At 44.3% G+C, this 109,971-nt stretch overlaps 6 protein-coding genes and 1 non-coding gene across 27 annotated transcripts in view; 2 read left to right on the top strand and 5 right to left on the bottom strand.

The window, feature by feature from the left end:
- The window catches only part of atp6ap1a (ATPase H+ transporting accessory protein 1a), a 9,720-nt gene extending 6,583 nt beyond the window's left edge, over nt 1-3,137 (bottom strand). For 2 of the 3 annotated variants that reach the window (XM_047033656.1, XM_047033658.1), the window contains exon 1: nt 2,106-3,136. In XM_047033656.1, the coding sequence (XP_046889612.1) occupies nt 2,106-2,227 (122 nt within the window). In that variant the 5' untranslated portion in view covers nt 2,228-3,136. Of the gene's footprint in view, nt 1-2,105 lie in introns of all 3 variants that reach the window. The other variant, XM_047033657.1, reaches the window with a different exon arrangement.
- A 2,607-nt stretch (nt 3,138-5,744) lies between these two features.
- On the bottom strand, nt 5,745-12,996 carry tafazzin (tafazzin, phospholipid-lysophospholipid transacylase). Of its 6 annotated transcripts, none has more exons than XM_047034787.1 (11): nt 12,717-12,996; nt 12,077-12,215; nt 11,533-11,661; nt 11,285-11,330; nt 11,006-11,091; nt 10,083-10,241; nt 9,900-9,941; nt 9,740-9,802; nt 9,590-9,642; nt 6,554-6,631; nt 5,745-6,427 (listed from the first exon to the last, which is right to left on the bottom strand). In XM_047034787.1, exons 2-11 carry the CDS (start codon nt 12,183-12,185, stop codon nt 6,326-6,328), a joined length of 867 nt encoding a protein of 288 aa, XP_046890743.1. In that variant the 5' UTR covers nt 12,186-12,215; nt 12,717-12,996; the 3' UTR covers nt 5,745-6,325. The 6 variants fall into 6 exon arrangements, with proteins under 6 accessions (XP_046890743.1, XP_046890741.1, XP_046890742.1 ...); XM_047034785.1 differs by having other exon boundaries at nt 12,077-12,211; XM_047034786.1 differs by having other exon boundaries at nt 10,083-10,163; nt 12,077-12,211; nt 12,717-12,993.
- Nucleotides 12,997-19,877: 6,881 nt separating this feature from the next.
- Nucleotides 19,878-31,106, bottom strand: si:dkey-150i13.2 (mitochondrial carnitine/acylcarnitine carrier protein). 3 transcript variants are annotated; one of them, XM_047033931.1, is made up of 9 exons: nt 30,748-31,106; nt 29,578-29,670; nt 28,864-28,991; nt 28,179-28,269; nt 27,748-27,829; nt 26,554-26,626; nt 24,780-24,889; nt 24,365-24,486; nt 19,878-20,022 (listed from the first exon to the last, which is right to left on the bottom strand). In XM_047033931.1, exons 1-9 carry the CDS (start codon nt 30,859-30,861, stop codon nt 19,960-19,962), a joined length of 876 nt encoding a protein of 291 aa, XP_046889887.1. In that variant the 5' UTR covers nt 30,862-31,106; the 3' UTR covers nt 19,878-19,959. The 3 variants fall into 3 exon arrangements, with proteins under 3 accessions (XP_046889887.1, XP_046889886.1, XP_046889888.1); XM_047033930.1 differs by having other exon boundaries at nt 27,712-27,829; nt 30,748-31,104; XM_047033932.1 differs by lacking the exon at nt 29,578-29,670 and having other exon boundaries at nt 27,712-27,829; nt 30,748-31,105.
- A 1,825-nt stretch (nt 31,107-32,931) lies between these two features.
- ndnl2 (necdin-like 2) lies at nt 32,932-44,701 on the top strand. Of its 8 annotated transcripts, none has more exons than XM_047033825.1 (11): nt 32,932-33,025; nt 40,979-41,052; nt 41,142-41,252; nt 41,343-41,406; nt 41,515-41,594; nt 41,682-41,776; nt 42,223-42,302; nt 42,577-42,619; nt 43,250-43,312; nt 43,852-43,966; nt 44,205-44,701. In XM_047033825.1, exons 2-11 carry the CDS (start codon nt 40,990-40,992, stop codon nt 44,322-44,324), a joined length of 834 nt encoding a protein of 277 aa, XP_046889781.1. In that variant the 5' UTR covers nt 32,932-33,025; nt 40,979-40,989; the 3' UTR covers nt 44,325-44,701. The 8 variants fall into 8 exon arrangements, with proteins under 8 accessions (XP_046889781.1, XP_046889777.1, XP_046889782.1 ...); XM_047033821.1 differs by having other exon boundaries at nt 43,247-43,312; XM_047033826.1 differs by having other exon boundaries at nt 40,974-41,052.
- Nucleotides 43,501-43,627, top strand: LOC124477351. Its single transcript, XR_006957130.1, has one exon. It is a non-coding gene; the product is annotated as a small nucleolar RNA SNORA11 (small nucleolar RNA).
- LOC124476593 (6-phosphofructo-2-kinase/fructose-2,6-bisphosphatase-like) lies at nt 44,614-62,233 on the bottom strand. 2 transcript variants are annotated; one of them, XM_047033819.1, is made up of 16 exons: nt 62,083-62,233; nt 61,858-61,948; nt 58,053-58,178; nt 57,532-57,628; nt 54,880-54,946; nt 54,664-54,738; nt 53,946-54,002; nt 50,184-50,305; nt 49,813-50,020; nt 49,544-49,690; nt 49,341-49,445; nt 48,927-49,056; nt 48,680-48,742; nt 47,346-47,410; nt 45,760-45,840; nt 44,614-45,648 (listed from the first exon to the last, which is right to left on the bottom strand). In XM_047033819.1, the coding sequence occupies exons 2-16, from the start codon at nt 61,937-61,939 to the stop codon at nt 45,589-45,591; spliced, it is 1,485 nt and encodes a 494-aa protein (XP_046889775.1). In that variant the 5' UTR covers nt 61,940-61,948; nt 62,083-62,233; the 3' UTR covers nt 44,614-45,588. The 2 variants fall into 2 exon arrangements, with proteins under 2 accessions (XP_046889775.1, XP_046889774.1); XM_047033818.1 differs by lacking the exons at nt 61,858-61,948; nt 62,083-62,233 and adding an exon at nt 58,713-59,408.
- Nucleotides 62,234-63,284: 1,051 nt separating this feature from the next.
- On the bottom strand, nt 63,285-96,863 carry LOC124477122 (neural cell adhesion molecule L1.1-like). 4 transcript variants are annotated; one of them, XM_047034687.1, is made up of 29 exons: nt 96,725-96,863; nt 85,797-85,938; nt 85,459-85,473; nt 83,437-83,539; nt 82,980-83,149; nt 82,343-82,465; nt 82,026-82,196; nt 81,484-81,598; nt 81,216-81,400; nt 80,084-80,215; nt 78,270-78,413; nt 77,924-78,035; nt 77,161-77,321; nt 72,843-72,993; nt 72,631-72,758; nt 72,257-72,358; nt 71,702-71,902; nt 71,437-71,507; nt 70,992-71,220; nt 68,847-68,959; nt 68,429-68,684; nt 67,850-67,972; nt 66,687-66,860; nt 66,137-66,250; nt 65,833-65,982; nt 65,531-65,662; nt 65,221-65,293; nt 64,793-64,804; nt 63,285-64,615 (listed from the first exon to the last, which is right to left on the bottom strand). In XM_047034687.1, the coding sequence occupies exons 2-29, from the start codon at nt 85,909-85,911 to the stop codon at nt 64,360-64,362; spliced, it is 3,831 nt and encodes a 1,276-aa protein (XP_046890643.1). In that variant the 5' UTR covers nt 85,912-85,938; nt 96,725-96,863; the 3' UTR covers nt 63,285-64,359. The 4 variants fall into 4 exon arrangements, with proteins under 4 accessions (XP_046890643.1, XP_046890645.1, XP_046890646.1 ...); XM_047034689.1 differs by lacking the exon at nt 64,793-64,804; XM_047034690.1 differs by lacking the exon at nt 85,459-85,473.
- Nucleotides 96,864-109,971: the final 13,108 nt, after the last annotated feature.

Genomic DNA, 109,971 nt, shown 5'->3' with positions numbered 1-109,971 from the left:
TTCGTAGGGCCTTGCGGTCCCTGTCTGTGCAGCTCCCATACCACACTGTAATGCAACCAGTCAGAATGCTCTCTATAGTGCATCTGTAAAAGTTAGTGAGGATGACTGAGTCCATACCAAACTTCTTCAGTCTCCTCAGGAAGAAGAGGCGTTTACGGGCCGCTTTGACCACCTTGTCCGTGTGAACAGACCAGGTGAGTTCGTTGCTGATGTTCACCCCGAGGAACTTGAAGCAGCTGACCTTCTCCACTTCAGATCCGTTGATGAGTAGGGGTGCATGCTCCTCCTCCTGCCGCCTCATATAGTCCACAATCATCTCCTTGGTCTTGCTGATGTTGAGAGGTTATTTTCCTGGCACCATGATGTCAGGGTGTCAACCTCCTCTCTGTAGGCTGACTCGTCACTGTCAGAGATGAGGCCCACGATGGTTGTGTCGTCAGCAAACTTAACAAGGAGGTTGGAGCTGTGCGTTGCCGCACAGTCATGAGTGAACAAGGAGAACAGGAGAGGGCTGAGCACACACCCCTGAGGGGTGCCTGTGTTGGTGATCAGTACAGATGAGGTGCAGTCACCGATTCTCACCACCTGTGGCCTCCCCGTCGGGAAGTGGAAGATCCACTTGCAGAGGGAGGTGCTTAGTCCCAGGTCCACAAGCTTGGAGACCAGTCTGGAGGGGATGATGGTGTTGAATGCTGAGCTGTAGTCAATGAACAGCATCCTCACATACGTATTGCCCTTGTCCAGGTGGGAGAGAGCGGTGTGCATAGTCAGAGCGATGGCATCGTCTGTAGACCTGTTGGACCGGTATGCAAACTGCACAGGGTCCAGGGTGGGGGGCAGCGAGGAGCAGATGAATGATTTAACTAGCGGCTCGAAGCACTTCATGATGACAGAGGTCAGTGCTATCGGGCGATAGTCGTTCAAACATGTGACCTTGGTGTTCTTGGGCACAGGGATAATGGTGGTCCTCTTGAAGCAGGTGGGGAGTACAGACAGGTTAAGGGAGAGGCACTGAACAGACACTGTCACTGAACAGACAGGTTCAGTGACATTGAAGATGTCACTGAAGACCCCTGCCAGCTGGTCAGTGCAGCCTCTGGATGGACTGTAACACCTGGTCCTCTCTCTTCATGCTATACTTGAGATCCTATTGTCTCATAAGAGGGGGGGTCAGATGGCTGAGCGGTTAGAGAGTCGGGCTATTAATCAGAAGGTTGTTGGTTCGATTCCTGGCCAAGCAAAATGGCGTTGTGTCCTTGGGCAAGGCACCTCCCCCTACTTTCCTCAGGGAGAATGTCCTTAATGTACTTACTGTAAGTCGCTCTGGATAAGAGCATCTGCTAAATGACTAAATGTAAATAAGACTTGTACTATGTAATAGTGTAGTTGAGGTTACTGTTGACCTATAGGTTCCTTGAGATATTTTACCGTTGGTGCCTGTTAGCTTTAGCACCGTTAGCTGAGATAATAGTTACTTTGCTCTATGCTTATAGACCGTTCCTTGATCGACCACTGAAATATGCACTTTTGATCCGTGACTTTCTGCTGTACATTCTATACCAGTGCACTATTTGTTTGTGGCCTTTGATAAAAGCTCTGATAAAAAATATATACATATAGTAATATTAGCTACCAAGGCGTTCTACCGCAGCGTAGTATCGAACCGGTCAGGTTTCACGAGCAGAGAACCGACCAGTATGATGCGGCCTTGCATAATAAAGCTAAACGTAACCAAAACACACGTTAAATTCCTTGTTGGTCACCTCTGTTCTCTGAACGGCTGCAGGGACGGACATCAGAGCCGTTTACCGTGAACGTACATAGCACTAGCTGCTACACACCTGCTGTGCTGTGCGCTAAATCATTGATGGATTGCTTTTTCAGAAAATCATCGAGCTAGATCAGCGTTGAATAATAGTATTAACAACGTTTATTGTGATATAACCAATAATCAACCAAACATTCCATATATTCGCGAAGGTAGTTGTTGCTGTGAAATACACGGTGGTATCTTTTGGATTAGGAATGGCAAAACGTCAAGTAACGGTACTCGTTAACGGTACTCGAGTAAACAAGCACCAACAAAACCGAAAGCCCGCACTCACCCTTCACTCCTCCAAAGCATCAGAGGCACCTGTTCTTCGCCGGTAGTTGAGGGTAACACGGCGAATACAACGGCAAATAGTACCGAGGCGCGATGGACCGCTCGCATCCTTGCAGTCGCCATGTTTGGAGAATCTAATTCTAAGAGATGACGTCAATACAGGACCAAGGCTAGCGGCGGAGGGTCTCCAGTACCTCCACCGGCCGCCAGAGGTCATCCTCTAAGATCTTTTTATTGTGACATCCAGTCTCAAATCCGGTGGTCTAACTGAACCAGGACCAGACATGGAGACTGGTGTCAGTCGGTCTGTAATAACGTGAAATCATACAGTATTCTGTACTTACATTTTGTATGTTTCAAAACATTTTTTTCCGATATTCTGTTAATGTTATTATGTCACCAGATTAAGATGTAATGCCACCAGATTAAGATGTTGGGATGTCACCAGTTTAAGGTATAATGCGACCAAATTAAGATGGTATGACGCAACCAGATTAAGATGTTGTGTAGGCCTACATCGGAGATTACATATATGGAGAATTCAACCATCATAAAAATAAAAAACATGTCCGCAATGCTATTTGGTGATAACTGATAATCATGGGTAAATCATCTTCACAGTTCTATAAGAGATTTTACTTTTCCTCCATTTGCATTATCAGTAAAAGTGTTTATTTATTGATGTGTAACTACAGGTCCTCACCCCTCTTTTGAGTATGAAGTTTCCACTTTATATTGACTTTATATAGCCTATTGTCTTTTTATATTGTCTTTATTTTTGTCTATACCAGCCATTCTCGACATGTTGCACTTTGTGGTCCACTTGCATGGGTCTAATATCTTTGCGGCTGCCCAACACATCCGTTCACTTAATTCGCGTTTATCACACGTTTAACAACACCACAAACTGTTCGTTTTCGCAGCAAAATGTATTAGAGCGATCAAAGACAACGTGTCCATCAGCGCCACAGTAAGCACACATAAGATGCGTTCGACATGGACTGCGGCTGCATGAAACGGCCGGTGAGAGTGGCCGCTTGCAGTCGGGGAGGAGTTGAAAACGGCTCTGTGAAGGCGGACATTTCAGCTTCTCGTGGTTTGCTGCATTGACGTCAGTCACGGCCGATTAAGCGCTGTTTGCTTACTTTACTCTACTATAATTAAACGTCGTCTTTCCTTTAGTGAAGAGGCGGAGTTAAACCCTTTCTTCCATAAATGTGTAAGTCAATTCAACTGTTTGGTCCGGATTGGAGAATTTGCGAAACTGAAGGGACCGAATATTACAAAACAGGCGTCAAAGTTGTCCTGTGTGAGTCTGGCCAATCATGAAATAGCTGTGTCGTCACTTGAACCCGTGCAGTTGCTCTTGAGAAAATGCGCTTGGCTACACAGCCGGCAGTTCTCGAATCGATCTCACGGTACTTTGATGGCGCCGTCTCAAGCCGGACAAAAAGTCTAACCAGAATTCACTGGCTATTTATCAATCCGAAGAACGCTGAGAACTCAAGTACATTCTTTTGAAGAACGTTCTGGCAAGCCTCATTGCGAGAATGGTCTTGCAAGGACGCAAGGACGGAGAATGAATTGAGATGGTTAGTTGAATTGATAGGGTTTTCCTGGACTCGCAGCATTATGATAACACTGACTAACTACAACAACTAGATAACAAAGCAAAAAAATTGTCCGTCTACCTGTAATTTTACGTTTTCTGTAGCCCTTGCTAACTTACAGTACCTGTTAACTAGTGTCTGCACTGCACTGAAATGCTACTAGTTAGGTTATAAGTTATACAAGTCGGAGCAAATTTACAAATTAGCCGTTTCATCAATAAAATAAGAACATTTTCAGCGACTGAACTGCCTATTTCTCGTCACATTTTAAATCAGATGCTGATTTAACCGTACCGTTTAGCTGAAATATGAAAAGTAAAAAATTACAGTTGTGAGGTTTGTCCGTCTTGCTTGACATCTTGCAATGACTTGGGAAATCAGAAGACTTCTCGCTGGTCAAGTCACGATCCGATGCATCCTCGATAAAAAGGGCGGATCAGGAACATTTCCAGGTATTTTTGGCGTTCTTGGTGACTTGTGTCCTTTGGATTGGAACCGTACTTGGGCAATAAAAGATGACGTCAAACGAGTTCGCAAGAACACAAGAATGGAAAAAAACGTGGATTGATAAACAGCCACTGTTTCAAGTCAGCCGCCTGCAGCCAGCGGCAGCGCCGCATGAAGTTGGTTCATTTCGAACGCACCTAATTGTAAAGAGAGGTCACCTGTGTAACTATAGTTACGTGGTATAGGCCTACCACGGCCAGGCCAGGTCTCAAACTTCCGGTTAAGTTAGAAACGTGACTTTTAATAACCAGAATAGGTTGTTAAACTTTAGGATCTCTTATGAACCCTAAACTCAGATTTTGCGGCTTCTCACTTTTATTCATTGACCATAACAGGTCGCCCTCACGGAGATCTCCCGTTTCCAGATTTTTGTTAGCCTAGAAACTGAGAAAGATGTTACATTACATTCCATAGGGAAAATGATGACAGACCAATTATTTATGTGAGTTAACATTAACGACTAGCAAGCAAGTTGACAGATAATTGAGTAGCCTACATTATAAATTAGCTAAAAATAGTTAGCTTGCTAGCCTAGCTAACTCACTGCTCAAATCCTAGATAGCTAAAGCTAGCCTAGCTAGTTACTTTTACTGTGTGAGTTAGATAGCTAAACCTTACCTTCGTGGATGTAGCTTGAACGTACAATTTGAACCCCCAAACCCCCTTAAAATTTATGGCAGCAACATAGAATCCTATGTAGCCTACATCGGTATTTGTCATTTTGGGAAGAACACCGAACAAAAACTGCATTTTGTGTACTGCTTGCTACCGGAAGTTGTTGACTTCACTTATGCAATATGCGGAAGTGATGCGTGCATAGTGGATTGAAGTGGGCGTATGTAAGTTAGGGTGGAAATGTCAGTTGGTCTTTAATGTGGTAAGCGCAGACATCCCAACCTGCAGAGACTCATTTCCGGGATGTCTGTAAGCATAACTATTGGCGTTTCGGTCATGATGAATTAAAGGTCCCATGACATGAAAACTTCACTTTAGGAGGTTATTTAACATTAATATGAGTTGCCCTAGCCTGCCTTTGGTCCGCCAGTGGCTAGAAATGTTGATAGGTGTAAACCAAGCCTTGGGTATTCTTCTCCGCTTTTGAGAAAATGAGCTCCTTGTGGGACTGCTCGTATTGGCTGTAATTATGGACCAAGGCTGAACTTCGGGAAAGAGACTTCAGATACAGTATTAGGGGACCACTAAGGCCTATATAAAAGCATCCAAAAACAGCATGTCATGGGATCTTTAAAGGCAAAATGTCATTTTAAATGAGTAAGAATTTTACTCATCATTTACCAATAGTATATATCAAATGTTGATGTTCATTCTTTAATTTTCATTGGTTTGGCGGCACCTGTATAAGCCCAGCGGCCCACAGGTTGGGAATCGCCGGTCAGCCTCTACTGCGAGACAATGATATTGCCAGATTAGGATGTTGAGTATGGTGTGTCAAATACAGAAATGTGTAGGGATATTAAGTGTCATAAGAATAAATGAAATATATCTGCATGGCACCAGTTTCGAACGTAGAAAAGATCCATACTTTATTGGCTGATTTATGGCAAAGTATGTTGACCCCAATAAGGCAATTTGTGTTAAGAAAACAACCACACCTTTTTTTACTGAACCTTGAATCAGTCGTTAATGCATAAAAAGTGATATTTCTTTGAGCTAAAATAGACATTCATGTTTATTTATATACATAGAGAGAGGGGGGAGTGGCATCTGGTGAGACATGATCAGAGACCAACTGTCAAGGATAAATTAAACTAAAGAGTCAATTAGATTTTGCAACTGAACTGTACTGAGATGACGGTCAAATGCAGGATTGGAAGGTCTGGAGGAGAGCAGCCACTTAGCACCTCAGCACCAGCAGCAGGATCAGGAGTGAGAGTGTGTGTGTGTGTGTGTCTCAGTAAGAGTGGTTATCCTGATGGCTGTGACACAGTTAAGTCCCACCAGAAGCCTGGGCCTCAGGTACTGGTGTGGACCGGACAGCCTGGGCCTCAGGTACTGGTGTGGACCTGACAGCCTGGGCCTCAGGTACTGGTGTGGTCCTGAAGCCTGGGCCTCAGGTACTGGTGTGGACCTGACAGCCTGGTCCTCAGGTACTGGTGTGGACCTGACAGTGGAGGGTCTCTGCCTGGGTCTTCAGACTGCGAAACTCCCCCTGGACGAAATCGGTCAGGACCTTCCTCATCTCCACCTGAGAGGAAAACACACTTACCTTGATGTGTTTGTGTGATTGGTGTGTGTACATGTGTGAATGCATATGTGTGTTTGTATATGTATGTGTACGTGTTTGTGTGTATACGTGTATGTGTGTGTGTACCTGGCTCCTGTGATCGTCCCTCAGTTCCTCCACCAGATGATGCACTTTGAAGGGTTTTCCTACCAGGACGGTGATTCTCTACAGGGGGAGACCGAGTCGTTACTCTCTTCACACACACACACACACACACACACACACCCACACTTCGAATACTATCCCAAATGTTTTCGAATATCCGGATAATCTATTTTTATTAATGCGGTTCCATTATGTAATTAGCCGGACATTACGCAAAGCATACAGTAAACACATGAATCACCACACATTCTGGCAATAATTGTGACTGTTAAGCTATTAGATTAAATGAGGGGTTAAATAAAGAAAACAAATGAAAGATAAACCTATTGAACATGACGAAAAGACAATGAACTTGAAAAAACGCTCAGCTTCAGACGTATGCTCTTAAATTCGACGGAATAACGCTTGGCCTATTATTATGTGAAATAAAAAGTAAAAAATACATTGGACGAAATTAAACACATTGGGTAGGCTATCCTTGATAAAAACGAAAGACACACATGGAGAAATATTGCATTTTAACTTGAATATTAACTTGGAACCGGAATCCTAGATACGGTGCCCCACCACACAAATGCAAAAATGAATAGCCAGTTACGCTACATGGCTACTGGTAAAAAAAAATATAAGTCACAACTGCATAAGCCCGACACGCATTTTTATTCAGGAAAATTAGCATATAAACATGCTCAGGGGAGAGGCGAGTACGGAGTCGATTTACGAGCAGGGCAACATAGAAAAGACTCTGCAGGAACTGAGGTTGCTGTGAGGTACTGCTTAACCAGGAAACTAATCTGTGAGGTACTGCTTAGCCAGGACACAAAGCTGTGAGGTACTGCTTAGCCAGGACACTAAGCTGTGAGGTACTGCTTAGTCAGGACACTAAACTGTGAGGTACTGCTTAGCCAGGACACTAAACTGTGAGGTACTGCTTAGCCAGGACACTAAGCTGTGAGGTACTGCTTAGCCAGGACACTAAACTGTGAGGTACTGCTTAACCAGGACACTAAACTGTGAGGTACTGCTTAGCCAGGACACTCAGCTGTGAGGTACTGCTTAGCCAGGACACTAAACTGTGAGGTACTGCTTAACCAGGACACTAAACTGTGAGGTACTGCTTAGCCAGGACACTCAGCTGTGAGGTACTAAGCTGCGAGGTACTGCTTAGCCAGGACACTAAGCTGTAAGGTACTGCTTAGCCAGGACACTAAACTGTGAGGTACTGCTTAGCCAGGACACTAAGCTGTGAGGTACTGCTCAGCCAGGACACTAAGCTGTGAGGTGCTGCTTAACCAGGACACTAAGCTGTGAGGTACTGCTCAGCCAGGACACTAAGCTGTGAGGTACTGCTCAGCCAGGACACTAAGCTGTGAGGTACTGCTTAGCCAGGACACTAAGCTGTGAGGTACTGCTTAGCCAGGACACTAAGCTGTGAGGTACTGCTTAGCCAGGACACTAAGCTGTGAGGTACTGCTCAGCCAGGACACTAAGCTGTGAGGTACTGCTTAGCCAGGACACTAAGCTGTGAGGTACTGCTCAGCCAGGACACTAAGCTGTGAGGTGCTGCTTAACCAGGACACTAAGCTGTGAGGTACTGCTCAGCCAGGACACTAAGCTGTGAGGTACTGCTTAGCCAGGACACTAAGCTGTGAGGTACTGCTTAGCCAGGACACTAAGCTGCGAGGTACTGCTTAGCCAGGACACTCCTCCATTTTGCTCCTAGATTCAGACCTAGCCCCGGTAAATTGTAAAGCTAGCTAACTACTACACTTCTGTTGTGTGGGAATCGCAGCAGCTAACCAGTCTAAGGGCGTACAAAAATACAGGAGCACACCCCACAATTTCCCCAGAAATTGTACCCTCGTGTAAAATGCTCCAACACCTTGGATGACTTACTTAGGTCATACTAATATCAGGGCTGCCAACTGTTCCAAAAATCTTGGAGTGAGATTTGGTATTTTGGGGGGCCAACCACAATCCCTCTCCCTCAAAATGCGTGTCTCACGGCCAATGCGTGAGAGTTGGCAGCCCTGATTTAATATCTCTGCCTCCGCCATGTGTTTCAGAACAACGTTAAAGCCTAATTTTTACTTATGTCGCCGACACTTTTGAAATGGTCGCAGACCAAAAAAAAAAAGTGTCGCTCAGGCTGCTGCATTTAAATTTCGGGAAACAGTCGCCTGTGCTCAAGGTTCGCGGACGTAAACGGAATCATTTTACTGTTACATTCATAGCTATGATTACATTGTTTATGCTTTGTAGCCTAGGTGATCGATTGGAGAAAATGGCTTTAGCAAATTTTGAGAGGCATTATAAGGTGTGGATATGTTCTAACTTGCTCTGCCAATCTCTCTATTCCTTCCATCATAAACAGCTGTTGAGCGTTCACTGAAAATTCAAAACAATGAAGTCAACGACGTGTGCCGTCTATCTAGCCAATCACACTTGCGCAACACTGTGTGACGACATCAGCGCCAGTAGAAATTTCTCCTGGTAGGCGACACTTTCAAGCGAAAGTGTCGACCGTGACGCCATTTCTGTCGGCGACCTTTTCAAAAGTGTCTGCGACCTAAGATAAATTGGGCTTAAGGGTCTCTCCGATGGTCTTTCCTCTACCTCCGCTCTGCTCTTTTTTTTTGCGCTCAATTCAACTTTTTTTTTATACCTAAACATCTCCGCGACTTATTGAGTGGCGTAATAGTCGCACGACACAACAAATCGATAAAGAAATTCATTGGCAACTCTTTGATAAAATCTGATTTTATCGATTCATTGTTGCAGCCCTTCTCACAACTAATATAATTCTCGACATGTAAAGCTTATTTTATATTAAATTAAAGGTTTTTTATTTTAAAACTTTTTTTTAAATGAACTATGCTCATAAGTATTCAAAAAAAGTATTGGAATACTAACTTACTTTAGGATATTCGGATATTCAATTAACCACGCGCATCCCTAGTGTGCGTAAGTGTAGATGTGTGTATTTGTTTGTGTGTTTGTATGTGTGTGTGTGTTCACCTTGCCAGTGCGGGGGATGTATGGCGGCTCGTTGGGGAGAACATCATCCATCCCTGAGACAGAAGGAACACAGTCATACGCTGTGTGTGTACGTGTGCGAGCATGCGGATGAGAGTGTGTGTGTGTGTGTGTGCGAGAAGGAAGCCTTACCTACGTGCCACAGAGGCAGTATGATGGGGTTGAGAGAGCACTCTGCTATTAAGCGGCCCACACCTGAAACATCCAGTTGTTAGAACAGAACTTCTACACAACACAACTTCTACACAACACAACAATCCACACTAATCACAGCCATCGTAATCAGTCTTACCCCATTTTAAACGTAACGCCTCTTCTGATGTGTTGATTTTCCCTGGAAAGGAAAGGAGAAAGATTTGGAATTAGAGATGGAAGAAACGAATGAGAGAGAAAGGAGAGATAAAAAAGGAGAGAGAAAAAGGAGAGAGGGAGGGAGAGAGAGAGAAGGAAAGACAGAGACACAGTGGTGATGTACCTTCTGGAAAGATATGAACCCATTCTCCTCTGTTCAGCTTGTCCAGGATGAAGTCCATGCCTTTCTGGTAAACTCCATCCCCTGTAGCACGCACAAACACGCGCATACGCGCGCACACACACACCATCTCCTGTATCACAGCAGCACACACACCATCTCCTGTATCACAGCAGCACGCACACACACACACACACACACACCATCTCCTGTATCACAGCACACACACACACCATCTCCTGTATCACAGCAGCACGCACACACACACACACACACACACCATCTCCTGTATCACAGCACACACACACACCATCTCCTGTATCACAGCAGCACGCACACACCATCTCCTGTATCCAGCAGCACACACACCATCTCCTGTATCACAGCAGCACGCACACACACACACACACACACACCATCTCCTGTATCACAGCACACACACACACCATCTCCTGTATCCAGCAGCACACACACCATCTCCTGTATCACAGCAGCACACGCACACACACACACACACACACCATCTCCTGTATCACAGCACACACCCACACCATCTCCTGTATCCAGCAGCACACACACCATCTCCTGTATCACAGCAGCACGCACACACACACACACACACCATCTCCTGTATCACAGCAGCACGCACACACCATCTCCTGTATCCAGCAGCACACACACCATCTCCTGTATCACAGCAGCACGCACACACACACACACACACACACCATCTCCTGTATCACAGCACACACACACACCATCTCCTGTATCCAGCAGCACACACACCATCTCCTGTATCACAGCAGCACACGCACACACACACACACACACACACCATCTCCTGTATCACAGCAGCACACACACACACATTGGCATTCATGCACACACACTAACCTCGCCATTCACACATATACACACACACTAACCTCGGCAAACAGGCACACACTTGCCGCGGCTGAAGAAGTGAGAGTGGAACTCTTTAGTGAAACAGATGTCTGAAGCTGCTGGGGTCCTGGTCAATCATACACCAGAGAACACAAATGTTACACAAGAACCAATCAATCAATGTGGTCCTATTTTAGAACTCTGTATAGCACATTGGTAAACGGAAGTTGTGTTTAATTGTGCTTTATAAATAAAGTGATTGATTGATTAGAATCAGAGAACACAGAAGTTACACAAGTCAGATTAGTAGCAGAACTCACCAGCGCATCTTATTGAAGTTCCACAAGTGTCTCAGTCTCAGCACCCCTAACGAGGGGGAGGAAGAGGGAGATAAAGAGCAAGATAGGGAGAATATTACGTTGCATGTTTTAAGTGTGTGTTCTGATGTGTGTTTGTTCAGTAGTGTGTGTGTGTGTTCAGAAGTGTGTGAAATTAGGAGTGTGGATGTTCAAGAGTGTGTTTGTGTGTTTAGGAGTGTGTGTGTGTGTGTGCAGGAGGGTGTGTTTACCCCAGATGTGAGGGTCGTCCATGCAGGACTGGTGATTGGACAGGGTGATAAGGGGTGTGTCTGGGGGCCGGTGGTCAACAAGGTCCAACAGGACATCCTGGTTATGAACTGACAGGTAGTTCATATACTCTGGAGACAGACAGGTAGTTCATATACTCTGGAGAGACAGACAGGTAGTTCATATATTCTGGAGACAGACAGGTAGTTTATATACTCTGGAGAGACAGACAGGTAGTTCATATACTCTGGAGAGACAGACAGGTAGTTCATATACTCTGGAGAGACAGACAGGTAGTTCATATACTCTGGAGACAGACAGGTAGTTCATATACTCTGGAGACAGACAGGTAGTTTATATACTCTAGAGACAGACAGGTAGTTCATATACTCTGGAGACAGACAGGTAGTTTATATACTCTGGAGACAGACAGGTAGTTCATATACTCTGGAGACAGACAAATATTAGCCTAGGGGCATGTGACCACCTTAATTTGCCACTGGATGTATTTGTATATCTTGTATGTCCTGAGAGAAGGAATCTTACTGGTCCAGAAGTATGAGTAGGTTCCCACCATGCCCATCACCAGAGAGCTGCTGATCCTCCAGGGCAGTAAGGGGCGCTGTGGGAACGGCCATCTCACCTCCAGGGGCATGGCAGCTCTCCACAGCTGGCATCCACCTGACTGCCACACACACGTGCGCGCGCGCGCGAAAGATGGGCAGGTCAAACAGGCAGAACATTTAACTTGTAACTGTGTTCTAAACAGAATAAATCTAAATTCCTTATTGGCCATTTACGATGACAGGTCACGAACTGTTAGACTGTTACCTTATCTTCAATTTCTCAGCTAATACTGTCAAGAGGTTTTCAGTCTGTTGAACACCTGCGAATGCTTACGTTAACAAACCCATTTCCTGCTTTTTTTAGCAAGGTTTGTGTAGCTACCCGTTACATCTCAAAATGCATATAATTGGGTTTCAACTGTTAGGTAAGGTAGCTACACTAGCTCTAGCTAACACATCCGCTGGAACATGCATAGATCATATTTAGCTCTACTTATCTACAGTAACGCACATAACCCCAAAAAATGCAGGCTATATATTTGTTTCTCTATTAATTAAACGTTTGTAGACGTTCCTGCGATAAAAGATTCAACGATTAGTGTTGATGGTTGGCACCTTACCTTTCGCCTGAAAGCTTAGCAAGGTTATCAACCCCGGAAATGATTTCTCTCGATATGAATTGTGGGTACCGTAGTTCATGCTGACTTGGAACTATAATCGTGCTATTTCAAATCATTCTGATATTTTGATTAATTACAAATCATTTAAAGACCGCTATTTAGTTCTGGTCTTACTAGTCCTCTACGTTAGCTACCGTCATCGGCAAAGCGGAGGAATTGTCTCTAGATGTCTGTTAACGCTCCTGCTTCTGTTTCCCCGTTTCTCCTTTTCCGGTTAATGATAACGTTGGCAACCAGCGTCAACAACCCAGATCAAAGGTCACAGCGGTAAACATTTTTTTTTTAATTCACAGCAAAGCAAAGGATGTCTCTACTATATTGAATACATACAATTTGCTCATTTTATTTAAACAGGCTTACAAAATCGGTTCATTACAGTTGAACAATTTGCACAACAATTCAGATCTGGAGGGGTTTAAACAAATGTTTTGTTTCACAAATTGATGCACTTTTTTATAGTTGATTCTAATTCCAATGTGCGTTTCAGCTATTCTTAAAAAACTGTTAAATATCGTCAGTCTCATTCCTCTACCATCATCCCTGTGCCCAAAAAGCCAAGGCCAACACAACTAAATGACTACAGACCCGTCGCCCTGACCTCTGTGGTAATTAAGTATTTTTAGCGCCTGGTGCTGGCTCACCTGAAATCCATCACAGACCCCCTCCTGGACCCCCTGCAGTTTGCCTACAGAGCCAACAGGTCTGTGGACAATGTAGTTATCATGGCCCTCCACTTGACGCTACAGCACCTGGACTCCCCAGCATCCTATGCCAGGATCCTGTTTGTGGACTTTAGCTCTGCCTTCAACACCATCATCCCAGCCCTGCTTCAGGACAAGCTCTCCCAGCTGAATGTGCCCGACTCCACCTGCAGGTGGATCACAGACTTCCTGTCTGACAGGAAGCTGTGCGTTAAGCTGGGAACACAACTCTCTGACTCCCGGTCCATCAGCAACGGATCTCCTCAGGGCTGCGTCCTTTCCCTGCCGCTCTTCTCCCTGTACACCAACAGCTGCACCTCCAATCATCCGTCCGTCAAACTCCTGAAGTTTGCGGACGACACCACTCTCATTGGGCTCTTATCTGGTGGGGATGAGTCTGACTATAGGTGGGAAGCTGACAACCTGGGGCCTCGTGTATAAAGGATTACGCAGCTTTCATACCAGAAAATGGCTCACGGCCAAAACTTGAAAAGTACCTGTATAAAACCGGTCGTACGCCAGGTCCTGCGTAGCCTGGCTGCCAGCCCAACTTCTCCCCGCCCACAAAAAAATTTGGTCGGGAAGTTGGGTCTGGAGGGTCTCGTATTGGGGACAACTACAGAAAACCAGAATCGGGACGGACCAATGAAATTGCCAGGGCGGGCTTTATACGATGATGGACAGATGATCAACAGTAACGTAATCAACAACGTCACGAAAGAGCGCTTGGGTTGAATTTGTTTTCAACAAACAACATGTTACGTTGCTCTGATTGGTTGAAGGTCTATCCAATTGAGCGAAGAGGCATTTGTTTTACGAGTTCGGTTGAAACACGCCCCGTAGTCACAGCCCAACAGAGAGTTTTCAGACTCATATTCTGACTAGAATTATGAGTATGACAACGTCAGGCTAGGTCCTGCGCACCTTTCCTTTATAAATCACAATCAACGTGAGATTGACCGCACATGAACGAGCCACTGACCCGATGGACTATAAATGCGCTCCTGAGGTCATTTTTTGTCTGAATTACCGTATTTCTTCGAATAAACGCCGCCCTCGAATAAACGGCGCATCAAAAATGAACATTATTTATAAACGCTGTGGCGTTTATTCGAAGAAATACGGTAAAATTGCTAAACACGCAAATAGAAAAAATTCACAGAATGTGAGATCGAGGTTCTGACAACAGAGGTGGAGGCTAGAAAATGTGTCCAGTTTGGCGGCCTGTCATCAAGTATTAGCGACAAAAGAAAGTCAGCGGAGTAGAAAACTGTTACTATTTGCGCCCTTTCTTGTTTTTAACCTGTAGCACTTTGAGATTTAGCTTAATGTAAAGTGCATTACAAATAAAATCATTATTGTTATTATAGGGCCATAAATGCTGTGGGTTCGAGCAAGGCCGTAGCCATGGAGTCAACATTGGGGGGGACAAATTATTTTTTTTATTATAATTTCTGACAGCATGCGTGGTTGCCTGTCGTAGGGTAGCACATTTATATTTTTATATCAATATATTGGGGGGGACATTTTGACCAGATTTGAATATTGGGGGGGATGTGTCCTAGCCTGGTCCTAACCAGACCCTCGTACATTTCATTTGTACAGAGGGTCTGGGATCGCTCCATTGACAAACGTTAACTTCCTTGAAGGCGGGTCCTCTGTTGAAGTTTAACTGACTATTGGATCCAAACTATTGGATCTGCCCAGAGCCACTCTGATTTGCCATAACCAATCGCAAGCGTTCGCCTTAGCCAACTCCTTCACCACTACTGTAACGGAGCTAGCTGCCGTAGCTGGAAAATCTAACTTTTTCCCGAACCCTGTGGGGAGTAGGGCCACAACATCATGGCCACCAACAAAACTCAGCAAGTAATGTTCTTGCTCCGGCTTTAAACTATGGATATTCGGCAGCGTTGCCACAACTGCAGAATAGCTTCGCTCGCATCGCCGCCATTACGGAACTACTCAAACTAGTGCACGACATTAACGTCATTGTTCTCAGCCACTCCCTCTGTTCGCTGATTGGACCTACAAAAAATGTGTTTCTGAAAACCGACTTCAAAGTCAAACTCCCAGACCTAGTACAGAAGCAAAATCCAAATTGAGCGGAAGTACGTAGGAGGAGAGAGCCAGGTTAGATGTGTCCCCCCCAATATGTATTATGATTACGGCCTTGGTTTGGAGAACCGGACCATGGCTGAAATTAAGAAGAAAGGGTCTGATGTAAAACTTTAAACTAAGCAACGAGTGGTGGCGCATCGTCAGTGATTTTGTCGTTCGTTTGACACCCTCAAGTTTAACAGAAGTTATTAAGTGGTAGCGGATTAAACAGAAGGCTATATAGCATTTCTTGTTTTGAGTTTTGGAATTTAGATGTGATCATCTAGCCTGACGTTGTCATACTCATAATGCTAGTCAGAATATGAGTCTGATAACTCTCCGTTGGGCTGTGACTACGGGGCGTGTTTCAACCGAACTCGTAAAACAAATGCCTCTTCGCTCAATTGGATAGACCTACAACCAATAAGAGCAACGCAATATGTTGTTTGTTGAAAACAAATTCAACCCAAGCGCTATTTGGTGACGTGGTTAGTTAAGTTACTGTTTATCATCTGTCCATCATCATATAAAGCCCGCCCTGACAATTTCATTAGTCCGAACAGCTCCTCTTCGGGTATGGTCTTTCTGCACCCGAGCTACTCCAGACCCAACTTTCCGACCAAATTTTTTTGTGGGCGGAGCTAAGTTGGGCTGGCAGCCAAGCTTGTGATCATCCACATTAATGATCAAACTTTTATTTTATGCTTTTTGAATAGTCAACGTCATAAACATAGTAGTGGTAACTTTATTTTTTAATGTTTGGTGAGTTTCAGCACTTTTCAGTTAGAATTTGCCATGTTACAGCGCCAGACAAGACTTTGTGGACGGTCTGCCAATCTCACGTCTGCTCAAAACTTTCCGTGACGGCCCACACATTCTCACGTCAAGTAAATCTTTATACATCACAAAGTGTGCGTGAAAACCAACGTTTATACATGAGGCCCCTGGTGACCTGGGGTCTCATTTATAAAACTGTGCGTAGGATTCTTACTAAAAGTGTACGTACGACCCAAAAGCCTAAAATGGCGAACGCACACAAAAATTCAGATTTATAAAACCGTGCGTACGCACACCTGAACGCAATGTTCGCTTTATAAATCACAGATTACCCACAAGTGCGCGTACGTGAATCAGCATGTCACCCCTCCCTGAACACGCCCATTTTTAACCATAAATGGTCAATGCAAAGCACCTCATGAATGCTAATCTAGTATCTCAGGAACCTGGCATGCGATTGTTCTTCACGGTGAATCATGGCAACCAAAAAAACTAAAAAGCGAAAGTTCTCATTCTCAGACACTATTATCCTATTGGTGGAGGCCCGAAAACCACATTATAGGGTGGCCGGTGGATCACCAATAAAAAAAACTGTGCGAGTGGCGTCTACTGTGCCAGAGTCGAGATACACTTTGAACGCAAGCTTTATAAATGAGACCCAAGGTGAAGCCAGAACAACTGAGAGGTCAATGCTCTTAAGGCAGTGGAGATGGTTGTGGACTTTAGAAAGAATACAGCCCCACTCACCCCCATCACCCTGTGCGACTCCCCAGTCAACACTGTGGAGTACTTCCGCTTCCTGGGTTCTATCCTCTCCCAGGACCTCAAGTGGGAACTGAACATCAGCTCCCTCACCAAGAAAGCACAACATAGGATGTAATCTGGCAGCAATCTGCCTTCCCTCGAGGACCTGCACACCTCGAGGACCCTAAGGCGTGCGAGGAAGATTGGGGCCGACTACTCCCACCCTGGACACATCCTGTTTCAGCCACTCCCCTCCGGCAGAAGGCTGCGGTCCATCAGGTCCGCAATGCCACACCCTACAAAAACCCATCCGCTGTTGGCCTCTTTAACAAGGCCAAGAGCTCACACTGACTTAATTCACAATCTGCACAATGACCCCTTGCCAAATTTCAATTAGCACTATATTACACTATTGGTATCTTTGTACTATTTGTATCTCTTGTACTATTTGTATTTTTTATAAATTTGTGTAAATTGTTTGGCTACTTTATATTTTATTTTATATATTTTATTAGTATTAGTTAGACTTGTACCTTTAGTATAGTTAGACCACATATTTAAGTTTTAAGATTCCTATATGTTTAAGGTATGCACCTTCCTGCTAAATTAAATTCCTTGTCTGTGCAAACTTTCATGGCGAATAAAACCCTTTCTGATTCTTAAGGCCTTATCAGACATGGTTTGCGTTGAGTGTGATACTGAGTTCAGGATCTAGGTGTTCAGAGGAGTCACAGAGGATGGAGCAGACATATTGTTTTCAAAATTGACTGCTGTGCCTACATGGTTAGAAACTTGTAGCTGACTCGCTTTCCTCGATGCAGCAGCAAGCTTTTGGAAACACTTGGTTTCAGAGCGCAGTGGTGCCGTAGTCACGTTGTGTTTAAAAGAGCCTTTATCCTCACAATAACAACATGAAACATATGTACAAATATACAATGTATATTTACACTGCATATGTAGGAATATACTTCACAATCCTATAGAACTGTTGCAGAAGCAACATGTTGAGGTAGAGGACCACGGAGCTGAAGGGGATGACACACGCAGTCACACACGTACACACACACACGTACACACTCACCCGTACACACACACTCACATGTACACACACCCTCACACACATACAGTGCCCTCCAAAAGTATTGGAACAGTGAGGCCAATTCCTTTATTTTTGCTGTAGACTGAAAACATTTGGGCTTGACATCAAACGATGAATGTGAAACCAGAGATCAACGTTTCAGCTTTTATTTCCAGGTATTTACATCAGGATCTGATGCACAAATTAGAAAATATCACCTTTTTGTTCGAACCCACCCATTTGTCACGTGAGCAAAAGTATTGGAACATGTGACTGACAGGTGTGTTTTGTTGCCCAGGTGTGTCCTATTACATACATTATTCAATCAATAAATACCACTGAATGTCTACACTCAGGTTCAGATTGGGTAAGATAGGTTTTGTCTATGCAGACTGTATTCAGAGGTGAAAACAACATGAAAACCAGAGCGCTGTCTTTGGGTGAAAAACAAGCAATTGTGAGTCTTAGAGAAGATGGAAAATCAATCAGAGCCATTGCAGAAACATTGGCCATAGCCAGTACAACCATTTGGAATGTCCTGAAGAAGAAGAAAACTACTGGTGCATAAAGTAACAGACGTCGAACAGGTAGACCAAGGAAAACATCAGCAGTTGATGACAGAAACATTGTGAGAGCTGTAAAGAAAGACCCTAAAACAACTGTTAGTGAGATCAGCAACAACCTCCAGATGGCAGGAGTGAAGGTATCACTATCTACTGTTCGCAGAAGACTTCATGAACAAAAGTACAAGGGAAGATCAAGGGAAGAACACCAGAAGATGCAAACCACTCATTAGCAAGAAGAATAGGAAGGCCAGGTTGGAATTTGCCAAAAAGTACAGAGATGAACCTCAAAAATTCTGGGACAAAGTTTTATGGACTGATGAGACAAAGATTAACTTTTACCAAAGTGATGGAAAGGCTAAAGTTTGGAGAAAGAAAGGAACTGCTCATGATCCCAAACACACAAGCTCATCTGTGAAACACGGTGGAGGTAATGTCATGGCTTGGGCTTGCATGGCTTCTTCTGGGACGGGCTCATTAATCTTCATTGAGGATGTAACACATGATGGCAGCAGCAAAATGAACTCGGAAGTCTACAGAAACATTTTGTCTGCCAATTTAAGGAAAGATGCAACCAAACTGATTGGCAGAGCCTTCATCATGCAGCAAGATAACGACCCAAAACACACTGCCAAAACAACAAAGGAGTTCATCAGGGGCAAGAAATGGAAGGTATTAGACTGGCCAAGTCAATCTCCAGACTTAAACCCTATAGAGCATGCATTTTACCTGCTTAAGAGGAGACTGAAGGGAGGAACCCCACAAAACAAACAACAACTGAAAGAGGCTGCAGTGAAAGCCTGGGAAAGCATCAAAAAGGAAGAATGCAAAAGTTTGGTGACGTCAATGGGTCACAGACTTGCTGCAGTTATTGAAAGCAAAGGATTTGCAACTAAATTAAGTCTTATTCACTTAAATATGTTTTAAGTATATCTGTTCCAATACTTTTGATCACATGACAAATGGGTGGATTCAAACAAAATGTGATATTTTCTTAGTTGTGCATCAGATCCTGATGTAAATACCTGGAAATAAAAGCTGAAACGTTGATCTCTGGTCTCACGTTCATTATTTGATGTCAAGCCCAAATGTTTTCAGTCTACAGCAAAAATAAAGGAATTCGCCTCACTGTTCCAATACTTTTGGAGGGCACTGTACGTACACACTCACACACACGTACAAACACACACATTTACACACACAGACAGACTTAGAAGTGTTCACCAGCTGGGAGCCAGCCAGTTCAAACCCTTCAGAGCAAACTCAAACCCCAGGAAACAGGCCTGAAACAGAGAGAGAGATTACAGTATTATATCAATATGATATAACGTCATTATTATTTTTGAGGGGGGGTTCTTGTTTTATTATTTTCATGAATTTATTTTCAAAAGAGAGATAAAGACAGAGAGAGGGAGAGAGAGGGAGAGAGAGGGATAGAGGTATTAACTGAGTAGTAATATCTCATCCGTAACTAGAGAGGGTATAATTTCTGGGGAAATTGTGGGGTGACTTTGCGTCACTTGCAGATGGGTCCATTTCTTTTACAAAAATTCATTTTGATTTGGTCTTTGATTGAAAACTGATATTTCAGTATATTTTATATTTAAATTAGGGCTGTCGAAGTTAATGCGATAATAACGCGTTAATGCAATCTCACTTTAACGCGATAAAAAAAATAGTGCTCTTAACGCAGGTTTCTTTTTGACCCTGGGAATCACTTGAGGTCACATGACTTTGACTGCCGACGGTAGCTGAATGATGGAGAGAGGGCTTTTAGATGGGAAGTTCCATTTCAAAAAGTTGCCAGACAGCTTGGTTGACAAAACCAAAGCTGTGTGTACAGATTGTCAGGCTGAGTTTAGTTATCACCGGAGTACTTACAGCCTAAAATATCACATGTAAGCAAAGCACACAGCTATAGCAGCAGCGTTAGCAGCAACAGCGGTAGCAGCAGCAGTGTTCGCTACGGTAATATACGGCAGACCACTCGACAATGTTAAATTTGAGATTGAATTTCCTAAATATATAACAATGTGTATTTTCAATATTGTAGGCTACATGTGTGAGTGGATAAAACTCCCTCACAATTTCCTCTTGTTATCCTCCAGTTATTTGAAGTTAAATACACCATTTTAATGTTAATCTCCCCAAATCTTTTATTGGGTTAAAATTTGAACAGATTAAATAAATTGAAAACATTTGTGATTAATCGTGATTAACTATATGAAATTATGCGATTATATATAACTATAACTATAACTATATGAAACTTGCAATAAAATATTTGAATCGCTTGACAGCCCTAATAAAAATGCATACTTATTATTTAAAGCATAGATTTAAATGCATACATGTCTTCTCATTTCCCTAATATATATATTTGTTTTCCCTTATATTTTGTTTTATTTTATTTTTTTTTATTCCCCTTAGTATTACCTTGACCCCCCTTAGTATTAGCTAGACTTTGCTCCTATTAGTTAGCTCCAGTTAGTCCACATATTTAAGTTACAATATTACTATATGTTTAATGTATGCACCTCCCTGCCAAAGTAAATTCCTTGTTTGTGCAAACATTCATGGCGAATAAAATCCCTTCTGATTCTGATGGCAGATTCGTCCTTCAAAATGGCAAATGGTGAAACATTTACATAATAGATAGTTACACTCGGATTAACCAGAAGACTTGAAACTATAATTTCTGTAAGAATAAAATAAATGTTTATACCTCTGACTGGATTAAAACCCACCACCCTTCCCACATCAGCACTGCGTCTCATCCTACTAAGCCATTCACAAACTTAGACATTTGCTGGTTCAGTTTTTGTATCCGAAAATAAGAAATTTCTCAAATGGCAAGCATTGTCAGATTTGGTCAAAGTTTAAACAGCTATAATTTAGTCCTATTTATATATGGGACATAAAAACTGGACAACGGGATGACTGGGTTGCTGCTGTAAAGAATAGCTTACTCGTAGTGCTTTATGTAGCCCCTGGCTTGTAGTGTGTAGCCCCTTGCTAGTATTTTATTTCATATTGCATTTGTTTATTGTTTTTTGTTCATATGTTGGAAACGATGCTGTTAAGTTTTATATATTTTCTATAATAATGTTTAAACAGATCATATTTACATTCGAAGTCTGTGAGCTTATTGGTTCATAAGTTTATTTGACCTGTGAACTGTCGTCGTCGAGGTATATGCAAAGCCTGTTTAAGGAGAGCCTCCCCACTCCCTATTAAGCCCCATTGTACCAAATTTTGTTGCAGTTCCACCAGAGTTCCACTGGGAGTGATCGCGTTCGAGTACAAAATGAATGGGAGTCTATGGAGCTAAACGGCTAAATTTGTCTCTTTCGCCTGATTGTCGTTGATAAATCTCAGAGTTGATGGTAGTTTTTGCATGTTCAACATGGATTACAGGTCAAAAGTTGAATGAACGAGTACTTATGTCCTTTCGATTTCTTACAGGGTAAGTCGTTGTTGCCCATAACACGCTAGCATTATGTTAACTAATGCTGATTGGTTAGTGAAGGAGTGACTACGACCAGAGATCCCGCTTGATGGCATCCAAAGCAGAACCAGAATGTCAGAGCATTAGCAACATTAGCAACAACATTAACCAGCCCAAACTCTTTCTAGAATGTGTATTGACAGGGAGAACCTGTCAGTTGTGTTGTCAATGCCTCGAGAGAAAAGAGGAAGTTACCAGAGCTTGCCGTAAAGAAAAAAAAATGACGTCATTGACATTTTAAAAGGCTTTTTAAGACAAAAAAAGCCACTTAAAAATTTTTTTACACCCAGCAGTGTGTATTTTTTTTGCCTCCTCTTTCGAATTCAGAATTCAAATTACTAGACAAAAAATTATATCCTGAGAAAAGTGGGTTTTGAGGGGTATAGCTCCATAGACCTCCATTCATTCTGCACTCGACCGTTAGCGTCCTCATATAGAACTTGAGTGGAACTGCAACCAGTTCAGAACCCTGAAGTTTCTCGAGAGTGGCAGTTCGTCCCATAGACTTGAGCTGTGTCTACTACCGCACACTTGTGCTCTTCGAGCACTGACTTTCAGTGCTTAGGGCGCTTCACCTAGCCTGACGTTGTCATACTCATAATTCTAGTCAGAATATGAGTCTGAAAACTCTCCGTTGGGCTGTGACTACGGGGCGTGTTTCAACCGAACTCGTAAAACAAATGCCTCTTCGCTCAATTGGATAGACCTACGACCAATCAGAGCAATGTAATATGTTGTTTGTTGAAAACGAATTCAACCCAAGCGCTCTTTCGTGACGTTGTTGATTACGTTACTGTTGATCATCTGTCCATCATCGTATAAAGCCCGCCCTGGCAATTTCATTGGTCCGTCCCGATTCTGGTTTTCTGTAGTTGTCCCCAATACAAGACCCTCCAGACCCAACTTCCTGACCAAATTTTTTTGTGGGCGGGGAGAAGTTGGGCTGGGAGCCAGGCTACGCTTCACCCACAAAACCAGCGGAATTCAGTGCACTGTAAGTACCCGGATGGCGCACTACAAACGGTCCAAAAAAACAGTGTACAACAATGGACACTACTCGCCCTAAACGGGCGCCATGTTGGCTACGTAGCGGAAAAGGAGGAGCCCTTTCGGCAGCTTTCTCCACTTGGGGTGGAGAAGCGCATTCATTTTGGCAGGTTTCGCCGGTGTCACGAGCAGATTTGCACCCGTCACTTCCGCCAAGTGTTTAACGTAAGTGTTCCATTTCAACTTATCAGCGACGGAGTGCACTGAATATGTAAGTGCACTGTTTTGCAGTGCACTGTATTGCAGTGTACTTCGTAAAGTGCGCGGTAGTAGACACGGCCATAATAAAGTGTAGATGCCGCATTGGCTGCTGGGCGCAAGAAATGCGGCCACCATCTTGGAAAGGTCAAGTTCCTAGTTGCTTAGCATCAGAATAAACAAGATGCCAGCACTGTGCAGTATATTCCTGCTCAAATCGGCGGATAATCGCAAACAGGGCTCAGGGCATTACTTTTCACAAGTAAGATTTATAATTTTTGGGGAAAATAATAACCATGTCCTGTATCATAGTATGACCTTTGCAGCAAAGCAAACTGCGTGAAAATCAGTTCGGTATTCAGTTTGGTATGATTAATTAAATGTGCTGACAGCTCATTGCCCCAGCCAAACAGATTACACCGAGTGGAGCAGTGGACCTTTCCAAGATGGCGGCCACACGGCTCATCAGCGCCAGCAGGCAGTAGCGGTCGATGCGGTGTCTACTCTTTATTATGTCTATGGTTCTCCCTATATTAGACATTCTCTGGTTCTACTACAGTAGTCACACGTGTTTTGTGACGTTAGTGACGTTTCCGACTGTGGCTAGCTAGTTAGCCACCATTAGCTTCACTTTTCTCCACAAAATCTTAAACTAAACCTAAACCGTCAAACGGAACGTTTACGCGAATACAAGAAAACGGGACCAATATGCGACCAAAATGTACATTTTAACACCGACATTGTCTATGTAGTGCAAATATTCTTTTTTTGGGGTGAAAGATTATAATAATAAATATGTGAGATAACAATAGGTTGTGCTCTTGACAAAGGCAAGCACACCTAATAACTGAGCAGTAATAAATAATGTTTACAGCGTTGGCAGGGAAGGCTCTTAGGAACACTGCATTGAAGCCCTTGTAGAGCGCTCTGGGCCCCTCCTCCTTCAACAGCTCCCTCAGCACATCCACCAGGCCCCGATACCTGCCATCTGCAGCTGCACACACACACCATATACACACACACATTAGGACACATACACCATACACACACACACACACACATGGACAAACACACACACACACACACATAAACACGCACACAGACATACACATTGTAAGTGGTCAACTAAGAAAGAACATGCCTGTGTTTGACAATGTTTATGACACATTATTTCAGAGGGCAGTGTTGGGACAGAGGGCTCCCCTGGTACAACAGGGTTGCTTAGGGTCACCATAGCAACACTGCTGTTGCCACTTGCCTCCCCCTTGACCCCTGACACCAGCTGACCTGTCTGGAAGTTGGACTTGAGAACGTCGGGGGGGAGAGCGATGACCCAGTTGAGGATACCGGCTACTCCACCTGCCAGGAGGATCCTGGGAGTGCTTAGCTGAGAAACGCTGACACACACACACACACACACACACACAAACAAACACACAAACACACACACATACACACACACATATATATATTAGGGCTGTCAAAGTTAACGCGTTAACGCAATCTCACTTTAACGCGACAAAAAAAAAAACGCAGGTTAACGGCTGTTATATGGAAACTATCATCCAGTTAGGCCTATCTGAAGTTAAGTACACCCTTTTAATGTTATTTCCACAAAAAAATTATTTATTGGGGTAACATGGGATTGGTAAGATTCACCCAAAGCTCGCAATGCGATCAAAACAGTGTGCACCGGACACAATGTTGGGTGATATCGCGATGCATCGTTTCTAACATCTTTGCATCGGTATAATCCAATGTATTTATATAGAATTATGTGTAGGCAAACACATTTAGTTTTTAGAAATGTGACCAATGATTTGTGACCAATAACTTTATATTCAGAGATTCCTCCTCTCTAGTTTCTCAAGCGCGCTCTCATCTCCACTGCTGTCAGTGGCCGATTCTCGTCAAGTCTCTGAGACAAGTTTCACGCGAGTTGGAGGCGTGTTTGGGCAAGTGTTTTCACGGCGGAGGAAGAGTTACGCGTTCCTACGAATTGCCATAAATCCAAGGTTTTTAAGGTTTCCAAGAAAGATGGGCAATTTGACAAGACCCAAGCAATGGCAAGATATGTCGTGCTGCTATAAAGTACACAGGAAACATGGCTAATTTAGGTAGCCTGCTCACCTGAAGAGGCTACATGCTATTTGTGTGGAGACATAGCTATGGCTAGCCACTCTAGCGCCACCTGTACCCTTGCTTTCCTACAGGTACACTTGCACTTAGAGATTCATGTTGTGTATTGTCATTTGCTTAACTACATGCTCTTATGGTTTCTTCCCTTTAGCACTTATTTTTGGTTGTTCACAATGTGTACTTCTGTTTTTGGCTACCTGCAATGCTTTGGGGCTATCTTGTTGTTATTATCAGTGACCTATGCACTTTGTAAAGCTCTCTCTTGGAAGTCGCTTTGGATAAAAGCGTCTGCTAAATGAATAAATGTAAATGTAAATGTAGCAAGAATAGTTGACCTTTTTTATATTCTAGCCTGATTTTATCTTCAGAGAATTTGTTTAATATGTGAGGTAAAACTTTCACTTTTTAGTTAATTTATGATTTACTGTCTGACAAAGAAATAAATCATTATGTATCTTATTAAATTACATAGCATCATACTATTTCGCATTGCATTTTGTTGAATCGCATTGTGTCGAATCCCGCTGCCTCGCAATAGGGGTGAATTGTATCGTATCACATTAGTAGTTGCTTTTATGTAGCTTTAATGTATTGGATTGTTGGCAGTGCATTGAGATGTGTATCGGATCGCCCTAAGTGATGGAGATGCACATCCCTAACACACACATATATATATATATATACATTCATACATATATATATACACATCTCTACCCCACCTGCCAGGAGGATCCTGGGAGTGCTGAGCTGAGACACGCTGACACACACACACATATATACACACACACACACACATCTCTACCTCAGCCTATACCATACCCTCTACTACAGCCTCTAAAGCAGCCTCTTACTCAGCCTCCAGACTGTATGTATGTACTGTATGTACAACATAGTGGTGTTGGCATGGTGGCAAGGGACTGACCTTTCACCCTCGGCTGTCAGTAAGTTCTTCAGGTACTCATAGGTGAGGAAGTACAGGCCGTTGGAGGGAACATCTGGGAGGGAGACCAGTCACATAGGATGGACATGTTATTACTTCCTGTTACATTCTAATATTCCACTACTTCCAGTTACAGTCTATTACTTGCTATCCATTATGTTGCTTCTGGCTATTTTGTTTTACTTCCTGTTACTTAATGTTACTTCTGGTTACATTATTATCATTCCTGTTGTCCGTGTTGTTACTTCATGTTACTTTATGTAAATTATTTTTCGTTAATGTTATTTCCTGTTTGGTCTTTTTAGAATGTAACACGTAGTATCAGACTGTAACAAGAACTAACAATGTAACATGTATGAATGCAGAATGTAAGTAAGTAAGTAAGACTTTATTTATATAGCACATTTCATACAAGCATTGTAGCTCAAGGTGCTTTACATAAAATCAATAAAAACAATTATACAAGTGATAAAAGTAATAATTAAAATTGCAACAATAATACAACTAATCAAAGTAGTAAAACCCTTCTGAGATAAAATTATTTAAATGCTTTGGTAAAAAGGTAGGTTTTAAGCTGTCTTTTAAAAATGTCTGGCGTGTTTGCTTCCCTAATATTTATGGTAATTTGTTCCATAGTTTTGGGGCATAATTAGCAAAGGCCGAATCACCAATCTTCTTATGACTGCTTCTGGTGACCTCTAATAGGCCTGCATTTGATGATCGCAGTGTTCTAGCTGGTGTGTAGTTTATAAGGGAGTTAGCAATGTAGCTAGGTCCTTGTCCGTGTAGAGCTTTGTATGTGAGGAAAAGGACCTTAAAGTCAATTCTGAAGGTAACAGGGAGCCAGTGTAAAGTAGCTAGGACAGGACTAATGTGTTCTCTCCTTTTAGTTTTGGTTAATAATCTAGCTGCAGAATTTTGAATGTATTACTTACAGTTTACATTGTTTTAATTCCTGTACAGCTAGTTACTTCCTGTTACATTATTTTACATTGTTTTACTTTCTGTCGCAGGACTAATGTTTAACCTTCATAGTTATTTATCAGCATCACAAAAAACAAAGAACATAGACACACACATCCACACACACACATGCACACAGACAAGCAAACACACAAACAAACACTCTCTGTCTGTAACCTCTGAGGAGCGTGAGGACGGTGCCCTTGTACACACTGCGGATGCCCTGCTGCCTGTAGAGGCTGACAGCACAGTCCAGAGGACCCGCATACCTCAGCTGACCCCCACTGGCCTGCACCTGGAACACACACACACAAGCATGTACACACGCACACAGACACACACAATCTATATTGTCACTGTGTTGGCAACAACCTGTTTGTAGTTAAAAATAATAAATTGAATCTGTAGTTTAAAATAATAAATTGAATCAACAAAACATAAATTATTCACAAACACACACATACACACAGTGGCGGTCCTAGCACATTGTGCGCCCAGGGCGAGTTCATCACTCCCCCCCCCCGCCCCCCCTCCCCCCGGGAGGAAGAATTCTTGCCGGCGCCCCGACAGCCCCTGCATACAAACACCTGCACAAATACACACACAAAAACACACACACACATATATCATCTCATGTGTCTTGCCTGCAATAAGCACTTGACTCTTTCTCCTGGAGCCACGATGACGGTGGTGAACACTCCAGCCAGACACCCAGCCAGATAGACCTGAGCATACCTACACACAAACACACACATACACACTCACACACACGTACACACATACATACACACACAGAGGGGAAATTAGGGGAGGGAGGAGGGTGAGGGTGTAGGGGGTGGGAGGATGACAGCCAATAGGGAGGCCCACAAACACAGTTATATTTAGAGTTCCTATTCCAACTATTCTAAACACACATTAACACCGGCAGTGGAGACACTTACACAAACACACTAAAGTATCATCTGAACACACACTTACACAAACACACTAAAGTATCATCTGAACACACAGAGAGACTGAAAGATAGACACATAGAGAAGCAGACAGACAGACATTCAGGCAGACAGGAAGACAGACAGGAAGACAGACAGGAATACAGACAGACAGGAAGACAGACAGCAAGACAGGCAGACAGACAGACAGACAGACAGGAAGATAGACAGGCAGACAGACAGGCCGACAGACAGTCAGACAGACAGGTAGACAGACAGGAAGACAGGCAGGCCGACAGTCAAACAGACAGGAAGACGGACAGACAGGCAGAAAGAAAGACAGGAAGACAGACAGGAAGACAGGCAGATAGACAGGAAGACAGACAGACAGACTCACGTTAGGGGCTTTCTGGGATCCGACTGCTGGAGCTGCTTCCCCAGACCGAAGCCAAAGAAGCTGATGGCCATCATAGGAGCCACCCCAGCCAAGGGTGCTCCCATCCCCTTATACAGCCCCAACACGCCCTGCACACACACAATACATACACACACCATACACATATGTGGTGGGTGTGTGTGTATGCATTTACATTTACATTTATTCATTTAGCAGACGCTTTTATCCAAAGCGACTTCCAAGAGAGAGCTTTACAAAGTGCATAGGTCACTGATAATAACAACAAGATAGCCCCAAAGCATTGCGGGTAGCCAAAAACAAGAAGCACACATTGTGAACAACCCAAAAATAAGTGCTAAAGGGAAGAAACCATAAGAGCATGTAGTTAAGCAAGTTACAATTACACAACATGAATCTTTAAGTGCAAGTGTACCTGTAGGAAAGCAATAAAAATAGGATTAGCTCAAATAGAATACAACAGTTTAAAACAGCTACCACTAACCAACAAGAGCAACAGTCTAAGCAAGAGTCATTGTGATCCTTGAGGAAACTAACATGGGGTTCAGCAAACCATTCCTAAGTACCGTGGTACTCCCGGAACGAGTGCGTCTTGAGCCTTCTCTTGAAGGTGGAGAGACAGTCTGTGTCCTGTATGCGTGTGTGCGTGCGTGACTGTGGGTGTATGTATGCATGTACTGTATGTGTGATTGTTACCTCTTTGGAAACTGTCTTGCGGAAGCAATCGTATGCTCCTGTATAGAGAGCCCCATTACCAGAGTGGACTTTAGGCTGTGTCTGTAACCTCACCTGTAAACACACACACACAGTCCTGTAACCTCACCTGTAAACACACACACAGTCCTGTAACCTCACCTGTAAACACACACTAATCTGTAACCTCACCTGTAGACACACACTAATCTGTAACCTTTTGTGTGGTTGTGTGAGTCAGCATGTATATGTGTGAGTGTGTGCGGAGGGTTAGGACTGAGGCAGGATGGTGATATTAGAGAAGGTGTGGTCACAGATAAAGAAGCACCACAGAGTGTGGTAAATCAACCAGAAGAAGCATCTCCCTTCATCTGCTAGTCTGAAAGCTCCCCAATACACAGGGCAGAGGGCGAGGGCAAAGACTCTGTCTGCTGTGGGAACAACTCTTACATTTAGTCATTTAGCAGTCGCTCTTACAGTAAGTACAGGGACACTCCCCCCGAGGCAATTAGGGTGAAGTGCCTTGCCCAAGGACACAACGTCATTTGGCACGGCGGGGAATCGATCTGGCAACCGTCTGATTACTAGCCCGACTCCCTCACCGCTCAGCCATCTGACTCCCACTCTTACCCCAGGAGGGAACAGCTTACAGGTTAGATATAAATACTCACCGCCAGTCACAACCAAGACAAACGTACTCTCCCCCCCCCTCCCTCACTCTCTCTTATAATGCGAAAGGAGCTGGGGAAACTTCAGCACGCGCAGGGGGCCTTAACGGTAGGAGTCACCGCCACTAGCGCGCTAAACCCTACAAGAAGGTCAGCCTACTCTGTCTCTCTCTTTGTAGCCTTCGGCTATTTCTCTCTAGCCGTGGGAAAACAAGTTTCAAAAGAAAGGAGCCACACATCTCATCCTGCCAGCTTGACGGATCAGCAGGTTAAAAACTGGACTTCCAACTTCCACTAATCCGCTCAGTCGTTTACCGCCCACGGCATGTAAGCCGTACGGCTACACGGTATTAAAATATGTTTCCATTCCATCAAACTGCATTAGGCCTGCTATTCCCGTGCGCACACGCATACCCAAACCCAACACACAGAATGTGCACCAGGCCTAAATGAAGCATATGCGTCATGCTAAAATGGATCATCATTAACAGTTTGAATCAATCACCTTGATGGTGTCGAGAGGGTGTCCCGCGAACAGAAGGCATGCGCCACCGACTCCTCCAGCCGCAAAGTTTTTAAGCGGAGAGATCCGCTTCTCCGCGAGCTCCCCGTTTCCCATCCTCTACCTGCTTCGCCAAATACGACGGCGCTCTTGTCTTCACTCTGACGCCTAAAACCAGTCCAAATATGAGCAACCCACTAAAAGTTTACATACGAGCACGTCTATTACACTGGGTGAACGCACAGCGAGCCTCCTGTACTACGCCCGGAATGACACTGGACTTTAACTTCATCAACCGTCAACAACTCTGTCTGATAAGCAGGCGTCTGCCGCGCGGTAACGACCTCTCGTGACCGTCCTCTTTCAGTAGCCTACTACAGGCAGGCGGGGCTGTTTTGTACAGAATGCGGTCTACACTGTGCCTTGAATTTGTTTTATGATGTTATGTATGGCATCATTAAATACAGCCACATGTCTGGGCCACGCGGTCTCTTCGTGTTTCTGTGTTCCTAAAACACATGCTTTGCAGACACAAATGCATGCGATTTTGGTTTACATAAAAGTTTATAATCAAACTTTGTTTGGATGTTAATGTTCATGTTAGGGTTAGTTTTTTTTTACAAGTGGTCGCTTTAGGCAGGGCCGGATTAAGACAATGGGCTTTGGGGGCTGCAGCCCCGGGCCTCGCCACCAGGGGGGCCTCAGGTTGCCCGATGTCGAGTGAGTCAACGGCACCGCTCATAACATTAGAAAAATTCTGAGTGAAAACAAAAATAATGTGCGAAAATGTCCGGTTAAGGAAAGCAGAGAGTGTGGCCAAAATCCGCGATGGGACTAAACTCGAATAGCTTCGGCAACTTTTTATAGTACAAAATCGTAGTCAATCGAAAGGAGATGCAGTCTTTCGACACACCCTCCAATCATCAAGCAGAAGCCCAGCGTCCAGGCCAGCCCACTCCACTCCACCATTCACTCCCAGAGACGCTGAGCGTCCAGAGAAGAATAAAATGGAAGGGAAAAAGATGCCAGGAGGAACTGAAAAAGCCAGGTAAAAAAAGAAAGATCTGTCACTTCATAAATCTAGGTTCCTGCAAGGATGGGAACGATATGTTTTCTCAAAAGCCCTGAATCTTTCAGGTAAACATTTGGGTTGTAATTTCCGGAAAATATAGCTAAGAATATGACTCAAACGTAATGTTCATATTAGGCTAGGCTACATAAAGCTAAAAAAAAAAATTGCACTGAAACGTATGTAAAAATTACCGCTCGCGCGCCGTGCGCGCTCGCATTAATGTGAAGTTCCAATTTAACCTCACATCAAAACCATGACTAGGAAGGCTATTAGGTTCGGGTTAAGCACCAAATGTAAATCAGTTTTTATTTTATTTTAGGGGAAGCTAAGCTTCCATTGCAGTCTTAAAGAAATCGCCACTGCACCAACACTTTCTGCTTTTGAGTTCAATTTTCACTTTATCTCAGCCTACTACCTTGAACGGACCACCTAGCTACATAAACACATTCCCGAATTCAACGGCGGCGTCATTATTTCGATCAGCGTAACCGGCGTAGTGCAAGCGTAGGGTTTGGGTTCGGTGGGAACAAATTTAAGGTTCGGCCGAAACCGAATCCCGTCCAAAAGCCCAATATTCGACCGAATCCGAATCCTGGATTCGGTGCATCACTACATAGAGCATGACATACTGCACCAACTTCTTTCTTTTCTTTCAACTTGTTCTCTACTTTGAAGAGCTCATTGATGAGTTTGCATTGAGAAAGAGCAGAAAACTGAGCTTTTAATATCACTGATGTGATGATGGTGAGTCACATGTTTAAACTGATCATATTTATAGAGTGGCTCTGTGGACTTTAAAGCACTGATGTGTCAGTGCACCCGGGGTGGGTTGGTGTGCGTGTCATGATGTGCGTTGGGACGATATAGGGGCCTCATCCTGGTAATTAGCCCCAGGCCTCAAAATGTCTTAATCCGGCCCTGGCTTTAGGGTAACTCACACTGTATTAGACTCAATAGTGAAACTGATCTGCGTTGATTGGCAGATGTAGGCTACAGGCTGAAGTCGCAGCTTTGTCTTCAGAACGCGGTTTTAAGGAGCGACTGACCTCTCACTCCAAAACGGTAGGCGGCGGTGAAGCACCTCGCAGCGGAATGCTGTCCGACAACCAAAACAAAAGCAAGAAGAAGCCATCAAACGCGTCCTCTTAAACAGACTAACGACCCTCTCAGGTTGGAGTTTGCAAGCGGGAATTTGAGCTGAAGTTCTCGGTGAGTTATTTTTTATGAATGAGTTGAATTATCTTATTTGATATGAAACCTAAAACATTCTGGCAAACCCTTTTTAGACATTCTCAGTCTCACTGACTAAGTGTAGCATTAAACCAACTAGTCAGTTGATCACAAAACAATAGCTTGAGCCAGAGCTACTGTAGCTGAAGTTTTCATAACAGGAGCCAGCTTCAGCTGCGGGGACACACTTAGCATGCTAGCTAGCTAGCAAAGAGAAGGGTTAATTTGTTAAACCTGCGTACTTATGATTTAGCGTTTGGTTTTAAAAACCAGCAAGATAACTCAGTGTTGTTTCAGTGTGTCTAAACGTGAAAGCAACTCATTTCTAAGGTTTGAGCAGAGAATGTCTAATAAGGGAGAACTGACACTCTCGGGAAACTTCCGGGTTCTGAACTGGTTGCAGTTCCACTCTAGTTCCATATGAGGGCGCTAACGGGGAGTGCCGAATGAATGGAGGTCTGGGGAGCTATACCAGAGCCTGTTTAAGGAGAGCCTCCCCACTCCCTATTAAGCCCCATTGTACCGAATTTTGTTGCAGTTCCACCAGAGTTCCACTGGGAGTGATCGCGGTCGAGTGCAAAATGAATGGGAGTCTATGGAGCTAAACGGCTAAATTTGTCTCTTTCGCCTGATTGTCGTTGATAAATCTCAGATTTGATTGTAGTTTTTGCATGTTCAACATGGATTACAGTTCAAAAGTTGAATGAACGAGTGCTTATGTCCTTTAAATTTCTTACAGGGTAAGTCGTTGTTGCCCATAACACGCTAGTATTCTGCTAACGAATGCGTATTGGTTAATGAAGGATTGACTACGACCAGAGATCCCGCTTGATGGCATCCGAAGTAGAACCAGAATGTGCGTTACCTGTAACCTCGAGCGCTAAACAGTTAATGACATGAAACTCTGACGTAGGTAAAAATCGTCTGCTTGTTCAGAGCACCAACCCTAAAGTATGCGTGTTCACTAAAGTTGTTTATCTCTACTATAATATGGATTTAACCATAGTAGACCTAGTAGGATATGTAATCGATCACTCAGAGGCCCCGGTAAATTCCTTCGGAGCGTGGAGATCCACTGTAAGTGACTCAGAGGCCTTAAGTTAAAACCTACTCCAAAAGTCTATGTTCATAATCAGTTAGCCGCATCAACCAGACTAGATCTAAGTTTTCACCGCCGTAGCTTGATAGATACGTTTCAAAGAGAACAAGTAACGTCAAAATTCACAACAATAGTTTATTATCTAAATAGTAAGATGATCAATACAATGATAATGAAATATCATCAAATACAAAACATACCTTCAGAGCAATGGTTAACAAAGGTATTCACAATGAAGACTAGGCGCCTAACGCACCGGAGCTGTATCGTAAACAAAACTCGAAGTGATTGGTAAAACTTCTTCCTATATACACCCAAACCTGACTAAAATGGGGACACCGGTCACATGACTGAAAAGTTGTGTAACGGATACAAATTCAAATTGGATCATTAATCAAGGCTGCAGTAGACCAAGTGGTTTCCTTGCAAGACAAGGGAATATGTTAAACACATGTTGGTCTGCTGCAAGCACAAACTCTGTAAACCATGTACATGTTACAGTACTAAAATGATTACTAGCATGTAATACATAAAATAAGAAACAAAAGCATATCAAACATGACATTAAAATCTGTTTAGAACCTTATTTTTAAAGAACACAACTTTTAATGATAATTTTAGTCTTCCTCTGTCTACCTTCCTCTTCAACTGTTGAGACCACCTCTTCAGAGGTGTGTCATTAAAGTGATTGTCATTTTAGCATTCATGCAAATCAACAACTGTCCCAGACGAGTGTCTGGGTGACCAGTGACAAAGGGGCTGCCAAAACAGCCCTACACAGATAAGATTGACTAGACGTCATTTGAAATAACGTAAATTGTTTCCACTTCTGTTGTCGAAGCAATTGTGATCGACTTAGGCGGGTAACGTTACAGCTTAGCAACCAAACTATCGTGATTCAACTCAGCTTCAGTTGGGGCTGGGCGATAAATCGATAAATAACTATCGAAGTAATGACTTCCCTCGATAAAGATATTGTATTATTAATTCATTTTCAATAATATCGATAATGTCGATAGAGAATAATTAGGAACAGCAGTCCATTTAATTTCTGTGCTGCGGCAGGAAGTTGCGGAGAAATGGTAGCCCACACTCACCAAAATATACTGAGCATCTCGAGTGGAGTAGCTAATGTTAACCGCGGAAAATTAGTCTTTGCCGACAACAATGGCAGCGATATAGCCATGGTGAGGGAGGAACTTCCAGTGAAGAAATTATTGATAAAAAGGGTTCGTTTTCTTCGGTTATTCAGAAGTTGTTTGGCTTTTTGGAATCCGATAAAGAGTAGAGCAATGTTCGGTGCAAATTGGTGTAGTAAACAAACAGGTGGCTACCAAGTCTGGTAATACGACAAACTGCAAATGTGGACTTCTTGTTGACCTCGACCTACGGTCTCGGTTAACAAACGTTTTAACAAATCTCTGCTTACAAAGGTGTTGGTAGATCTGTCGAAAGTCTATTTGTTTTTTAATATAATATAACAACACGTAGGAAAATCCCAAATCAAACACGACGAATCTGAAGCAGACGCCATGTTGTCAACATCTCAAAGGTAACCGCTTGCTAGATCCGTAAATCGTTTGGAGAGGTCCGTAAACGTTTTTGCGGATTTCGTCTCTGAACCAATAAGAACAGCGTATTGGTCCAATTATAATACTAATATATAAGAAACCTTTTTTACCACCTGAAGCAAAATCACTTGTTGGAACATGCAGAAAGTGTGAGTTTGCGCCGGGGTATTGATAGGTAGGTTATTGATAAAAAGCAAGGTTTTAAAAAGCTTTTACTTGACCCCAGGTACGTGCTCCCTGGCTGCAAACATTTCTCTCACACCGCTCTGCCTAAACTTTATGCAGAGTGTAGAGGAGACTTATTTAGCTACTACTACAGATCTGTGGTCTATCGTTTAATTATCGTTATCAAATGTAAATATAAATATCTATATCGAAAAAATGTTACCCATATCGCCCAGCGCTAGCTTCAGTTAGCTCTAGGGCAATTCCGTTATGGATGTGACATTTGTACTCAAAATGACAAGAACAATTTCTCAGTAAAACAAAACTTCTTACAATATATTTAAATTAGTCATGCATATTCTGAAAGTACTCAATGGGTAGAAATAGAGAAGGAAAACTATTTTTTGCCAAAAATATTTTTCAGACACAAAATTTCATTTCATTTTCATTTCATCAGTCATTTTCTGGAGACTATACTTTTTTCTGTAACTCTGTGAACCCCTAAGTCTAATGTAGAAAGTTTGATATTGACATGATCATGGAGTCTTCGGTGAACATAAAAATAGCCATTTTTAAAACATGTAGTCTTTTATGCAGAATTGAGGAAAAACCTGCGTTATGGATGTGACATTATTCTGTTATGGATGTGACGTGTCTGAAATACACACAGAATCTGTTGGGAAATCAAGAATCAAACTTTCACAGCGCTTTTCTCAACATCTAAAATGACTTGTGAATTAGTTTTAACATTAAGCAAACCATCTGAAATGTCACAGGAGATTTTCAAGATGACCACCAAAATAGTAATGATACTTGCGTCAGTGTACAAAGTCAATTGCTCTGGGTACAAGAAAAGGACCCCTTATCTTTTTTGTTGTTGTCAAAGTTGTTGTCAAATTACTATTATACAAGTTCAGAATGGTCACCAATCATCTTTAGCTGTGAATACTCTCACACAGTCTTACAAATGATTTAGAGTAATGGAACACATACAAGTTTTTTTTAAATATTTGTCTTTTTTGGAAAACCAGCATTTCGGATATGACGTTTGAACATCATGGATGTGACCCGTCTGGACCAGTCTTCTGCAAATTACATAAAACGCCTACATGAATAGTGATTTTCAAAATTAAACTATTAATTAAGCACTGAAATTAAAAACACTGAGTTACAAATAAACTGTTAAATACCCCCAAAACACAGTCAATGACCCCTTTAAGACATCTGATCAAGATCAGAAATCCCATTCTGATCTTTGATCGAAGCTGTCAACTCTACCTCAGCTTGATCCGACAGGTAGCGCGAGCAAATTACAGAGCGCCGCCTTAAATGCCTAAACCAATCGAGTCCCTCGAGCACTTTCGAGTTGCCTCTCTAGTAGGAAGTAAATATTACAAACATGGAGCGGGGATCGAGGTTATGGCAAAGACGGTTACGGCAAGACAATTAGGTTACTCGAAATTTCAGTATCACTGGAGAAGATGTTGATCGTTGAAGACATGTTTAGGCTATATCATGTTACCAATGATTCCGTTTCACTGAAACACGTCGATGAAAGGGGTTATAACAGCCGAAAACACGATTGTCAGCTTTGCCGTTTCATTTGAGAACATTTCCATTGTGTTGTGAACAGTGTATTGTGAAGATTTACATTAGGGATGGGCATTCGACTAAATTGTCTTAATCGATCGTCGGGAGAATTAACGATCGATTTTCGATTAATCATTAACATTTTTATATTAAAATTAACTATTTAAAGGCTATATTAAAATGCAATGAAAATAAAAAAAACACAGCGTGTTTCCGCATTGAGATCTGTAGCTATTACAAGAAAAACAACTATTTCTGTAACTCCTAGAAGCGGAGCCGACAGCTAGAAGCCTGTGCTCAAACACAACTGACCCTCGTTTTTTTTTACGGCTAATTAACAAAGCTTCATAAAAACCTTCGCCCTCAACAATACTTCAGGGTAGCATATCCATCTCGATGGACTTGCAGATCCGTTGGGTAATTTTCTCTGCTCGTTGTGCATCGCACTCCTCAGTTCTAACACCGAGAGCAGGATGCACTGCCACTAACCAGGGTCGGATGTACGTTCTTCAAGTGGTACATCATTTGAGTCGTGGAGGAGTTGTATTTATACTCATTTTTGCAGTGTTGGCAGTGAACAAAGTAATTTTTTAGTCAATATGGTCTCACGCTACACTTCACCGTGACTTCTTCATGTTTACTTTTGAAATACATGGAAACTCGCCGGTAACTGAGTAGGCCTGTGGCGTTTTTTTCCAAACATTGGCTTCATTTGGTAAAATGTTTAATTGCTGCCACATAGCGAAATCCATTGCATTCCTTCAAGACTCACACTACGCAACAGAACACGCATTCGTTTTATCGATGAACAAATAATGTAATCGATCAAGTTCTTAATGATCGATAATCGATCGTCGATTAATTATGCCCATCCATAATTTACATTGTGTAGCGTCCGTAACGTCACGTCCATAACGTCATTAAAGTTTTTAAAAGTAACAAAGGGCCAAGATTTGTTAATTAAACTAACCATTGGTATAAATAAGTTTGAAAATCTTAATCAATCAACGTGAAATTTACCGCACGTGAACGAGCCACTGACCCCGCCTTGCCCCCTCCCATAAATGAATATGCAGATGGACTATGAATGCGCTCCTGAGATCATTTCTTTGTCTGAATTACCATATTTCTTTGAATAAACAAATACAAATGTGGTCGGGAAAATCGGTCTGGAGTTGCTCGGTCCGGAAAAAACTAATGCCCGAACAAAAGCCGTTTGGACCAATCAAATTGTCAGGGTGGGCTTTATACGATGGACAGATGATCAACAGTAACGTAATCAACCACGTCACTAAAGCTTGGGTTGAATTCGTTTTCAACAAACAACATATTACATTGCTCTGATTGGTTGTAGGTTTATCCAATTTAGCGAAGAGGCATTTTTTTTCCAGGTTCGATTGAAACATGCCCCATACTCACAGCCCAACAGAGCGGTTTCAGACTCATATTCTGACTAGAATGATGAGTATGACAACGTCAGGCTAGTGATCATCCACATTAATGATCAAACTTTTATTTTTATGCTTTTTGAATAGTCACCGTGCCTTTACCAGGACGCAACGTCATTTTGCATGACCGGGATTCCAACCGGCAACCTTCTGATCGGTAGCCCGATTGCCAAACTGCTCAGCCATCTGACCCTTAAATAATAATTCTACTATAATGAAAGAAAGAGCTCAATATTAATGGATCAGCAGTTGTCAGAATATGTGACCCCACTGTAACTGCGTAGTAAAGGAGTTAAACTAAATATTGTACACGTACTGGCAGACAATGTGCAGCTGCGGTCACAGTTTCTGACGGGTCACAGCTTCTGACGGGTCACAGTTTCAGACGGGTCACAGCTTCTGACGGGTCACAGCTTCTGAAGGGTCACAGCTTCTGACGGGTCACAGTTTCAGAGGGGTCACAGCTTCTGACGGGTCACAGCTTCTGACGGGTCACAGCTTCTGACGAGTCACAGCTTCTGACAGGTCACAGTTTCTGAGGAGTCACAGCTTCTGACGGGTCACAGCTTCTGATGGGTCACAGTTACAGTTTTCGGTGCAACACCGGCTTCTGCGTTCGTGACAGGCAGGTACTGCCCGTAGTAGTATTGTATTGCCTTGTTTTTTGCAGATTTCTGTGAAACTTGCTAAATAAACATGAGCTAGCTACACTCTTTAAACTGAGATAAATTGGCCAAACAAGTTATAGATATTTGTTTGTGGAAGAAAGTGAAACCCTTTTAGCTATGGGAAGGAGTATATATAGTTTTTTGGGGGTGGGATTCTGGTTTTCCACTAATCACTAAAACGGTCAATAACTTTTAAACAAAACAAAATAATTATTATCTGTCTGCTGTTATACATTGTCCAGTGCCCACAGTTTTCCTCTATCTTGTAACAAAAGTGGTAGAAAATGAAGGTGTACAGACAGAAGATAATTGTAAAAAATTGCTGCGTGAATGTTTTTGATAAAGGACGATTTGCCTAAAGTAATCATACATATATTTATAGAATTATGAACCCCTTATTCTCTTCAATATGGTTAACAGTTCAGGTGTATGATCAAAAAATCATGAAAATGAATGTAAATATTAGAGCTGTCAAACAATTAAAATATGTAATCGTATTAATGTCATAGTTAACTCGCGATTAATCGCACGTTAATCTATTCTAAATGTCCCTTGATTTCTTTTTCAAATTTTAATGCTCTTATCAACATGGAAAAGTGGTTCGGATTGCTTCGTGCAAATTTTTTATTTTTTATTGAACACAACATTGCAATTGCCTGGCTTTGACGAGCGGGCGGAGAATTCGCATCAGCTGTGTGCTCGGCCAACAAAATTGTATTTTAGACTCCACAACGTGCTGCAATGATAGCTCAGTTCACAACGACAGTTCACACTGATCACTTTGGTTTTGTCAATGGAACCATTTGGAAACCTTTTAAAAGTAAACTTTCCATTCAGAATCTTATTGGCATCCATTTCGGCGTCTGGCGCTGGTAATCAACTCAAAACGTAACGTTAGCCTACTACCAGAAAATGTCTAATATCCGTAAACGGGCCCTGCTACTACTCTTTAGCTGGCTCGCAAGCCCAAACAAGTGTGTGTGGCGTGCCTGTTGTTTTGTTTCCGGTCTAGCTAGATCCGGTGCGGTATTGTAGTTTTTCTAAGGTCAGTGGTTGTTGCAACAGAATGTGAAAAAAACTACAAAGTTTGCTAGGTCAAAAAGAGCATTAATCGTGCAATAAAAAAATTTACGCCGTTAATTTGGGTTTGCGTTATCACCGTTAATAACGCGTTTAACTGACAGCACTAGTAAATATGAATATACATAGACATGCCACAATACACAATGGACGAGGGACAACCTTAGAAAATGGCGCCCAAACAAGACAATGTTGCCATTTACCTAGAATTCAACGCAGTGTGACGTCAACTTCGCATTCACTATAGTGTTTCTAAGGTTTGACTGTCTATAGTGTCATAGTTAACTGTTGCTGTTGTCGCCTGAGCCCAGACCACGTGACCATGTCGCAGAGAAGGAAAGTGTCGCACGCACTGCAGTCCAGCTGCCAGACCAAGACAGCTCAGGTTCGATATTCATCTGACATATTCTGCTGTTTTGTCATCTGCTTCTGTCACAGTGTTCTTATGTGTGTGTGTGTGTGTGTGTGTGTCAGCGACCAGAGACATTGCTGGGTGATGATGATGATGAAGAGGGAACCCAGCCCAGCTCTTCTCAGGTGCAAAGAGGTCTGGACAGGCTCACACCTGCGCAGGTGGACCTTAAGGTGAAGCTCATACACTGGTAGACTGTGTTCTAGAGGTCAGCAAGAAGACAGTGTTCTAGATGTCAGCAGGTTGACTGTGTGTGTTTTTAGATGTCAGAGGTGGTGCAGTTCTTTCTGGTGAAAGATCAGAAGAAGATGCCCATACGCAGAGCAGGTAGTAAACACACACTCATATACATATTTACACACACACTTGTTGTTTTTCCTGGCTGTAATGGTGTGTGTTGTTCCTGGCTGTAATGGTGTGTGTTCCTGGCTGCAGACATAGTGAAGCATGTGTTGAAGGAGTACAGGAATATCTACCCTGAGATCATGAAGCGAGTGGAGCGCACCCTCGAACAGGTACACGCTGCACAGGAAGTGCCCCACAGTAGAACAGGAAGTGCTCATATGGTAGGATGGATGTAAACATGGTGCCGTGTCCTGCAGGTGTTTGGTCTGAAGGTGGTGGAGATAGACATCAAGAACCACGTCTACATGCTAATCAACAAACTGGAGTCTGTGGAGGGAGCCGCTTTCAGTGTGTACGTCTCTCCTGCTGCACGTCTCTCCTCCTGCTGCACGTCTCTCCTCCTGCTGCACGTCTGTCCTCCTGCTGCACGTCTCTCCTGCTGCACGTCTCTCCTGCTGCACGTCTCCTCCTGCTGCATGTCTCCTCCTGCTGCACGTCTCTCCTCCTGCTGCACGTCTCTCCTCCTGCTGCACGTCTCTCCTGCTGCGAGTGGTCTCCTGCTGTACGTCTCTCCTTCTGCATGTCTCCTCCTGCTGCACGTCTCTCCTCCTGCTGTACGTCTCTCCTTCTGCATGTCTCCTTCTGCACGTCTCTCCTTCTGCACGTCTCTCCTTCTGCACGTCTCTCCTTCTGCACGTCTCCTCCTGCTGCACGTCTCTCCTGCTGCACGTCTCTGTGGGTCCTTGTGGGACGAGGAATCTACGTCTTATATATATGTGTGTGTGTGTGTGTGTGCAGGGGTCCCAGCACTCCAAAGTCAGGCCTGCTCTTCGTCATCCTCAGCATCGTCTTCATGAAGGGAGGAGTTGTCAAGGAGAGTAAGGATCTAACTCCTCCTCCTGCTTATTACATCACAGTTGACAAGGGCCGGGTTTCCAAGATTCGTTAAGAAGCTCTTAACGCTAAGAGCTTCTTAGGAGCGTTCTAAAAACGCTCTAGAACGCTCCTACGAAGCTCTTATTGTTAAGAGCCTCTTAACAAATCTGGGAAACCCGGCCAAGGTGAGTAAGGATCTAACTCTTCCTCCTGCTTATTACATCACATCGCTATGCTGATTAGCTCGGTGAAATCCATAATGCTTTGTGTTTGCAGGCCTGGTGTGGAACACATTGAAAAAGCTCAGAGTGGATCCAGGGTGAGTGTGTGTGAGTTGACTGTGCGTTTGCAGAGCAGGAAGAGTGTGTGTGTCCACTGTACTATGTAGGGGTGGGCAAAATAATCGAATTTCGATGCATCGCAATAGAATTGTTTTTCAATTCACATCGAGACAAATTCGAAATAATTTGATGAAATGTGTTACGCTGTACTCCATTTGCGTGTTGTTTAAATGAGCGCTATATGGTAATGGTAGTCAGTGAAAGCGGCCTTGGACCCCATAAAGTGCGTAGCATACACATCAATCTTGCTACACAGCGAGGACTGCATGTAGCTCGTGTCAGCTGCCTGCGAAGCCGGGTGAGAAGAGTGACGCCTGACCCCTAACCGCCTGACCCCTAACCGCCTGAACCCCAACGCCTGACCCTTAACCGCCTGCCCCTTAAACAATTTTTGTAGGCTTGGGCCTAGAGAGTAAACCCCTTTGTTAAATTAGAAATATTATAAGAGATTTTCAATTTACATATTTTGCAACATCTTATCAAAAACATTTTTCTCGAACATTTGAATCGAAAACAGTCGAACCGTCAACATTGTATTGAATTTTGTATCAAATTGTGAGAACCATAGCGTCCCACCCATAGTACTAAGTCAGTGTGTTGATCAGCAGGGAGAAGCACGAGGAGTTTGGAGACGTAAAGAAGATGGTGACTGACGAGTTTGTCCGCCAGAGGTGAGACTCTCACACACACACTTCCTCTCTCAGTCCCCTTCACACCCACCCAGGTGTGAACAGCTCTGTAGGATGCTAGTGTGTCTGCGCTAATGTGTCTGAGCGTGGCTCAGAGGTTAAGGGTGCTTGCTCAGTAATTATAAGGTCACAGGTTGAATCCTCATCGTCACTAGGTTGTGTCCTCCATACTGGTGTGTTCAGAGCAGGTGTCTCTAAGACCATAGTCATCTGTTTATACCACGCCACACATCAACATGAGCTGGAAGAGACCCAGACACCAGCAGAAGTGTCTGGTCCAACTAGTCTCCTACACAATACACACACCAACCCTAACCCACATTTTACACACTCACCCAATGAATACCACTATCACACATACCTATCATTTGAATGTTAGCCTTTACATGTGAATGCTTCTGTGTAAAGGTCCTGCATGTCATGCATCCTGCAACAACATAGTGTATTCATTTAGCAAATGCTTTTATCCAATAGCAGTAGTTATGCATCCTGAACCTGTGTGTGTGTGTGTGTGCGTGCAGGTACCTGGAGTATGTGCGGGTGCCTCACACCGAGCCTGTGGAGTTTGAGTTCCACTGGGGTCAGCGTGCCGACATTGAGGTGTCAAAAGTCAAACTGCTGGAGTTCATGGGTCAGGTGAGCTCGTACTGAACACTGGTTGTTGGGTGACGTATTCCGTGTGTGTGTGTGTGTGTGTGTGTGTGTGTGTGTGTGTGTGGTTAAAATATAATCTTTATTGTGGTGGTGGGGGGACTGGCACTGGCAAGGTATATACATACATGAAATTATTATTTCCTTAAAATCAGGGGGGGTGGGGGGTTAGACGTTATAATGTGTGAGGGGATGGTTGAGGTTGATAATTGTGTGTGTGCAGCTTCATGACCAGGACCCTAAGAGCTGGAGCCAGCAATACCGGGAAGCTACCAACCCTGCCCCCGGCACAAGCATCCCCGCCCCCGGCACAAGCAGCCAACGGCAGAGCAGCCAGAGATGACCTGCATCCACCCTATCCAATAGGAGAGCTGCCACAAAACCATCCATCCAATAGGGGAACTGAAAGATCTGAGCCCCTCTGTTCGTCTCTCTTTATGTCTGCCTCCCTCTGCCTCCCTGTCTGTCTGGCTCTCTGTGCCTCCCTGTCTGTCTGCCTCTCTCTACTTCTTTGTCTGTCTCTCTCTGCCTCCCTGTCTGCCTGTCTCTCTCTGCCTACTTGTGTCCCTGTGTTTGTCAGTAGGGGACATGTTGAGGGTTGTAAGTAGGGCATGAAACAAAAGGACGAGTCCTTTAAGTTTGTGACGTTTCATATTGACTCAATGTAAGTCTGTGAGTGTCCTTTTTTCCAGTTCAACATTAAACAGATTTTATAATAAACAGGTCGTCTTAGTTCGTGTTGTCACAGAAACCAACACTCCGGTACCAAGTCGGTACTCAAAAGGGTACGATACCAGAAGCTCTGAAGGAATGGTAGTACAGTAGAGTTGGGAACTTTTGAATGCTGACGAGCAGTGTTTGTTTTTCTTGTTGCCTTGCTCGATGAAATAGCTTACGGTTGTAGTGCGTTATAGCCAGGACATTTGAAAAAGGCACGCAATGACAAGCAACAATATTGATCATGCCACCAAATACAGATAAACACTAAAGTAACAAGCCTGGCTTAAAAGAAAGTACTGTAAAGTACTGAACAGAAAAATATAGTAACTAAGTATTTGTACTAAGTTACTTCCCATCTCTGTTTGTAGTAACAGTAACAGCACCTTAAGGAGCAGTGTAGAGTACTGTCTTGGCCGATGTTGTTTAGAGATGAAAGGAACTTGCACATTAATACAATTTAGAGTTCATGTAATGAAGACAGTTATAATATTTCTGTACACCATGTTGCTATGACAATAACCACACATACTATCGCTATGACAGACGTACAGTTTTGCTATGACAGACAGGTCAGGGTCAGTACTGGGGTCAGAGTTCAGGGTCAGGGTAGCAACAGTCAGATATAGTCTTGCTAATACAACAGCTTGACAAAGTATTGCTATGACAACAGCCGCAGTATTGCTATGACAACAGACAGGTCCGAGGTCAGTCCAATCCTGGATGGAGTTCTGTTGACCAGGATGTGTGGTGGTTCTGAGCTGTGCTCCAGTCTAACAGCACCTTCTCACCCCACAATCAGGACTGGTTTCGCTGTCTGGTTTCAACACCAGACAGCGAGGCTAGTGTTGGTGGATCCTCCCTGGCCGCCCCCACCTGGCTCCGCCCCTCTACACGTGTTCAGGGACGGTCACCAGCGCCTCCTCTGCTTCTCGGTCCACATCTACGTTCTGGAACATAGAAGGGGGGGTCTGAAAGAGAGTATCTGAGAGTGTGGAGTGTGTGAGTTGTGTCGGAGACTGTGTGTGTGTGTTTGAGTGCGTGTCTGACAGTGTGTGTACCTGCAGGCTGAGTATGGTAAGGTCTTGCAGTGTTTGGTTGGGGGCGGGACTTGACATTGGGTCATCACAGTCTAGGCTCTCCTGGGGACCAGAGGGGCGGGGCTTAAGTATTATCCACCTATAGGGTGTGCTCTGATTGTTCAGAATCAAAACTGGCCCCAGGCCACACCCTCATCTCTGAGTCGGCTGCTTCAGACTCACCTGGTCTTGATCGGGGATTGGACATTGTGTGAGTGTGTATGAATGTGTGTTGTGACAACCCTGGAGCCAGTAGCCAGGCTAGAAGGCTTCAGTAGCACTATGAACCGTTGTACATGGCAGCTGCAGGGAGGGATGACAGGGTTCTACAGGAGCAGGTGAGAACCAGACTGACAGGACTGGTACAGTCTTGTAACCCTCTGCTGGATTTAAACAGATGTAACCTTGTTCTGCTGGATTTAAACATATGTAACCTTGTTCTGCTGGATTTAAACAGATGTAACCTTGTTCTGCTGGATTTAAACATATGTAACCTTGTTCTGCTGGATTTACACAGATGTAACCTTGCTCTGATGGATTTACACAGATGTAACCTTGCTCTGATGGATTTACACAGATGTAACCTTGTTCTGCTGGATTTACACAGATGTAACCTTGCTCTGATGGATTTACACAGATGTTACCTTGCTCTGATGGATTTACACAGATGTAACCTTGCTCTGATGGATTTACACAGATGTAACCTTGCTCTGATGGATTTACACAGATGTAACCTTGCTCTGATGGATTTACACAGATGAACCTTGCTCTGATGGATTTACACAGATGTAACCAGTGGAAAGGCTGATTATCCCCTTGACTGAGGATGCATTTCATTTATCGTTTTTGCTTTATTTTTAAGCAAAAGCGCTTCTGGGGCCAGTTGCATAAACTTAGTTGAAGACCCTAACCTTGAGACTAGTCTTAGCCTTAGACTGTCTTAAACTGTCAGGTTAGTCTAGTCTTAGCCTTACACTGTCTTAAACTGTCAGGTTAGACTAGTTTTAGCCTTAGACTGTCTTAAACTGTCAGGTTAGACTAGTCTTAGCCTTAGACTGTCAGGTTAGACTCTAATTATGCCTGTCTGTTACATAAATAGTAAGACTTGTCTTACTTGTAACTTGTCTAACTACATGCACTAATTGTTCATCCCTTTGGGACTTGTTTGGTTTCACAATGAATGCTACATGTTTGGCTACCCCAATGTTTGGGGCTATCTTGTTGTTATGATCAGTGACCTATGCATTTTTGTCAAACTCTCTCTTGGAAGTCGCTTTGGAATAAAGCGTCTGCTGAATGCATACATATAATGTAAATGTAATTATAACATTGTCTCGTTTTTATTTTGTAAACCACATTTAGTCTTGTTTTTCTGCGTCAACAACATTGTATTATACATTTAATTGTAGTCATCACATGACCAGCATTTACGTTGCGTCTCATTTTCGTCATGTGATAAAGGTTTGTTGATATTTAATCATAATTTTTGTTGACAAAAGCAACACTAGTTGTCACGGTGAGTTAGTGTGTGTGTGTGTATGCACGGGAGTGTGTTCATGATGACTCACCACCGGCCTATCTCTGTGTGTGTTGACAGCTTCAATGTTGAGGAAGAGAGATTCCACCTTACAACCTTAAAGAGAGTGAGGAGAGGATAGAGAGGATCAAGGTGGGAGAATGGTCTTAGTTGATAAATCTGTAAACTTATTAGTCGCTTGCATACACCTGGGCCATCATGTATAAAATATTGCGCAGCTTTCATACCAGAAGATGGCGTACGGCCAAAACTTAAAAAGTACCTACGCACAGAAATATTCACATGCATAAAACCGGTCATACACCAGGTCCTTCGCACCTTTCCTTTAAAAATCACAATCAACGTGAAATTGACCGCACGTGAAGGAGCCACTGACCCCGCCTTGCCGCCTTGGAACACAGTCACTAGGGCCATAAATGCTGTGGGTTCGGAGAAACGGACCTGGCATAAACTGAGTCAGGCTCACAGAGACAATTGCATTGCCAATCTTTTAGTTGCACAGCACAGCGAGTATTTCATCTGTGGAAATCCTTGAGCATGCAATATTCACCATATACAGAGGGTGACATGTATTTCCTGAGTGATTTTGTTGTTTGTTTGACACCCTCAAGTTTAACAGAAGTTATTAAGTAGTGGCGGATTAAACAGTAGCATTTCCTGTCTGGGTTTTGGCATTTTGATGTGAATCATCCACATCAATGATTAAACTTTTATTAGCGGAGGTAATAATGTTTTTTGAATAGTCAACGTCATAGACGTATGACAGTAACTGTAGTGGAAACAATATTTAGTAATGTTTGGTGAGTTTTGGCACTTTTCAGTTAGAATTTGCCATGTTACAGAGCCAGACGAGACTTTGCGGACAGCCCGCACAGTCTCCCATCTGCTCAAAAGCATGACGGCCCCCACATTCTCACGTCAAGTACATTTGTATACATCACAACATGTGCGTGAAAACCAGCATACGCAAGCTTTTCATGCGTACGCAACGTTTATACATGAGGCCCCTGGAAACCAACATCTGCTATGAGGAGAGAGATGAAGAGCAGAGAGATGGAGGTGAGAGAAGGGGAGGAGAAGGGAAGGGAGGAGAGAAAGAGGGAAGGAGAGAAGGGAGGGGAGGGGAGGAGAGAAGGAGGGGAGGAGAAAGGAGGGGAGAAGAGGAGAGAAGGGGAGGAGAAAGGAGGGGAGAAGAGGAGAGAAGAAGGGGAGGAGAAGGGAGAGGAGGGGAGGAGAAGGGAGAGGAGGGGAGGGAAGGAGGAGAGAAAGAGGGGAGGAGAACCTCTCTTCTCCCTCAGAGGAGAGGAGGAGGAAAGAAGAGAGGAGAGGAGGGGAGGAAAGAAGAGAGGAGAGGAGGAGACTGACCGTAAGCCACTGGTGTGAGCTTCAGCACCGTGTGCAGGGGGCACTTGAGGTAGGGCAACTCATCTGTACAGGGGAAGGGGCAAGGTAGTTGATCATGGAATAATACTGTATTAATAGTGTTAATTTTCCACACTGAGGCCTGGGGATATATCCACATTGAGGCCTGGGGCTATCCACACTGAGGCCTGGGGTTATCCACACTGAGGCCTGGGGCTATCCACACTGAGGCCTGGGGCATTAGCTTTACCTGCAGTTTTGTCCAGGAAGTAGGCGAGCAGGCAGCGCATAACGGCCTGGTGACAGACGACAAGCACATTCTCCTGACGCTCCAGCTCCATGATGACCGGCTCCAGACGCTGGACCAGGTCCTCGTAGGACTGATACAAACACACATGCGCACACCATAAATACACGCACACCATTTATACACAATATTTAGTTCTAGGGAGGGTCTTTTTGTTGTTGGTGTTGTTCAACTCTAATGCAGCATTTCTATTTTGATGGGAAATGTGTGAGTCATCTTAAACATTACCAAAAAATGCCCTAACCACCTACCCTAACCACATACCTAACCTGTGCACGTCCCTGCTAACCACATACCCTAACCACATACCCTAACCCTAACCACATACCCTAACCACATACCCTAACCATGCCCTACCTCTCCTTTAGGGTAGCGGTAGCGGTACTTGTTTTGGTCCCTCAGAGCAAACTCCTCAGGGTAGTGCTGCTGGATCTCTTTGTATGTCATCTCCTCACACACACCCTGGGGAACAACACACATATACACACACACACACACTGTCAGAACACACACTGTCAGAATACACACACTCCAAGTCCAACAGACATGGTTGTACTCACAGCATCTATCTCGTTCAGGGCCTTCCACTGCTCGTACCCGACTCCCAGCCCCTCTGCTGTCTGGATGGTCCTGCGCATGTGGCTGGTCCACACCTTCAGGTCCCTGATACACTGGCCATGCATGTAGCTGCCCAACGCACTGGCAAACTGGGACACAAACACACACACATACATATACACACACATGCCTTCAGGACCTGGATACACTGGCCATGTATGTAGCTGCCCAACGCACTGGCAAACTGGGACACATCCACACACACACGCACCTTACTCCCACGTGGCGACAGCCCTGAGTCGCCCCCGATGCGCCCCACCAGGTTGAGCTCGCTCTCGCCATGGCGACACAGGTAGATGGAGCGCGGCGTGACATGAATATTCATGAGGTAGTAGACAATGCGACTCTGGATGTGGTCCTGCACACGGTTCACCAGGTACCTACTGCCCACGTTAAATATCTTGATGTAGGACAGGTTCCTACACACACAAACACACACGGTTCACCAGGTACCTACTGCCCACGTTGAATATCTTTATGTTGGACAGGTTCCTACACACATACACACACACGTGAGTATGTATGTGTGCCTGTATGTGTGTGAGAGAGCGTGTGTGTGTGAGAGAGTGTGTGTGCTGCCACCTGTCCTTGTTGTCGTCCAGAGGTACGTAGGTGACCTTGTAACACTCGATCCTCTTCAGGAAGTCGGCCACTGCCTCTTCCTGGTCACAGCCCACATAGTCTGGGCTGCTCAGCTTCACTTCCTGCAACAGCAACCTAGTTACCTCAGACAAAGAGTATAGAAGCACAAGAGGCGAAACTCTGATGCTTTTTTGGTAACAGTCACTAGGTAACACTTCGGTAGTGCGCTGCCATTGTGGAGTGAATATTCCAACTGGAGTTACTGGACAACAGCACAGTTAGCTCTACATACTAGCTAGTTATAGGTAACAGATAATTTTATATATATTTTTTGTGTTGACATTAGCTAGCTAGCGTCGGCAGCTGTGTAACCTACCTAGCAAGCATTAGCAGCATTTGTATCACATTTACATTTACATTTATGCATTTAGCAGACGCTTTTATCCAAAGCAACTTCCAAGAGAGAGCTTTACAAAGAGCATAGGTCACTGATCATAACAACGAGGTAGTCCCAAACATTGCAAGCAGCCAAAACATGAAGCATACATTGTGAAAAAACTAAACAAGTGCCAAAAGGGAAGACCCATAAGAGCATGCAGTTATACAAGTTACAAATTAAAACAACATGAACCACAAAAAGTGAAGGACTGTACCTGTAGAAGAACAATCAGCAGTAAAAATATTTCACAGCGAGTACAAGACTTAACTTCCTTATAACTAACCTACAAGAGCAACAAGTCACTCAATAAGAGTCAATGTGATCCTGGAGGAAACTAACATCAGGTCCAGCCAAGCATTCCTAAGTGCCATTGTACTCCCAGAACAAGTGCGTCTTGAGCCTTTTCTTGAAGGTGGGGAGACAGTCAGTGTCCCTGATGGAGGTGGGGAGCTGTTTCCACCATTGGGGGGCCAGGCAGGAGAAGAGCTTGTGTTGGGACCGGGCGGTCTTAAGCAGTGGGACCACCAGGCGGTTGTCTGAAGAAGACCGTAGGTGGCGGGTGGGGGTGTAAGTCGGGTGCAGTCCCGTTCACTGCTCGGGAGGTCAGTACCAGGGTCTTGAATCTGATACGGGCGTTGATGGGTAGCCAGTGGAGAGAGATGAGGAGCGGGGTAACGTGGGAGCGTCTGGGTAGATTGTAGACCAGGCGGGCTGCTGCGTTCTGAATCCTCTGAAGAGGGCGGGTTGCACATGCTGGGAGACCAGCGAGTTGCAGTAGTCCAACTTGGAGAGGACCAGTGCTTGGACTAGCAGCTGGGTGGAGTGCTCAGACCGGTATCTCCTGATCTTCCGGATGTTGTAGAGGGTGAATCTACAAGACCGGGAGACTGTGGTAATGTGGGCCGTGAGGAAGAGCTCGTCATCCATGGTAACCCCAAGGTTCCTGGCAGAGGATGAAGGGGTCACCGTCGCAGATCCCAGGGTGATTGACAGATCGTGGGAGATAGAGGGTTTAGCCGGGATGATGAGAAGTTCTGTTTTCGTATCAGTTCAATGTACGTAGCGTTAGTTAAATATCAGCTAATGTTCAACTCTAAAGTATAGCTAGCCTAGCTCTACACCTTTTATAGAATCCCTTTGTAAATCAGCCTCTGATGGGTAGAAAGGGACTTTTTTTTTATTTTACACAAAGTTAACACCAACATTTAGTGGCAAAATCCATTATGTCTACAAAACTATTTTAGATACAGTATAAGTTTAGCTATCTTGAAAATACTGAGGATAGCCTACTGAAGTTGAGTTAGTCAATGTTGATGCTAGCTAACGTTAGTTTTATAGCTGTAGGCTATATAACATTTCACTGGGTCTTGCAGCGCTGCTTTATTTACTGAAATTTTTATGAAATGTTATGTTCTACTAGCCATTTGCCTACTGAAGCAAGTCACAGTATTTCCCACCCCTGATAGTGTATCTGAGACGATAGAGTAAATAATTCCTCTTTCAAGTAAAATGCCCCCGTTAAAGTGTTGAGCATTAAATTAGCTGCACGGTCTGTGATCTTGGGATGAAGCCACTTTTTGTGTTTTGCTCATGCAGAATTCGGTCAAATGAAATCGGTAAAGTAATGACGAGTAAAGGTAAGTGGCACATAACGTGAAGTAGGCCTAACATGGCATTTTAGTGCTATTTTGTTTGAGTTTTAACTTGTCCAGTGGGGCAAGTAGCCCATATTTCTCTTCCAGACTTGCCCTACCAAAACATCCACTTGTCCCGGACAAGCCTTAATGTCGAGCCCTGTACATGGCTCGACTCTTGATACAGATCAGAATCCATCATATCTTGGACACAGTGGTGGTTGTAGACAAATTTTACTGGGAGGGCCAAGGGGGGGCCAGTCTTTAATCAGAAGGGCACATAAAAAAAACAGAAACATATTTCAACATTAAATAATTTAATTTTACTTTACATTTACATTTACATTTAGTCATTTAGCAGACACTCTTATCCAGAGCGACTTACAGTAAGTACAGGGACATTCCCCCCGAGGCAAGTAGGGTGAAGTGCCTTGCCCAAGGACACAACGTCATTTGGCACAGCCAGGAATCGAACCAGCGACCTTCTGATTACTAGCCCAACTCCCTAACCGTTTAGCTACCTGACTCCCGATTGAAATCATACTTTACATTGAAATCATACAAACGGCTCTGGCTCTCCCTCTTCCAGCCCCTCAGCTTTCTCAATACCTTGATATGTTTCTGTAACTTTTTTATTTACTGGGGCAGAAAAGGCTGCAATGTCCATTCCTTGTTTCATAATGACTACTAGAAGAAGAAAAACTGGTGAAAAAATGATAAAAATTGAGTTTATTTTTATTCAGTCAGCTCAGGGGGGCCACAGGGGGGGCCAGGGACATTTTTACAGGGGCACTGGCCCCTGTAGGCCCCCATGTAGAACCGCCCCTGCTTGGACACCCAAAATCAGCAAATCTCACAGCAAATCAGCACAATAGAAAATGTGCTTTAAAGAATTGAATTTCAACCCAAACTTTTTTGGTGGAAAAAAAGTGGAAGACTTGTCTGTAAGTCTGTGAAATAAACTGTTAAAAGGGATTTGATGATCACTAGTCTAGTGATTACGTTATTCTGTGTTGTCATCATTCAGTTTTTTTCTAACAAAGCAGCTGATATTGCCAAAAGCGACAGCAAGCTAGTGGAGTGCCGAGTCGCTTTCACTCCAAAATAGTGGAAATGTAGCGCTGCTACTGGGCACTGGTGTTGCAATGGAACATTCTATTGGCTTTCACTTCTTGTCAATATAAGTTCTTTGATCAGATAACCCGAACCCACATAGTCTGGGCCGCTCAAGTTTAGTTCCTGCAACAGCAACCTAGTTACCTCAGATAACCCTGACCCGTATAGTCTGGACTCCTCAGCTTCACTTGCTGCAACAGCAACCTAGTCACCTTAGATAACCGTTACCTCTCATTTAAACCCAACCTAGTTACCTCCGATAACTCGAACCTATTTACCTCTCATATAAACCCAACCTAGTTACCTTTTATATAACCCTAACTTAGTTACCTATCATATAACTGCTAAGTACCTAGTTACCTGTCATATAGAAATGAAAACACATCTTCTGACACATGGCAAAGCAGCATCGAGCACTATCATAGCAAAACTTACAGCGCTACCATAGCAACACTCACAGAGCATCCATAGTAATACTCCAAGAATTACAATAGCAACATTCACTGCACTACCATAACAACACTTGCAATGCTAACATAGCAACACTCACAGCACTAACATTGGAATACTCACTTTGATATTCTCAGCTATAATCTCTGGATCGTCACACAGAGACTCCACAAAGAATACCTGGAAAGGCCAAACACACAGCATGGGTTAGCAACACACAGAGCCTGGGTTAGCAACATACACACACAGCATGGGTTAGCAACACACACACAGTCTGGGTTAGTGTTGGAAAAATTGAAGATGTAACACATTTATCCTGTATAAGAATGATTCTGTGTTCAGCATTCCTTGTGTGCAAAGAGAGGCCTACACCCAAATCTGAACTTTGGGTAACACGAGGCATACGTAAACAAGGTCACCTGGGCGGACCACTCTCTTACTGGATAGGCCATAAAATATGTCTGGCCTTATCTGTGTTGGGTGATTCATATGGTCAAGCTTGGAAAGGTCAAAGAGCGCACACACTCCAACACGCACGCACACACGCACGCCAGGTCTATGCAAGGGAGCCAATGAAGAAGAGCCATGGGACATTTGCATGCATTTGTCTTAGCCAATCACTGTAAAGAGCAGTTCGGTTTAAATAGCTAGCTAGCACAACATGCTAGCGGACAAACTTTGTATTGCGATCAGACTTTGTCTCCTTGCTGGCAAGCATTAAACCATTCATTCACTTTCTTTGAATCCGACGACTGCATTATTTGAGAAATTATCCTAACAGTTAGCAACACACACAGCCTGGACTAGCAACACACACACAGCCTGGGTTAACCACACACACCTTGTATCCGTTGTCCTTGGCGAAGCCGAGGATGACGTCTCTTCGTTCTGTTGTGGTGTTGGTGGCATCAAACACCTGGGAAGGGAGGATAAGGGAGGAGCCATAGTGATGCTAAAGGTCAAGGGGTCACCCTGACGGTGATGCTAAAAGTCAAGGGGTTACCCTGACAATTATGCTAAAGGACAAGGGGTCACCTCAGAGCTAGGCTAGACTCACCGCCACCTGGCCCTGCTTCTGGGTGAAATAGGAACACACATCCTTCAAGGCACTGATGGCACAGGCCCTGGGGAAGGGGGGAGCAGGGGGGAAGAGCAGGGAGGAGGGGGAAGGAGAAGATATGGGATGCAGAGGAGTAGGGAGAGACAGAGATGGGGAGGGGAGGGAGAGACAGAGATGGGGAGGGGAGAGACAGAAATGGGGAGGGGAGAGAGAGACAGAGATGGGGAGGGAAGAGACAGAAATGGGGAGGGGAGAGAGAGACAGAGATGGGGAGGGGAGAGACAGAAATGGGGAGGGGAGAGAGAGACAGAGATGGGGAGGGGAGAGAGAGACAGAGATGGGGAAGGGAGAGAGAGACAGAGATGGGGAGGGGAGAGACAGAGATGGGGAGGGGAGGGGAGAGACAGAAATGGGGAGGGAAGAGACAGAAATGGGGAGGGGAGAGACAGAGATGGGGAGGGGAGAGAGAGACAGAGATGGGGAGGAAGAGACAGAAATGGGGAGGGAAGAGACAGAAATGGGGAGGGGAGAGGAGATGGGGAAGGGAGGGAGAGACGGCGGATGAGTGAGAATAGACCAGCCTAACTGGTTCATACTCCAGTAAAACATTGAATATACATTTTTAAAGGTCCCATGACATGAAATTCACTTTAAGAGGTTATTTAACATTAATATGAGTTCCCCTAACCTGCCTTTGGTCCCCCGGTGGCTAGAAATTTCGACAGTTGCTCAGTGTTTGAATGTAAAAATGTAAAAATGAAAAACAAAGTATTTTTACAGGTCCTTCTTCCGAACCTCTGAAGAACCAGTGACTTATATTCATTTTCTCTGGAAATGCGCCGACACAACTTCCCAAAGTTTTGTATGTGCCAAACATTTTAGCGATGACTGTTTCCTCAACATGGGCCAATACAAAGCTGGCCTTGCCTACCATCTGAAATAAAAGTCTGTATCAGTACCAACTCTCCTTGGTCCAGCTACAAACCTCGGACAAGTAAGTCAACTAACACTATACCATTTTGCTGCTTTACTGTTACCTAGCTTACCCTTAGAATGTGGCTTTAACATCAGCTCTGCAGCTAACAGCCCAATGTTGCTAATGTAAAGGTAGATAGCATCAAGTATGTGTGTGAATACACACACTGTAACGTGAGAGACAGTGTACTATTTTTTTGTTATTTGGATAACCGGTCTGCTGTTGGTGTAATGGCGCGCGTGATATCCGCCTTTCCCGTCATTGAAATGACTATGAGTGTGCACCTGTGCAAACCTCAGGAACATGTTCAGTTTCATCTGATCACCCTGATCAGATGAAACTGAACATGTTTAGGTCAGCTGCTTCAAGTTCCTCGGGGTGAACATCAGCAATGACCTCACCTGGTCTGTTCACACGGACAAGGTGGTCAAAGCGGCCCGTAAGCGCCTCTTCTTCCTGAGGAGACTGAAGAAGTTTGGTATGGACTCAGTCATCCTCACTAACTTTTACAGATGCACTATAGAGAGCATTCTGACTGGTTGTATCACAGTGTGGTATGGGAGCTGCACAGACTGGGACCGCAAGGCCCTACGAAGTGTGGTCCGTTCTGCTGAGTTCATCATCGGCAGGAAGCTCCCAGCCCTACAGGACACCTATCACACACGTTGCCTCAGGAAAGCCGGCAGGATTCTAAGAGACTGTTCCCACCCATCCTTCAGTCTCTTTACCCCGTTGCCTTCTGGCAGGCGTTACCGCAGCATCCGGTCGCGCACACGCAGACTGGACAACAGTTTCTACCCAAGGGTCATCAGGCTTCTCAATGGACACTGATATTGACATTTTTACTGCACACTAGTCACTTATACACTGTCACTTTCAGCTACTGGTTGCTCCTTCAGTAACATTGCACTACTGTACCTCACTGTACCTCGCCACCAGGCTCCTGTTTGGTCATTGACATAGTCACTGATCTGCAAATTTGCACTATTGCACTGTACTCCACTTAGGTTGATAGGTTATAGGGTTGAAACAGGTTTTTTGTGCATTAGGGTTAGTATAGCGTACTATTTATTGTTATCTGTAATTTAGGACCTTTTAGTGTTAGGGTTAGTATAGTCGTTTATTTATTGCTATCTGTATATTTAGGAAGTTCACTTATCTAAGCTCAGCATAGATGTAAATTTGTTCCGTGTACTTATATGTTATGTTATGTCAGGTGCTTGCATTGTCTTGTCTTAAGAATTTCAGTGCCCAGTCTAACCTTAACCTTGTGTTGTTCTGTGCATCTGACAAATAAAAGACTTGACTTGACTTGAGCTTCTATCTTCTTGCACCTGGAATATATACAAAGTAATAAATTGAATACAAATTTGACCTTGTTGTCTACACAGGCCAGCACACCCCCACCCTCAACCTTGCCCCGCCTCTCCCCTTCTCATTAGCATTTAAAGCTACAGACACAGAAACGGCACATCTTGAGGAAAGCTCATTGTGGGACTGATCGTAGTGGCTGTAATTCTGCACCAAGGCTAAATTTCGGGAAAGAGACTTCAGATACAGTATTAGGGGACCTTAGGCCTATATAAAAGCATCCAAAAACAGCATGTCATGGGACATTTAGGTAAAAAACTGTCCGACTGGCTTATGCCCCATTAACACGCTGTTGGTCATACTTGCGTATCTTCATGGCCTCCTGGTTGTCGGGTCTGAAGAACTCGTAGTTCTTGTAGGAACGTGTGGCATCCCGGCGGTACTGGCCAACGTTGAACACTGTTACAGAAGTGACATCACAAGGGTTGTACCATAACCTACATCTGGTGTTGAGCTAGCTAGCTCCTAGGTCCAACCTACCTCTTGTGTTTATCTAACTAGCTCCTAGCTACGAGCTACCTCTTGTATTTATCTAGCTAGCTCCTAGCTCCAAGTTACCTCTGGTGTTTAGCAGGGCTGCCAACTCTCATGCATTGGTCATGAGACACACGTATTTCAACAAGTTCACACGCTCTCACGCCACACCTTGTATTTTTCACGCTGAGAAGGCAACGCCAACCAGGTAGTCCTGCATTTACGGGGAGGGGGGGGGGGGGGTTGCTTTGTGTGCAGCCAAATTTTGGGTGGCCCCACCAAATCTAACTAAGTTTTTTGAAAAGTTGGCAGCCCTGGTTAAGTTAGCTAGCTCCTAGCTACAAACTACCTCTGGTGGGAACTCCTATCCAGTTGAGGTATCTGGTCAGCTTCTTGGAGATGTAAGTCTTCCCCCTGGCCGGCAGACCCACCATCACAATCATTGTAGGAGAGTTGGTGAACTGGGGCACTGAGGCTGAGGAGAAAAATACACCTCTTTCATCAGTCCAGAGCCCAGCCCTGCTGTCTCCTTCACCCCCTTGCTCACTCATTCACCTTCCTGTTCATTCCTTCACAAGACGATATCATGGTGGGAGAGTTCCTACACAATACATGTCATTGCACAGAGACACACACACAAGCACAAACATGCACACACATGACACACAAACAGACTTTGCCCTAGGGGTGAATGCCCCTCAGGTCTTTCAGTAGGTCCACGTGGATTACACATTACACACCCCACATTACACACACCACATTACATACTAGATGACACACACACCACATTAAATACACACAATTATATACACCCACAACACACACTGAATACACGCACCTTCATACAACATGCATCACACCTTCTTAAAATTCCCAATAAGACATGCATGTGTGTGAGAGTGGTTGGTGTGTGTGTGAGTAGCTTTTGTGTGTGTGCATGTGTGTGAGAGTAGCTTGTGTGTGTGTGCATATGTGTGAGAGTGGTTGGTATGTGTGTATGTGTACTCACAGCCTCTGCGTCGGGTCAGCTTACTGTTCACCCAGATCTTCTCTAGAGGGTTCTGGGTCAGTTTAGTCTGGTTTTGCCTTGATATCTGAGACATGTTTTCTCAACAACTGGGTGAGTCTATATGTGTGTGTGACTGAGAGAAGAGATGCAAAGAGATATCGAGAACGATAGATGTGTGTGTGTGGGAGAGAGAGAACAAGCGTGCGTGAATGTGTGAAAGTGAGAGAAACTGAAGGAGTGACAGTGGCTTTATCAACACACACAGATCAAGGGAGGGCTTTTTTGAAATCACAAGCTCTTGATTGGATAAGCCACCTGTCATTAATACATTTCAGCCTATAAAATCCACAGGAAGGGGGACTGTGGACGTTCACCTACTAAACCTGGTGCCTCTTTGTATTTGAGTTTCTAGTAAGGAGTTTCTGGTAAAAATTGTTTCTAGTTTAGATGTTATTGTGTTGATTGTATTCTAGTCTTGAGGTTTTCCAGGTCTTCTCTGAGGGTTTAGCTCTCTGTTGACTGTGAGAAACTGTTGACCTGTTCACAGTAAACAGCTCAACAATAGAGTAGAGCTACACCAGGACAGTAGAGCTACACCATGACAGTAGAGCTACACCAGGACAGTAGAGCTACACCAGGACAGTAGAGCTACACCAGGACAGCAAAGCTACACCAGGACAGCAAAGGTACACCATGACAGTAGAGCTACACCATGACAGTAGAGCTACACCAGGACAGTAGAGCTACACCTGGACAGCAAAGCTACACCATGACAGCAAAGCTACACCATGACAGTAGAGCTACACCAGGACAGTAGAGCTACACATGGACAGCAAAGCTACACCATGACAGCAAAGCTACACCGTGACAGTAGAGCTACACCAGGACAGCAAAGCTACACCGTGACAGTAGAGCTACACCAGGATAGTTAAGCTACACCAGGACAGCAAAGCTATCATCGAATCTTGATTCCAAAAAATTTGAGAGAAAAAAATATACTAATATGTTTTAGCTAGCTCTGATTCTGATGTGCAAATAGACTAGAATGTCCATTGATATTTCTGTGAAAAATGTCACACTTTCTGTATTCATTCTACAAATATGTAGGCCTATTATCTTATCCTGTGGGCTACTATACACTATATAACGAAAAGCATCCAAAGTTGATATCAAATTATGAGATGGAAATAAATACGGGGGAGGGGGTAGCCTAACCTACAATTTCTGGGAAATTTGTTAAGTTTACTTGTGGGTCGCCCCATTTGTGCGTAGTGTCCGACCGTTCTGCTATCAACTACCAAATTAACATGAATACTGCTGATACAGCTCTGCAGCTAGCTATCTAACCTACTATAGCAGTGGTTCTCAGCCCTGATTCAAATAAATGGTCTTACTAGGCTTCGGCATTGCTGGATAACAACCCATTCATTTGAATCAGGAGTGTTGGAGCTAGCCTGGCTCTGCCCTCCTATGTACTTCCGCTCAATTTGGATTTAGCTTCTGTACTAGGTCTGGGATTTCAGTGCATCAGTCGGTTTTCAGAAACACATTTTTTGTAGGTCCAATCAGCAAACAGAGGGAGTGGTTGAGAACGATGACGTTGATGTCGTGCACTAGTTTAAGTTGTAGTTCAGTAATGGAGGCGGAGAAAGATGCGAGCGAAGCTATTCTGCGGCTGTGGCAACGCTGCCAAATATCCATAAGTTAAAGCCGGAGCAAGGATTGTTCTTGCTTTTTGAGTTTTTTTGGTGGACATGATGTTGTGGCCCTCCTCCCCAGGGGGTTCGGGAAAAGTTTGATTTTCCAGCTTCGGCAGCTAGCTCCGTGGTGAAGGAGTTGGCTAAGGCAAAAGCTAGCGATTGGCTATGGCAGATCAGAGTGGCTCTGGGCAGATCCAATAGTTTTAAACTTCAATACATCATACCCGCCTTCAAGGAAGTTAACGCTTGTCAATGGAGCGATCCCAGACCCTCTGTACAAATGAAATGTACGAGGGTCTGGTTAGGACCAGGCTGTGTTGGAGCAGGGAAATATCTAAAACATGCAGGACAGGGGCTCCATGGACCAGGGTTGAGAATCACTGTACAGTAAGAAACATTAAGCTAGCTAACTCCTACATTCATCAAGACTCAATTGTTTTCTGACATCTTAGAAAGTCAAAGCTGGAGTCGCCAGAAGATTGTCTGTGGAGACAGCAACTCTAATTCTCAACAATCAATTTGTCTTTATATTTGAGTTGTAAAGTCAGCCCATCAGCCTGTAGTCATGTGAAAGGCGCAACTGGGGGAGAACAAGCGACAGTGCGGAGATTTTGCAAATTTGCAATTTTATCTACGTAAAATTACCACCAAGGGATCGTAATACCCTTCGTAATAAAGTTAGGAACCGAAGTGAGGAATAAAGCATAAAATGTAACTTTGCTTAGATTTGGTTCTTTCTTCTGTCTCTGTACATCAGTCGTTCTCAAAGTGTGGTCTGCGTAGTGGTCTGCGACGGCCACAAGTAAATTATTGCGACATTTCTGTCATACAACTCAGAACTAAGAAAACACAGTCAGTAGGAGGCCTATTAAAATGGGCTACACACGTTCGGCATTCTGACATCGCAGCCTCTGCATGGGTTGTACCAAAACCTCTCTGGTTGTACCATGTGAGGGAGTTCTCCCCTCCCAAATAGAGTTGGTTGGGTCCATTGATAGCCCGTCTTTTCTAAAAAGTTTTCTCAGAAAGGCTACCGATTTTCTCAGATAGGCTACCGATGTCAGGGAGGATGGATGGGAGCAGGGCCGGAGTGATGGCATCACTAGACAAGGTTTTACCAATTGAAAAACGGCTGTTTATTTTACATAAATTTACAAAAAGGGAGAAGACGAGAGATGAAAGCCTGTATTGAGAGACTTTTATTCCGATTCTGCAGTTCTTATGGACAAGGATAAGCCATAATCAGATATCATCAACAGCAGAATATGATGTGCACGCACAAACCAGGCAACACTACACATTCAATTCAAGCGAAGTCTATGTAATACACCGAGGCCAGTGTTGAGTGGACTGCTTGACAATCCGGACACGTTGAGCTTTAGCAGTTAGTTGCTCAACCAGTATCGCCTTGCCAGTATGTGTGTGTGTGTGTGTGTGTGACTCACCGTGGGGTCGCTGGAAGCGGGGTATTCTAGGCGCACCCCCCGTCTGCTCAGTCATGTCTTGCGTAATCTCCGCCCAGTTCATATTCCGAATCTATTGTGGGCAGAACGCAGGTAGTGCTCAATGGTGAGTGAGTGTGGGCGTGTTTTTGTTTGTGTGATCCGCTCGCGGACGGTGCAGGCTGTGGTCGTCTACAGAGCAGAATGGATCCTGTCCTCCAAGCCTACCACATGGGTTGTTCGCCGGATTCAGCCCCTAGATTCACCGGCCATGTAGACGTCATAAGGGGCACAGGACGTATCCGCAGTTTAACCTCTTAGTACCGATGTGTGAGCTGCCTTCGTGTGGGTTTCATAAACCGGAAGATACATGTTGCGGACGGCCCCGCCTCCCATTCCTACCAATACGCCCATGAGACTCCTTCATACCGATGCTGGAGACAGTGTTCAAGTTTCAGGTTTAAATATTGTAACAGGTATTGGAATTATTTGGTCCTGCTCCTCCCAGCCTAGCGGCCTAATCCCCGATGAATCTGTCAAATGTTTCCTAACGTATATGAACTGCTCTACTCATCGTCAATGTGAAAAAATACAAACAATAAATAATATTAAAATTGAAAAATGTTATGATACTGAATAATTCACCTAACAATTAGAGTTTTGCTGGAGCAAACACACCCACAAAAACTCCCATTGGCAGGTGAGGATATGTAATGTGTTTATTACAGGTTAGATACAGCGCACGATGCAACAAGCAGGTACAATATCAGTATACCTAAACACTGCAACATCCTGTGTGTGTGTGTCTCCGAACCCAACCTCGTCCTAAACACACACACACTCCCAAAGTACCGCAGATCTGTACACAGGGTAGAACTGACCTCTCATATTTCTGCTTTTTGTTATTATTTTTAACTCAAGATTGTATGTAGATCTTTTTTGAGTGTTTATATTAAGAAAAGAAGGCTTCAACAGGCAGATAGACATAACCATTCAGACAGACAGACAGGCAGACAGTCGGCCACCCAGACAGGCAGAGAGACAGACATAATGAAAACCAGCCAGGCTGGGACAGCATAGAGGAGGAGACCCCTCCTCCTCCTCCCCCCATTGTTTCTGGTCACGGCTGTTATGAGGATGTTGCGTATTGGTCAATATTTTCTGCTAATTCTCTAGCGCTAAAGCAACAGATGGTGAGCAGGTCTTCCTCTAGGCTGCTAGCCAGCCCCACAGGACTGCAAGCATCTGTTAAGCTACTAAAACTAGGGGTTAAAAAAGAACAGAGTTCAGTTTTAGTCAAAAGCAATTGGGGAAAAATGACAATCGTTAAGGTTCTATGTACATTCAAAGAATTAACTTCTGCTTCTCTTCTCCTCTTAACCTCAGTCTACCTGTACCTCCCTCCTTTCCCTCCCTCCCTCCTCTCCCTCTCTTCTCCTTCCTCCCCCTCTTCCTCCTCCTCCTCCTCCCTCTCTCTTTCATAGGAGCCAGTTTAGCTACAGATGGCTCCTGGATTTGTTGAAGCAGGCTTCAAATAGTGTGTTTGCATATGTGTGAGTGTCGATGTGTATGGAGGTGCTTTAATTTGTGTGTGTGGGCGTTGGGAGAATGGATGGATGGATGGATGGATGGATGGGTAGATGGATAGATGGGTGGACAGATGAAAACAGAGTGAGGAGGAGGCCAAACTCTCTTAAGGCATATCTTTCATCACTGTATGTCTGGGTTTGAGATTGAGAGCATGCATGCACTCACACACACGCGCCTCTGAGAACATGCATCTTAGGTATAGGAAGCTACTGGCACACACACAGCTCACAGTAAGTCATTCCAAACACATTCTCACACACTAGCAGAGGACACAGGAAAAGACTGAAGACACAAGACAAATGATAAAGCATGTGTAAAAATGTATGGAAAATTGATTTCATGGTAAATTAATATTGGTACCAAAAAGCATCAATGACATGGTCTTTAAGATGTTAAGTTTGTCACTACTCTCTCTCTCCACCCTCTCTCTCTCCACCCTCTCTCTCTATCCTCTCTCCCTCCATCCTTTTACCCTCTCCCTCTCCTTCCTCTCCTCCCTCTATCTTGAGGGCATGACACAGCTCTAGGACAGTGCTCATGAGTAGAACTAAGAGAGGGGGTTTGCCAGTATGTGTGTGTGTGTTGGTCTATCATGTGTATGACATAAAATTGGAGAGAAGGCAAGACAATATGTAAACAATTTCACATACACCTGTGAAATGCACTGGACTTCTGGGGTTTGTTGATGCATCAGTGTGTGTGTCTGTGTGTGTGTGTTTTGGCATCAAAGGCAGTTGAGTCAGGGTAAGACTGGTCAGTTCCTTACTGTCTTGATTTACATTTTACATTTATGCAGGCTTACTGCCTTGATCCAGGCAGTATGGTGTATTTAAGTGTGTGTGTAAGAGAGTGAGTGTATGTGTGTGTTTTAGTCAGTGTATGTGTGAATGTGTGTGTGAATGTGGGAGCGTGTATCTAAGTGGGCATATTAAGTATGGCCGAGAGGGAGGGAGCCAGAGGAGGGGGAGGGGCCGGATTCTCAGGGGAGGCAGGGCCAGAACTCTCATTGCCGTGGGGAACGGGTCCTCTTCCGCTGTACTGGCCAATGAAAGAGCCATCCTCGTTGAACTGGATGTCCACGCTGTCTCCGTACTCGGCCAGGGAGTCGTCGCTGGGCAGCTTGCTGTCAGCGCCCAGCGAGGGGCTGGCCGAACGCTTCTCATCCACGTCACTGGGACAGGCAGGAGGGTCATGTTAATCCACATACTTACAGACAGGATGGTATTTATACTACAGAGTCCATAGAGACAGAAACGGAAAACCAAGGTAGAGAGAGTTAATAAGATAATCACAGAGGAAGAGAGAGACACTGAGGAGAAGCAGAGGTTAAATCAGCTGAAGCGCTCACCTCTCCAGGGATCTGCAGAACCCAGCATGGAGGAGGAGAGGAAGAGAAGAAGGATAGAAGTAGGGGAGGATGAGGAGGGTAGAAGAAGAGGGAAGATGGAGAGGAAGCAGAGCAGCTAGGTTGTTCAACAGGACTCGCAGAGCAGTCTACCTAACTTAAGAGTTAAGTTATTGAGGACTGCATAGTAACTATGGAATCCTGCAGTACGGCAACAGATATTCGACTAAAATGTTCTTAATTACAGACTGATTAAAAGTTCTGTCCAATCATTGATTATTTTAAAATGAGGCTCTGTCTGTATGTAAAAGTAAAATGTTCTTGAAAACTGACACTTCAGGACACAGAGCAAGGGTCTAGAACACACATCAGGACAGAGGGGAAGGTTATAGAACACAGACCAGGACAGAGGGGAAGGTTCTGGAACACACCTGTATTCACCAAACGCCTCGTCTTTCATTGGTCGTGCTTCAGAGTCCAACTGCCCCTCCTCCTTATCTTTCACTGTTGGACAGATACATGTTACACACACTACACACCCATACAGACACACTATACACACAAACACACACTACACACCCCATACAGACACACTATACAAACAAACACACACTACACGCCCTATACACACAAGCACACCTACACACCCATACAGACAGACTATACCCACCTCCACACACGACACACCCCATACAGACACACTATACACACCTCCACACAACCCCCCCCCCCCCAGCATACCTGCGTATTTGCCTCCCCTGCTGCGCTTGATGAAGCAGAGGACCAGCAGCAGCAGGACCAGCAGCACCAGGGCGCTGATCAGGCCGATGAACCAGCCCTGCGTGGCAAAGCCCTCCAACACCTCCGACAGCTCTGGGGAAAAGAGACCAGTCAAACCCTGACCCTGACCCTTCACCCCTGACAGCTCTGGAGGAGAGAGAGGTCAAGTAAGTGCTTAGTGTGTGTATGTGTTTGCATGTATACATGTTTTGTGCTTGAGTGTGTGTGTGTGTGTGAGTGTGTGTGTGTGTGGGTGTACACACCTGGTCCAGCAGTCTGTATCTCATCCTCCCAATGGGTGTGGTTGTCATGGGTGATGAGGAGGCGGTACTGTGTCCCAGGCTGGAGGCCCATCAGCAAATAGGATCCCTGCGTTGAGTTCACCTGTTCTGATTCCTCCCACTCACCCCCAGCTGCACCAATTAGAAGAGACCACATCAGCACAAAGCACACGTGGTCAAGAATAGTCAGCCACCTAACCCTAACCCTCAACCCTCCTCCTCCCCTCCCACTCCTCCACCCCCCCTTCTCCTTTCTCAACCCTCCACCCACTCCTCCTCTCCCCACCTGTCTTGCGGAGGTAGAGGAAGTGGAAGGCGTGGTTGCGTTGTCGGTCTCCAGGGACCCAACTCAGGTTCACACTTGTGTCTCCCGCTACCATGCTGATATTGGATGGAGGGGCTGGGGGGAGGTGGGCAGAGAAGGGAGGAGAAAACACAGGCAGGGAGGGAGAAAAAGGAGGAGAGAGAAGGTGGACAAAGAGAAAGATACAACCTTCAGTATCAATGAAGCAATTAGAGAACAGATAAAAAGGTCTATACAATATAAAGAAGCCTAGAAGAAGTCTATAAAACAGTCTATAAAGCCGTCTTAGATAACTAGTCTATAAACCAGACTATATCCCAGTCTATGAACCAGACTATAGACCAGCCTATAAACCAGACTATAGATCAGTCTATAGTTAACTATAAAGCAATAAATGCTATAAACCAGTGTATGTACAAGACTATAAACCAGTCTATAAAAGTCGATCAACAGTCGATAGACCAGTCTATGACCCAGTCTGTGTAACTGAGAGGAACCACAGAGAAAGCATGCAACTCTGGTGTAATCACACCTCCATCCAGCAAGGTGGCGCCCTCCAACTGCAGGGGGAGTCCACGGCCGGCAGCCGTGCGGGCAAACACAGAAAACAGGTAGTGGCGGTGGGGGTCCAGCCCCTTCAACAGGAAGTGGGTCACTGAGGGGTCGTCAAAAAACTCCATCTGCTGGGGGCTCTCCTGACTCTCCACTACTCACACACACACATGCACGCACACACACATGACCACACACACACATGCACGCACACACACATGACCACACACACACATGCATGCACACACACACACATGCATGCTCGCACACACGCACACAAAATAAAATACTTCTGATTCTGTGGTAGACATTTTCTGTGCAAGTGTGGTTAGGTTTGGTAATGGTAGTATGCTAGTGTACCAATGTAGGATACTAGTATGCTGGTGTATTACGCTGGTATGATAGTCACCCTAACCTTAACCCATCTAGTATGCTAGTGTTGTATGTTAGTGTTCTAGAGTAGTGTATTAGTGTACGTACGGGGGTGGTACTCCAGCAGGTAGCCAGTCATGACTAGTGTGCTAGTATAGTATGCTAGTGTACTGTGCTAGTGTGTTAGTGTAGTGTGCTTGTGTAGTATGCTAGTATGCTATTGTGCTAGTGTAGTGTGCTAGTGTAGTGTGCTAGTGTACGTGCAGGGGTGGTACTCCAGCAGGTAGCCAGTCATGACTATTGTGCTAGTGTAGTGTGCTAGTATGCTAGTGTAGTGTGCTAGTGTACGTACAGGGGTGGTACTCCAGCAGGTAGCCAGTCATGACTAGTGTGCTAGTGTAGTATGGTAGTATGCTATTGTGCTAGTATAGTATGCTGTTGTGCTAGTGTAGTGTGCTACTGTGCTAGTGTAGTGTAGTGTGCTAGTGTAGTATGCTAGTATGCTATTGTGCCAGTTAGTATGCTATTGTGCTAGTGTAGTATGCTATTGTGCTAGTGTAGTGTGCTAGTGTACGTACAGGGGTGGTACTCCAGCAGGTAGCCAGTCATGACTAGTGTGCTAGTGTAGTATGCTAGTATGCTATTGTGCCAGTGTAGTATGCTATTGTGCTAGTGTAGTATGCTATTGTGCTAGTGTAGTGTGCTAGTGTAGTATGCTATTGTGCTAGTGTAGTATGCTATTGTGCTAGTGTAGTGTGCTAGTGTACGTACAGGGGTGGTACTCCAGCAGGTAGCCTGTCAGGATCCCGTTGGGCTGGAGAGGAGGACGCCAGTGCAGACTGAGCTCTGTTTCTGAGGGGCTCTCAAACTGGAGAGAGGAGGGGGGGCCTGGAGCTGCACACACACGCGCGCACACACACCCGCACGCACACACACACGTCCACATACACGCACACCACATGCACACACACAGACATGCACACATACATGCATTAGTATTTGCACATTTTGTCTCAAGACACACCTCTTTAAATACAGGACATGGACTGGGGTCAGGACATTGCATCGAAGGACACTGAAAGCTTAGCAGCACCATTTCCTGTGATTCTTGTGAAATTTGTATTTTCTCTGTTGTATTTGATATCCTGCTGTCACCGAAGAGACTGCACTGGACCATGTAATTGTGTGCAATTACATGTTATTGTTGCGTCCTGCCTGGCAGCTGAGATGTACTTTCCACTGTGAATGGTAAATACATATTGTTCATTGACTCTGGCAAATTAAATGTTAGACTGCTAGACACTCAATACCCTGACCCAGCACACACACACACACACTTTCTCTACTTACCTCCCTCTGGTGTGTTGAAAGACTGTGTTGGAGTGTGAGGCCCCTCCCCTTTGCTGTTAACAGCTGTAATTGACAGCTCATAGAGCGAATAGAGCTTCAGGCCTGGGATGTCTTCCTCTGTCTTGGACGCGTTGACCTCCAAAACCCTCCTGTCCTCCAACACCCTCTCCTGCCCTCCCCCCCTGCCTCCCCACACTCCCTCCCGGCGCTCCAGAGCGCGGCGATGGCGGCCATGCTTGATCCAGGTCAGGTAGATCTGAAGGGGACAGAAAAGACTGGCTGTAATTGGTCGCTATGAGCCATCCACCTGTAATAGTGGCTGTGATTGTTTGATAGGGACCATTCTCCTGTAACGGTGTCTGTGATTGGTTATTATAAACTATCCTCCAGTAATGGTGGCTGTGATTGGAGTTCTTACCCGGTATCCTGTCAACAAGCCGCGGGTCTGCTCCGTGGAGATGGCCTCCCAGCTCACCCGGGCCGTGCTGTTCTGCACCTGCACCTTCAGCCTTGTAGGGTAGCCCAGGGGGACTGGGGGGAGGAGGACAGGAAAAAGGTGGAAAGCTTGTGATCGTGTAATTGTGTATTTGTGTGAGTTTTCTTTGTGTGTGTGCGTGTTGTGATACTCGGTGAGGGAGGAGGAGGAGAGATCAAGGGAAGGCAGATCATGAACCTGGGGAAGGTCATCCATTGTAACTACTTCCACCTGCTAACCCTTGCCTCATGACCGGCGCCCACCTGTAGCCAATTGGGGGCCTAATTGGACGGCCTACAGAATCCACAGAGGGGATGGAGGCCGCAGGACGACAGGGCCAAGCGTCCTGCAGCAATGACAGGTGATTTAGGATCTATCCAACCTTTTTTCTAGTGATGGGGGAAACAAAGCTTTTCGAAGCAACAAGCTATTTGAAACAATTGTGTCAAAAAAGTTGCTTTTTCAAAGCGTCTTTACATCTTCTCCATAGGGACACCTGCTGGTCAGTTCATGGTATGGCGACTGTACCGACAGATTCATGGTATGGCAACTGTACCGACAGATTCATGGTATGGCAACTGTACCGACAGATTGAGATGGGTATGGCTGCAGCCTGCAGCCTGCAGCCTCCCGTCTCATGCCCTCATGCCCAAGCTGTCCAACGGTAAATTCAGAGGGTCAAAAATACTAAATCGCTAATTATTTTACGGATGGAGTTAAAGGTAAGTTTGTGAGCACGTTTGTTGCAATAAATTGATAAACTTATCTTTCTATGAAACCTGCGATGACCTTCATTTAAAACTGCATCAGCGTTTTATGTTTTGGGGGGGGGGGGGTTTCTATGAAACCTGCGATGACCTTCATTTAAAACTGCATCAGCGTTTTATGTTGACATTTGTCAGCAAATATTATCTAACGTTACCTAGAGCAATTTATGCTTGCAGACTTTGATGGTTTCTTTTTGTGATTTTCCTTAAGGTACACATCAGTGTCTTTAAAAAAAAGAACACACCGCTTGTAGTCTAGCTAAAAAAAACACGTACACCAAAGTAGGAAGGAAAAATAGCGGACAAGACAAGCTTTTATTTTGACAAGTAGAGGCATGACACGGGAGGGCATGAGACGGGAGGGCATGAGGCGGTAGGCTGCAGGCGGCAGCCATACACTCTTGGAGATATCGAAGGAATCGAGTGACGTCAAGTCTCAATGTTTCGTCAATGACAATTTGATAAATGAAGGTTTTGTGACGTGTACGTGTCAAAATACGTTTTCAACATTTTATATTCATGACGTATATTTTTTGGTTCTGATGGCAATAATCACATTTTCAACTAGGTTGAGTCCTATGGCTTAGTGGTAAGAGTGCTGTCGTAATGGCTGAGATTTTGTGATTGATTCTTACCTTACTTTAGGAAGTGTATGCTAAATTAATGAATAATATTTAATATTGTAGACCAGGGGATACAGTTTTGGGACATGCTTGTGGAACTAGGAAAGGGATGGCCACATATGAAGGCTGGCTACATTTTGTAAACAAAGAGAGATGTATGTATGTCCTTGTGTATTAGTGATTTCTGAAGTCTTTTAAGCATTTGAAAAAACGCAGTTTGTCTCGGATCCTATCAGACTGCACGACACTGTCAGCTGTGTGACGTCCGTAATACGACGGGTGATTGCGTGTTTTTTGGTCATTTGAAGCCATGCTCAACACACTACAAGCTCGACATGTTTGTATCAGTACCCTTTGCTTCGAAAGGTCGATACCACTTTGTGAGCATGGCTTTGTGTAACATCACTACTTTTTAATTTCTCTGGTTTTTTGTTGTTTTTCAAGGCAGTAAGGAGTCAAGGCAGTAAGGAGTCAAGGCAGTAAGGAGTTCTTTCCGCCTCCCCCAGACTGGGAAGGAAGGTCTTTGGGGGGGGGGGGGGTTTGTTTTTCCCTGGTAGCTTCCCCAATTTCTTTGTGTTATAATAAAAGGCATTTTGTTCTGTTTGCAAATCTTCCCCCTGCAATATCTGCCACTCACGTGCCTCCTATGCTGGGCGAGCCACTGTGTCAATGTGTGAGTGCGTGTGGTTGGTACTAACCGTCCTCTCCAGAGTGGCCCTTGTGAGCAACGGCGAGCTCTCTGGCCTCCCCCAGAGAGTTGACGGCCTGGACCTTGATCTCCCAGGGAGTGAACACGCCGCTGTCGTTCACCAGCATGGGAGGGCGGGGTGTGTAGGCATGGCTCCAGTGGGGGCCACGCCCCCCTGCCTGTCGCCATGACACCTTGTACTGGAACCCTGGACCGTTATACTCACGGGGGGGCATCTCCTGCTCACACAAACATACATATGCATGCACACACACACAAACACACACAGATTGATAAAGATTTAGACTAATAATACTCATTATTGTATAACTACTATGATATATTCTAAACCAGAAGGACTCCAAAATTTAACCTTTACACACATCAGTTACACACATCAGTTACACACATCTGCGCACACACACAGATGGCAGAGGGCAGACTGAGACACTTACATCCCACATGATGAGCAGAGTCCCGGGGTCGGTGGACTCACTACGCACTTTATCTGGGTTTCTGCCTGGAACTGAGGGAGAGAGAGAGGGGGAAGGCAGATAAATGGGGCAGATGTGAGGAAGGAGAGAGGGGGACAGAGGGGAAAAGATAGAGAAACAAGTTAGTTGTGGGGTTTACAAGGTTTGTCCTTGCATAATTTAGAAGAGTTAGTTATGGCGGGGTGTGTCTACAGTGTTGTGAGGTGGTGTAGTGAGGCAGCCTCACCAGCAGGTGAAGTGCTGTAGGAGTCAGAGGGCTCGCTGGGGACACTTCTGCCCAGCTCGTTGACCCCTGTGACCCGGAAGCGGTAGGTGGAGAAGGGGAGGACACGCAGCTCCAGGTGGCCAACATCTCCAGAGACCCGGGCCTTCTCCTCCCACCTCCCCTCGTCAGAGTGCTGCTCCTCCCTCCCCTCCACCACAAACTCTGCAGGGGAGAGCAGGTATTCAGAGAGATATACACAGGGTTAAAATGTATTGGTATATTTATAGAAACAGATCCACAAAATGAGGATAATACCCAGGGCACCTGTGGCAGTGCTGTTGTGAGTGTGTGTATGTGTGTGTACCTGTGGTAGGACTGTTCTGAGGTTGTGTGTATACCTGTGGTAGGACTGTTGTAAGTGTGTGTGTGTGTACCTGTGGTAGGACTGTTGTAAGTGTGTGTGTATGTACCTGTGGTAGGAGTGTTCTGAGGTTGTGTGTGTGTACCTGTGGTAGGGCTGTTATGAGGTTGTGTGTGTGTACCTGTGGGAGGGTTGTTGTAAGTGTGTGTGTGTACCTGTGGTAGGGCTGTTGTGAGTGTGTCCAGGTGTCCAGCTGAGAGTAACAGTGTTGTCCTGCAGCTCAGACAGAGAGAGGGCTCTGGGGGGGTCCGGAGGAGCTGGAGGGCACAGTGTGTTAGAGACCCAAACACACACATATATATATATATATATATATATGTACATACATATATACAAAAACACATATACATACTCACATATGCACACACACATACATATATACGCACACTAGCATATGCACACACACATAAAAACACAATACACACACATACTCACATATGCACGCACCCACACACTTACATACACAGACTTATACACATACAACCACAGGTATACACACACTCACCCACCTAAACACACACACACTCACCCACGACAGTGATAGAGCCTCTAGCTTCTACTTTGTCCAGCCTGGTGATGACCTCACAGGAGTACAGCCCCCCATCCTCTGATTGGACGCTTCTGACTCTGAGGGTTCCGTTCTCAAAGGTAGTGTACCTTAATGAGCAAATACAGTTGTCAGTGTTTCTGTGCACGAGTGAGTGTGACTGAATGTGTGTGACTGAATGTGTGTGTGTGTACTTGTCTGTCTCCATGATCTTGCGTCCATCTTTCCTCCAGACCACCTGGATATCAGTCAACTGAGGATCCTTGTAGAACAGACAGTCCAATGAGCACTCACTACCTCTGATGAGCCGTTCACTTTGAGGACCTATCAGCATGACTGTACGGTCTGGAGAGAGAGAGACGGGGGGAAAGGAAGAGAAAGGGAGAGAGAGGTGTTGAGTGATAGAGAAGGAGAGAATGATTGAAAGGTAGAGAGAAAGAGAGTGGGAGAGACGCTGTGAGATAGGGAGAGAGACAACGGCCGCGTTTCCCAGATTCGTTAAGAAGATCCGTTAAAATGCTTTTAATGCTAAGAGCTTCTTAGGAGCGTTCTAAGAGCGTTCTAGAGCGCTCTTAGAACGCTCCTAAGAAGCTCTTAGCATTAAAAGCATTTTAACGAATCTGGGAAACGCGGCCATGGACCGCTAAAGAGATATTATATACTGCATATTACATTTTCCTTTAGCAGATATATCCAATGATGTACGGGAGGTTTGAACCTGCAAGCTCTTTATCTGCGGTCCAGTGCTCTGAGCTTTACCTCCCCTATACTTTTTTATTTTTATTTTATTTGAAATAAGTATGCATACTTATTATTTATGAAGATTACATACATTAAAAAGCTTACATTTGTTGATGCTCATTTACACTTAATAAAATAATAAAAATAATAAGCGTGAAGTGTATAATAAAAACCTTTTTTCTTTTTCTTCTAAGATTCTTCTCATACCCTGCAACAGGGGGTGGTGATGATGAAAACCTGCGGGTCTACTGTAGCCCCACAGGTTTTTAAATGTTTATCTGCTCCAAATGACTGGGTTGTGAAAACAAAAGCTGGAAGCAAAATAGCCCATCACTAATAATTGGGCCCTTTGTGCACTAATCCTAAACCTCCACCTGTCACTGAAGGTCAGTCACTGCTGCTGTTGCTAGTCAAACTTCACTGAGGGGATTGTCTGAATGCCCCAGAATTGAAAAATGTTTCTTTATGTATATTTGAGTCCACACATTCGTAAATATAGGCCTACATTTCAACTATATGGAAACGGATTATGAGGTCGATCGGATTAAATGAACGAAAATGAGGCACAATTTTCCTTCATCTGTCCATATCTTTTTAGTGCTGCAGACGGGAGAGAAATGCCCGTGGCAAGCTAACTAGCTAGATAGAGCGAAGGGGAATTTGTAACACTCTATACTAGCTCAATACTAGCTACTCTGAAACGGGCACTCATAAGACATAGAGTACAATTGGAGGATTGTAGGGGCCAAAACTAAATAAATAATTGGTTAAATACTTGAATAAATACATAATTATATAATATAAAGCTTAAATAAATGACTAATGATATAATTGAAGGCCTAATTGACATACCACATTTATAAATTACAAAATAAATGACACACTAAATATATGAATGTTACATGTATTTGTGTGTATATATATATAGATTAACGTTTTCATGTGTTCACATTTATTTATTTATACTTTCATTTATCCACAGTGTAACTTGTTGTAGCAAAATAATTCTGTCGTCCCCCCTCAAAAGTCAAGGGGCGGGTTAAAGCCTCTGATTGGTGAATGAACAGTATTACACTTCAGGCAGGCTCAACCAGTCGATCAAGCTCTCTTCGATCCAGAGGGATCCTCTAGTCTCACTCTGCAGCCTCATTGTGTGCGATACTGCAAAATATAGTATCGATCCGATACCAAGTAAATACAGGGTCAGTATTGCCAGTATTGCCAATACCAACACCGAAAAGCAGTTTATCTACTTTTGTGTCAGAGAAAGCGATGCCTCATAATATCGAAAGTGAATGCATAATCAACATGAAAATTTGAATGATCATGATCACTGAATGATTTTGTGATTTTTCCTTTTAATTAATTGATTATTATTATTTGTAAACAGGTGTTATCGTGTGAAGTTGTGGATGGAGAAATTACCGGGCAAGTAATCAGAAGGTTGCTGGTTCGATTCTCGGCCGCACAAATAACGTTGTGTCCTTGGGCAAGGCACTTCACTCTACTTGCCTCGGGGAGAAAGTCCCTGTACTTACTGTAAATCGCTCTGGATAGGAGCGTCTGCTAAATTATTAAATGTAAACCCGGCCCCTAACTTTGACAGGTGACGACAGATTAATTTTGCTGCAGCAAGTTACACAGTGGATAAATTAAGGTATAAATAAATACATGTGAACAAATGAAAAAGTTAATCTACACACACACACACGTTTCTTTTTTTTTTTTAACCCTTATTTACCCAGGCAAGATTATTAAGAACAAATTCTTATTTACAGTAATGGCCTGACAAGTACATGTAACATTTATACAGTTAGTGTCTCACTTAATTTGTAATGTATGCATTTTGTATGTCAATTACGCATTATATTATATAATTAGTCATTTATTAAAGTATTTTTGCCATTCAATTATCTATTTATTTAGTTTTGGACCCTATAATCCTCCATACATACATGCCTACTGGAAAATGTTTGCCGTTTTTACAGGCCTTGTAAAGGAGACCTTCGTAACCAGATTTAACAAAGTTTAGGCTATGGCATTGAAGTTCAGGTTCATAGTCAGATAGTTTCACCAATTGAAAAAACGAATCTGGGACAAAAATGCAAAAAATTATGTCGCCGTTTGGCTTGATAAAGTATAGGTTAAGCCACGGTGGAATAATTTTTCTTACAGTGTCCCACGTAGCCTACAGCATTGCAGTGAGCGACACTGGTTTGAAATCACAGGTAGGATGATTATAATTTAACCAACCAATTGTTAACTTGTAATCTAATATCATAATAAATCCTAAAACGAACATTTATTTGTGAGGAATTTTAAGATTGAAAACTGATGTATCACAGACCACTGTCGTATGTGTCGGGCAACAGAAGCTAATATCATGATGCCTCGGATGTCACTGAACGCCTCAGTGGAATAGCAGACTACTGTTTCCGAAAGTAGCTACTTACTAATATCAGAGTATATCATATTGTACATTACATTTCACAATTGTGTTTTTTATCACAATGTTAAATCAGTAAATAGTTTTCACCCTGACCTCTTTGCCTGTGGCATTTTCTGCAGTTGTCTTGCCATTTTAGGTAGTTAGCCTAGCTATCTGCCAGAATTTAACGAGCTGCTAAACTAATGTTCTACTACAGGTAGTCACGCGTATGTTCGTAAGTGAAGTTTCTGACTGTGGCGAACTAGTTACCCACCGTTAGCTTCACTTCTCCTCAAAATCTTAAACTGTACCTAAACCATCAAACAGAACATTTGTGCGAATACAAACGACGCAATCGGGACCAAGACAAACATTTTGACACGTCTATGTATTTGAGTTTTTTTAGGGGTAGGCAAATAATAATAAATATTAGTGCTGTCAAACGATTAAAATATTTAATCACAATTAATTGAATTAATGTCATAGTTAATTGCGATTAATCGCACATTTTTATCTGTTCTAAATGTCCATTGATTTCTTTTTGTCCCATAATTTTTTTTAATTTTTTATATATTTTCTTATCAACATGGAAAAGGGGATCGGATTGCTTAGTGCAAATTATTTTTTTAAATTGAAAACAACATTGCAATCGCCTGGCTTTGACGAGGGGGCGGAGAATTTGCATCAGCTGTGTGCTTGGCCATCAAGTGGTATTTTAAACTGGAGGTGCTGCGATGATAGCTCAGTTCACAACGACAAAACACACAGATCAATTTGGTCATGTCAATGGAACCATTTGGCAACTTTTTAAAAGTAAATGTTCCATTCAGAATTTTGTTGGCATCCATTTCGGCGTCTCGCTCTCGCCAGCCACTCAAAACGTAACGTTAGCTTACTACTCTTTGGCCGGCTCGCAAGCCCAAACAAGTGTGTGCGGCGTGCCTGTTGTTTCGTTTCCGGTCTAGGTAGATCCGGTGTGGTGTTGTAGTTTTTCTAACGTGAATAGTTGCTGCAACAGCATGTGAAAAAAACTACAAAGTTTGCTTGGCCAAAAAGAACGTTAATCGCGCAATTAAAAAATTGACGCTGTTAAAATGGGTTTGCGTTAAAGCCGTTAATAACGCGTTAAACTGACAGCACTAATAAATATATTTGGGAGATTACAATAGGTTGTGCTCTTGCCAAAGGCAAGCACACCTAATAATAATAATAAAACTAATTAAAACAATACGAGCCTTGCAGCTCTGCTGCTTGGCCCCTAATTAGTAATTATTCCTAATTAGTGAATTCCGTCATTTAAACTGTTGATTGGTTAATTGATTAGGTAAAGGTGTGTGACTCACTGAGGACCTCCAGGTGAGCAGTGATGCTGATGTTGGTGTGTGTGAGAGAGCAGGTGTACGTTCCTGCATCTTCTCTACTGGCGTTGGTCAGCTCCAGGGTTCCATTGGTCAGCAGGGAAACTCGAGGGTCAGACAAAAGCAGCTCCATTCCTTCACTCTCCCTGCACACACACACACCACACAAATACAAACACACAAACACATCATACACACACACTGTTTCATCAGCAATGACACATTTGATAATCTGTAGAAGGTCCCTGTATGACCACTAGAGGGTCTTTCCACCAGGCTCAGTGAGTGCGTGTGTATAAGTGGTAGCGTGAGTGATTGTATGTGATACTGTCTGAACGTTGGTGTGTGTTTGTTGTATTGTTTGCATTTGTCAGTGAGTGAGGGAATGAGTGTGTGTGTGTGTGTATGTGTGATTGAGTGTGTGTGATACCTTGTGAGTCTTTTCTGAGCGGTAGTGAGTGTGTATGTGTGTCTGATAGTGTGTGTTGTGTGGTAGTGTGTGTGGTAGTGTGTGTGGTAGTCCATGTGGTAGTGTGTGTGTGGTAGTAAGTGTGTGTGTGGTAGTGAGTGTGTGTGTGGTAGTTAGTGTGTGTGTGGTAGTGAGTGTGTGTGGTACTGAGTGTGTGTGTGGTCGTGAGTGTGGGGGGTAGTGCATGTGGTAGTGTGTGTGCGGTAGTGGGTGTGGTAGTGTGTGTGTGGTAGTGGGTGTATGTGTAGTAGTGAGTGTGTGTGTGGTAGAGTGTCTCACCAGGAGATGTGGGGCCTGGGGGATCCGAAGGTATCACAGTGCAGGCTGATCTGTCCCCCTTCAGTGACCCAATACACCACTCCGTCTGAAGACAAGACCTGGGGGGGCAGCTCTGGGTGGAGGAGGGGGGGGTGAAGAGGGTGGAGGTGAGGGAGGAGGTGAGGGTGAGGTATTGACATTAGTGTTCTGGGGACCATTTTAACAATGTTGTCTCTGAAATAAGGAAATAGAGGCTGGAGTGTGTGGTAGTGTACGTGCGTGTGTGTGTGTGTGGTAGTGTGTACGTAGTAGAGTGTGTGTGTGCGTGTATGTAGTAGAGTGTGTGTGCATGTGTGTGAGTGCTCACCTATGACGTAGATGTAAGTGTTGATGATGATGCTGCCATGTGTGTTGGAGGCTTCACACTGGTAGATGGCTGTGTCAGCGTACTCCACATCTCTCAGGATCAAAACCCCCCCCCACACTCGCCTCCGGGGCTCTGGGTCCACAGCTGGGGGGAGACAGGGTTAGGGTTAGGGGGGAGTTAGAGTTGAGGGAGACAGGGTTAGGGGGGAGTTACGGCTGTTAAAATGTTAAAACTGCTCAAATAATAACGATGTTGAAAAAAAGGTGTAAAGGGTGGGTTTTTACAAATGCTGAACGCTCGCTGATATTGCTGTCTGTCTTACTAGAACGGCGTATCTATGCGTCGTTGCTAATGTGTGCTGACGTTGTGATTGTGTGTGTTTGTGTGTGTGTATGTGAGAGAGACAGAGAGATGGAGGCAAAGCAGGGAAAGGGAAAGAAATGCAGCTGAACGAATACCCTGCATGTTTTAAATAGTGTTAAAAAATAATAATAATAATGAAATGCATTATGTGGCGGCCGGTGTTGATTCTGTGGTACCCGCCACGAATTAGGCAGAATCCCAATAATCTGTTTTACCCTTACCCCTTAGTTTACCACTAGCACTTGTCCCTCGACACTGAGGGGTAAGGGCTAGGGGTGAAAACGTACCCCTATGAAATGAGACACCACTTGGTTACGGTTATGTATATTGATGTCTCCAAAGCAAGTAGTGTTACGCAATGATATCAAACGAAATTCTCTGCTAATGGAGTTTGGTTAAAACTGTAGACATTAGGGATGCACCGAATCCAGGATTCGGATTCTGCCGAATATTGAGCTTTTTGACGGGGTTCGGTCTCGGCCGAATCTTAGAATTTTTTACACCGAACCCGAACCCTACGCTTGCACTATGCGCGCTACGCTGATCGACATAATGACGCCGCTGTTGATTACGGGAAGGTGTTAACGTAGGTGGACCGTTCAATGCAGTAGGCTGAGAAAAGTAAAAGAGAGAGAAAATGAAACTTGTGAGCAGAGACAACACAAGAAAGTGTTGTTTGGTAGTACTTTCAGTCAAAAGGAGGCAATTCAAGTCAAGCTACATGTTCAATTACATGGCAGGTCACAAGGAAGACCCAGGCCATATTGGCTTGTACCGACCATCCCCTGAAGGGAGAGTTTGAGCTCTTGCCTTCAGGAAGAAGGTATAGAGCTCCCACCCACAGAACAAAACGATTTGGAGACTCTTGTTTGTTTTGCTGTTGGGAGGCTAAATACGCATAAATGTTGCAGCCATTCATTTAAAATAAAACTGTTGTCGTGGCATGTTACTTGGTTTTTGTGCATTTTGTCTACCTGTTACAACTCACCCCAGTATGTGTTACAACCAACCCCGGTGGTGGGGTTGGTTGTAACAAAGGACCACCTTGTATTTGTCATCATCCAACAAGTCTGTGATATAGTTAAATACATTTAAATTGTTGCCATTTGTAGTAGACAAGTATGGTTACTTTGCCTAAAAGTTTCAGACGTGCAGCAAAAAAAAAAAAAGTGTTCACTGTGTTAATAGACTGGAGGATGGGAGTAGGATTCGGTATTCGGTTTCGGACGAATCTTAACTTTGGTTTTAAGGGGTATGTACCCCTACCCCTTAGTCCTACCCCTCGATCAAAACGAGTATTGGGACAGCCCTTAGGCCGAATCCCAATTATCTGTCTTACCCCTACCCCTTACCCCTACCCCTTAGTTTTGCGCGTTCACATGAGAGTAAGGGCTGTCCCATTACTCTGGGACTCTGTGTGTGTACTTGTGTGTGCGTGTGTGTGTGTGTACCTGTGATGGGGACTCCGTTGATGCTCCAGGTGATGTTGGGGGTGGGGATGCCCTCGGCCTGGCAATCTAGACGCACCGTCTCTCCAGGGGAATACTGCAGGCTCTGGGGCTGCTTCACCCAGTAGGGGGCCGCTACACACACAAACACACACACATTTCATCATATACATGTGTCATCATATACATCTGTACGTGTGTAAATTGTCTTGTCTAAGTGTACTTGTCTGAGCACTCCACCCAGCTGCTTGTCCAAGCACTTGTCCTCTCCAAGTTGGACTACTGCTGCTCGCCGGTCTCCCAGCATGCGCAACCCACCCTCTTCAGAGGATTCAGAACGCAGCGGCACGCCTGGTCTACAATCTACCCAGACGCTCCCATGTTACTCCGCTCCTCATTTCCCTCCACTGAATACCCATCACGACCCGCATCAGATTCAATACCCTGGTACTGATCTTCCGAGCAGTGAACGGGACTGCACCCGACTACATCAAGTCTCTCCTGCAGCCTTACACCCCCACCCGCCACCTACGGTCTTTTTCAGACAACCGCCTGGTGGTCCCACCGCTCAAGACCGTCCGGTCCCAACACAAGCTCTTCTCCTGCCTGGCCCCCCAGTGGTGGAATCAACTCCCCACCTCCATCAGAGACACAGACTGTCTCTCCACCTTCAAGAGAAGGCTCAAGACGCACTTGTTTCCGGGAGTACAACGGTACTTAGGAATGGTTTGCTGAACCCAATGCTAGTTTCCTCAAGGATCTCAATGACTCTTTCTTAGAGACTTGTTGCTCTTGTTGTAACAGTTGTATTCGCTGCGAAATATTCTATTTTAGTTAATCTTATTTTTATTTTTACTGTTGCTTGCTTTTTCTACAGGTACACTTGCACTTAGAGATTTTTGTTGTTTAATTGTAACTTTCTTAACTAAATGCTCTTATGGTTCTTCCCTTTGGCACTTATTTTTTGATTGTTCACAATGTGTCTTTCTTGTTTTGGCTGCCCGCAATGTTTTGGGGCTATCTTGTTGTTATTATCAGTGACCTATACACTTTGTAAAGCTCTCTCTTGGAAGTCGCTTTGGATAAAAGCGTCTGCTAAATGAATAAATGTATGTGTGTATGTGTGTGTTCCTACCCTCCACAGTGACGGTGTAGGAGTGTTTTTCTGAGCCGGCAGTGTTGCTGCAGACACACTCATACTCCCCGTCGTCTTCCTGTGTTAGGCTGTCAAACCGAAGCCAGCGGCCATAGTTTTCCTCCCGGGCACCCGTATCTGCCAGATCTCCGTCCTTCTTCCTCCACTGTACCATAGGGGTGGGCCTGAGGGTGGTGGTGGGGGGGTGTTATTTGCTGGTAAACAGGGATACTGACGGACAGGTAAACAGGTACAGAGGTATACTGACAGGCCTTGAGGGATGCACTCTAGAAGCAGAATGTGGCCCCTGAGGGCCATCCGGGAGCTGTGCTGGCCAGATGGGCGCAGTAGGTGGGGCTTTCTGCTGCCCAGTACCTCATTACCTGGAACACATTTCCATCACTCTATTATTACATTACCAGTACTACATGACTACATTACCATCACTACATTACTACATTACCACCACTACATTACTACATTACCAGTACTTCATTACTACATCATTGCATTTTATTTCTTAAACTGCACTGCAACTTTTATTTCTTGCAAGTTTTGTTGTTTTATTTTGCATTATGTTTTTATGCTTTTAATGGTTTTATGAGAAGCACTTTGAATTGCCTTATTGTTGAAATGTGCTATACAAAAAAAACTTGCCTTGTCTTACATTACGTCACTACATTATTATGGCTACATTACTACATTACCATCGCTGCATTACTACATTACGTCACTATATTATTACATTACCTGTACTACATTACTAGATTACCATCATTTGTACATTAACATTACTACATCACTACATACTGTGGGTGACCAAGAGAGAGATGGGTTCCTTGGGCAGGATGGTCCTGGCTCCTATATAATGGGCGTTGCAGGTGTAGTCGTCTCTGCTGTCTTCCCTCAACAGGTTGGCGAAGTACAGGTTTCCATCCAGCCCCGTGGTCACGCGCTCACTCTGCCCTATGTGGTTCAGCTCTGGAGGAGGAGGGGACCATTATACACACAGACGCCCATACACACACACACACATGCCCATACACACAAACACACATACACCCATACATACACACATGCCCATACACACATGCTCATACAAACACACACACACGGCCAGTACTCACTGCGGTCCATCCAGTGTATACGTGGAGGGGTGGAGCTGTGTGGAGGGTTGCAGTGCAGGATGATGCTGGCTCCTTCTATTGCCGTCTTACGCCCTCTCCTCTGCTTGGGTAGAGTTGGAGTGGCTGAGACACACACACACAGTCACACACACAGTCACACACACACACAGTCATTTCTATTTAAAATGTTTGCCACTGTCTAGTTAGCTGGCTATTCTAGCTACCTAGGCTAGCAGCAAATTTGTGAGATCGTGCCAGCTTGTGTTTGTGACTGAGGGGATAGATGGACCAGCGAGGTGTGGCTCACGCTGAGAAGCCAGCCAGTGATAGTTATTATATTAACAGCACAAGAAGATACACTAGGTTGGTTGTTTCAGTTTGTCATTTGCTAAGCGATAGTAATACATAAACACAAAACAAAAATCGCTGGAGGCTTCCTGGAGAAGTTCTTGGTTCATCCCCCCAAATGTGTTTTTGTCCTTGGCAACCCTAACCCCTCAAGCCCTGCTGCGTATGTGTGTGTGAATGTGTGTAAGCGTGTGTGTTTGTGTGAGCGACTCACTCTGTAATTTGTGTGTCTGTGTGTGTATGTGTGTGTGAATGTGTGTATGTAAGCTTGTGTGTGTCTGAAACTCACCTTCTGTGATGAGCTGTACAGTGTGTGTCATGGCTGTGCCCAGTGTGTTGGATGCGTAGCAACGGTAGTTGCCTTGGTAACTACTCAGTGGTTCCTGTCCGTTAGCTGTGAATGTTCCTGAACTCTGGTCCTCCAATAGCAACTCCTCCCCATCCTTCACCCAGCGAAACCTTGAGGGATAGAGGTAGGAAGTAAGAGGAAAAAGACAGAGTGGAAGGGAAAAGGAGAGAGGGAGACAGAGAGGGATGGGAGGAAAGAGGCAGAGAGAGAGAGATAAGGAGGTTGAGATAGAGGGGGAAGGGCAGTTTTTGTGGTGACATGATTATAAACTTAATAAATGGCTTGATTAAACCATTTATTGCCATGACAACTTCAGAGGAAGGAAACAGTGACTCCTCTGTCCATCTATTTGTGGTCAAGATCTACCTAGGTAATAGTTAGGGTTTGTGTGTGTTACCTGGGTGTGGGGATACCAGTGGCTTCACAGGCCAGGCTGATGTCCTCTACAGTGAAGGCTGTGTAGGACTCTGGTAGCTCTGTCAGCACTGGGGGCTGCATCACTGCACACACACACACACACACAGTTAGGCATAGGTCTAAGGATAAAGTTGTAACAGGGTCATGGTCAGGAAGTTTACACACCAAAAGTGGCAACCGCCGGCTGAAATGTCTTGTTTTTATTAACCCTAACCCTAACCACGCAGAATGGCAGCAAAGAAGCAGAAATGTTGAATGTTTTATGGGGATCAGCAGGTTTAGGGTCACTGTGATGTTATCATGTTTTCAACATCTGCACAGAGCTCCGCCCTGTCACATTAGTTTACCCATTAAGTATGTTAATATACTCATTTCAGTGAAATATCCGTAACTAAATGTGATGCATGTGTAACGGGTGTGAACCGGTGAAACTCACTCCTCAAGTATGTAACAGGCCACCCGGGTCAATGAATAGCTAGCTTTTCTTTGGCGTAGTTGGTAGTGGTCGCGCTTGGCAAGTCAGAGGTTGTGCGTTCAAGCCCAGCAAGTGGCAAACCACTATTGTGACAAAAGTTTACAAAATATAGATCTAAAGGTTCAAATACCCCCAAAAAATTCTCCCAAAAAAGGTTGAAGAAAAGGTTTTATCATTGATGAGTACTTGATGAGGACTCTACTATACTCAACTGTACTTAATTGTACAGAAGGCTTCTCTGTTCTCGTCTCCCCTCTCCTACTCTGTCCTCTCCTTTCACTTTGTGAAAAAAAGTTATGAAAAAAGGTACCTTATGGATTAGACAGAGTAGTAGACAGAATAGTTGGTGTCACAATGGATTCCTGGCAAATCAGTCTATGGTGTCTTTTTAATGTATTAACATGATGTGAGGTCCAGCTACCAGCAAGACACTAAAATGGGTAGTAGGCATGGCAACTTTTTTTGTGAAAAGGAGTCTTTTCAAAGATGAGTATCTGTACTTCTACTTGAGTGAAGGATGTGTGTACTTTGCCATATCTTGTTTTCAGTCATTTTATAATTTGTTAGGCTATAGCTAGCTCACTACAAATATTGAAAAAAGTTTTCTTGTAATCTACGTATTAGCTGTTGTTCCATGGCAATGCACTGAAAAAGTGAACTGAAAGATTCTACTCATGCTACAACCTGCCGTACCCCATCCAAATACAGCCGAGTGCGGTAGATTAGCCCCAGCGGTGCGGATTCCATTGTCATTCAATTTTAAGAAAACAATTTTTGTCGCAATATATACTGTTACCATCCATGCTTCAGAATTATACAGTGATATACCGTATTTTTCGGAAAATAAGACGGTTTTTCTATATATTGCACCCCACCCGAATAGGAGCTGTGTGTCTGTAAATCTGAGTATAAACCGCAATGATACCAAGCAATGCACGAGTATAGGCGATCTTACAGCATGCCGTTGTGTAACAAACTTCGAAAACGAAAGTAAGTATGTTTTCTATTTGAATTAACGAATATTTACCTTTAGACGTGTGAGTTCTAAATATTTTCGACGGTCCCCAACGTGCAAGTTATTTTTCCAAAACAGTAGCTAGCTAGCTTTAGTTAGTATAATCATGCACTTTTGAGGTTCATGTTGTTTAATTGTAACATGTTTAACTCATGCCCATTGGCACTTATTTGCTTTTCACAATGTATGCTTCATGTTTTGGCTACCCACAATGTTTTTGGGACTATTTCAGTGTTTATGATCATTGATCTATGCACTTTTGTAAAGCTCTCTCTTGGAAGTTGCTTTGGATAAAAACGTCTGCTAAATGAATACATGTAAATGTAGTTAGCTTCCGACCTAAGTTAGCCAGCATTATACTGCAATGCCACTACTATAAACCGATTCAAAATATAAACCGCACCACCACAAGAAAAATGTAAAATCGGGGTATAAACCATGGTTTTATTTCCAAATAATACCATACATTTTAGGCCATACCACCCAGCCCTAGTAAAGGAATAGTTACTTACTGTTTTGCACTTTGTCTGTTAGTCCACATGAGAGCAGGAAAAAGGACAAAGACCTTTAAGCAAGAGGCTAGGGTCAGACTACACTAAAGACAGACTTCAGATTAGTAAAATGCATTAGATTGGATGAGACTCAGATCCATGAGGAGTCTCTCCACACAGATACACTAACACCACTTCACCTCTCTCTCTCTCTCTCTCTCTCTCTCTCTCTCTCTTTCTCTCTCTCTCTCTCTCTCTCTCTCTCTCTCTCTCTCTCTCTCTCTCTCTCTCTTTCCCGCTCTATTTGATATTCTATGTTTATTATGATATTGTGTGTCCATCCCATCAGGAATACTCACAGTCTTTGGGGATGCTGATGGCTCCCTGGGTAGGTGGAGGGGAGGATAAGAGGAGGAGGAGGAGGAGTGCAGGGCAGCTGCGCCCCCTCCTGTCCAACTGTAGTGATAAACACATCTCTCACAGGTCCATCCTCCTCAGACACTAGATGGGGGGGGGGGGGGGGGGGGCGGGGGGGGGGGAAGGGCATGTAGAGGAGAGAGAGGTAGAGAGAAGGGGGATAGAGGGAGGGATACAGACAGGGATACACAGAGAGAGGGGCGGGGGAGAGGGAGGGATAGAGAGAGATGTCAGACGGTTACTGTTGTCTCCTGAACAGATCAGAGGAGCAGGAAACAGCAGTCTCCTCCTAATGACATTACTGCTGACAGGGCTGTGTTTGTGTGTGTGTGCCTGCGTGCGTGAGAGAGTCAGTGTGTGTGGTATATTTTGATTGATAATAAAGCCCTCCTCATTGTTCCTTTTTTATGAGTTCACACTGACCCTTTGAGGGATGGGGAGAAAGAGATAGAGACCAAGAGAGAGAGAGGGACAGAGAAAGAGAGACACAGAAGAGCTACATACAATCAAAACTGCAAAATAAAGGGTCAGCAGACCCAAATATTTGACATGTAAAATGAACCACTCTGCCTTTTCTGAAGTACACACAGGCATGAGAGTGGGGGATGGGGTAGAAAGGAACAGCTGGCTAATGCAGACCCCCTCCTAATTACACAGTCTGTCTCTCTTGCACACACACACACAACTCCTGCTACGCCTCTATTGTAGTCAGCTCCAAGCCCATCCACTCTTTTTGTCAGCTATGACCCCTGAACCATGAACAAACTGCCCCCGCCCCCCCCCCCCCCCCCCCCCCCCACACTCACACACATAGGACACATACACCGAATGCATACACATAAACACACCCCACACACACACACCATACATACACTGTGCACACACATACACTATACACACACACACATCATACTCACACTGTACACACATGCATACCATACACACAAACATACACACACCATACACACAAACATACACACACCATACACACAAACATACACCCACACACACCTGCCACAGCCCTTGGGGCTGCTTTAACATCCCCCCTACTCACTCACTCACACACACACACACACACACACACACACACACACACACACACACACACACACACTACTGTTACCTGCCAGGCTTATTTACAAACTTAAGGAGCCAAACTGAGCAGGGTGACAGTGTGTGTGTGTATTGATGTAATAGGGGTTGTGTGTAATGACCCTAATATAGGGTTAGGGGCTCAGCCATTTCTGCATCTGCTTCCTTGGCATTTTATACCCACGCCTGTGACTAAACCAAGTGCCACACCCTGCATTTACTGCCTTGTACAACATCCCTTTGCAATAACACAGTGCAGAGTGTTCTCCAGTAACATCTAATAAGGTTTGAGAATCTACAGCAAGGAATCTGAGACCATTCCTCTTTACAGAATCTCTCGATAATCTAGGGTCGTCCCTCATGCACTCTCTCGTGTACTCTCCTCTCCAGCTCAGGGACTGAGATGGCCATGACAGAAGCTTGATTTTGTGTTTAGTTAACCATTATCATGTATTTAACCCTAAAACTAAACCATTATCATGTATATAACTCTAACCCTAAACCTATAACCTTAAAACCCTAAATTGTCATGTGGATTTACACATGTGACACATGCTGGTAAAAAAGTCTGCATGTTGAGAATCTCTTAGGACCCAAAACCTTTCCTTAAAACCACTTTCCTCATTTTCATATTATGAAAAATTGTATGGAGTTTTGAAGAAGTCACTCAATGTAATATATTTTTTAGAATTACTCACATTTTTATGCCAATAATCCCAGAGTTGTTTGTTATGTTTACATAAATGTATATTAATATTTCACTTTATGTAACATTGTATGATATATAAGAACTTTGTATTTGTCTCATTATGTGTATATATATGACTATGTATTGATATGTAGGAACTATATATGTAGAATGTATGTACTGTAACATGACTCCATGTATACATGTCTGTATTGTAAGCAGGGGGGTAAAGATTGACAGACCGTGAAATTAATTCATTGAAAGATTCCGGTTGGTCCAAAAAAAAAAAAGTGTGGGTAGTGAGATTAGAGAAAGGAGAGCAGAAAGGGAGGAGGGGAGAGCAGAGCAGGAGGAAGCCTTCACAATGCGATTCCCAGTTTTCTCAAAGAGTTGGCAATGACCTAAATTCACCTAAATTCATTATTCATCAATGTACTTCACATATACTAACCACACACACACACGTGTGTAACTGTTTATGAGAATGTGTGTTTCTAAGTGTGCATAAGTGTGTGTGTGTGTGTGTGTGTGTAGATCTCGATCATGATGTCCTCTACAATCTACCTAATGAATATGTAATAACTTGGTCAGGGTCTAACCATGAAGCTCTTGGAGTGTGCTATGTCTTTGTCTGGATGTGAGAGGCAGATGGAGTGTGTGTGTGTGTGTGTTTGTTTGTTTGTTTGTGTGTGTGTAAAAACAGTTATATGGTTATAGTGGATAATGAAATAATGTCACTGTGAAGTCACTCATGATGTCATTATATAGCTCAACAATGTCCTAGTCTGGAGAGTGACTCAAGGTGAAGTCAACACACACACACCGCACACACACCCCTTACACACACACACACGCCCCTGTGTAATGTCTCCGTTGTGTTTGTGTCTCTAGAGAGAGAACTTAATAAGGTGCCTGGTTGTGGCACCATCAGCTTCTAGAACAAAGCACTGCATCACTCTCCTGTGTGTGTGTATTTGTGTATGTTGGGAGATTGATATAGAGGTGACTAAACACTGTCATGCCCATAAGAGAAGATTTGAATTTGAAATGAGATGAGGCCAAATTAGCTGGTTTAAATATGTAAGTACTTAGTCAGAATCTAAGACCCACCTTGTATCCCAGACACATAATGGTAAACACACACACAAACATGCACACTCATACACACTAACAACACACACACACACAAAAGTTTAGTGGAAAAAAACAAATGTTCCTTGTTGAAATGAAGCATTCACAGTTGTGATTGTTAGTGATGATCTCAACAATTGATGGAGCTGGGATCATAACTTGAGCTGGGACAGCTACATTTTAAACTCAATAATGTAATTCAACCTGCACATACTGTATGTCATTTACTCAGCATATATTGTATGTTTTTCAACCTGCATATTTACTGTATCTCATTCAGCCTGCATATATACTGCATGTCAATACCATGGCTGTTTCAGGTCTCTGCCATTAGGCTTAGCTGCTATCAGCTGACAGCTGTTCAGAAAGTGCTTCCTGGAAAGCATCTGTGAGGTTGAAGAGGAGTCTCAGGGTCAGGGCTAGGCATCTAGGTTCAAGGCTAGGCACCTAGGGTTAGGGCTAGGCATCTAGCGTTAGGCATTTAGGGGTTGGATTGGGTAGATCTGGACAATCATAGGCCACAGACAGTCCTCTCTCCTTTTTCTCTCTCTCTCTCTCTCTCTCTCTCTCTCTCTCTCTCTCTCTCTCTCCCTCTTTTCTTTCTCCTCCTCCACTCCCCATGGGCAGCTCACATTTCCACTTATCTTCCTCCACCTTTCTTATCCTCCTGCTCCTCTCTCTCCTTCCCTCTCCCTCTCTCTCACCTCTCCCCTTGTCTCTCACCATTAGCATCATACTCCAATGAAGGAAAAATCTTCTTTATATTAAAATGACATTTTAATCAGTCTGAGAGAACCTCTGTGTGTGCATGTGTGTGCATGTGTACATTTGTGTGTGTGTGTGTGAATAAGTGTATTTGTGTGCGTGTATATGTGTGTAAGGTGCTTCTCCCTACTCTCTCTTTTCCCATCACCATGGTAACTCTGACTCTAGCCGAACGCAGCAATATTTCTCTCCCATCCCCCTCTTGCCCCTCCTTCTCTCCTTTCCTCTCCTCCCATCCCCCTCTCCCTCTTTCTTTCTGGTGCCACACCCTGTATTTCCTCAGTTTATCCCTCCATCGCTGCACTCAGACATTCCCCTCTCTCCCTCTCTCTTTCACACACATTCTCTCTTTCACTATCATTTCTTAGTGTCCCTTCTCCATTCTGACATGTTGCCTGCTTTCTGTATTCATGCAGGTCTTCCTTTTTTTTATCAAAATCTCACACCACAAACACACGCTCATTCACACACATGCTCACGTCAACATGCTATAAATACATGCAGGCAGCTGGTCAGCCTTGGGACACATAAAACCAGCAGGGACAGAGAGAAGGAGAGAGGGAGGGAGAGAAGGAGAGGAAAGGATGACAAGTTAGGATGGAGTGAGGGAGAGAAAGAGGAGAGGGTGGTTGGTATAGAAAGGAGGGGATGATCATTTTTCCCGTCTGGTCTCCAAATTTTGTTAAGAATTGAAATGATAATTTATGAATATAATAAAAAAACATATTTTCAGATTGCAGTTACATTTTGTACAAACCAGGGGCCTCATGTATAAAGGATTGGGCAGCTTTCATACCAGAAGATGGCGTACGGCCAAAACTCGAAAAGTACCTACGCACAGAATTATTCACATAAAACCGGTTGCCGCCTTGCCTCTTCCCATAAATGAATATGCAGATGGCCTATAAATTCGCTCCTGAGGTCATTTCTTTGTCTGAATTACCGTATTTCTTCAAATAAACGCAGCCTTCGATTAAACACTGCACCAAAAATTTACGTTATTTAATTAACGCCTCGGCGGCCTGTCATCAGGTATTAGCGACAAAAGAAAGTCGGCGGAGTGGAAAACTGTCACTAATTGCGCCATTTCTTGTTTTTAACCTGTAGCACTTTGACATTTAGCTAGATGTAAAGTGCATTACAAATAAAATAATAAAAATTATTATAGGACCATAGATGTGTGTTCAAAGAACTGGACCATGGCAGAAATTAAGAAGAAATGGTTCGATGTAAAACTTTTAATGAAAAAACGAGTGGTGGCGCATGGTAACAGCATGGCAGCTATGGGGTTAGCGTGACATGCATTTCCTGAGTGATTTTGTCGTTCGTTTGACACCCTCAAGTTTAACAGAATTTATTAAGTGCTGGTAGATTAAACAGAAGGCTATATAGCATTTCCCGTTTTGGGTTTTGGCCTTTTGATGTGATCATCCACATTAATGATCAAACTTTTATTTGTGTGTTTTTTGAATAGTCAACGTCATAAACGTAGTGGTGGAAACTTTATTTTGTAATGTTTGGTGAGTTTCAGCATTTTTCAGTTAGAATTCGCCATGTTACAGCGCCAGACAAGACTTTGTGGACGGTCTGCCAATCTCACGTCTGCTCAAAACTTTCCGTGACGGCCCACACATTCTCACATCAAGTAAATCTTTATACATCACAAAGTGTGCGTGAAAACCAGCATACGCAAGCTTTTTGTGTGTACGCAACGTTTCTACATGAGGACCCAGATTAGGTGTATTTGTAACTTGATTTCTATCTTTTATTTAATTGAGCTTTAGATACTCGTTCCTTCCTTGAGGATATATAAAATTCTTTTAAACTGGTAGTCCGATATTGGTTATATATTATTAGCAGAGTATGGTTATATATTATTACCAGAACATGGTTATATATTATTACCCTGACATGCATTGGTATTATAACCCTGCAACTGTTAGACACCTAGTCTGAATATATTCTAACCATAGTATGGAGATGAGAGGTAAAAGATAGAAGTTGGACAAGCTTGTTTCTAGGTTAAGTTTCTAGTAAGTTATCAGTCAGTTCCTGGTTAGTTCATGTACCGCGTTTTAACCACTGGAACTTTACCCCTGAACTGCATTTCCACCACAGGAACCAGGAACCAATCAAGAGTCATGGAGACCAAAAAGCAGGAACCATTGAATTCTTGCTTGGGGAGTGGTACTTTCAGTAGTATTCCGAGCAGCATACACGTATTTCAACTTTTGTTTTTGCAATTATGCACCTAAATGAGCAAAAATAATAATAAAATATAGCTGCGAGCAGCAATGAAGGGGCCAAGCAGCAGTTGATATGGAAATTCAGTAGCTAAAGAAGCAAAGCAAAACTTTTCATAAAAAACATTCATGTCATTTTGAGACAAAATGCGCTGGCTAGATGTAGCAGTGTTGTATCTACAAAGCACAATAAATCTGACTCTTCTTGAGTATAAATGTTCTGAGAAGGAAACATTATTGTTACCATTATGATTATACTGCTAGATACGGCATACGGCAGATACGGCATACCTGGCTTTGCCTAACAGATAATCTGGTATCAAGACTTGCTTGATGATTGTGGCTGAATTCAATCCCACGACCTTGCATTTCAAAGGAGCCCGTCTTATCCCAGTGAGCTATTCTCATTGCTAGGAAATGCTGTGTTTGGTTACTATATAAAAAATTGAAGCCGTTTTGTCCTGTGGCGCGCGTTGTCAGATATGACTCAAGTATAAACAGCTGTAATTCAGTCATATTTTGACATACCAAGGTGATTGTGGGAGGAATATGAGCTTCAGGGATCGACATGAAACTTTGCTGACGATAATCAGGAGACCGTTCCAAATCAGTGTGCCAAATTTCAAAACTTCCCACCAATCTGTTCTGTGGGCTGCCATAGACTCCTAGTCCTAAGTATAAATATAAATCCCCTGACAATGAAACATTATCGTTACCATTATGATTATACTGCTAGACAGCTACTGTGGCATACCTGGTTTCGCTAAACAGATACCCAGTGTCACGCCATGCTTGACGACTGTGGCTGGCTTCGATCCTACGACCTTGCGTTCCAAAGCAGCACGTCTTATCCCAGTGAGCTATTCTCGCTGCTGGAAAATGCTGTGTTCAGTTACATTATTAAAAAAAGGAAGCCGTTTCTCCCGTGGCGAGCTTTGTCAGATTTGACCCAAGAATAAACAGCTGTAATTCAGTCATATTTTGACATATCAAGGTGATTGTGGTAGGAAGATGATTACATGACATGCTCGTGATGACATTCTCAAAGTTTCGTCTCCATACGGTAAACCGTCGCAGAGTCAAGGCCTCACGTCCGCTTTGGCGTCCTCTTTGTCAAAATCGTTTGTGCGTTATTCGTGAACGGTTTGACTCATCGATAACATTTTGATAACTTTTTGTCGGCATGGTCTGAAGATGATCTGTTGTAATTTTCATGAAAATCGGAGCAATGGCCTAGGACGAGTTCGAAAAAGTAGCAATTTCTTAAAATACAAATGACGTAAAAACCATCATGACGACAATGACGTCACAGGGTTCAATCGAATTGTCTGCATCCAAGGAATCCAATGATACCTCAATTAAGAAAAACGGTCTCACAGTTCAAAAGTTGAGGGCGTAAACGCATCTCTAACTTTGACGCCTTGGTGGCGCTATAGAGCTTCAGGGATCAACATGAAACTTGGTGACGATAATCAGGAGACCGTTCCAAATCAGTGTGCCAAATTTCAAAACTTCGCACCAATCAGTTCTATGGGCTGCCATAGACTCCTAGTCCTAAGTATAATAATAATAATAATAAAAATCACAAAAACAATTGGTGCCACAGCAGCTTCGCTGCTGCTTGGCCCCTAATAAAACCAACAAAAACAATAGGTGCCACAGCAGCTTCGCTGCTGCTTGGCCCCTAAATATGTTTGTGTGTCTGCCCCTATACAATTTTCTCACTGTGAGCACACACACATCAAACACGGAGAGTTTAATACTACCAACCCTAACCTAAACAGAGAAGGACATCGATGAGGAGGTCCAGCTCTCATGAAGCATTTATGCTTGCAGCAGAAGCACATTCTCTGCTAGGGATAGAGTACACACAGGCACACCGTGGAACACACAGGTTGAGAGGGAACAGGAGCTTATGTCATACCAGCAATGCTTGGGGCCATCCTGTTGTTATTATCAGTGACCTATGCACTTTGTAAAGCTCTCTCTTGGAAGTCGCTTTGGATAAAAGCGTCTGCTAAATGAATAAATGTAAATGTAATCATTCTGTCTTTTAATCATCTAAAGTAATGCCTCACATAGATTTGCACTGAACTGATTCTCAAATAGGGAACCAAGAGTATTGTGTCTGTTCTCACTGAAGTGTTCTCAATTATAATTAATAACAGGAACTAAGGAGCATAATAATGTGCAAGAATGTTGTAGATTTGTGTAGATCATTGTTAGAAATAAAACTCTACTGGGCAAAGGCCTCTATTCATATCCCATTTTTTTCTTCCAAGCGTGCTGCGCACAATGCACTTGGCTTTACATTACATTTAGTCATTTAGCAGACGCTCTTAGGCAGAGCGACTTACAGTAAGTACAGAGGAAAATCTCCTTGAGGCAAGTAGGGTGAAGTGCCTTGTCAAAGAACACAAAGTCATTTGGCACGGTCGGGAATCGAACCAACAACCTTGTGATTAATAGCCCGACTCCCTAACCACTCAGCCATCTGACCGCTATAGAAACTCCCCTAGCTTAACCCACTATACAACAGTTCAGGGACGCAAGTTTGATATTAGCTTTGGCAGGGACATCAATAGTTAACGCGAGCGCACACATAGTTTTCTCATTCATTTGAGCGCGAAACAGTTTTTTTGAGCTTCATTTAATATCGTTTTTGTTTTAGTCAAAATAAGATGATTGGTAGGCCTATCATAGGGTTAGGGCCTAACCCTAACCGTAACTCATTTAGAAACGTTCTTTAGTTGTATGTGTTGCATTCGGCAATCACAACCTTTGTTCTCTCACATATATATTATTATTATTTATTTTCCCAACCCTAAGGATACCTCAATATTTAGACTACATCGACAACGCCAGTGTCAAAATGTTCGTCTTGGTCCCGATTGCGTTGCTTCTATTGGGATCTGCAGGGGGCCATGGAGCCGACCAACTAAATACTTATTTAGCACTAGCGTTGCTACCTGCATATACTGGCAGCTGTGCTCCGTTTTGCTCCTAGATTCAGACCTAGCCCCGGTAAATTGTAGAGCTAGATAACTGCTAGACTTCTGCTGTGTGAGAATCACAGGAGGTAACCGGTATTATTGATATTCACAGCCTGGAAACATACCCATCTGCAATGGACGCAAGCACACCCAACAATTTCCCCAGAAATTGTACCCTCTCTAGTTTTGTAATGTTTTCTTAGCCTACCTCAATTCTGATTTGTGAGCCGAGTCCGACACTGACTTCTGTGTGCGTGCTGCAGTGGCTATTTGGCGAGCTCTTAAGAGAGCACTGATATGGAATTCTGCGTGCATCGGTTTGTGTTTTCGGTTGAACTGATTTTATTTTATTTGCATTGATTGGGGTTAGTTTTTTCCAGGATTATCACTTTAAATTAATGCACTGACTAATAGTAAATTGTTAAAACTCAACATTAACTTTTGATTTTACTGGGGCACAGCAGATATATACTGGTGCCTGTGCCCAGTAAAAAGGTTCTAAAGACACCCCTGGTGTAGATGACTGGTTCTGAAGATTAAACCCTAAACACATCCTGTCACACACAAATTCCACGCAGAAACACGTGTTGTGGACTCACATTGAAAATGCACAGACTCGTAGAAGAGTCAGACTCAGAAGAGAGGAAGGAGATTTTAAGCTTTTAAAGGGAAAATAAAAGTTCCTCTCTTTTTCTCCTCCTTATTCCATGTCATATGGAGAGAGCAGGAGACAAGGAGAGGAATAGAAGAGAGAAGCATTCCTTCCATTTATCAACACAAAGACCCCATTCTGTCAGAAAGTGACAAAAAGAACAGAGAGGGGTGAAATAGATCAGAAAATAGGAATGAGATCAGAAAAAGGGGGTGGTGTGGGAGACGTAGAGAGGGATGGGAAGAAGGGATATATGTAGAGAGAGGGGATGAGATGTAAAGTGTGATTATTATTATTATTATTAAAGAGATAATAATATTTGGTTATTAATATGAGCCTATAATAATAATAATGTATTCATTTTGAAAAAGCTTTTATCCAAAGTGATGAACAGAAGATGATTTACATTTCCTAAATGTAGGGAGTCAGATGGCTGAGCGGTGAGGGAGTCGGGCTAGTAATCAGAAGGTTGCTGGATCGATTCCCTGCCGTGCCAAATGACGTTGTGTCCTTGGGCAAGGCACTTCAACCTTCTTGGGGCGGGGGAATGTCCCTGTACTTATTGTAAGTCGCTCTGGATAAGAGCGTCTGCTAAATGACTACATGTAAATGTAAACCTGCAAGCTCTTGCTCTGCAATACCTAACCACAGCAACTTCTTGACCCTAACCCTAACTTCCTGTCTCTGCTTCTTAGCTAGCTGTGTCTGGACCCTACTCTGCACACATAATTCCTACCTCTGCATTCTGACTTCCTTGTTTCTGCACCCTAAGATCCCACCTTACCCTAACCTTAACCCCTATAACCCTAACCCCCTAAGCCTTTAACCCCATCTACTTTCCATAATCTTACACATGCCCCACACAAATATAAAGTTGATCATAAATAACGAAAGACTGATGTTCTGTAGTGCTGAATGTTATCCAATATTAATCAAAAAAACTCCACAACAAATGACACACACACATAAACACGCATACATACACCCTTCATTCCATACTAATCAATGTTATACTGAATTAAACAGAAAGACTAATGTCTGAATGTATTTAGTTAGTAAACTAGATATGTATGAAAAACAATTTCACTCACACGTAGGTACACTAGTTAATCATCACATGTTATTGTAATATCGGCCCTCTTTTTACACAACATACTAAGAGCCAAGTCCATAGCTGTGATAACTACAACCCTCACACATACGCATGTGAGCATGTAAGAACATTCATACGCACACACACACGAGCACACACACACATTCAGCATGATGGGATCCAGCCTTTGTCTCCATCCCTGTTCGGTCCTACCTCAGCAGGTGATGGTGGTCTCAGCCTCTCCTATGCTCTGGGTTGGGGTTATTATACCAGCGCTGGTCTCTTCCGTCTTATTTCTGTTTGTGTCTAAGTGGGTCTTTTTCCTGCTTGAATGGATGCTGCAGTGATATAAAAACACACCCTTCTAGCCTTGTCTCTGCTCCTCCTCCTGCACTCTCATTCGCTGCTTTGGAGAGATGACATCATTCCTTTCATTGCAGCCCCTCTCTCTCCGTTTGTCTCTCAGTATTCCCCTGGTACCTTCCAGCCCCTCCCCTTCATCTTTCTCTTCTGCTTTAGTGTGCCAGCCTGCCAGCCTGTCTGTCTTTCATCCTGTCTGTCTGTCTCTCATACCGTCTGTTCTCTCTGAAAGCCAGGTGACCATGTGCCCTTCACCTTTACTAACGCTTACATTACTTACCAACCCTAACATTTAGCATAAGCAGACACCATTCCAAACCTCCCTTTGTGTTGGTGTCTGTGTGTTACAGCACATGGACAGAATGTGTGCATGTGTGTTTCTGTGTGTATTCCTATGTGAGTCTGTCTCTGTGTGTTTGTAACTTTCATCTCTACATCTCCAATCCATTACTTCCTTCTTCCATCCCTCTATCCCCCTTTTTCCATCCCTCCATCCCCCTTCGTCCATCCCTCCTACTTGTCACAGCATCTCCTTTGTAAAGGAGTAACTCAATTAAAGTGTGTGTGTGTGTGTGTGTGTAGGGAGCATCAACACAGAAGATGAAAATCTCTCCTCCAACCTGGGACATCGTTGTTCCCTCCCCCTGTGCACACACTCCTACACACACTGATACCACCCCCCCACACACACACTTGAGTGATTTATTTTTAGTAACTGTGACTCACTCTTTACTGGAATACTGTGTGCCAGGACTGCTAACCCGAACAGCAGTGCCCCCAAACCCTCTGTAAAATCTGAATTATTTTGGCCAAGAGAATGAATGGAAATTTAAGGGACATTCTGGGGTACTAGTTTTACTAGAAAAAAAGCTAACTGCAAAGCTAACATCAGCGTAGAACATCCAGATGCCTTCATAATGCCTACTCAGGGCCTGTCTCCTACTTTGCAAAATCTGGTTTTGATAACAGTAAATGTAGTTATGCAATCCAATGTGAGCATTGAAATAAGATCTATGTAGGGGAAACAAGGAATATCATGAATACCTGCCATAAACAACACTAAATTATATTGTATAAGGAAGAGCACAAAGACCACCTTACTCAATCCTAACTTCCAGGAACATTCAGGGGATAATGTTAGTAATTTAGGCCTAGACAGTAACCATAAGTTGAACACTTCAGTTAGAACAGAGTTGAATACAAAAACTAAACACCATCAACTATCAGGACTGAATGGAAGGTACTAGATTATCAGGTAGAATACTATCATCTGGTGTCCAAAGCCTATGAAATTAAAAGGGTTGGGAAAAGTCTAACTTAAATTTTACAGACAGCACTTTTATAAATATATTTTAAGTTTGTCTGATTGTTGTTTGTTAAATATGGATTGAACACTGACTACACATTTCCTTTCTAATTCCAGGATGGATTCTCTGTAATGGCCATAACAGTTTTAATGAGTTGGTCATCACTTAAGTCTACACTCAACCTCTTTTAGACAACGGTTTGGAATACTTACCTGGACATGGAATGGATGGGATAGGGGCTTTGGAATGATGAATGATCATAAATAAAACAACAAATGTCAACTTCAAATAGTATAAAAGTATGTCAGAATCAGAATCAGATTTATTCGCCATGAAAGTTTGCACAGACAAGGAATTTGCTTTGGCAGGAAGATGCATACAATAAACATATTGGAATCTTAAATTTAAATATGTGGTCTAACTATACTAAGGATACATCAACTAGCAATACTAAGTGGAATACAATTAAAATTAAGTTGCCATAAAATAAAATATAAGTTGCCAATTTACAATATAAAAAACAAAAAAAATACAAATATTACAGGAATTGTGACGTAGTGCAAAATGCAAATTGTTTTAAGACATGAAGTCATTAAAGTTTTGATACTGTGGGCGCCATCTGGTGTCCATGCTAGGGAAACAAGTATCAGTATCAAATGCCCTACCAGAGAAGGGAACACTTTGGATCACTGCTAATCTACAATCAGCAAAGCCTACCATACAATCCCCTGAGCAGCACTGGGTCACTCAGACCACACCATGGTCCACCTGATTCATGCATACAGGTAGAAGCTTAAGCGCTGTAAGGCTGCTGTGAGGACATCAAAACAGTGGACTAGTGAGGCTATGGAGGATCTGTGGGCGTGCTTGGACTGTACTGACTGGGATATGTTCACGACTGCTACCAATAGTCTGGATGAGCTCACGGAGGCTGTGACATCATACATTAGCTTCTGTGAGGACTGCTGTATACCAACACGCACCAGGGTGAGCTACAACAACGACAAACGCTGGTTTACAGCTAAACTCAGAAGGTTGAGGTCAGAGAAAGAGGCCACTTTTAGGAGTGGGGACAGGGAAAGATTCAAGGAGTCGAAGAACATGTTTAGCAAGGCGGTGAGGGAGGCTAAACGACTGTACTTGGAGAGACGAGAACATCAATTCTGTGCAAACAACTCTGCTTCTGTCTGGAGAAAGCTCAGGCAGTTTACCAACTTCAAGCTCAGAGCCCCCCACTCCACTAACAACTCCCGCCTGGCCAATGACCTGAATGAGTTCTACTGCAGATTTGAAAGACAATTGGACAGTCCTGAACTACCCCTTCCCACCCATGAGGCCTCCCCCCCTCTACAGTCACTGACTTTATCCATTCAGGAGAGAGAAGTGAACAAACTATTCAAGAGACAGAACCCCTGCAAAGCAGCTGGGCCGGACCCAAAAAGCCAAGGCCAACAGGACTTAATGACTACAGACCCGTCGCCCTGACCTTTGTGGTAATGAAGTCTTTCGAGCTTCTAGTGCTGGCACACCTTAAATCCATCACAGACCCTCTACTGGACCCCCTGCAGTTTGCCTACAGAGCCAACAGGTCTGTGGATGATGCAGTTAACATGGCCCTCCACTTCACCCTACAGCACCTGGACTCCCCAGCATCCTACACCAGGATCCTGTTTGTGGACTTCAGCTCCGCCTTCAATACCATCATCCCCGCCCTGCTTTAGGACAAGCTCTCCCAGCTAAAAGGTGCCTGATTCCACCTGCAGGTGGATCACAGACGTCCTGTCTGACAGGAAGCAGTGCGTTAAGCTGGGAACAAAAGTCTCTGACTCCCGGTCCTTCAATACCGGATCTCCTCAGGGCTGCGTCCTTTCTCCTCTGCTCTTCTCCCTGTACACCAATAGCTGCACCTCCAGACACCACCCTCATTGGGCTCATTTCTGGTGGAGACGAGTCTGATTATAGGTGGGAGGCGGACAACCTGGTGACCTGGTGCAGCCAGAACAACCTAAACCTCAATGCTCTCAAGACAGTGGAGATGGTTGTGGACTTCAGGAAGAACACAGCCCCACTCACCCCCATCACCCTGTGTGACTCCCCAGTCAACACTGTGGAGTCCTTCAGCTTCCTGGGCACTATCCTCTCCCAGGACCTCAAGTGGGAACTGAACATCAGCTCCTTCACCAAGAAAGCACAACAGAGGATGTACTTCCTGCGGCAGCTGAAGAAATTCAACCTGCCAAAGTTAATGATGGTGCACTTCTACACAGCCATCATTGAGTCCATCCTCACCTCCTCCATCACCATCTGGTATGCTGCTGCCACTTCCAAGGACAAGAGCAGGCTGCAGCGCATCATCCGCACTGAGGAGAAGGTGAGTGGCTGCAATCTGCCTTCCTTAAGGACCTGCACACCTTAAGGACCCTGAGGCAAGCGAGGAAGATTGTGGCCAACTCCTCCCACCCTGGACACTCCCTGTTTCAGTCACTCCCTTCCGGCAGAAGGCTGCGGTCCATCAGGACCAAAACCTCATGCCACAAAAACAGTTTCTTCCCTTCCTTTGTTGGCCCCCTCAACAAGGCCAAGAGTTCACACTGACTTTAAAGGAGACATGACATGAAAACTTCATTTTATGAGGTTATTTAACATTAATATGAGTTCCCCTATCCTGCCTTTGGTCCCCCAGTGGCTAGAATTTCGATAAGTGTAAACCAAGCCCTGCGTGTTCTTCTCCGCCTTTGACAAAATGAAGGCTCAATACTGCAGTGCAAAGGCAAAAGACCGTAACTTCAATTTTGTCGAAAATTATTTTTTTTCATTTTCTGAACAGTTAAGGTCTGCTTTATCATGTGGCCAAATATCTTAAGGGAACTCGTCTGTTTTTCAGAGAAAATAAGGTTGTTGTCTTCACCGTAACTTCCAAAAGCCTGCTTTGGCTTTAGAAAGCCAATGCAGAATGCCGTAACATCAGTTACGGTTCCTTGCCTTTGTTTTGCGGCACTCAAAAACGTTCAAATGGAGTTACGGTTTCAATTGAACTAATACGTAACCTAGCAACAGCAAACACATCTAGCATTAGCCTAGCCTACTCGCTGGCCTTCAACACCAAACATCCCAAACATGAGTCGTTTGTAAGTATCTTACCCTGGCAGTTAAATCAAAAACACTATTGTCTTGTGAGTCTTGTGACAGGTATCCACGTGTATGTTACATTGGCTTATAAAATACAGAGTTTACATCGTGATAAACAACGATGTATGCACCTTCCTGCCAAAGCAAATTCCTTGTCAGTGCAAACTTTCATGGCGAATAAATCCCATTCTGATTCTGATTCTGAACTAAGTGATCGAAGAAACGGAAGTTACTGTATTTTGCCTTGGCATGACCACTTACGATAGACTATAGTATACTACTGTAACTTCAAAATAGGGGTCAAAAGTGCAGTTTGAGATCAACAATTTCAAAGATTTCTAATTTAGATCATGTGTAATCACTAAAACATCAAACTGCTAGATTTCCAGTGTCCTACCTAAAATACATTTGGCAGGACAACTACTTTGAAAGTGCAAAAACTTTGAAGTCGTTTTTCTCCGTTCTACACTTCGGCGAGTTACGGTCTTTTGCCTTTGTAGGGCAGAATTGCTCTGTTTGAATCTCCCCCTAGTGACGTAGATAGGGGGAAGGTTACCTCCCCTCTCTCTGCTTTGCCCGTCCAGATCTCTGGCCCGCCCATGAGAAACTGAGCTACCACCGTGCAAGGGCGGGTGCTATATCGGTTTTTCCTGGAGAGACATCATGGCGAGCAAACAAACAAAGCATAACAGTTGCTCAGTGCTTGGATGTACAAATCAAAACAAAAGTATTATTTTTTGTTCCTTCATCCAAGCTTCTGCACAACCAGTATCTTAATTTGATTTTCTCTGGAATTGCACCGACACAAATTCACAAAGTTTTGTATGTCTGCGCCAAACATTTCAGCCTCTACTGTTTCCTCAACTTGAACCAATACAAAACTGGCCTTGCTGAAATAAAATTATGGATCATTACTAACTCTCCTTGGTCAAGCTACAAAACTTGGACGTTAGTTAAGTAACGCTATATCATTTTGTTGCTTTACTGTATATGGTTACCTAGCTTGCTACCCTTAAAATGTGGCTGTAACATTTGCTCTGCAGCTAACGAGTTACAGTTGCTAATGTAAAGATAGATGGCATCAAGTATGTGTGTGAATACAAACGCTGTAACGCCAGTGTTGTACACTTCTTTGTTGTTTGGATAACCGTTCTGCTGTTGGCGTTATGGCACGGGTGATATCCGCCTTTCTCCTCATTGAAATTATTTATGAGTGTGCACCTCTGCAAACCAGGGTGATCAGATGAGAATGGGCAAATTTGAGGCATCTTACAGCAACGGGGCTACGATCTAGCTGAGTTACTGTCGCTAATGTAAAGGTAGATGGCATCAGGTGTGTGTGTGAATACAAACGCTGTAACGCGAGTGTTGTACACTTCTTTGTTATTTGGATAACCGTTCTGCTGTTGGTGTTATGGTGTGCGATATCCGCCTTTCTCTTCATTGAAATGACTATGAGTGTGCACCTCTGCAAACCAGGGTGATCAGATGAGAATGGCTAAATTCGAGGCATCTTACAGCAACGGGGGCTACGAGCCATTGTGATACATCCGTTGTAAACATTAGCGCATGTTGCCGCCCCTCTCCTTCTCATTAGCATTTAAAGCTACAGACACCAAAACAGCGCGTTCTGAGGAAAGCTCATTGTGGGACTACTCATAGTGGCTATAATTCTGCACCATGGCTGAATATCGGGAAAGAGACTTCAAATACTGTATTAAGGGACCACTAAGGCCCTGTACCTCACTGTACCTCGCCAACAGGCTCCTGTATGGTCATTGACATTGCACTATTGTACTGTACTCCACTTAGGTTAGAATAGGTTATAGGGTTGGAACAGGTTCTTGTGCATTTAGGGTTAGTATAGTGTACTATCAATTGTTATCTGTAATTTAGGAAGTTTTAGTATTAGGTTAGTATAGTCGATATTTATTGCTATCTGTATATGTAGGAAGTTTCACTTATTTAAACTCAGCATTGATGTAAATTGTGTTCCATGTACTTATATGTTATGTTATGCCAGGTGCTTGCGTTGTCTTGTCTTAAGAATTTCAGTGCCCAATCTAACCTTGTGTTGTTCAGTGTACCTGACAATAAAAGCATCCAAAAACAGCATTTCATGTCTCCTTTATTGACTTCATGTCTTAAAACACTTTGCATTTTGCACAACATTACAAAACTGTATCTGTACCATTTGTACTTTGTAATATTAGTATTTTTATATAGCAAATTACATCAACTTATTTTATTTTGTTGTATATTTTATTTTAATTCTAATTCCACTTAGTATTGATGAACAGGCCAGGCCAACTTTGGGACCTGTAGGGCCTTCCTAGGCAGAGTTATGGGCCCTGCAAAAGGGCAAGGCGAATATGGTTAAAAAAATCCAAATCCAATGGAAAATATGACCGTAGAGGGGACTCTGATGAACAGGCCAGGCCAACTTTGGGGCCTCTAGGGCCTTCCTAGGCAGAGTTATGGGCCTTGCAAAAGGGCAAGGCCAATATGGCTCAAAAAAAGTCAAAATCCTATGGAAAATATGACCATAGGGGGGACCCTGATGAACAGGCCAGGCCAAATTTGGGGCCTCTAGGGCCTTCCTGGGCAGAGTTATGGGCCTTGCAAAAGGGCAAGGCGAATATGGCTCAAAAAAAGTCCAAATCCAATGGAAAATATGACCGTAGGGGGGACCCTGATGAACAGGCCAGGCCAACTTTGGGGCCTCTAGGGCCTTCCTGGGCAGAGTTATGGGCCTTGCAAAAGGGCAAGGCGAATATGGCTCAAAAAAAGTCCAAATCCAATGGAAAATATGACCGTAGGGGGGACCCTGATGAACAGGCCAGGCCAACTTTGGGACCTCTAGGGCCTTCCTAGGCAGAGTTATGGGCCTTGCAAAAGGGCAAGGCGAATATGGCTCAAAAAAAGTCCAAATCCAATGGAAAATATGACCCCAGGGGGGACCCTGATGAACAGGCCAGGCCAACTTTGGGGCCTCTAGGGCCTTCCTGGGCAGAGTTATGGGCCTTGCAAAAGGGCAAGGCGAATATGGCTCAAAAAAAGTCCAAATCCAATGGAAAATATGACCGTAGGGGGGACCCTGATGAACAGGCCAGGCCAACTTTGGGGCCTCTAGGGCCTTCCTGGGCAGAGTTATGGGCCTTGCAAAAAGGCAAGGCGAATATGGCTCAAAAAAAGTCCAAATCCAATGGAAAATATGACCGTAGGGGGGACTCTGATGAACAGGCCAGGCCAACTTTGGGGCCTCTAGGGCCTTCCTGGGCAGAGTTATGGGCCTTGCAAAAGGGCAAGGCGAATATGGGTAAAAAAAAATCCAAATCCAATGGAAAATATGTCCGTAGAGGGGACTCTGATGAACAGGCCAGGCCAACTTTGGGGCCTCTAGGGCCTTCCTAGGCAGAGTTATGGGCCTTGCAAAAGGGCAAGGCGAATATGGCTCAAAAAAAGTCCAAATCCAATGGAAAATATGACCGTAGGGGGGACCCTGATGAACAGGCCAGGCCAACTTTGGGGCCTCTAGGGCCTTCCTAGGCAGAGTTATGGGCCTTGCAAAAGGGCGAGGCCAATATGGCTCAAAAAAAGTCCAAATCCTATGGAAAATATGACCGTAGGGGGGACCCTGATGAACAGGCCAGGCCAACTTTGGGGCCTCTAGGGCCTTCCTAGGCAGAGTTATGGGCCTTGCAAAAGGGCAAGGCCAATATGGCTCAAAAAAAGTCCAAATCCTATGGAAAATATGACCATAGGGGGGACCCTGATGAACAGGCCAGGCCAAATTTGGGGCCTCTAGGGCCTTCCTGGGCAGAGTTATGGGCCTTGCAAAAGGGCAAGGCGAATATGGCTCAAAAAAAGTCCAAATCCAATGGAAAATATGACCGTAGGGGGGACCCTGATGAACAGGCCAGGCCAACTTTGGGGCCTCTAGGGCCTTCCTGGGCAGAGTTATGGGCCTTGCAAAAGGGCAAGGCGAATATGGCTCAAAAAAAGTCCAAATCCTATGGAAAATATGACCGTAGGAGGGACCCTGATGAACAGGCCAGGCCAACTTTGGGGCCTCTAGGGCCTTCCTGGGCAGAGTTATGGGCCTTGCAAAAGGGCAAGGTGAATATGGCTCAAAAAAAGTCCAAATCCAATGGAAAATATGACCGTAGGGGGGACCTTGATGAACAGGCCAGGCCAACTTTGGGGCCTCTAGGGCCTTCCTGGGCAGAGTTATGGGCCTTGCAAAAGGGCAAGGCGAATATGGCTCAAAAAAAGTCCAAATCCAATGGAAAATATGACCGTAGGGGGGACCCTGATGAACAGGCCAGGCCACCTTTGGGGCCTCTAGGGCCTTCCTGGGCAGAGTTATGGGCCTTGCAAAAGGGCAAGGCGAATATGGCTCAAAAAAAGTCCAAATCCTATGGAAAATATGACCGTAGGGGGGACCCTGATGAACAGGCCAGGCCAACTTTGGGGCCTCTAGGGCCTTCCTGGGCAGAGTTATGGGCCTTGCAAAAGGGCAAGGCGAATATGGCTCAAAAAAAGTCCAAATCCAATGGAAAATATGACCGTAGGGGGGACCCTGATGAACAGGCCAGGCCAACTTTGGGGCCTCTAGGGCCTTCCTAGGCAGAGTTATGGGCCTTGCAAAAGGGCAAGGCCAATATGGCTCAAAAAAAGTCCAAATCCTATGGAAAATATGACCGTAGGGGGGACCCTGATGAACAGGCCAGGCCAACTTTGGGACCTCTAGGGCCTTCCTAGGCAGAGTTATGGGCCTTGCAAAAGGGCAAGGCCAATATGGCTCAAAAAAAGTCCAAATCCTATGGAAAATATGACCGTAGGGGGGACCCTGATGAACAGGCCAGGCCAACTTTGGGGCCTCTAGGGCCTTCCTGGGCAGAGTTATGGGCCTTGCAAAAGGGCAAGGCGAATATGGCTCAAAAAAAGTCCAAATCCAATGGAAAATATGACCGTAGGGGGGACCCTGATGAACAGGCCAGGCCAACTTTGGGACCTCTAGGGCCTTCCTAGGCAGAGTTATGGGCCTTGCAAAAGGGCAAGGCGAATATGGCTCAAAAAAAGTCCAAATCCAATGGAAAATATGACCCCAGGGGGGACCCTGATGAACAGGCCAGGCCAACTTTGGGGCCTCTAGGGCCTTCCTGGGCAGAGTTATGGGCCTTGCAAAAGGGCAAGGCCAATATGGCTCAAAAAAGGTCCAAATCCAATGGAAAATATGACCGTAGGGGGGACCCTGATGAACAGGCCAGGCCAACTTTGGGGCCTCTAGGGCCTTCCTGGGCAGAGTTATGGGCCTTGCAAAAGGGCAAGGCGAATATGGCTCAAAAAAAGTCCAAATCCAATGGAAAATATGACCGTAGGGGGGACCCTGATGAACAGGCCAGGCCAACTTTGGGGCCTCTAGGGCCTTCCTAGGCAGAGTTATGGGCCTTGCAAAAGGGCAAGGCGAATATGGCTCAAAAAAAATCAAAATCCAATGGAAAATATGACCGTAGGGGGGACCCTGATGAACAGGCCAGGCCAACTTTGGGGCCTCTAGGGCCTTCCTGGGCAGAGTTATGGGCCTTGCAAAAAGGCAAGGCGAATATGGCTCAAAAAAAGTCCAAATCCAATGGAAAATATGACCGTAGGGGGGACCCTGATGAACAGGCCAGGCCAACTTTGGGGCCTCTAGGGCCTTCCTGGGCAGAGTTATGGGCCTTGCAAAAGGGCAAGGCGAATATGGCTCAAAAAAGGTCCAAATCCAATGGAAAATATGACCATAGGGGGGACCCTGATGAACAGGCCAGGCCAAATTTGGGGCCTCTAGGGCCTTCCTGGGCAGAGTTATGGGCCTTGCAAAAGGGCAAGGCGAATATGGCTCAAAAAAAGTCCAAATCCAATGGAAAATATGACCGTAGGGGGGACCCTGATGAACAGGCCAGGCCAACTTTGGGGCCTCTAGGGCCTTCCTGGGCAGAGTTATGGGCCTTGCAAAAGGGCAAGGCGAATATGGCTCAAAAAAAGTCCAAATCCAATGGAAAATATGACCGTAGGGGGGACCCTGATGAACAGGCCAGGCCAACTTTGGGGCCTCTAGGGCCTTCCTGGGCAGAGTTATGGGCCTTGCAAAAGGGCAAGGCGAATATGGCTCAAAAAAAGTCCAAATCCAATGGAAAATATGACCGTAGGGGGGACCCTGATGAACAGGCCAGGCCAACTTTGGGGCCTCTAGGGCCTTCCTGGGCAGAGTTATGGGCCTTGCAAAAGGGCAAGGCGAATATGGCTCAAAAAAAGTCCAAATCCAATGGAAAATATGACCGTAGGGGGGACCCTGATGAACAGGCCAGGCCAACTTTGGGGCCTCTAGGGCCTTCCTGGGCAGAGTTATGGGCCTTGCAAAAGGGCAAGGCGAATATGGGTAAAAAAAAAATCCAAATCCAATGGAAAATATGTCCGTAGAGGGGACTCTGATGAACAGGCCAGGCCAACTTTGGGGCCTCTAGGGCCTTCCTAGGCAGAGTTATGGGCCTTGCAAAAGGGCAAGGCCAATATGGCTCAAAAAAGGTCCAAATCCAATGGAAAATATGACCGTAGAGGGGACTCTGATGAACAGGCCAGGCCAACTTTGGGGCCTCTAGGGCCTTCCTAGGCAGAGTTATGGGCCTTGCAAAAGGGCAAGGCGAATATGGCTCAAAAAAAGTCCAAATCCAATGGAAAATATGACCGTAGGGGGGACCCTGATGAACAGGCCAGGCCAACTTTGGGGCCTCTAGGGCCTTCCTAGGCAGAGTTATGGGCCTTGCAAAAGGGCAAGGCGAATATGGCTCAAAAAAAGTCCAAATCCAATGGAAAATATGACCGTAGGGGGGACCCTGATGAACAGGCCAGGCCAACTTTGGGGCCTCTAGGGCCTTCCTGGGCAGAGTTATGGGCCTTGCAAAAGGGCAAGGCGAATATGGCTCAAAAAAAGTCAAAATCCAATGGAAAATATGACCGTAGGGGGGACCCTGATGAACAGGCCAGGCCAACTTTGGGGCCTCTAGGGCCTTCCTAGGCAGAGTTATGGGCCTTGCAAAAGGGCAAGGCCAATATGGCTCAAAAAAAAGTCCAAATCCTATGGAAAATATGACCGTAGGGGGGACCCTGATGAACAGGCCAGGCCAACTTTGGGGCCTCTAGGGCCTTCCTAGGCAGAGTTATGGGCCTTGCAAAAGGGCAAGGCCAATATGGCTCAAAAAAAGTCCAAATCCTATGGAAAATATGACCGTAGGGGGGACCCTGATGAACAGGCCAGGCCAACTTTGGGGCCTCTAGGGCCTTCCTAGGCAGAGTTATGGGCCTTGCAAAAGGGCAAGGCGAATATGGCTCAAAAAAAGTCCAAATCCAATGGAAAATATGACCGTAGGGGGGACCCTGATGAACAGGCCAGGCCAACTTTGGGGCCTCTAGGGCCTTCCTGGGCAGAGTTATGGGCCTTGCAAAAGGGCAAGGCGAATATGGCTCAAAAAAAGTCCAAATCCAATGGAAAATATGACCGTAGGGGGGACCCTGATGAACAGGCCAGGCCAACTTTGGGGCCTCTAGGGCCTTCCTGGGCAGAGTTATGGGCCTTGCAAAAGGGCAAGGCGAATATGGCTCAAAAAAAGTCCAAATCCAATGGAAAATATGACCGTAGGGGGGACCCTGATGAACAGGCCAGGCCAACTTTGGGGCCTCTAGGGCCTTCCTGGGCAGAGTTATGGGCCTTGCAAAAGGGCAAGGCGAATATGGCTCAAAAAAAGTCCAAATCCTATGGAAAATATGACCGTAGGGGGGACCCTGATGAACAGGCCAGGCCAACTTTGGGGCCTCTAGGGCCTTCCTGGGCAGAGTTATGGGCCTTGCAAAAAGGCAAGGCGAATATGGCTCAAAAAAAGTCCAAATCCAATGGAAAATATGACCGTAGGGGGGACCCTGATGAACAGGCCAGGCCAACTTTGGGGCCTCTAGGGCCTTCCTGGGCAGAGTTATGGGCCTTGCAAAAGGGCAAGGCGAATATGGCTCAAAAAAAGTCCAAATCCAATGGAAAATATGACCGTAGGGGGGACCCTGATGAACAGGCCAGGCCAACTTTGGGGCCTCTAGGGCCTTCCTAGGCAGAGTTATGGGCCTTGCAAAAGGGCAAGGCGAATATGGCTCAAAAAAAGTCCAAATCCAATGGAAAATATGACCGTAGGGGGGACCCTGATGAACAGGCCAGGCCAACTTTGGGGCCTCTAGGGCCTTCCTAGGCAGAGTTATGGGCCTTGCAAAAGGGCAAGGCGAATATGGCTCAAAAAAAGTCCAAATCCAATGGAAAATATGACCGTAGGGGGGACCCTGATGAACAGGCCAGGCCAACTTTGGGGCCTCTAGGGCCTTCCTAGGCAGAGTTATGGGCCTTGCAAAAGGGCAAGGCGAATATGGCTCAAAAAAAGTCCAAATCCAATGGAAAATATGACCGTAGGGGGGACCCTGATGAACAGGCCAGGCCAACTTTGGGGCCTCTAGGGCCTTCCTGGGCAGAGTTATGGGCCTTGCAAAAGGGCAAGGCCAATATGGCTCAAAAAAGGTCCAAATCCAATGGAAAATATGACCGTAGGGGGGACCCTGATGAACAGGCCAGGCCAACTTTGGGGC

Source organism: Hypomesus transpacificus, chromosome 14 (assembly GCF_021917145.1).
Source record: "Hypomesus transpacificus isolate Combined female chromosome 14, fHypTra1, whole genome shotgun sequence".
In the NCBI taxonomy this organism is placed as follows: domain Eukaryota; kingdom Metazoa; phylum Chordata; class Actinopteri; order Osmeriformes; family Osmeridae; genus Hypomesus; species Hypomesus transpacificus.
Note: the sequence above shows the minus strand (reverse complement) of the source record. Positions and strands in the feature narration are given on the sequence as shown.

What these genes read in the sequence shown, in the direction of transcription:
- tafazzin (XM_047034785.1), bottom strand. Translation starts at nt 12,795, where the DNA reads ATGAACTACGGTACCCACAATTCATATCGAGAGAAATCATTTCCGGGG. An exon ending in AACTTCAATAAGATGCGCTG is followed by an intron (nt 11,092 to 11,284) that starts GTGAGTTCTGCT and finishes ATGATTGACCAG; the next exon opens with GACCCCAGCAGCTTCAGACA. An exon ending in GTGTGTGCCTGTTTGCCGAG is followed by an intron (nt 10,242 to 11,005) that starts GTTAGTGTGTGT and finishes GCTGTGATACAG; the next exon opens with GAGATGGTGTGTGTGCTGCT.
- si:dkey-150i13.2 (XM_047033930.1), bottom strand. Translation starts at nt 30,861, where the DNA reads ATGGGAAACGGGGAGCTCGCGGAGAAGCGGATCTCTCCGCTTAAAAAC. An exon ending in ACCCTCTCGACACCATCAAG is followed by an intron (nt 29,671 to 30,747) that starts GTGATTGATTCA and finishes GTGTGTTTACAG; the next exon opens with GTGAGGTTACAGACACAGCC. An exon ending in GAGCCTTCCCTGCCAACGCT is followed by an intron (nt 20,023 to 24,364) that starts GTAAACATTATT and finishes TCTCTGTTTCAG; the next exon opens with GCCTGTTTCCTGGGGTTTGA.
- ndnl2 (XM_047033821.1), top strand. Translation starts at nt 40,990, where the DNA reads ATGTCGCAGAGAAGGAAAGTGTCGCACGCACTGCAGTCCAGCTGCCAG. An exon ending in GATGCCCATACGCAGAGCAG is followed by an intron (nt 41,407 to 41,514) that starts GTAGTAAACACA and finishes TCCTGGCTGCAG; the next exon opens with ACATAGTGAAGCATGTGTTG. An exon ending in TGGAGCGCACCCTCGAACAG is followed by an intron (nt 41,595 to 41,681) that starts GTACACGCTGCA and finishes CGTGTCCTGCAG; the next exon opens with GTGTTTGGTCTGAAGGTGGT.
- LOC124476593 (XM_047033818.1), bottom strand. Translation starts at nt 58,806, where the DNA reads ATGTCTCAGATATCAAGGCAAAACCAGACTAAACTGACCCAGAACCCT. An exon ending in GAGGCCATGAAGATACGCAA is followed by an intron (nt 54,947 to 57,531) that starts GTATGACCAACA and finishes CCCCTTCCCCAG; the next exon opens with GGCCTGTGCCATCAGTGCCT. An exon ending in CTGGACGACAACAAGGACAG is followed by an intron (nt 50,021 to 50,183) that starts GTGGCAGCACAC and finishes TTGTGTGTGTAG; the next exon opens with GAACCTGTCCTACATCAAGA.
- LOC124477122 (XM_047034687.1), bottom strand. Translation starts at nt 85,911, where the DNA reads ATGTGTTTATCACTACAGTTGGACAGGAGGGGGCGCAGCTGCCCTGCA. An exon ending in CTCTGCTCATCATGTGGGAT is followed by an intron (nt 71,221 to 71,436) that starts GTAAGTGTCTCA and finishes TTGTGTGAGCAG; the next exon opens with GAGATGCCCCCCCGTGAGTA. An exon ending in CCTGCTGGAGTACCACCCCT is followed by an intron (nt 66,861 to 67,849) that starts GTACGTACACTA and finishes GTGTGTGAGTAG; the next exon opens with TGGAGAGTCAGGAGAGCCCC.